This window comes from Rhipicephalus microplus, chromosome X, assembly GCF_043290135.1.
Source record: "Rhipicephalus microplus isolate Deutch F79 chromosome X, USDA_Rmic, whole genome shotgun sequence".
Lineage (NCBI taxonomy): Eukaryota > Metazoa > Arthropoda > Arachnida > Ixodida > Ixodidae > Rhipicephalus > Rhipicephalus microplus.
In genome coordinates, this window is record NC_134710.1 from 1,758,101 (window position 1) to 1,888,185 (window position 130,085).

The 130,085-nt window shown below is 45.8% G+C and overlaps 1 protein-coding gene across 1 annotated transcript; it reads left to right on the plus strand.

Annotated features, from left to right (window-relative positions):
• Positions 1–2,094: 2,094 nt before the first annotated feature.
• Positions 2,095–112,146, plus strand: LOC142777129 (synaptic vesicular amine transporter-like). The gene is made up of 8 exons (XM_075881463.1): positions 2,095–2,188; positions 34,332–34,458; positions 57,794–57,852; positions 57,903–57,986; positions 58,030–58,119; positions 58,178–58,270; positions 108,067–108,113; positions 112,012–112,146. Exons 2-8 carry the CDS (start codon positions 34,391–34,393, stop codon positions 112,144–112,146), a joined length of 576 nt encoding a protein of 191 aa, XP_075737578.1. The 5' UTR covers positions 2,095–2,188; positions 34,332–34,390.
• The last annotated feature ends 17,939 nt before the right edge of the window (positions 112,147–130,085 follow it).

Here is a 130,085-nt window from a genome sequence, read left to right on the forward strand (position 1 = left end):
GAATGCGTTTCGGCTCCTCTGAAAACAGCTTTGTTCACAATTTAGTCAACAAGGCTCCCGTCATTGTGAGCAAGGCTGCGTCAAGGTCCCCGAAATGTCCTTATTCTGCATTTTCCTTTATGAACGGTGTCCTCTTCTTAATTTCCATGACGCACTTTTAAGGACCATTTCCGATGGAGGTGGAAATGTTGTAGGCCCGTGTGCTCAGATTTGAATGCACGTTAAAGAACCCCAGGTGGTCGAAATTTCCGGAGCCCTCCATTATGGCGTCTCTCATAATCAAATGGTGGTTTTGGAACGTTAAACCCCACATATCAATCAATAAACTTTTAATGACACATGAAGAGGAACATTTGCTACTGTAATTAAATAAAACGTGCCTGCTAAAAATACATGACGTCAATGTTCGTTTTTAAGGGACCTGATGGCCTGCTGACGTGGTGGTTTTGGCTAAACAACTGTGCTGTTGTTTTTTTGCAGGCGGCGGACGTTTTATTTCCAGCTTTAAAAGCTTCGATCTTATGGGGCACGGGGGAGGGGGGGAGTGTTCAATGAATGGCTACTCCAATGTGCGCAACGTTACCTTGTTCAGGCAAACCAGTGCACTTTGTTAGGGTTGACTAATCACGCAAATGACACAGATGAAAGAAACATACAGGAGAATTGGCCCTTACTTTATTCGACAAGCGGTGCTCCTATTGTATCTTCCGTCTTATAAAATAGTTTGCGTGCTTTATTGATGATAACTGCGTTTCGGTCACATTACTTCCTGCTTCGATTCATTACTAGACCCGCAAGCAGCTAGTAGTAGGAGCCTTGCTGGTATCAAGATGGTTAATGTATACTAACAGTATAAGCAAAACTGCCCAAATATGTCGTGCATTTGTAGCCTTGTAGGCACGTGTGCTCAGATTTGGGGGCACGTTAAAGAACCACAGGTGGTCGAAATTTCTGGAGCCCTCCACTACAGTGTCTCTCATCATCATATGGTGGTTTTGGGACATTAAACCCCACATATCAATCAATCATTTGTATCCTTGTTCTTAACACCCCAAATATAAGAGCGTAAATGGGGTGTTTTGATGGTGTTTTATTTACGAACACCTCAAATTTTAAAAATGGAGTGTAAAAAGGGTGTTAAAATGAGTGCTTTCAATGCGTACACCTATTTTACAGCGTGTAGGGTGTAAATGTTTTTAGAGTGCAGTCATTTTCACTATGCATGCATCGCATAGCATTGATTCCTACGCAAGGAACGTCGGATCTGCTATATTTTTTTCTGCATCAATGCCGTCTTGAATAACGGTACTTGTGACCATGCCGCTTACGGTAACAGCCCTATAATTGATGATGAGTCTGCTACCTTTTTTTTTTAAGTTCGAGTCAACGCTCTTTCCATGATAAAGTACAGCACACCCTTTTCCACGCATCTGCTGTGTTGTAGGCTCCTGAATCTCTCTTCAAATTATGAAGCGTGAGAACTTGGGCAAGTGTGTAGGACAAAACTGAATGTACGAAGAGCGCAACCTAGAAGTAGTTACAGCGTAACTACGCAAGCGACAAAACAAGGATAGAAAAGAGTGCTCACTTTCAACAATGTTTTCATAGTGGAGTGGCTTACGTATATGAGCGAAAAAAAGAGCATAGGCATGCGTAGAAGGCTGCAGTTAACAACCACTGTGATACAATGTCAGCAAAACTGTTGTCTCTTGTTAATTGAGCTGGAAACAAATACACAGCTTAAAAGTGATCGAAATACGCAATCACTTTTTCACGCTGGCTGAAAAACTAATTTTCAGTGCTCTAAGTTACTACCAACTCCAGCATCTCTTAGTCTGCACGGTATCGTTATTTCAAGGTGCTATTTTAAAGCGTTGGGTAATAAAAAATAATATAACCCTACGCTTTAATATTTTAAAGCGTAAGGTAATAAAAATGATGCGTCGGGTAGAATAGGGTTATATTGCTTTTATCGTGGGGCCAAAACTTGGCTGGTAGCAGTAGTGAGTGACTTCTCACCCACGCCCTGGTTCTTGAACACCTACAAGCTTGAAAGAGGCGCTATTATTTGAAAGAAATGTTTGCGCAGCGTCACTACTGGAGGTGGTTCGGTCAAAGCCTGCGACGTGGCTGTTCTCCGCTGTCTGCATCTCACTGTTTCTGGACAGCACCCTGCTGACTGCTGTAGGTGAGTTCGTACTTTGCTCAGCTCGCTGGTCAAGGTTCACTACTTTTCGAAATTCTGGGGTTTTCGCGTTGAATATTATTTTAGTGAACATATTGTAGCACGAGAGCTTGTCAAACGCCCGTTTCATGGCATTGCATAGTCGTGACAGGACACCTACTGTGGCCTGTCAAGGACGCATCGGCATACAGCGCGTTCTCTTCTTAGACGATGCGGATATTTTGCGAGAACACTGCGGCCCCTGTCGTCTTCCTAAAAGAACCCTCCTGCATCTGAAGCTAGAGAGAAAGGAGCTTTATAAAATACTCTCTAAAAAAACGAAGGAAGAGGAACTTTTTGATTAATTTAATTGCAGCTCTCGTTCTCCTCTTTCGCAAATTGATAGCGAGCCCGTGATCTTTCTCACGTGAACGTGAGTGGTTCAGAGGCCGCATAGTGGAAAGATTCCCTCTGCGAAAAAAAAAAAAAGGCGCTGGTAAGAACACGCACACGTGCAAGCGCTTTCCCTCGAGAGTGAGACTTCAATTTCATCTGAAGGAGGTACCTCCCTTAAGGGAATCAATGACATGTTTGCCGCAGTAGAAATTGGCACGTACCAATTCACAGAAACGAATATACGTAAGCAGTTTCTCATTGCCACGGGACGCAAAAATAATATGCAGACAAATTGTGAAAAACATGAATAGTGTCCCCTAATGGCATCTTAAGATGTGCACGCATACAAAACAAAATATAGATAGTGCCGCCTAAACAATGGCTTCTAGAAGTGGGTTCCGCAGAACCTAACGCTTCCGTGGGCTCCTTCTCCTTGGGGTGACGCGAGCCACTGATAAATAATCCACACTTACCAACTTAACGCACGACTTAGCGATCCCGAGTTGCGTATTGATATAGGGAACGCCAAAGTGGCAATAAGAAGCTCTCAAGGCGTAAGAGAAATGCACGAGTTGCGCAATAAATTCCGCCAGCAGTTTGTAGCCAAACTCCGAAAATGGGAAGCGTGTTGCCTTAAATCGCGGGGGCCTTAAATTACCAGCATGCGCATTTCGGCCATTTGAACACATGCATGAGTCGATAGCGTAAGCGGAAAGTCCGAAGGTTAAAAAAAACTCGTGCCTAGAAGTTGACTAAAAATCAAAATGAAAAAAAAAATAAACGGAAGCGGGGAAGGGTGTTGTCACTTATTGTAGCTTATCAGGGTTCCCTACAACTAACAAGCTTGGAAAACCCTGGCCTAAACTTTATTTTACTGGTTATAACGATAAAAGCACTTCCTTAATTTCACGTTAGTTCACGAAACTGGTTACCCAAAATTTGTTCTACAGAGAGAAATTTTCAGGTGATGTTGGTAACAAGTATACGGAATAGCATAAGTTTCGGGGGCAAAAACATCTAACAAGGCATACTGGTTACGAAATCATGATTGCTTGTATTCCGACGTGCGTTTGCAATGTTTTCGGTGCTCGGTTTACACTCACTAAGACTGTCAACAATGCTCGGCGCAGATCACGCATTCGAGAAGCTTCCATCTTGTAGATCATTTTGTTCCTAATGGGCGCAAGGCAGATAAGCTTGTCCCCAAGCCTCGCCACGGTGGTCTAATGGCTAAGGTACTCGGCTGCTGACCCGCAGGTCGTGGGATCGAATCCCGGCTGTGGCGGCTGTATTTTCGATGGAGGCGGAAATGTTGTAGGCCCATTTGCTCAGATTTGGGTGCACGTTAAAGAACCCCAGGTGGTCAAAATTTCCGGAGTCCTCCACTACGGCGTCTCTCATAATCATATGGTTGTTTTGAGACGTTAAACCCCACATATGAATGAATCAAGCTTAAGCTTATCCCAGAGCTTACGCGGCCGCCAGCGATAACGCTAGAATATTTGATAGCGCATGCATATAGGTCAGCGCGTTTGTCAGTTTTAAAGACAGCCGACGCTCTGTTCACGACAAGTGCGGCCTGCTAGAGTGGCATCTTGAACAAGCCGGCTGCTGCCTTCGCTTACTTCACGATCTCGCGACAGTATCTTATCGCTAGAGAATATGAAATTTCTTATTGGGTAAATTATTTGCGCTTTAACAGTTCATCCGCGGCCGTGGTGAAGGTGCTCGGCTGCTGAGCCGCAGAGCTCGGCCGCGGCGGTCGCATTTCATTGCGAAACTATGCGATGTCAGTGCACGTTAAAGAATACCAGATGCTCAAAATTTTTGAACCCTCTCGAAATAATTTCGTTGTTTTGGAATATAAAACCCGGGATATTATTAGCGAGGGCATAATCGATATTTTCTAGATGCCAAATCTTGTACTGTTCAACCTGTATATTTTATTTTTTTTTTGGCTGCTTTTGCATTTGTCAAAAGGCAGTGCACTGTAAAATAATACTAGTTGTTGTAGTTCAACGTCCCGAAACCGTCATATGATTAGAGGCGCCGTAGTTGAGGGCCCCGAAATTTCGACCACCTTGAGTTAATTAACGTGCACCGAAATCTGGGCACATGGCCCTACCGCATCCTACCGCATTTTCTCTTCACTCGAAAATGCTGCCACCACAGCCGGGATTCAATCCCGCGACTTGTGGGTCAACAGCCGAGAGCCTTCGCGGCGGGGCAAGTCTTGTTTGTGATGTCCCTTATAAGTTTCACGCAATTATTTTTTTGCATAAATTGAAACAACTGCCCCTAAACACGTCGTGATCTAAAGGCAATAATTTATGTCTGACAATAGTAACGCGTCAGCCTCACCGAAACTTCAAGAAATTAACGCTTTTGTAAAAGTATGCCCACATATTTTGAAAGATTACAACTTTATTATGAAAAGAGAGATGTTCCATGATGTGGTGCAATTAAAAATACTAAAGCTTCAATATATGTGTTTTCACGTAGTTCTGTAATCATAGCGTCTTTGCGCATGAGAAGGCATTGGCGTACATTATAGATTTATTTATTTATTTATTTATTCATTTAAATACCCTAAAGGCCCGAATGGGCATTACATAGGGGGGATAGAGTGGGGTTATGATCACAAGTACAGTACAGAACATAAATGAAGGCAGAGATGGTATACATGTCTACTGCATCGAGAAACTGAAAGTACAATCCGGAAACAACGCCAAACAACAATAGATCACATTGAATGAAAAAAGGGGTTCACGCGAAATGCACTTTAAAAACAGTAAACAAGAACAAAAAAGCGCGATCAGTACACTCAACAACAGTGTGCAAAAAAAAAATACAGAGAGAAACATAGAAGAAGAAGAAAAACAAAATAAAGATTTATGCGTCATCAAATAACTTCAAGAAAGGTTTTGAGTGCATGTTGAAAAGATGATGAATCGGACAGTTCTGCGATGTGAGCAGGTAACGCGTTCCATTCTGCGATTGCAAGGACTAAAGGAGAGTTTTTATATCTTTCTGTTTTAGCGAAAATTGGTTTAACTTTGAAAGTGTGGTCCATCCGGGTGGAGATATGAGGTGGTGGAATGATATGAAGCTGGGAAAACGGCGTGCTACTGTGGTACAGCGAATGAAAAAAAGATAGTCGAGCCAACTTTCGGCGCATGGCAAGCGAGGGAAGATGAAGTGAATTCTTTAAAGAAGGTACGCTTTGGTAACGTGAGTACGAGGACGCGATGAACCGGGTTGCCTTGTTCTGGACAGATTCCAAAAGGTTAATTAGGTTAGCGCCCTGAGGATGTCATATGATTGAACCGTATTCTAGTGAGGGCCAGGTAAGACAATTATATGCATGAAACCTGGTTTTCTTGGTGGCTAAATGTAGGCGCCTTTTGAGAAGGCCGAGTTTTTTAAGGGCTTTAGTAGATAATGATTGATTTATGGGGTTTAACGTCCCAAAACCACCATATGATTATGAGAGACGCCGTACTGGAGGGCTCCGGAAATTTCGACCACCTGGGGTTCCTTAACGTGCGCCCAAATCTAAGCACACGGGCCTACAACATTTCCGCCTCCATCGGAAATGCAGCCGCCGCAGCCGGGAATCGAACCCGCGACCTGCGGGTCAGCAGCCGAGTACCTTAGCCACTAGACCACCGCGGCGGGGCACCCTTTAGTAGATATGTATTCTATGTGGCACATATACTTTAAATTCGCCGTAAAGAACACACCTAAATATTTAAACGATTGAACTGAATCTATTGGAGTATCATTTATTTTGTAGTTAGCGGGAACTGTCTCGGGGGTAGGACTAAACATTATGTGTTTGGTTTTTTCTACATTTATTTCCATTTGCCAGCGGCTACACCATTCCTTCTAGCCTAATAAGATCAGATTGTAAGATAATTGTATCGTCTGGATTAGATATTTCTCTATACACAGATTTGTGTATTGTGCAATACCTTGCAGAATTACTGTGCTTGCTGTCTGTAGATAAGTTAATGAATCGTTGTGCACAAAGTAAAATTCCTCAAGGAAAACTTGAATGCCATGAATTGGATACGTTGGACACTTTTCAAGTGAAACATAAAAAACAAAACGCACCAAGGCCATAGGAAAATCTCAGTAGACATCAATGCATCGTAGGTCATTCTCAAATGATTTAGGGATTACTTGAGTCAGTAAAGCAGTCACCGTCCACCTGCCTTTCATGAAAACGACATTGTGATTGAGATATTTCGTTAAGGATAATGCCAACATTCATGAGTCATAGAACTAATTTTCTTCGAGCCTTTTGAAAATACGGGTGATATTGAAATAGGCCGATAGCTTGTAAGATCACTCACCTTCCTTATACAACAACAGACGTTTGCAGTAGTTTGGGGAAAAGAGCTTGTTGATAGAGACAAGTAGTAAATGTGAGAAAGCACGGGAGCTGTGTAGTGGATCAGGGGAATCTGAATAGTCTTCTATGTCACAAGCGCTGCTGTGCTTCAGCGCGAAAAAAAAAAAAAAAAAACCACCAGGCCTGCGTGGAACGCGCAGCATGAACACAGCGAAAAGTGGAAGTGCGGCCTTTTAGAGCCTTTATTAAACTCTCATTGGGTAACTGCTACTGGTACACTTGTAGTTTACCCATTGCGCCATGAATAATCATAATTTTTGTGTAGTAAGCAGACATTCACTATGCCATACTTCATTTTCCACAGAAGCGTGCTACCCACTCAGGCACTCGTAAAAAAATTATGTGATTTTTTTTCTTGCTGACGACCATAAAGAGTTATGAATGAGGCTTTCGCAATGGTTTGGAGCATTCGATGAATTACTCGTTACTTCGCATTGTGTGACGCCTGGTTGTTTTTTCGCTGTTTTAAATCGCTTTGTTACTCATATTAACGCTCTTCCTTTCACGACATCAAGTCTGCCTAAAGCCAGTTTACGACGGAGTTTCAAAGAACCGGCGTGGCTGTGTGGTAAAATACTGGGCTGGTACGCAGGAACCTGGGTGCTTCGGGTTTACTTAGTTTTTTTTTCCTATTTCGTGTGATAGTGATTATGGACATCGGCGAAGGCGGTGGTAGACAACTACGGCCCACGCGACTTTTCCTTTGATGTAATGGAATGGAAAAAAGTCACAGCTTGGCCGCGAAGGCGATGCAATCAACGCGAAAGCAACAACTTGGAAGGTGACGGGCAGAATATATTGCAAGGAGGTCGACACGCACCCCGCGTTTATCACGCACAATTGACGCACGAAACGTACTCACAGGTACAGATGTACTCAAATAAGCATCTCAGCTGTTAATTCGCTGTGAATAAAAGCGTGCCCTTTTCGCAAACGGAGACCATTCTACAAGTGCAGTGACCATTGTGCAACCGTTAACTATGACAGCATCGTTCCGGTGAAAACTCTGTGCGTACGATTGTCCCCACCGCGAGATAAGAGAGCGCACGCGAGAGCATCTCCTCTCCGCAGAGCAAAGTACGCATCGGAGATGAGAGCGCGCGCCGCCACGTCAGGACAATCTGACGACGCGCGCTCATTACGCCATCTCGCTGGTAATGCCGACAACATTACAGCAGTTCCCCAAGATGCCGATTGCCAGCGGGTAGTGGTAGATATAAATTTAGCTTGCCGTTTAAATGGTGAAATGGGTGCTCCTTCGTGGATAAGTAGCTAACGCCTCACGCTCACAATTTAGAGTCTCTAGGTTCGATTCTTCGCGCCGGATTCCCTTTCTGGATTATTTTTATTTCTTGCTTTCTCATATATATATATATATATATATATATATATATATATATATATATATATATATATATATATATATATATATATATATATATACGATGGCCCCACGTTAGTTGCTGTCCAGAGGGGAAACGTCATTCGCCCTTCCGCGTTTTGTACTGTGCGTATGTTCATCGACGGCATCTGCCATCATGTCCAGTTTGCTGTCCTGTCCCGCTGCTCTCACCAACTAATTTTAGGGTGGCATTTTCTATCATCTGCTTCCGCGGCGATTTGTTGTGGACAACGCATCATTCACCTCGCTGACACCGACTACATGCTTGACGACGACAATCACAAGCCACCTCGTCTGGTCGCTGCGAAAGACATCGAACTGCCTCCACTACAAGAGCAAATTGTCAGCATTACGTCCAATGACATCTATCACGGTGATGTAGTGGTCTCACCGTCACCACTTTGCGTTCGTAAAGGTATAGTTCTTCCGTCCAGTGTCGCTCGTTTTTGCAATGGCTCTGCACTTGTCACCGCTGTCAACTCTACGCCGGAGAAGATCTTACTGCCACAGGGCACTACTGTGGCCCGTGTTGCCGACTTCGAGCCTGTATTTGTCACGCCACTTCAGGCCATCGCATCCAAAGAACCTTCCCTCGGTGAGCATGTTTCTTCCTCCGCCTTTACCACCACTATCAGCAGCGAATTGACACATTCACAGAGGCAGCAGCTGCTCGCATTGTTACAGAAACATGCAAATTATTTCAATTTTTGCTCGTCAAAGCTGGGCGCACTAATACTACAGCACATAGAATTCAAACTGTTGGGACATCTATCGTACACCGCCGACCCTACCGCGTGTCTCTAGCTGAAAGAGAAATTATAGAAGAAAACGTTGCGGACATGTTTAAACGGGAAATCATCCGTCCCTCATCTAGTCCTTGGTCGTCTCCTATTGTTTTGGTCCGCAAAAAGGATGGCTCTGTGCGTTTTTGCGTGGACTACCGGGCGCTCAATAAGATCACACGCAAGGACGTGTACCCTATGTCACGCATTGACGACGCCCTTGATTCCCTACAAGGCGCGGAATTTTTTTTCAAGCATCGACTTGCGTTCTGGGTACTGGCAGATCCCCATGCATGAAGACGATAAGGAGAAAACGGCGTTTGCAACCCCCGACGGGCTATATGAATTCAACGTGATGCCTTCCGGGCTCTGCAAGGCACCCGCGAGTTTTGAGCGCATGATAGATACCACGCTGTGCCGCCTGAAATGGAAAAGTTGCCTTTGCTACCTGGACGACATTATTATTTTTTCGTCAACGTTTCCTGAGCACCTAGAACGACTGGATCAAGTTCTGACATGCCTTGCCGGCGCCGGGCTTCAAATAAACACTAAGAAATGATATTTCGCTAGCAAATCTATCAAGGTCTTAGGACATGTCATTAGCAAAGATGGCATCCGGCCCGACCCTGACAAGATTTCTGCAGTCCTTCACTTTCCGCTTCCCGAAAAACCAAAGGAGCTTGGCAGTTTCCTTGGCCTTGCCTCCTATTTTCGCCGGTTTATCTAGAACTTCGCTTCTATTGCTGCTCCATTACACAAACTACTCGCTCCGAACGTCCCCGTTCTGTGGTCTCAAGAATGTCAAACGGCATTCGAGCTGTTGAAGCGGGCACTCACGTCTGAACCTCTGCTCTGCCACTTTGACGAAGCCGCACCGACTACCCTTCATACCGACGCTAGCGGCATTGGTATAGGGGCCATTCTTCTACAACGCGACAAGTCTTCCCTAGAGAAAGTTGTTGCATATGCCAGTCGCGTACTCACCCCTGCTGAAAAGAACTACACTATAACTGAGCAAGAGTGTTTGGCTGTGGTTTGGTCGGTCCAGAAGTTTCGTCCTTATCTCCACGGCCGTCACTTCACAATCGTTACGGACCACCATGCTTTATGCAGGCTTTCTACACTGAAGAACTTGTCCGGACGCTTGGGTCGGTGGATACTACGCTTGCAGGAGTACGACTTTGACATAACTTACAAGTCAGGCAGAAAACATCAAGACGCCAATGCTTTATCTCGTTGCCCGCTTCCAACTACCCATATGAGCGTTGGTGAGAACTCAACCGCCCGAGCCAACATTTATCTCCCACCAGCGGTCCGATTCATACTGCAGACGCATGATGGACCACCTTTCGGGAGTTTCTCATCCACCAAACCCGCGACTCCGTCATCAACTCCTGCACTTGAAGCTGGACAATGGGGTTTTCTACCGCCACGTCTACCACCCTGGCGATCAGCGCTGGGTTTCTGTACTGCCACGCTCTCTTCGACTTCAGGTGCTCGAAGCCTTCCATGACGACTTGACTGCTGGTCATCTTGGTTTTAAAAAAAGTCTTGACCGCATTCAATGTCGTTATTACTGGCCTGGCCTTTCTTCTAGTGTAGCTCGGTACGTCGGTTCCTGCTACCCATGCCAGCGTCGTAAACTCCCCACGTCAGCACCTGCTGGACCTCTACAGCCACTTCCGTGCTCTTCAATGCCTTTCGAGGTTGTAGGTGTTGACCTTTACGGGCCTCTCCCCGTCACATCTGCTGGCAAACGATGGATAGTGACCGCCATTGACCACCTGACACGCTACGCTGAGACTTCCTCTGTTATTACAGGCTCAGCTGTGGAAGTTGCAGACTTTATTCTTCACGTCATAATCCTGCGTCATGGGGCTCCTCGTGTACTGCTTAGTGATCGCGGCAAAGTGTTCTTGTCACAAATGGTAAATGAAGTACTGCGTGCTTCTGGAACTACTCACAAGACACCTTCAAGCTACCACCCTCAGACAAATGGTCTCACAGAAAGATTTCACCGAACCTTTGCAGACATGATAGCCGTTTACGTCCAACCCGACCACAAAAACTGGGATACTCTTTTACCATTCCTGACATTCGCTTACAACACTGCCGTTCAGCGAACAACTTGCTACTCACCGTTTTACCTCGTGTACGGACGCACCCCGACTACCTTTCTCGACGTCTCCTTCTTCAGCAGCCATGGGAATTCATGTCAGTCTTCTAGCGAAGAATACATTTCCCGCCTGGCCCAGTCTCGCCATCAGGCTCGCACCAATACTGAAGCGAGACAGCACGAGCGGAAGATCATCTATGACGAATCCCACCGCGTTGTGTCTTTCCAACCTGGTGATGAGGTGCTGCTTTTGACACCTATTCGCACTCCTGCTCTCTGCGACAAATTCCAACCACGCTTCATCGGGCCATACATTGTTTTAGAACAGACTTCGCCGGTTAATTATCGTGTGACACCACTCGTCGCCCCAACGGACCGCCGCTACCCCAGCACAGAGATTGTCCACGTTTGTCGCATGAAAACTTTCACGCGACGTTCCCCGTCACTTTGACTTACGGCGGAGAGGGTGTCCGCTTCCAAGTGGGGGAAATTAGTGAGGGCATTTGTTACTTACATCGTCCTCATTCCTGCATGATCACAATCACCATCATCCGCTTGTCTCTTTGTCCTCATTGCCACTCTGGGTCATCGTCATCGTCATCGTCTGTGTACTGGCTCTGCCGGTTCGTTTGCGAGGTCTTTCCTCAATTAAACGCTGTCGCAACCAAGAGTACCAAGACACTTCATAATATATATATATATATATATATATATATATATATATATATATATATATATATATATATATATATATATATATATATGTTTCGGCCTAGAGTCTGGCCTTCATCAGGATTAAAGGTACAGTTTGTTGGTGCTCAACTTTATACAATCTCAAATCAGAGGGAAAGGAAAGAGGGAAAAGACAGAAAAAAAGAAAAAAATAGAAAATAGAAAGAAAGAAGAAAAGAAAAAAAGAGAAAAAGAATATAAGGTGGACTCCTTTCGGGCGCCCTCCATCCACTCTTCCTTCCACTTTCCCCTTCATCTCTCTCCTCTTTCTCCCCTTCACCTTTTTGATGTCAGTTGTCTGTGTATGCTTCCTTTCACTAACGCATTCTTCCCGACAAGACGGCGCCTCCTGGCACTGGCGGTTATGTGTGGGGCGAAAAAGAGTTTTTTTAGGAAGTTCTAAGCCTTTAACTACTCGGAGCCCTGTCAACATTTTGTCGTAGAAAGAGGAGTGCCGCGTATTGCGGAAGAGGCTGGTAAGCGGGCATTTTAGGAAGTTTTAAGCCTTTAACTACTCGGCGCCCCGTCAACATTTCATCGTAGAAAGAGGGGTGCCGCGTATTGCGGCAGAAGCTGGTAAGCCGGCGCAATGCGAATTCCTTGCCGGCTTCTGGATTACGCGTTCAGTGGGCGCCTCCCGGCTGTGCACAGGGTTGCTGTTGGGCATGTCATGCATGGCACAATTGATTGGGTAGTAAAATAAAACAGAAAACAGACGACAGCTGCACTTAGGAAGAGTAGTTACACTTGGAATCGTTTTGAGTTGTCCAGCGCCTTTCGCAGCTGCAGTGCCATGAACACAGTTACTATTTTCATTATTGTCGTTATTGTTTTCTAATGCTTTAATTGCTGCAAGTGTACCGGGATTTTCATTTATTCCTCTATCGAGGGTGTTAAATCGCTGGATAAGGTATGACTCTCATTGTTCACGTTCTCGATTTGATTTAAATCCCGTCTCTAAGAGCGTTACTGATAGTTTGTCGAATGCATGGTCGGGAAGATTGAGATGTTTTGATAGAGGTAGACTTGGGGCTGATTTCACATGGGCTCTGTGATTAATGAAGCGAATCCTAAATGGTGTTTTTGTTTGTCCGATGTACTGCATACCACACACTTGCATTCGAGTAGGTATACCACATTAAAGGAATCGCGTGTCAGGTTTCCTCGTATGTTAATCGAAAAATTGGATTGTGTGCTGGTTGCTTTGTGTGTTTCTCGCATCGCCTTACATACAAGACATCGTGGGTTTAAACAAGGTCGGCATGAATTATTGGGGGGTGATGTGTTAATTTGAGAGTCAACAAGTGTGTCTTTGAGGTTACGTGGTCGTCGGTAGACGACGCCTGGAGCGGATGGGAATGCGCTTTTCAGACGTTCAGTTTGTTCCAGAATGTTGTAATGTCGTTTAATGCCCTTAAACGACATTAAAATTACCACCGTTGGTGGCTTGAGCAAAGCAGATTGGTTTTTCTCAAAAACAACACAGTTACCAAACTTTGGTGGCTTGAGCAAAGATTACAAGGAAAGCATGCAGTAAAGCTGCAAAAATGTCGGAAATTTTGGATGCTCATTTTGGCCACCTGCTTGTCTTATAATACCAAAAAAGCATTTCAACGGATCCTGGTTCATTTTGGCTGACAGGAAATACTTGAACTCGCATTCTTTCAGAAGAAATGCTGACAGTTTCTGAACAGACTTAAGTGTAACACGCAGGCCTTCAGCAGTAGACTGCGTTAAAAAGATCTTTGTGAATCTCACCCCTCACTACTTTCTGCTCCCAGCTATCAAGCCACCTAGATGCTGACTCTAAAACATGGAAGTATTTGCATTCAAGGGTGGGGCCTTCTGCAGCAAAGCGACGATTGAGGGCATCAAAAAGATCATTCATTAGGAGCGTAAACTCCAGAGTTGATTCCACATTCTCAAGCCATGGTGTGCCTCCCCTTGCATAAAAAGAAATGCCCTTAGCAACTGAGTTGCTAAAAATTTGTCTGGCCAATTTCACTCGCATTTTGAGCATATGTGATGGATTAACATGCGAATAAGTCAACTTTGGACACACCCTAAGCTCCGCTGCGTTTTTCGTGTCAGCAACAAAAAGTGCATCATAGCATGACCACTTCACAATTTTCCCATTTACTTTCAATATTTTCTTATCATAAAGACGATTTCTAATACACTTGAACAAGTGAGGGGTATCTGCCACAACATGCACTTTTCTGGATGGATCTAGGGGATGCTCGAAAGCATTTACGACATGTCCTAGAGCACCGCTTACCCCAAGCTGCTTCCACATGGCCCTATTGGTAGATGCACCGTAACAGACCACACCATGAACGTAAAATCCTGCCTGCTCTAAATGCAAAATGCACTGAACCAACAGCTGTGCAAAGAGTGTACCCTTAGTTGCACCTTTTGATGCAAATACTGCCACTGGTTGTAAATTGCTGTCAGCAAAAGCGGCAAAAGCAAACACTAGACCATGGTCAGCCAGCTCATTGCATTGTCCACCTTGGTCTCCATAGTCAACAAGACCAGCATATGTCATGTTCTTCGATTTTACAGTCATCTCTTTCCTGACCAGTATCTCATCTAGAATAAGCATCCCTCTGCGTTGAAGGGGTGTCTTCTTTGCCAATTTAATCTTGAGAGCTTTAAAAAAGTTCTCATCAAAACCACATTTGAGCCCCACCATGTTTATATATCTTCTAATGGTGGTTGTGAATGGCATCGGCAATATGTTATTGCTTCGTAAAAATGCGTAAGTAGAGGGGCTCCTGATGTTAAGCAAAAGACATAGGAGTAGCCAGTCATTTGTATAGCGCCTGTTATTCTTCGTAGTGCACTTAGCTGCAGATATACATTCTTGCACAAGAAGAAGCTGCATCGGTGGAATATCAAAAGCTTGAAGTTTCTTTTCGATATCCTCTTCTTGCAGTTTCATTATTCCAGCTTTACTTTCTTCCGGTTTCTTTAGTAATTAGCTGGTTGCGCTTCAGTAGCCGTGCTTGTGCCTTCTTTCAAATGGACCTTGCTTGACGCAAGGTGTCAACTTTGTGTTTCTTGGTAGGCGACACAGACAGCCTGATGCGCTTCAGTGGTTGTCGTTGTTCCGCTCAAGCAGCCTGCCTCTTTGCATGAATCATGAGTTCTGAGAGTATCAAAGAGACTGCTGCATGTACGACATATGCTTCCCTTCGGTAACAACACTTGGCACCTTTTATGCCTCCATTTGCTTTGGCAGTCAATGAAAGCAGACTCGGGGCCAGAGAAGGAAAATCCTTGAAACTGGGTCCTCCACCACAGACATCTACACTATCAACAGTTTTCAAGATATGTTGAATTTGCGATGCCGTTGCAGCAAAATTATTTACACCCATTGCGCTACAATCAACTGGCTTGGCAAATATATGCACTTTTACAGCCATGTCACATTTCACATGCACAGTTTTTTGTGTTGAAAAACACACATGACCTATCACTTGCGGGCAGCACAGAGGCGTCGTGGAACACGAGGTCACGACACCCTTCCAAGTCAATGCGTTGAACACCCCACGATGGCGTCGGAAGGCACAAAGTCGACGCAGCGCAGAACATTTCATCGAAAGGTGATGTGGCAGGGTCACTTGCCGCGACGACATCGCTGTTTTCGTTGACTTTAGCATCTGAATTTGGGACTGTTGATGCTTACTGCTCGGCTTGAAACCTGCTGCTGGTCCCGCTTCGGGTCCGCCTGTGCTCGCAGAGCAAGCTGCACCGCAAGCATGCCACCTCGACTGTTTTCGAGGACTCCTTATCTTCTTAGACAAGTAACTAGGCGCTCCTTTGAAAATAGATTGCACGGCGTCCTTTGAAAGTCCTCCTCTTCTGCTGCCAGACATCAGAACGTGGCCATTAATTTCTGCAGACCACGCTTTCAAAATAAAATGCGGGGCGAAATGCTTTTCGCACACACGGTCTGTCTGTGGAAGGACGCGGTTCTTGCGAGGTATCGCCCACCTCCATGCTTCAAGCTTGGCTTGATATTGCGGTGGCGTAAAAAGCGAAAACTTTTCTTTGTACGGCCTGTGTTTCAGTGGGGTACAAAGCACTTCCATATCGCGAAGCACACTAGTACACTGAACAACGAAGGACGTTGAAGTGCGAACTTACGCGAGCACGTTCTGAAAAACAAGCAACGACATGTCCAGCGTGGAATGAAAAGACAGCAACAATGCAGCGGGAGAGCAAGCGGCGGTGGTGGGTGGCTAGTTTAGCGCGCCCTCTCTGGAGAGGTTTCCTAACCAGAACCGCATGCGCCTCTCCCTACGAAGTCTCCCCTATGCGCCGTTCTCTCACCTAAACTATTTTTACACCGTGCCGCAAACCAACATGGCACGGACCAAACCGGTGCTAGGGTGTCTAGAATGAGTAGGTGTGAAAAGGGCCCGCGGAAACCGGTCCCCGAAGTGGATCGATGCCGCAAGGGGCGCTGTACGCAGGGGCGCGTGGGGCTTAGGCAGGGGTGTCCTCTGTCACCCTTGTTATTCATGATGTACCTACAAGGATTAGAGGCCAACTTACAAGGAAGTGGACTTGGCTTCAACCTCTCTGTCATCAAACAAGGAAAACTCATTGAACAGGCACTACCAGCATTGATGTACGCAGATTATATAGTGCTAATGGCCGACAACAAGGGAGATTTGCAAAGATTGATGTACATCTGCGGTAATGAGGGAGATAGGTTAGATTTCACATTCAGTAAGGAAAAATGAGCAGTCATGATTTTAGTGATAATGAAGGTAGTGAGCTCAGGATACAGGAGGTCACGCTAGAGATAACAGATAAATACAAATATCTGAGCTTAAGGATAAGCAATGGGACGGAGTACCTAAGGGAAACAAAATATACGTAATGACTAAAGGTAACAGGAATGCAGCAGTGATGAAAAATAGGGCATTGTGGAATTACAATATGTATAATGTTGTGAGAGGAATATAGAAAGGGGTCATGGTTCCTGGTCTGACGTTCGGCAATGCGGTCTTGTGCATGAGATCAGAAGTTCAAGCAAGATTAGAAATTGAAGAACGTGAAATAGGTAGGCTTGCTCAAGGAGCTTACGCGAATACGCCAAATCAGGGTGTACTAGGTGATTTCATTTATTTCATTTATTTTACCCTCGATCATACATAACTTTACAGAGGGAAGTGGGGTAGAAAAAATAATAAACTATAAACAAGAGCCAACATAGTAACATCAAAATAATGAAGATTACAAGACATAAAAATTCGATGTTAGGCAGTACACTGATTGCATGGGTAAGTATCATCAGAAACATGAGGGAAACAAAGTAAAATAATATATATGTAGAATATACATTTCAAGCGTCATCACGTAAGTACTTCTGTATTGTAGAAGAAAACAAGTCATGATTTGACATGGAAATCATGTGCCAGAGAAGGTGGTTCCAGTCGTTGGGTGTGCGGGGGACGAAGGAATGATGGAAAGTGTTAGTGTGGCAGCTAATGCGTGTACCTTATGTTGATGATCTGAACAAGCTGAGTAATAGAATGGAGTGGTAATGAACTGAGCTTTTAAAAGTGGATGATCGAATATCTTGTAAAAAAGTATGCGACGAGCTGCTTTGCGACGTGATCCAAGTGGCTGTAGCGAAAGGCTGTGTTTCATTGACGTAACACTGCTAGTGCGATGGTAGTTAGATAGAATGAAGCGTGCTGTGTTATTCTGTACCATTTCAAGCGAATGAGTTAAGTTCAGTTGAAAAGGGGACTAAATGGAGCATGCATATTCGAGTTTTGGACTAACTAGTGATTTATACATTGTTCATTTCACAGCTTGAGGGGCACGGCTAAAGTTGGGTCGTAGGTACCCTAGCATATTGTTGCTATTGTTAATAACATAGTTAATATGATGTTTCCAGTTCAAGTCAGATCTTATATGAATCCCCAAGTATTTATACGAAGTTACAAACTGTAGATCAACGTCATTTAAAATGTAGTTAGCAGAGGGTCCGGTAGTTCGTGAGATACGTAAAACGTTACATTTGGTAGTGTTGAGGTCTATGTGCCAAGTTTTACACCAGCTGGCAATATTATTATTGTCACTTTTCAAAGAAATAGCGTCTGAATTAGATGAAATTTCTAGGTAAACAACGCAGTCGTCGGCAAAAAGGTGAATCTAAGAAGTTACAACATCGGGAAATGGTTAATATAAATAAGGAATAGTAAAGGGGCCTACAAAGAACCCTGGGGCACACCAGAAGTGACAGGAGAAGAGGGTGAGCTGTAGTTGTGAGAAACAACGAATTGTGAGTGAATAATTAAGAAAACCTCGATCCAAGCAAGAATGCAACCATCGATATTAAGGGTCCTAAGCTTATATAGTAGTAGGTGATGATTAATCTTGTCAAAAGCCTTCAAAAAATCTAAAAAAAATGCAGTCGACCAGTGAACTCCGATCTAGAATGGTATGTAACGAATGGGTAAAACAAAGCAACTGCGTTTCACATGAGAATGACTTCCTAAATCCATGCTGTGACGTGCTAAAGAACGAATTTGATTCTAGAAAGGTGACCAAGTTAGAGAAGATTATCTGCTTCAAAAGTTTGCATGGTATAGAAATAGGTGAAATAGGTCGGTAATTAGTTGCAGAATGCTTGTTTCCTGACTTGTGTAGCGGAACCACCTTTGCCTCTTTCCAAACGCGTGGCACCACGCCTTCATTCAAAGACTGTTGGAATATTTTACACAGGAACATAAATGAGGCATGTTTAGTTTTTTTAGGGATTCTTGCGTTTGTATTGTCAACACCACAAGTAGCGGACACTCTGAGTGATTCAATTAGTTTTACAATTCCATGGGCCTCAGTCACTGTAACAGACGTTTGTGGATAGGTGCGCTGGTAAAGAGACGGTAGCAGAAGTCGACGCTACTGAAAAGTTCCGGGCAAAATTTTCGTTAAGACGTGCTGCACACATCTCGGAAGACACGGGAAGGCCGTCTAAGTCAACAAGTAGAGTTTCACTGTCGTCGGTATTTCTAATAGTTTTCCAAAACTTTCTATGGTTGCTGACAAGCATTGATGACAGAGTGTTAGATAGAAAGTTAGCCTTAGCATCCGAAACTGCTGACGAGTAAACTCGCCAGCAGTTTCGTTGGTGCGCCAGTGTTCGTAGGTGCGCCAGCATTCCTCCGTACTCTGCAGTTCCGCAGCACGAAACAAGCGTTTCTTTTTGTTAGAAAGTCGCTTTATGTATGTATTGTACCAGGGTGAGCAAGAGCTCACAGGTATAGACTTTAAGAGAACAAAGGTATGAGTAAGTTCGCAGATTTTGTTAACAAACAGATCCCAGTTTTCCTGCATGGTTCTATTATCGAAGTCATGTAGATAAGCGTTGTAAAATAGAGTTCGTGGTTCATTGCCTCAACGTTTGCAGCATTGTAGCATTGTAGTTATAGATAACGTTGCGTTTCTCAGTAGCAGTTGGCATGCTGTTGCGTATGTAAAAATGTAGCAGACAGTGGTCGCTGAGACCAGAAAGTGAGTTTAGTGCATGAATGTTTTTGGGCATTGTTGTAAGAATCAAGTCAAGAATGTGCGATGAAGAACTGGTGACGCGTGTTGGGTTATTCACCATCTGCGTAAAATTAAACAGGTTGCAAGTATCAAGAAAGCATTGGCCATTTGAAGAAAATGGTACGACTTCTGGTAACGATGACCCCCAGATTATGTTAGGATAGTTGAAGTCACCGAGAATAGTTATCGAAGAAGATGGGTACCACCTTGTAATTTCATTAATGTTATCGTGAAACTCCTGAACAAAGCTGATGTCTGTATTTGGAGGGCGGTAACAGACGCCAAGAACAAGCGTTTTATTATTCACAACCACCCCGCACCATATCACTTTGAATGTAGACGTCACGTTTATAAGAAAGGACTTAAAACGCTTCGAAATGGCAAGCAAAGTACCACCACCTTGTCTTCCATCTCTATCGCGGCGGTAAATGTTCAACGATTTGGAAATAGTAAAAATTTTGTTATCGCAAACATGACCATTCAACCAAGTCTCGGTCACGGCAATCACGTCGGCTTCTCAAGAATTGATAATAGCGTCAAAAGCGTCACGCTTTCCCATTGTACTACAGATGTTCGTGTAGAGCACCGATATAGGACGTGATACGATACTCCCACTTCCCCTTGCTGATTGCTATGAGGAGGCATTAGATGTCCGCGCACGTGACAAAAGTGCGGTATCAGGCAATGAACGTGCGTGAAGGTCATGGCTGTGATCGGAAGTTGAGTGCGCCCCATTTTCGATGCGGAATCCGCTACCATTACTGCGAGAATGCGCAGTAGTCTTGTGAACAATGCCCGCGAAAGCATTATAAGAATAGTTTGTGTGGTTAACAACGAGCTTGTCGTAACGAAGCTGAAAAGCGGGTCAGCCAGGCAATTATTTTGCGAAATTGTGCAGCATCTTGCGTGCTGTTCTTGTAGCCTGACAGTAATCCTCCGCTACAGAGACGTTATGACTTCTCAACTTAGATCAAAGTGCCAGCACAAGTTCTTTTGCTTTAAGGCTTGCCAATTTTACTATCACTGGTCGAGTTTTCTCACGTATGTATGGACCACCTAAACGATGGGCCTTTTCTACTGCATTCGGGGCAAACTCGGCGCCTAGGCTACTAGAGAGAAAGTTGGTAAGTGCCTCTTCAGTAGCTTGCCAGGTCTCATTTTTATCGGGCATACCAAAAAACACTAAGTAGCACCTTCAGGCTCTATCCTCGTGGTCGTTTAGACAGGACACCAACGCGTCATTTGTTTGTGTGATGCTACCGATAGCTTCATTCGTGACCTGCAATTCCTTCGCAATGTCAGCAACCGAATTAGTCCGCAGTTCAAACGTTGAAAGCCACTTTTCAATCTCGCATAATTTCTCGCCACAAGTTGCTGGTTGGCTTTCACCTCGTCGATCGCCTTTGCCAAATTTGACTGCTCAACGGCAGATGAATCACCACGGGCACTTATCTTAGAAAGCATTGCCATGACTTCTTTACGACGCGCATCAGAAGAAGCTGCGTTGTTATCGACATCATCTAGTGGCCCAGGGGTCTTTTTTGAAGGCCCTGGGTTTGCTTCAACGTCACCGCAACACAAGAGTAGCGAGAAAAGGGCATTAGTACGCGCGACAAGACGTACAACACCTGTGGGCGTGGAAGCAGCAGTTAACAACGGTTACTTGTCTTTTTAGCATATAAAAACAGGTTTCACCAACCTGTATAGCGTGAAAGCGAAGCTCGTAAGCCATTGCCGCAGTGGTGCTGCTCCCACGCCCACTAAACCACTGACGTCCGCTCTTGCCGCTTTTGTTGCTTGATAAGAACGATGTCCCTGACGATGACGATGTCCCGAATGGTCTGGGAGGCTCAGGTGTGTCAGCGCAGGCACTCGGATCCGTAGAAAAGCCGCAGTCTTCTGGAAACTGCAGCTGTTTGGCAGGGGTGTCAAACATATGGGATGGAGATCATTTGAGGGTAGGGAAGCTAGCAGCAAGATAAAATTTGAGAAGCGATTGAGAGAAATGGGGGAGGAGCGTTGGGCTAGGAAGGTTTCCAGCTACTTGTACATGAAGATTGTCAATACAAAATGGAGGAAGTGAACCAGAAAATTGACGGGTAAATACTTAAAAAACAGTAAAGGGCCAAACCAAAAAGAACTATCGGTTAAGAAGAAGATGAAAGAAACGAAGACTGACATGTGGAGAATCGGCATGATTAAAAAGTTCGCCCTAGAGATCTATCGAACTTTTAAGCAGGAAATAGCCAAGAAAAGGATCTATGATAATACTCGGGGTAGTTCTCTACTGTTAGAGGCCAGGACAAGAGTATTGCGAACCAAGACATAATGGGCCAAATACTAAGGGGTAGACACGGTATGCTGTGCACGCAGAGAGGAGGAGGAAACTTCCGAACACTTGATAATGTTCTGTAAAGGGCTTTACCCTATAGTTCAGGATGATGTTGCAGAGTTTTTCAAAGCACTGGGGTTTAGAGACAGGGATGGCAAAATAGAATTTAAGCGGGTAGAATTAACTAGGGGGGGGGGGGGCTATCTGATTGGTGGCTAAAGTCAAGACATGAGTGAAAATTAAGCCATTCACTGCAGAGTACCAGTCCTATACTTCACTATTAAAAAAAAAGATAACTTTAGTTATTGGTTCACAAAGTATTACGGCTAGATGGCGTTAGCCACTGCCGGATCTAAAGGGTACAGCCACATCAATCAATCCATCAATTAGCGGTGTTGAGCAGACGACGTACAGCGCAGCCTTGCTTGTGCTCGAAGACCATGGCTTGCACTATTTTTTGCGTGGCGCACTTTCGAACGCTAATCGCTTCTTCTGAGCGTGTATAATATTACTTCGCGTCCATCTTTGAAAAATAGCGTTCGCATGCATTATCGTGCTGCAGGCTGCATACGGAGTAGTAGTGCGCGCTAGTAATATTGTTCGAGGCATGTCAGCAAATTTAAGCACCGTGTTTATTATTTTTTTGCTTCTGTCCTGACATTTTGCTAATTACAATAATGTATGAATAAAATTATTAAAGTCATATTCAACGCCTATTCATATTGTTGTAAAATTGTCTGCTCTTTTGAACCTGTTTCTATACCCTGGCTGCTGGTAAAAGCCTCGTGCGCACGTTTTATTGGCAGAAAAAGATGAAAACACATTCGTGCGCGAAGCAAGTTACTTTGATCTGTGCAATAGAAAGCAGTCTACAGAACCCAGGGCTTAGCCCGCGTATCTTTCTTTGTTGCTCTTTTTGGTTGATCTCGTTAATAAATGAATGCAGCAAGTTAAGCAATACAAGCGTGTAAGTGATCACGTTAACATAATGACATGTTCAGAGAAATCGACCAGTAACAATCTCCCAATCTTTAACTACATGTCTGCAACAGGCTGTGTGTATGAAGCAGTCAAAAAAAAAAAAAACGTTCGCATTTTTCATGGGGGGGGGGGGGGAACTCAAGTAAACGCGTTGCAGAATGATGGGGGAATAGCGTGATTTGGGTAATTGGTTATGGTTACGGGATGCTTAATACTTATTTTGTCTTTGTTATTCTCATTTATTCAACAAAGGAGAAGCGTTGCCTTCAGCGAGTGGGGGACGCTGGCGTTGGGTTGTGCCCCACTAGTGGTTGAAGGAACTGTTGCCACTGTTGTTTCCATCGCATCTACTCGAGTCAAGCAAAGGCCAAGTAAGGACGCCCTTGACTGAATTCCAAAGGCGCGATCCGCAGTGCTTACGTATAAGGGGTGGCCAGTGAATGGTTGGGGGGGGGGGGCGACAGTTTTGTGGTGTCCTCCTGGGCCGGCACGATACGCGAGCATGGACAGTGAAGTTGTGGATGGCGCCGCTGACGCTCGGTCCATTACATCGTGCGTCTAAGGAATGCTCCGCATTTAAAGATGGTCAGCTTGTTCTCAAGTGACTGAATTAAGTGGCACGTACTAAATTAATGGCACGCCTGACAGGTGAAGGAGACCACTTACTGTGCCCCCGCCGGCAGAATTGGGGTGTCACTTTTTTTATGCTGAGGCAAGATACTTTGCATACTTTCCAGCTATTACAAAGAAGATGCTCCGCTGTCACATATAGCGTGCAACGTAAGAGACAAAGTGGGCACCAGGTATTCAGCGTCAACTCTTAGCATCACATGAGCTCACGTCTCAAACAGCTCTTCGCACGGCAGTGCTCAGAACAGATGCTTTTTCTGTCGACGACCTGTATTTGTAGGGCTTTGCGAATAGGAAATTTTAGAATCAGATCGAATACGAATGAAATAGCATAATGACAACGAATCGAATATGAATTGAATATTATTCAAATAGTAAAAGAACAATTTTCAGAAGCTATGACTAAGGTCAGGGTCTTCATTTTCAATTGACATTTGTTTCTGTGTGACAGCGTCAAACGACATTAGATCCACTTGAGATCATGCGTTGTAAAGGACATTAGATTTGCCATGTGACAGGGGTCTAAATTACCAGAAGCTTCCCTTACGGTGACTTTCATAATCATAGCGTGGTTTTAGGCCATCGAACGCCATAAATTTTTACTAGAGTGCTCTTGGAAAAACTAACTTGCTCTATGCGAACTCATTCAACAATGTTTAATGTGGAATTAACAGTCACAAACATTAAGAAAAGGATCGGTACAACTTATTTTATTCATTAAAATGCCATTATTAGCTTAACTGGAGTAAACACGTAGAAGCAGTGACAGCCAATGAAAAACATTTAAATGTTCGCTGAAATACAGCGGGTAATTCAGAATTTATGAATGTATTATGTCACCGCCTTTTAAATAAAATTGAGGCATACAAATGAACAATATGTTTGCTGAATCAACATAACGTATTGCATGCATAGCAGATTGAAGATGACACTATCGCTTGACGACCATTAAACTTATAAGTATAAGCAGCTTCATTTGTGATCAGCGCAAAATCAATAGCTCCTCAAAAGGTTGCTCTGCGTGCATGCATCTTGATAATTCACAGTTTAAAAAACAGATAAGTGCTGTCTCGTTGTAATATGCATTCTTCCTGAGGGGTTTTTCCACCAATGCTCAATATTAGAAAATATAATTGGCATTTCGAATATGTGTTATTCAATTCATAAATAAGTGAATTGAACAGAACACCAATCGATTCCTTATTCGAGATTTTAGAACATTTACACACCCCGACAATCTCCCAATGTTGAAGTCAGGAGTGAAGCAAAAAGATTGAGCGATCTTCGACGTTTTACAGAGCATTCTCCTTCACTGCTAAAGAATGCATGATTCATATGCAATAAAAACCAAGCAAACGCCGAAAAAAGAAGCGGGGGGGGGGGGGGGAGAATCGATGTTGTGCTGTTGAGCGCTAGGCTTCGTTCCTGTAATCTGCGACAACGCAACGGCGGCTGTCCCACGCAGCGCCAGGAGCTTTAGCAGCGCCCCGTGTAGCAGCGCTCCTAGCGGCATCGGCGCGCAGAGGGACCCTCTCCGGCAAGGGAAATCCGCGGTGCTCCGCACACCTCCCCATTCTAGCCACCCTACCGGTGCAATGAGGATTTTACGAAGCGTTCGGCCGCGTTAGAGAAAAAGAAAGCATTCTGTGTACCTTCTGGATATAACAAGTGACTACAAGCAGCAACGAAGGTTATACTTGACAGAAGTGAGTTGTACGAACAGTAATCGGGTGATGGTTCCTGGCAGCATACGACACATTGTGATCTCTCTAGTGGAGCAACCCGGCGGTTGCTGTTGTGGCAAAAAAAAAAACGGTGAATAACACGTCTTGAATTATCTCTGCTATTCTTGTCAGATAGTTATAAGATTGAGAAATGTTGGTTTGAAACCAAACAGGTTATCACTAATAGGCAAATTTAACAGAATATAAGTGAATAATCATCGGAAATTGCGACAACGCGTTGTTTGGACAATGTCTTTTTTTCTTATGATAAGTTTGGTAATAATATTCACCCAACTGTATTATTTGGAGGGCTGCTTTGATATGCAATAATGAAAAGTATCATAGTTCTGGTTTGGTTGTATAAGAATTAATTAAATGTTATACGCAAACCTTACTGGTTAAAACATCTTTTTCGTCTTGTTAGTAAACATAAACGGTTATATTTGTCCACTTTTTATGGTATTAAAAACCAGGTCAAAGTTTAGCACTGCTAACTACACTACGACGAAGAAAGAATGTCTTGCAATGGTATGGGAAGTCCTGAAGTTTCGTACTTATTTGTACGGCCGCCCATTCACCGTTATCAGCGATCACCACTCTCTCTGTTGGTTAGTCAACTTGAAAGATCCGTGTGGCCGTCTTGCACGATGGCGTTTTCGGCTCCAAGAATTTGACTTCACTGTTGCCTACGAGCCGAGAAAACGACACATCGATGCCGACTGTCTACCTCGGTCTCCTGTTGAGACGGCATCCCCGGACAACGACGACGACGACATGGTCTTTCTGGGGATTGTGGACACTGCCACCTTTTTTAAAAAGCAGCGTGATGATGCTGAACTTCTACCACTCATAAATTACCTACGAGGGCGAACGAATAGCATGCCGAAGTTATTTTCGAGAGGGCTGCGGTCTTACTGCTTGCGAAATGACGTTCTTTAAAAGAAGAAGTTTTCAGCCACCGGCAGCAGCTACTTGCTTGTCGTTCCTTCTTCGTTTCGCTGTGATGTACCGCAAGCCTGCCACGACTAACCTACTGCTGGTCACTTGGGTTACGCAAGAACATTGACGAGGATAAGGCAGAAGTATTACTAGCCAAGACTTGCCAAAGTTGTCAAAACTTACGTGCAGGCATGTCTATATTGCCTGCGTTGAAAGCCACCAGCCATCAAACGAGCTGGCCTGCTGCAGCCTGTCCGAGTGCCAGCGACAGCGTTCACACAAATTGGCATGAATTTTTGGGCCCCTGCCAAAGTATTCCACTGGAAACAGATGGATAATCGTCGCCACGGATAACCTGACCCGATACGCGGAGACAGGTGCTCTGCCACGGGCAACGGTTGCTGAAGCAGCGCATTTTTTCATCGAAGCCATCGTTTTGTGTCTATGCTATTCTGTGCTGATTGTGTAACGCGTCGGTTATCTAACCGACGCGTGACACAATCAGCATAGAATAAACAAACAGAGGAGCAAACAGTCTTAAAACTTTGCGGATAAATATCACTGAAACTCCGGCTGGACGAAGTAAGAACATTCGTAATATACCCCAGAGGTGCACCGCAATATCCCCGGACAGCCGGAGTTAAAAAAAACTCGCGAAAAACGCTCCGGAGGTTCCACGTAACCACTCCGGACAGCCGGAGCGAAAAGCCGGTAAAATATGCTCCGGCGGCGCCATGCAATTACTCCGGCTGGGCGGAGTGAAATATCAGCTGGAAATGCCCCGGATTTTCCACGCAATTGCTCCGGTCAGCCGGAGTAAAGCTTTTCTCCGGAGGTCCGGAGCAAGAATTACTCCGAATAGAGGAGTCGCTAAAGGACAAGCGTTTTACTCCGACCTGGGAGTAATTTATTTTACAGTGATACCTGGCGGCCGCTTCGTGGGCCTGCTGGACGGCCCATTGCTCTCATGACAGCTTTCGCTGCAAAACTGTCCCTACCTTTACATCATGGGTTGGTCCGAGACAGGTGTCCTTCATCCCTTTATTCACGGCACCAGTTTTCTGCACTGTTTGCGTTGGTTGTTCAACGTTCATGAGAAAATAATGGAACATTTCTGCGAACTATGGATGTTTAGCCGTAGTTACTTCAATATTTTTTGGAGAAATTGGAGCGCAGCGTTCAGTACCCTCCGCAGTCTCTTCGTAACAGTCTGCGCGAAGTGCATTTATTTTACAGGGAAAGCTGTTATGAGGTCTCAACAAAAGTAGCGTGCACCGTAGTTGCCCGCCAAGTACGTAACCACTATTCCAAAATAATAAAAATAATAATAAAAACGTGGAGAACACAATGGTATCCGAACCCGGGTCCCCTGGTTGGCAGCCCAGTATTCATTCTACCACAAAGCCACGCTGGTTCTTGTAACCCCGTCGCAAAAGGGCCTTAGGTAGCCTTGATGCAGGGAAGGGAATCACGCTATTGCGAGTGAAAAATGGTTTAAAACAGCAAAGAAACAACCTGGCATCACACAATGCGAATTGCCTAACTAGTGGGTCATTAAATGCTCTAATTCATTACAAAAGCTTCAGGCATAATTCTTCGTCGCCGTCAGCCAAAGCACAAAAAGTGCATAAAATTCCTTGCAAGTCTTTGCCGAATACCACGGTTATCCGAAAAATGACGAGTTTTAGCATAGTGAATGCCTCTATACTACACAAAAGGTATCATGAATAATGTCGTAGAGGGTACTGTTTCGAGCAGGAGCAGTACGTGGCACACGTGAGCCGAGAACAACACAACAAAGAACACACCAGTTTATTCAGCACTGCTTTTTATGGATTTCTGACAGGAAAGAAGGTCCCGCGATAACGTGGTGCTAAAGTGGTTGCGCAGTGACGTCAAGGCATGGCACGTGTACGCTGAGAGCTCCTGTTTGGTCGCACTTGCATCTAAACTCGATTACACTGTGCTGCACGTACATACAAGATACATCTTCATTTCTTCAATAGACAATCAGAAAAACGAAACAATGAAAAATGCACAACAAATCTCAGCATTGCTATTTACGTAGCTTGCACAAAGTTATTCCCGTAACCCAGTCTCTGTGGTGGTCTTCGGTTTCGGGCACTCCGTACGAGTCAGAGACTTAAAGTCACAGAGCTTGCACTATCAGTTGTAGACCGCGAGTTGTTGACGGCGTCATCACTGGTGCTCTCTTCGTCTGAAGAGTCTCCCGTGTCGTAAAAGAATTCCGCGGTTGGCAAGAGGTGTTGGCGGTTACGTCGCAGAACGTTGTCCTTCCAGGTGATGACGGCTTCAGATCTCGGCTGCATGCGGCTAAGAACTTTAGCTTTTGTTTCCCAGGGGTTCTCCTGAACTCGCACCACTTGCTCTGTGGTCAAGAATAGAATAGACCGAGGCCTTCTTTGCGCTTGTCCATGCTTCTGAACGGCTATTCGGGGGCACTCGTTAAAATCTGGGGCGGGCGTCCTAAGTTGTCGACATTGAAGTAGCTCCGCCAGAGAGTCCCGTCTTCTAGCGGGCTGGACATGTAGCTGACAAGATCCATCCAAAAGTCATTTTTTCCTTCAATAATTTTTTCAAATTTCCTTTAATTATTCGTACGCCTTTTTCGGCCACGCCATGAAATTGGGGAAACCTCAGACTTGATGTATGCTGAGTTGTACTCTTTTGCAAAACGGGCAAACTCTCGGCTAGCACATTGTGGGTTGTTGTCTGTGCATACCTCTTGGGTATGCCATACCTAGCAAAGATTGCGTGCAGTCTTTCGACAGTCGTCGCTGCTGATATATAATGGAGTTGTTCAACTTTCGCAAAGTTAGAATGTGCATCGTACGCGCAAAGTACGTCTTTCCGCCATCCTGGAAGATATGTACGCCAACGCTGTACCATGGTTGATTGGGTGTTGGGCGTATTATCAGTGGCTCGCCCGGCTGTTTGTAAGCGTACTTTTTGCAGACAGCGCACCCGGCAATGTCTCTTTTATTATCCGAATAAAAACCTGGCGAAAAACACTAGATGACATGCTCGGGCTTTACTTTTGTTTATACCCAAGTGACGAACGTGTATGCATCTTAGCAGGTCGCGTCGCATACTTGGTGGCATCACCACTTTGTTGCTTTTAAGCAAAACACCATTGATGACAGATGGTTCACCTAGGAAGGATCTTAGCTCTCCTTCCACTTGTTTGTTTTTCGTCAGCTGCTCCACCACGTTCTATATGTAGACGTCTTTCCTTGTTTCTCTCACCAGTTTATCTTGCACCGCTTAGCTCACCAATGAAGAGACAGCACTTACGGAATGTATTTCAATGTCTTCATATACTTCGTCTTACTCTCGACTTCCGACGAAAGCACCCGACAGCACATCCGCCAGAACCAGCTGTTTTCCTGGAATCACCCCCCCCCCCTGAAGTTTATTTTTATTTATTGACAAATATCTCACCGGATCCAAGTAGGAGAATTATGTGAGCGAGACTATACAATAGTGATTTGAAAAGAACACAAAAGAAACGAAAAGAATTCAAAAACCACGTTTTATACAATTGCTAAAATGTTTCATAACATACAGCGTAGTAATATGACAATAATATGCGTTATACATTTTTGAACGGTTCGAGATGTCACTGCAAAATGAGTGAACCCGAATATAAAATACATGTTTAGGAAACACAGTCATATATAGTTAGTATTTTATTCCTAAACGCCACGTGATAACGAATGCATACCACATCATCAGGAAGGTTATTCCATTGAACTATGGCACGTGCTAGCATAATGCGTTACATGCTTGGGTGCGGCCAGAATGACGAAAATCATATTTCAATAAACGAAGAAAAAGAACGCTGCAGTCGAGGCAGCATTTCTCTAACAGCTTTCTTCAATATCACTACCGGTGGTCGGTTTCTAGGGCAACGTGACGTCCGTGCGCAAAGTGACGAAACTTTTCACACCCTACTACAACTGCCATTGCCTCTTTTTCAATCTGCGAATACCTTTTCTGTGCCTCCGCCTCTGTGAATACGCGAGAGGTGTAACCGGTTTGCACGAGTCACCATACCGCTGCAAGAGAGCCACGCCTACGCCATTCTGTGAGGCATCAGAGACTGTCTTTGTGCCTCTTTTTGAATCGAAGATTCCCAACAACGGTTCCTCCACTAAGCCATTTGCAGAGCTGCTCCCACTCACTCGCGAAATTCTCTACCCACTCGGAAACCACGTCTTTCTTAATAAGCTGGCGTAACAACCAAGTCTTGTCCGCGAGTGTGGGCAAGAACTTTGCGAAGTAGTTTATCACGCCTAGCATTCTTTGCACTCCAACATTGTCAGTAGGCGGTGGCAAGCTAAAAACCGAAGTGATCGATGTGGGGCTCGGCCTTATTCCTGCCTCTAAAATGATATCGTCAAGAAAAGAAATGTCAGTGACGCCAACTTCAGACTTTGCGGGATTGAATGTAAGCCGCGCCTTTCGCGCCACCTCTAGAACTTTTTAGCCTCCCATCATGTTCATGTCTCATTGACCCTAATATCAACATATTGTCCACATACACTTGCACGCCTGCGATGCCATCGAAAATGTCGCTTAACGTCTTCTGAAAGACCTCCGGAACTGAAGCGATTCCTAACGGTAGGTGAAGGACTCGATAACGGCTGAAAGGTGTGGCAAATGTACACATTCTCGACGTTTCTTCGTGAAGCGAAATCTTATGTAAACTAGAGTTTGCGTCCAAACGTAAAAAAATTTGGCGCCTGTCAACCCTGCCTCAATATTTTCGCGTCGCAGCATTTCATGATGCTCGCGCTTTAGGCACTCATGCATTCTTCTGGTATCTATACGGATCTTTAGTTTGCCATTTGTTTTCTTGATTATAACGAAGGGGCTCACCCAGCCCGTCGGCTCTTCTACTTTAGTGATAATGCCTGCCTTAGGCATCCTTTCGAGTTCCTCTTTAAGGGGCTTTCGCAATGCCCGAGACACACGTCTCAGCGTTTGGACACTTGGAGTTGTATGTTCTTGTAACACCATCCGGTATTCACGCTGGACGCACTCAGTCCCTTGGAACACATCTCGGTAGGCTTGGGCCAGTTGCTCGCTGCTGTTGGTTGTCATCGAGCTCACCTATCTTGTGAAAAGTCCCAGCCGCTCACTAGAGTGCAGCCCCATGATGGTCTGACGCCCCTTTTTCACAACGAATAAATCTACGTCTGAGACTTGGTCACATATTGTGGTTTTGAGCGTCGCAATCCCAAGGTGGTTGATAACTGTTCTCTCATATGAACGACGAACTGATTTGCTGGCCTTGAGCACCGCTTTTATCCGCAGTACCTGCCATGTGCCATACGGCAGTAGATTTGGTTCTGCTCCGGTATCCACCTTGAGAAAAACTTGGATGTTGCAGACATGCGCTGGCTACATCAGGTCCCGTTTCTGCTTGCCATTTGACACGCCCAAAATTTCAAAACTATCGTCGTCTTGGTCCCCGCTTGGGACTACAGGGACTTGTTTGGAACTCTTGCAATGCACCGCGAAGTGGTTTTTGCCCCCACAGTTTCTGCAGATGCGTCCAAACGCAGGGCAACTTCGTGGGGCATGCATGCGTGCACTGCTACTGCACCTAAATTCTTTTTGCCACTCCCGCGTGAACCCACTTGCTACGACGTGGTCGACTGATCTCCCTTGACACGAAACTTCTTTCTGTGCTGCGGATGGTTCCACCGCCTTGCATGATTGTTCGGCTTTAGGCAACGTCAACCATTTGTTTCGAAGAAGTTTCTCATGGACCTTTTCGTTACTTGTGCCGTACACAATTTGGTCTCGAGTCATAAATTCTGACATTGTACCGAAGTTACACGACTCAGGTCCCTTATGAACAGCTCGGCTGATTCACCGTCTGCTTGTACTCGTTGCCGGAACACGAATCGCTCATGGACCTCATTTAGCCGTGCTTCGCAGTACTCGTCGAATTTCTTAACCACCATCTCCAGGTCGTTCTTCGATTCGCCCTCGGTGAAGCTGAAGTTGTTATAAACTTATGAAGTCTCATACCCGGCCCCGCTGAGCAGTAGTGACACTTTTGTCACTCGAGCCTGCGGTTTCCCGCTTGCCTCTGACGTGGTGAGGAACAGCTAAAATTTCTGTTTAAATAGCTTTCACTTTTTGCTGACATCTCCGTTCAGGCAAAAACGATCTGGTAGCGTCAAGAAATTCATGGTTCGACTGACGAATGCTCAGTTGTTTCTTACGGCGCGGGCATGGCTACAGCCTTCTGACACCGTGTTTTGTGCAAGAGCAGTAAGTGACACATGTGAGCCGAGTCCAACACAACAAAGAACACAGAAGTTTATGCAGCGCTGCCTTTTATGCATTCCCGACAGGAAAGAAGGTCCCGCGATAACGTGGGCTCATCAAAGTCTACTTACGCTTGACAGGAAAACAGCAAGCTGGACTTGACTTAACTAAAACTACTTACGCCTGACTTCTTTAGGTCATAAAGTGCTCGACTACATTTGATTGATTTCGGCAACATTAAGTTTGACTTAACTAAGCTCCTTTAAGTGCAACTTGGATTAGCCCGGAAAAGGCAAGCTGGCCTAAGAATTTTTAATTTTGTGCAAGTGGCTTCGTCAGGTTGTGCATTGCTCGCTATGCTTACTTGTCCTAATCAACCGATGTCAAGAACAACGCGAGCCGGCACTTCAACCGGCCTGTCGCAGCCGCTACGTAAAACAACGGCACATATTCTATGAAGCGAAGAAAGTGACACCCAGTTGTCGCTTTGGCTGCGAGCGCTGTATCCGCGTCCAACAGAGCGACATGAGAAAAGCCAAGTGATAAGATGGGACGAGCATGCGCCCTGCAGTAGGTGTCTCATCGTGTCTCGTCGCTAGCTGGTGCGTCGATGCATTCTGCCACGCCATCCCGTCGTTTGCACACTTTTGATCGCACCTGTACATACACGATACAGGTACTTTGGGAGTATGCTTGCAGAAGTTACCCAAACAGTGTCTAAAAAGCCTTTGAAAGACCGGTCCTTCAGTTTTCGTTTAGACTGTACCTGGCGGTTTTTTCTTTCCTGATAAGGGTGAGCGAAGTAATATCTATTTAGTACATTTTTGAAACTCTCCTTAATAATTCTAATTTCTGTTAAAACATTCTAAACACTGGCGATTGATCCATGGTTGGCGACATTTAGGGCATTTATTCACAACTTATTCTTTTAAGTGCACAAAAAATAGACTTGTTGGTATACGAGTATGAATGTTTCATAGGATCAATGCGCTGCTTTTGAACGGTATACCACACTCCAGTACGTTTGGACAAGGCTTGCACTGAATGCTGTCATTGAACGTAGACCATAAAACACCCATCTTAAATAAGGTAATCGTCACTACAGTATCGTTAGAGATGTCAACTACCTCAGTTGCAGAAAAAGGCGCGCCAAAGCAAAACGCTGTTGGAAAATATACAGTAGCAGCCGATATACTTGTCAATGTTATTCCAAAAAAGAAAGAGGTTAGACTAGCCACACAATAAATGGGACATTTAGGACAACAGAATGCAAACCAAGGGATGAAATACGTAACCAAAGACAGCAAATTTAGCAAGATATCAGTCCCTAGCTGCAATCAGCTCACTTACGACAGCTTGGACTGGAAATTGAACTGACAGAAGAAACGGGTGATGGTGAGGGGGCATTTGGTGCGGTTACTCAATGGGTGCGATGGGGCACTGGTAAGTAGAAGGCTATAGATGTGGTCTATTCCCTGTCGCGGTGGCAGCTGCAGTATCTACATCAACAACATAATCATTTTTGCGAGGCGAGAACATCCACACTATGACACAGGGATCTGGGTGTTTTTGGCGCGTCCCACAGAGAGGACGGGAGGATAACCGCCACGCTATTCGAAGGTCGCAGGTAACCTGCCATTAACTTCTCATGCACTCTGTTTCTTCACACTTACAATACTTTACTACTAATTATTGAAGTGCATTGTGCTTTGCTTGGCATTATGCTGTGCGTTAGTTTCCATTTTTATTGTGTCTATTAAAGAAGGATGAGACTTTAAAAATAACCTTCAATTTAAGTCAGTAAACGCTTCGCCAAGAAGACTGTTTTCGCACAGTGCCGATTCTTCCGGAAGAACTGCGTCAGCGTGGGTCCAACGGGACGCGGCCTTTGGGCATGCTGCTTGCGTCCAAGGCATTCATCGAGCTTGTCGCAAATCCAATGGCTGGTGTATGGACCGCGCGGTGAGTATAAATTGAAAAACACTTTTAGTGACAGCATCCTTGAAATCTGCTCAATACATTCAAGCCACTGAGTGTGACCCCAAGTGGGCACTAGCACAGCTTTTTAACGTGATAGCGTTAAAGAGCTCGTTTCGCAAATATTGCGGTGTCAGCATCGGCATTGGTGTCGGTGCCGGCGTTGTTGGTCGTGAGCGAAAAATCATCTTATGCATGACTGAAAAATTGAGAACGATGCAACTAAAAAATAAATGACAAAAAATCCTGAAGCAGAATGGGTACCTAGCCACGGTTGTTTGGCTCCGAGGGGGGATTGAACTCGGGTCATGTGTGAAAACAGTGAAAAAAACTTCATCTGCTTGAAAATGCAGTGAAAGTAGCTTTCATGCTTCACTAACACACCCGTCCTGTATACATGCTTCACAATGCAACATGAAATATTGCAGTAATAAAGCGAGCTACAAGCGTCCAATGCCAACCGGCGTCAGAGTATGTGATTATCACAATGGCTCGGTGGTTAAAAGTCGGTACCTCACAACGTAAGGCACACGTGCTACTGCACCTATTTCTTTCGAAAAGGTTTCAAAATAGCTCGAAAAGGTTTCGTGCACCAAGTGTACAAATAGGCACAAAAATAGGATGTCGCTATGGCGTTCAACTTCTAAAGGCGAAGCTATATGGTCCTCTTATTTTGTGTGTTAGCATGTTAACTGAAAAACGCTTTTGCACATGTTTCTACTTTTGTAAAGTGACCCTTCGAAGCAACACCTTTTCAAATTAGCACAGAATCACCTCTCAACTTTTCCACGGGAGCTGCTCGCTGCTTTACCGAATACAAACCGCAGAGAGAGTGCCGAAGCTGAGCTCCATGATATGTGGGGTTTAACGTCCCAAAACCACCATATAATTATGAGAGATGCCGTAGTGGAGGGCTCCGGAAATTTTGACCACCTGGGGTTCTTTAAGGTGCACCCGAATCTGAGCACACGGGCCTACGACATTTCCGCCTCCATCAAAAAAGCTGAGCTCCAGGCAAGAAACCAGCGCAATAACGAAAGTGTGGCCATTTATGGGCAAGACATACGTCGCCTATTCCCTCGAGCGGGTCCAAATATGAGCGAAGACAGGAAGCTGCGTTATATGATGTGAGACGTGAAGTAAGAAATCTTTGCCGGACTGATTCAGAGCACACCGCTCACCGTCCGAGTTTTGTTTCGGGGTGACTACTACGGAAAGAATGCTACAACAGTGAGCAAGAATATACAACTGGGATGCGAAAATCACTTTTCTGGATTTATTGCCACCTGTCTTCGAGGCTAACGAGCTGCGCACACCTGTTTAGCAAACTAATCGGCTGCTTCTGTGCTTGTTTCGTTGAGCGTATACGTCGTGGGTGGTTTGAGTGCATGGAATATGAAGAGGAAAAATTTGTAAGTGCTAAAGAGTAGACAAGCGCTGCATTCAGGGCTGTATCCTATTTATTTGGGGTTTCGGAGCTGTATATAAAACTCTGGTTACTATATCTAGAATTCGACAGTGGCCTTCAGTATGGTGTCAGATATACGTACTAGTAATTACATCTACGGTTGGCCTAATACCGTTGGATGAAAACGTAAGGAGCGAATTATTTCTAGTTCTAGAAGGTGGCGGAAGGCAAGGAACTTCGTACAAAAGTAATGACGTGTTTTCATCACTCACCACAAGACGTTAGCTTGTAGAGAGCGACCACTAGAAATCAGCAAAACTCCGACATTGCGGACACTCTCAAGTGCAAAATGTCAAAATTGAGTGAGTTAGAAAGAAGTTAGAAAATAATTAACACAAGAAAAGGAGGGTAATCTAGGTCACTAAGCCGGCGTAAGTTCGCAAGGTTCGAGTTTCAAAACCACGCCCCGCCGCGGTGGTCTAGTGGCTAAGGTACTCGGCTGCTGACCCACAGGGCGCGGGTTCGAATCCCAGCTGCGGCGGCTGCATTTCCGATGGAGGCGGAAATGTTGTAGGCCCGTGTGCTCAGATTTGGGTGCACGTTAAAGAACCCCAGGTGGTCTAAATTTCCGGAGACCTCCACTACGGCGTCTCTCATAATCATATAGCGGTTTTGGGACGTTAAACCCCACATATCAATCAATCAATCATCGAGTTTCAAAACCACGCCAGTTTTTGTTTTACGCCGACTTTCAAGCGGTGCAGAAAAGAAGGCCAGGCGAGCTAGTCACGTCAAGTTGAGAGCTGATAGCCGGTTAGGTAGTATTGTATAGTGCTAAGAAAGTGCAACAGCACCCCGTACTTAAAGATATCCCAGCAACCTAGCATAGAATGAGAAAATTCGGTTGGAGTGCTTATAGCGCACCTTTCCCAAACGTATATTTACTTACAACGCGTGATGAAGAAGTCGTTAAAAAAGGAAAAAAACGAGAGGCTTGGATTGCGGCTTTGTAACAGACCGGACTATCTGCTATCAGCATTCCCCTAGGCGATATTGTCTCCTCCTTCTCTCCACCGTTTCGTGCGCTTTACTTTCCTTCCTTTGCTTTCTTTCTCCTTCCCCGCTGTGAGCGCGGCTACTTAAGCCCAGCAAATAAACGGCCAGGGGTCTTTTCGTCATGGCGAGGCCAAGCCAAGTGTTCATCGTCGTCTTGTCTCTGAGTTAAACGTTACATGGTGTCAGAAGTGGTTCTGAGGTTCGAAATGGACCTCGTCAAGCCCCCGGAACCGCTGCAACTGTCCCGCAACATCAGGAAAAACTGGCTGGTATTCAAGCAGAAGCTGCAGCTGCTCATCACCGCTACGGAACCGGAGAAGCCCCGCCCATCGGCCGTAAAAGCAGCGATTCTTCTGAGCACCGCGGGGGACGAGGCGCTCGATGTCTACAACAACTTCTCGTTTGCCGCAGGTGAGAGCAGAGAAGATTATGACACGTTAGTGCGGAAATTTGAAGAACATTGTGTCGACCAGGGTAATGAAGTCTACAAAAGGCACATTTTTCAGCTGCGAACACAGGAAGAGGCCGAGCCTTTTGAGCGGTTCCTACGGGACTTAAAAAAGCAAGCAAAGCTGTGCAACTTCGGTACGCTTGAAGAGTCCATGATCAGAGATCAAGTGGTGTTTGGGACAAATAATGCGAAACTTCGAGAAAAGTTGCTGAGTGACAAAGACTTAAACTTGCAGAAGGCAGAAGAAATTTGCAAAGCCGCTGAGCTTCCTGCCATTCAGAGCGCAGCATGGTCAAATGAAAGCCTGCACGTTGACTTTACACGCCGCACACACCGCACGAAGTTTGCGAATGGAACTCGGTGTCGAAATTGTAACAATGTACATGCCCCCAAGCGGTGCCCGGCGTATGGAAAAACTTGTTATACATGCAAGAAACGAAATCACTTCGCCGCATGCTGCAACAATGCGCGCAAGAGAAGCGAGGTTCACAAAGCCGAAGAAAGCGATGAAAATTTTGACATCTTGGACATCAGCATTTGCGGCGTCACCGGAGACATAGGAGCGGATTGGATGGTTCGCGAAAAAATAGCTGGTCAGGAGATACAATTCAAGGTAGATACCGGGCCTCAGGTGAATTTGCTGCCCCTAACTTTGTTCAACTGAATCGCCCACGCAAACACTCCGCGAAAGAGCGCCGCAGTCCTCACCGCATACAACGGCAGTGCAATCAAACACGTTGGCGTGGCGACCGAAGATCTCGAGATAAGCGAAGCACGGCATTCAGTCTCGTTCTTTATCGTGAAAAAGTGGCGCCAAGCCATCCTTGGCTTAAAGACATGCAAGCAGTTTGGTCTGGTACCGGTGACGACGGACGCCGTGAATGTAGGCGATGAGCAAACGAAATTCCAGCTTGCATTTTCTGACCTCTTCAGCGGCACCGGCTGCATCAAGTGACCCTACAAAATGGTGCTACGAGAGGATGCCGTTCCAGTCGTGCAGCCTGCCCGCAGAGTACCCATAGCGTTGAAAGGACGCCTGCGACAAGAACTGCAACGAATGGAAAAGGCCTCAATCATCGTCAAGGTGGATGAACCAACTGACTGGGTGAGCCCCCTGGTAGTTGTGCACAAGAAGGATGGTACCCTTCGCATTTGCATGGACCCTAGAGCAGTGAACAGGCGCATTAAGCGGGAGCACTATCCTATGCCTTCACGAGAGGACATCGAGAGCGAGCTGGCAGGAGCACAATACTTCTCCCGGCTCGACGCTAATGCCGGCTTTCATCAGATTTCTTTAGATGAGGCCACTTCACGAATATGCATTTTTGCGACAGCATTTGGGCGGTACCGTTTTTTGCGTCTGCCTTTCGGAATTTCCTCAGCCAGCGAGGTGTTCCAGAAGACTCTAACAGAGATGTTCGAAGGGCTGCCGGGAGTGCACGTCTACGTAGACGACGTTTTAATATGGGGCGACTCAAAGGAAGAACATGACGAACGTATCATACGTGTCATTGCAGTGCTAAGGTGGGTGCAAGAGGAAGGGCTGACATTTAATCCAGCTAAATGCGTGTTCTGCACCACGCAGGTTGAATTCCTTGGCGATGTTATCAGAAAAGACGGAATTCGTCCTAGTCCCGATTTAATCGAAAGCGTCCGTGCCATGCCAGCTCCAAAAGATAAACAGGGTGTGCGCAGATTACTCGGGGTTGTGAACTACTTCCGGAAGTACCTGCCAGCTTTGAGCGACAAAATGGCGTTGCTGCGTAGCCTGGTGAAAGAAGCATCGGTGTTTGAGTGGACAACAGCACATGAGCGCGAATGGAACCAGATCTGCGCAGCGCTCGCAAAGCCTCCATTGCTGGCTCTTTTTGATGAAAAAAGAAACACCAAGATAACTGCGGACGCCTCAGGAACAGGTATCGGTGCTGCCTTATTGAAAAGACACGGGCATGACTGGCGCCCAGTGACCTACGCCTCAAGAGCGCTGACGCCGAGTGAAGAGCGATGCGCCTAGATAGAAAAGGAAACACTGGCGATTGTTTTCGCTTGTGAAAAATTTCATCAGTTTGTGTATGGACGAAGCATTACGATAGAAACCGATCACAGGCCATTACTTGCGATTGCCGAAAAGAACATTGCAGATATGCCACCCAGGATACAGCGGTTTTTCGTCCGTCTTATGAAATATGATTTTTTGTGGCAGTTTGTACCTGGTAGGGACCTGTTACTCGCAGACCTGCTGTCTCGGGCTGCACTACCAACTGGCGGAGGCGACCAAGTCGAGGACGTGGACGTCCACACAACGCAAGTAGTCACCAGCATCATAAGCAAAGCGACTATGTTGCGGCTGCAGAAGGAAACCCTCGAAGATCCGCTTCTCAGCCGCACCATGAAACAAATGGAAGATGGCATGGCAATAGACGGTGTACTGAAACCGTATGCGAAAGAGGTATCCGTGGTCAATGGAGTGGTGCTAAAGGGTTGCAAAGTTGTGGTGCCTAAATCAATGCGTGCGGGAATTCTTGAGCGAATTCACGAAGGCCACATGGGTATGAACAAGTGCAAAGCTAGAGCCCGTGGACTGGTTTTCTGGCCGGGAATGAGCAGTGACATTGAGCAACGAGCGCGAACGTGCAGCGTATGTCGAAAGTACGCATACAGTCAACCGAGTGAACCCCTCCTGCTACAGCCAACGCCCGACCGACCGTGGCATCGCGTAGGCATAGACCTATTTACATTCGCTGGAGAACACCACGTAGTTGTGTTTGATGCCCCTTCTAACTTTCCTGACGTCGAGAAACTCAGAGGTACCATGGCGGCGAAGGTAATCGACAAGATATCTGCTATCTTCTCGCGATATGGCATTCCCAACCAAGTTTGCACCGACAACGGGCCTCAATTTGCATCGCGAGGGTTCGCGTCTTTCGTGCGCCGATATGACTTCGAGTATATCACCTCAAGTCCACAGTTCCCACGGTCAAATGGCTTAGCTGAAAAGGGGGTACAGATCGTGAAGCGTATTCTGAAGAAAACCCACGAGTCCTGGGGTGATGTATGGCTTGGTCTGTTGGCTTATCGATCTTCTCCCCTTGAAAGCGGTCACTCACCCGGAGAACTACTGCAAGGTCGCCGCCTGCACGCCACTCTTACAGAATACAACGTCGACGGAGGCATACCCGTATGGAAACAGCGACAGTCTTCCCGAGGCAGGCCACTACCACCCTTGGAAGCCGGAAATGTGGTCCGGATCAAACATGGAAGCTGGTCACGCCGAGCGAAAGTGGTACAAGAGACTGCACCACGATCATACGTGGTAAGAACGGAAGACCATGGGCTCCTGAGACGGAACCGGCAGCACTTGCTGCGAACGGATGAAAACTTCGACGACGAGGTCAGCCCCGAGGGTAATCCGAACCCCGACGCGAGGCCCCCGACGAAGTTCAGTGATGGACACCGAGGCAACATCACGCCGGACAACCCACTGGGAAGTCACCAGGCGCAACCAGCTCAGCCAGAGGAAGATTATAACGCCACCATTTCTCCAGACACTCCAGGAAGCCCACCGGCTGGCCTGCGCAGGTCAGCACGCCAGCGCAGCGAACCGAAGAGCCTTCACTACGGGCCATCCTTCCATCAAGTAAATGAGTGCAAAAGAAATCAGTGTTTTGAAAATGTGTGAAGAGAAGATGTAACAGACCGGACTATCTGCTATCAGCATTCGCCGTAGGCAATATTGTCTCCTCCTCCTCTCCACCGTTTCGTGCGCTTTACTTTCCTTCCTTTGCTTTCTTTCCCCCTTCCCCGCTGTGAGCGCGGCTACTTAAGCCCCGCAAATAAACGGCCAGGGGTCTTTTCGTCATGTCGAGGCCCAGCCAAGTGGTCGTCGTCGTCTTGTCTCTGAGTTAAACGTTACAGGCTTCACTGGCGACCAGATGCCGATAATGCACTCTCTGACCAGAGCAGTACTGGCCACCCTGGTGAAGTACCTAGCCACAACCTTCCATAAATACAGCAAGTAACCCTTGGCCCTCCGTTCCCAGCGGCTCCGAAGCAACTCTCCAAGGCAGCCATCAGACCTGGAAGTAGCGGAGGTTGCTAAGAATCTCTGGGTTTGGACAGGCCACCTTTGGAATCTTAACTTGGCAACCTTCAACGCTAGAACTCTATCTAGTGAGGCTAGTTTAGTGGTGCTATCTGAAAAATGAGACGGTGTTAAATGGGATGTAATAGGGCCCAGCGAAGTAGGAAAGACTCGTGAGGCTTATACAATACAGTACTAAAGAATGGACACGTCTTAAGCTATCATGGGTTAGTGGACAAGAAAGTAGGGGTGGGGTTTGTTATACAAAAATTATCGCTGACGATATATAAAAGTATTATAAAACCAGTGAGAGGGTGGCAAGTATCATATTTAAATTTAACAAAAGGTACGAAGTGAAGGTGGTGCAGGCCTACGAACCTACATCAAGCCATGATGATCATTTGGTTGAACGCTTCTATGAAGACGTAGAGTCAGCCACTAATGAGTCACAGTATACTTAAAGTCTTAAAGTCTTTAGCCTTAAATTCGTCCAATGGGCGACTTTAAGGCTAAAGTAGGCAAGAAACAGGCTAAAGACCAGGCATTGGGGCAATATGGCATCGGCTCTAGAAATTCCAGAGGGAAGTATTAGTCGAGTTAGCAGAGCGTAACAACTTACGCATATTAACTACCTTCTTCAGAAAAGGGGCTGATCGTAAGGGGACGTGGAGAACTCCGAGTGGCGAAACTATAAATGAAACAGACTTCGTTCTGTCTGCATACACAACCACTGTACAGAATGTAGAAGTAGTTAGCAAGATCTGAAGCAGTTACCATAAAACAGTAATAGCTCAAATTTTAAAAATCGAAGACACAAAATTATACGCAAACAGCCAATTAATGAAATAGTGGTGAGAAAGAATGTACAGAAATTCAGAGTTTTGCTGCAGAATAGATTGAAGTCACTTAAACGAGGTAACCGACGTTAGCGTTGACACAATAAACGATAATATTACTGATATCATCGAAGAGTGTGCAATGATAGTCAGAGCTACAGTAACTAGAGATAATACTGGCAAACTAGCTCAGCAGACAAAAAACTTTATTGTAGGACGACAAAATATGAAAGCCTCACATGAAACCGACAAATGAGAGCAAGTGCAGCTTTTGAAGTTAACCAATAGGGGTACGGTAGCCAACATCTGAAGGTATAGCATGGAGAGAATTGAGCAGGCTGTAAAAAGCGGCAGCAGCCTAAAAGCTGTGAATGCAAACTTGTGCATAGGCAAAAATTAGATGTATGCATTGAGGAACAAGGAAGGCAATGTCGTAACCGATCTGGATAGGATAGTCGAGGTGGCGGAGGAGTTTTACAGGGAGCTGTACTGAAGCCAAACAACCAGGTTGATATCGTGAGATTCAATAAGAGTGGAGAACAATTGGACAGCTCACCAGTAACTACGGCGGAAGTAAGGAAAGCCCTAGAAGAAATGCAAAGAGGCAAAATCGCTTGTGAGGATAAAGTAACAACAAACCTCGTGAAAGATTTTGGAAGAATGGCGTTAGAAAGACTGGCCACCTTTCATACAATGTGTCTCTTGAGAAGAGGGTACCAAAATCTAGGAAGAATGCCAACATCATTTTAATCCATAAGAAAGGAGACGTCAACGACTTGAAAAACTAGAGGTAGATCAGCTTGCTGCTCATTCTCCACCAACTCGTTGCAACAATAATAGCTAATAGAACTAAGGCGATAGTAGAGTTCAATCAACCAAAGGACCAAGCCAGCTTTTGTAAAGGCTACTCCACACCAGACCATATTCTTACTCTAAATTAGGCAACAGAGGAATGTGCGAAATACAACCATACCTAATATGTTCCCTTCATGGATTACGATAAGGCGTTTGACTCAGTCGAGACATCAGGAGTAATACAGGCACTATGTTATCAGGGCATTGAAGAACCTTACATAAACATATTGGAAGAAATCTACAGTGAATCCACAGCCACTATAGTTCTCCATGTAGAAAGTGACAGAATGCCAATAAAGAAGAGTGTAAATAAGCGAGACACGGTCTTTCCAATGCTATTCGCCACGTGTTTAGAGGAGGTTTTCAGGACCCTAGATTGGGAAGACTTAGGGATCAGAGTGAATAGAGAATATTTTAGTAACCTGTGCGTCGCTAATGACATTGCTTCGGTGAGTGATTCAGGGGAGGGATTACAGCTCATGGTTGCTGAACTGGACACGGAAAACAGAAAAGTAGCTCTGAAAATTATTACGCAAGAAACCAATGCACGACAGTCCCGAAAGAAAACAGCACTTTACCATAGGGGGAGAGACGCTGGAAGTTGTAAAGAAATATGCCTACTTAGAACAGGTAGTAACTGTGGAGCCGAATCATGAGAGTTAGATAATTAGACAATTAAGGACGGGGTGAATCACATTCAGCAATCATTCTCAAATCATGATTGGTAATTTGTTACTAACCCTCAAAAGGAAGGTATATAGCAGCTGCATCTTGCCAGGGCTTACCAACGGAGCAGAAAGCTGAAGACTTGCAAAGAGGGTTCCGCTTAATTGAAGGAAAACACAGCGAGCGATGGAAAGGAAGATGATAGGTGTAACCTTAAGAGACACGAAGAGAGCAGAGAGGGCCAAGGAACAAATTGGGGTTTCCGGGAGCTCCTTTTCTCGTCCATGTCATCTGTGCAGGAGTTCGCCCAGACCACAGAAAAACTGAGGCCGTAGCAAAATTTTCACAGCCAACGGACAAAAAGGCTCGTATATAGGCGGTTTTTAGGTCTCTGGGGCTATTACCGACGGTTCGTTAAACAAGTTTTCCGGAATCGCTGAACAGCTAACGTGGCTGATTTAAGAGGACTTGCCTTTCGTGTGGCTTGATGAACAAGAGGGTTTCTTCAATGAACTATACGAAAGCACCTTCAGAGCCATAGAGTTCTGGCGCATTTTGACGAAAAAGCGGAAATGGATATTTACACAGACGCAAGCAATTCAGTTCTTGGGGCTGTAGTCATTCAATGGCAATACGGACAAGAACAAGCTATTGCTTATGCCAGCCGCACTCTTTCGAAAGCGGGGGCGAGCTACTCAGCGACTGAGAAAACGTGCCTTGCCGTGATATGGGCTATCAGCATGTCTCGACATAGTTGTCACGGGGACGTGACGTGGCCGAAGGCAGGATACTCTGTGTTGGGATTTAACAGTTTATTTGGGCGAACCTGTGCCCGGCAAACGGAAAGTCCGATTACAGTAGTAGTCGTGCAGAGATAGCAGTGAACGGAGCGTCGGCCGTCGATCAACTACTGACAAGCGGCAAAGTGCGTCGGCATTTATACTTTTGCCATTGAATGTTCTAGCGCTATCGCTGGCGGTGGCGTAGGTTCCAGAATAATCTGTACAGTTCGCAGAGTGGGCGTGATCTTATCAAAATGATCTACTAAACTCCGGAAGCTTCTCGAAAATTGCACGCGCGTTTTGTGCTGAGAATTGTGTAGTATTTTGGGGCGATAACAAAACTTGAGAAATAGAACGTGGCATTGCCCCCCTCTGAAAAAGGCATCGTCCCGATGCTTTAACTAAAGATGAAGGTACAACAATAATGCAAGAAAGTACAATGAATAAATTACGATACAATAATAATACAAAAAACACTGTTTCAGTTTGTTAACGCGCATGAAACGGCTTGAGGCGCGCGACATGGACGACTTCAGGTCGCGATCGGCGTCGTTGAGAGTTCGTGATGCCGTCGGGGACAACCTCATAATCAAGTGAGCCGAGACATCGAACCACCTTGTACGGTCCGAAGTGCCGTCGCAGAAGCTTTTCACTGAGTCCACGTTGGTGTATCGGCGTCCACACCCAAACACGTTCACCGGGCTGGTATTCCACGAAGCGTCGTCGAAGATTGTAACGGCAGCTGTCGGTCGTCTGTTGATTCTTGATACGTAGACACGTTGAAGGTACAGTGGTGAGCACTGTCACAGGTCTTCGGCGCGTTGAAGGTACAGTGGTGAGCACTGTTAGGGTGAACACGTGAGCGCGAGGGCCGACGGCAATATCGGCGCCACGTAACAGCCATCGTTGAAAACATTGCACATGCTGCGCATGTGCTTTGCGAAACACTCTTTTCACCGCGCGCATCACGTCATCGATACGCTTGTTCGTCGTCTGCTAGCCGCATTTTTTGTACGCTGAGCTGATACCTTCTGCATTTCAAGGTCCATCTGGATTGAAGATTGGCGCGTGAAGAAAAAAGTGGGCGTAAGAGGGATAATTACTAAACTTTTTATTCAAGAAAATTGCAGTTTTGTCATTCAAGTTAAACAAGACCATGAGAACAAATACAAAAACATGAGCAAATCTAATAGCGAGTCATGTGACCACTTACAGCAACGACTGCAGCTATTCTAGACGGTAACGATCGTAAAGTGATCGAACATATTCCCGACCGGCTTTCAGCCTTTCCCACTCGTTGCTGACTTGCGCCCACAACTGGCCTGAAGTCGCGGAATAAAGGGGCTTCCTTGCCAAAGAAGTTTTCAGACGGCCCCACACGTTTTCTATCACATTCAGGTTCGCTCCTTTCGGAGGTCATTCCAGTAGCTTCATGTGCTGCTCCGCCTGGAAGTCCTTGACAGCCCGCGCCGTGTGTAACAGTGACAGGTCCTGTTGGAACAGGTAATCACCGTCTGGGAATAAACTGCTCGCATATGGCAACAGCGCGTTGTTCAAATTGTTGCAGTATTGTTCCGACAATAAGTGTCCACGTATACGTTGTAGGGCCCCCACAGGGGCGCCTGCGCAAGTACGCGTTTGGTGTGTAGCGACACCACGGACCTGAGCTAACGGGGGAGTTTTGACTCCCTCCCATGCGTAGCCGTGCGTGGCTTTGCCGTGTCCGGGGAAAAGGGGATCCTGGGGTGACGCTGGGCTGATGCTGGGTGATTGGACCTTTGAGGTTCCCCGGCAGAGGCAACACACCCCTTTGGCCCCGGCTTCACGTAGACTGCACCCCTGGGCTCACCCACACAGGGGAAATCGGCAGTCGCTTTTTTTTATCTCTCTCTTCCTACATCTTCGTCTTTATCTTTCACTTTTTATCTGTCCTGTCATCTTCTCTTTTCCGTTTACTTCCGAATTTCCTGGCGGCGAGGGTTAACCCTGTGTAGTTACCCAACCTTTGGTAGTTATATTCGGTTATAGCGGCGATGCATGGCTGGCGTCTCCAAGTGTTCACTATAAAACCTTGTAGCGTCCCCTTGTTGGGCTCGGTGGTGGGTGGCCACCACCGCCGCCGAACTTAATAGTATTTTATGGCAAAAGCTCCCCCCTCCCCCTTCCTGATCGCTCCCTAAAAAGGTGGCGCACCGAAGACACTTTCCTGCCTAACACACTAAAGCCGACATTGCCAAAGTACCATGTAATCCACAGTCAAAACGAAAAGAAGACAGTCCGAGCCATTTCACCTTTCCTCGTTTCCAAAACTCTCACAGAAGCAATAGGCCCGGATTATAAAGTGACAAAGATGGGAAGTGGCGATCTTCTTCTGGAGGTTAGTGACAAAGCTCAGTATGAAAAGCTGTCTAAGTTTGTAGCCTTTGGGGAAACCCCTGTTTCGGTGGGCCCACACAGGTCGATGAAGACTGTTCGTGGTGTAATTTCCGATGATGATCTTACTGAGCTTTCTGAAAGTGAGCTGCTCGAAGGTTAACAGGACCAGCACGTGGTCAAAGTCTAGCGAATAACAATAAGGCGCAACAACAAACGGACCCCTACAAAACACGTAATAATTACCTTCGGAACAAGTGACCTACCAGAATCAATCGAAACCGGCTATTGTAAGCTCCGTGTAAGACCATACATTCCCAACCCTCGTCGATGTTTCAAGTGCCAACGTTTTGGTAAAGGATCGCAGAGTTGCAGAGAACGTGCCACTTGCGCTAAGTGCGCATCCATTCAACACATATTGGGCAACTGCACCTCAGAAACAACTCATTGCTCGAACTGTGAAGGAGATCACGCGGCCTACTAACGATCATGCCCCGCATGGAAAAAAGAGAAACAAATAGTAGAACTTAAGGTTAAATTCAATCTCTAATTCCAAGAAGCATGCCAACATTTCACAATACACAACCCATCTTATCCCTACTTTGCAGATGTGACGCGCCGGGGCGCCGCGCCACATGTATCGGCACCCGCGAATGTCACACAGTGTGTGGCCGTGGTCGTGCCGCCAGCGCCCCCGGCTGGAGCAGCCTGCACTGCTCCGCCACCTGACAAACAGGGCCGGCAGATCACTGTAAGCGCAGTTAGGTCCGAAAGTTCAGTGAATGTGCCTGCCCAGCAGGCACCATCCACCACCTCACAAAAAGTGATGGATACAAGTCCCACTCCTCCGGCGCCTCAGACGCCGAAGGATAGGCGCAACTCCTTGGAGCGCGCCAAAAAAGAAAAACCTCGAATCACAGGGCCCCCAAAGGCCCTGTAACCTAACGCAATACCTTTGTACGCACAGCGCCACACTACATTAAAATGACACAAATATTACAGTGGAACATCAGAGGACTGTTGAGAAACCTCGACGATATCCAGGAACTTTAAACACAAACATACACCTAAGGTGCTGTGTGTAACAGACCGGACTATCTGCTATCAGCATTCGCCCTAGGCGATATCATCTTCTCCTCCTCTCCACGGTTTCGTGCGCTTTACGTTCCTTCCTTTTCTTTCTTTCCCCCTTCCCCGCTGTGAGCGCGGCTACTTAAGCCCAGCAAATAAACGGCCAGGAGTCTTTCGTTATTGCGAGGTCCAGCCACGTGTTCATCGTCGTCTTGTCTCTGAGCTAAACGATACATGGTGTCAGAAGTGGGATACTGACGTTCGAAATGAACCTCGTCAAGCCCCCGGAACCGCTGCAACTGTCCAGCAACATCAGGAAAAACCGGCTGGTATTCAAGAAGAAGCTGCAGCTGTTCATCACCGCTACGGAACCGGAGAAGCCCCGCCAATCGGCCGTAAAAGCAGCGATTCTTCTGAGCACCGCGGGGGACGAGTCGCTCGAGGTCTACAAACTTCTCGTTTGCGGCAGGTGAGAGCAAAGAAGATTATGACACGTTAGTGCGGAAATTTGAAGAATATTGTGTCGACCAGGGTAATGAAGTCTACGAAAGGCACATTTTTCGACTGCGAAAGCAGGAAGAGGCCGAGCCCTTTGAGCGGTTCCTACGGGACTTAAAAAAGCAAGCAAAGCTGTGCAGCTTCGGTATGCTTCAAGAGTCCATGATCAGGAATCAAGTGGTGTTTGGGACAAATAATGCGAAACTTCGAGAAAAGTTGCTGAGTGACAAAGACTTGAACTTGTAGAAAGCAGAAGAAATTTGCAAAGCTGCTGAGATTGCTGCCATTCAGAGCGCAGTATGGTCAAATGAAAGCCTGCACGTTGACGTTACACGCCGCACACACCGCACGAAGTTTGCGAATGGAACTCGGTGTAGAAATTGTAACAAGGTACATGCCCCCGAGCGGTGCCCGGCGTATGGAAAAACTTGTTATGCATGCAAGAAACGAAATCACTTCGCCGCATGCTGCAACAGTGCGCGCAGAATAAGCGAGGTTCACAAAGCCGAAGAAAGCGATGAAAATTTTGACATCTTGGGCATCAGCATTTGCGGCGTCATCGGAGATATAGGAGCGGATTAGATGGTTCGCAGAAAAATAGCCGGTCAGGAGATACAATTCAAGGTAGATACCGGGTCTCAGGCAAATTTGCTGCCCCTAACCCTGTTCAACCGAATCGCCCACGCAAGCACTCCGCGAAAGAGCGCCACTGTCCTCTCCGCCTACAACGGCAGTACAATCAAACACGTTGGTGTGGCGACCGAAGATCTCGAGATAAACGAAGCACAGCATTCAGTCTCGTTCTTTATGGTGAAAAAGGGGCGCCAAGCCATCCTTGGCTTAAAGACATGCCAGCAGTTTGGTCTGGTACCGGTGACGGTGGACGCCGTGAGGGTAGGCGATGGGCAAACGAAATTCCAGCTTGCATTTCCTGACCTCTTCAGCGGCACCGGCTGCGTCAGGCGACCCTACAAAATGGTGCTACGAGAGGATGCCGTTCCAGTCGTGCAGCCTGCCCGCAGAGTACCCATAGCGTTGAAAGGACGCCTGCGACAAGAACTGCAACGAATGGAAAAGGCCTCAATTATCGTCAAGGTGGATGAACCAACTGAATGGGTGAGCCCCCTGGTAGTTATGCACAAGAAGGATGGTACCCTTCGCATTTGCATGGACCCTAGAGCAGTGAACAGGAGCATTAAGCGGGAGCACTATCCTATCCCTTCAATAGAGGACATAGAGAGCGAGCTGGCAGGAGCACAATATTTCTCCCGGCTCGACGCTAATGCCGGCTTTCATCAGATTCCTTTAGATGAGGCCCCTTCACGAATATGCACTTTCGCGACACCATTTGGGCGGTACCGTTTTTTGCGTCTGCCTTTCGGAATTTCCACAGCCAGCGAGGTGTTCCAGAAGACTCTAACAGAGATGTTCGAAGGGCTGCCGGGATTGCGCGTCTACGTAGACGACGTTTTAATATGGTGTGACTCAAAGGAAGAACACGACGAACGCGTCATCGCAGTACTAAGGCGGGCGCAAGAGGAAGGGCTGACATTTAATCCAGCTAAATTCGTGTTCGGCACCACGCAGGTTGCATTCCTCGGCGACGTTATCGGAAGAGACGGAATTCGTCTGGACCCCGATCTAATCGAAAGCGTCCGTGCCATGCCAGCCCCAAAAGATAAACAGGGTGTGCGCAGATTACTCGTGGTTGTGAACTACTTTCGGAAATACCTGCCAGCTTTGAGTGATAAAACGGCGTTGCTGTGTAGCCTGGTGAAAGAAGCATCGGTGTTTGAGTCGACAACAGCCAATGAGCGCGAATGGGACCAGATCTGCGCAGCGCTTGCTAATCCTCCATTGCTGGCTCTTTTTGATGAAAAAAGAAACACTAATATAACTGCGGACGCCTCAGGAACAGGTATTGGCGCGGCCTTATTGCAAAGACACGGGGATGACTGGCGCCCAGTGACCTACGCCTCAAGAGCGCTGACGCCGAGTGAAGAGCGATACGCCCAGATAGAAAAGGAAACACTGGCAATTGTTTTCGCTTGTGAAAAATTTCATCAGTTCGTGTATGGACGAAGCATTACGATAGAAACTGATCACAGGCCATTACTTGCGATTTCCGAAAAGAACATTGCAGATATGCCACCCAGGATACAGCGGTTTTTCGTCCGTCTTATGACATATGATTTTTTTGGCAGTTTGTACCTGGTAGGGACCTGTTACTCGCAGACCTGCTGTCTCGGGCTGCACTACCAACTGGCGGAGGCGACCAAGTCGAGGACGTGGACGTCCACACAACGCAAGTAGTCACCAGCATCATAAGCAAAGCGACTATGTTGCGGCTGCAGAAGGAAACCCTCGAAGATCCGCTTCTCAGCCGCACCATGAAACAAATGGAAGATGGCATGGCAATAGACGGTGTACTGAAACCGTATGCGGAAGAGCTATCCGTGGTCAATGGAGTGGTGCTAAAGGGTTGCAAAGTTGTGGTGCGTAAATCAATGCGTGCGGAAATTCTTGAGCGAATTCACGAAGGCCACTTAGGTATGAACAAGTGCAAATCTAGAGCCCGTAGACTGGTTTTCTGGCCGGGAATGAGCAGTGACATTGAGCGACGAGCGCGAACGTGCAGCGTATGTCGAAAGTACGCATACAGTCAACCGAGTGAACCCCTCCTGCTACAGCCAACGCCCGATCGACCGTGGCATCGCGTAGGCATAGACCTATTTACATTCGCTGGGGAACACTACGTAGTTGTGTTTGATGCCCATTCTAACTTTCCTGACGTCGAGAAACTCGGAGGTACCACGGCGGCGGAAGTAATCGACAAGATATCTGCTATCTTCTCGCGATACGGCATTCCCAACCAAGTGTTCACCGACAACGGGCCTCAATTTGCATCGCGAGAGTTCGCGTCCTTCGTGCGCCGATATGACTTCGAGCATATCACCTCAAGTCCAGAGTTCCCACGATCAAATTGCTTAGCTGAAAAGGGGGTACAGATCGTGAAGCGTATTCTAAAGAAAACCCACGAGTCCCGGGGTGATGTATGGCTTGGTCTGTTGGCTTATCGATCTTCTCCCCTTGACAGCGGTCACTCACGCGGAGAACTACCGCAAGTTCGTCGCCTGCACGCCACTCTTCCAGAATACAACGTCGACGGAGGCATACCCGTATGGAAACAGCGACAGTCTTCCCGAGGCAGGCCACTACCACCCTTGGAAGCCGGAAATGTGGTCCGGATCAAACATGGAAGCTGGTCACGCCGAGCGAAAGTGGTACGAGAGACTGCACCACGATCATACGTGGTAAGAACGGAAGACCATGGGCTCCTGAGACGGAACCGACAACACTTGCTGCGAACGGACGAAAACTTCAACGACAAGGTCAGCCCCGAGGGTAACCGAACCCCGACGCGAGGCCCCCGACGAAGTTCAGTGATGGACACCGCGGCAACATCACGCCGGACAACCCACTGGGGTGTCACCAGGTGCAACCAGCTCAGCCAGAAGAAGATTATAGCGCCACCATTTCTCCAGACACTCCAGGAAGCCCACTGGCTGGCCTGCGCAGGTCAGCACGCCAGCGCAGCGAACCGAAGCGCCTTCACTACGGGCCATCCTTCCATCAAGTAAATGAGTGCAAAAGAAATCAGTGTTTTGAAAATGTGTGAAGAGAAGATGTAACAGACCGGACTATCTGCTATCAGCATTCGCCCTTGGCGATATCGTCTTCTCCTCCTCTCCACCGTTTCGTGCGCTTTACGTTCCTTCCTTTTCTTTCTTTCCCCCTTCCCCGCTGTGAGCGCGGCTACTTAAGCCCAGCAAATAAACGGCCAGGGGTCTTTCGTTATGGCGAGGCCCAGCCACGTGTTCATCGTCGTCTTGTCTCTGAGCTAAACGATACACTGTGCATACAAGAGACTCACCTGAAACCTAAATACACCAACTTTTAAGTCACTACGTTATCTTTCGGAAGGACCGGAATGATGCCATTGTGCCATCTGGTGGTGTTACCATTATAGTAAATAAAGGATTGCATGCACACACCTACCACTACAAACATCCCTTGATGCGGTGGCTGTTCGAGCAGTTTTTTTGAATAAGCTCGTCACCATCTGCTCTCTCTACATACCTCCAACACACCGTCTTGAAAAGCATGAATTCGAGTCCCTCATAGACGCACTTCCAGAACCTTATATTCTCCTTGGAGATTTCAATGCACATAGCAATCTATGGGGTGACTCTCGCTGCGATGCTCGAGGTCGCCTGATTGAACAGCTCCTTTTTTTCTTCCGGTGCGTGCCTGCTGAATCGGAAAGAGTCAACATATTACAACATCGCTAACAATACGTACTCGGCAATGGACCTCAGCATAATATCCCCATCACTCCTGCCTCTACTCAAATGGGAAGTCATTAATGATTCATATGTTAGTGACCATTTTCCTATCGTTATCAGCACATCGATAACAAATACATGTCCTGCACAAGTTCCCAAATGGCTAACCGACAAAGCCGATTGGGAAAAGTTTCAAAAAATGACTGTATTATCTTTGACTGACATGGCGGTGTTGAGCATAGAGGATGGACGCGTGAATGATGTCTTTTACGATGGTACATTGTACACAAAATGCTAACTCCGACAGTCCGATTTTCTTTCTGAAGTAAGTCATGCATGGAATGTTTATTCGGATGTGGTGTGAAAATATTTCACCTTGTCTGATGAGGTTTCGCCGCATGCTGAAGTGACAAGATAGACCAGTTTCGTACAGAGGCCCATACTGTTGGCTACGCTCTCTTCAGAGGGATTGCTAGACGCGCCAAGCTTGTGCCGACACTAGCGTTGCAGCGCCTTGCTTCGAGAAAAGTATCTCGACGATTTCTGCCGAAGCGTAATGCGCAGCTTTGAAAGCGTCATGAGCCCGGACGCTGCCTTGTATTTATTCCACAGTGAGCAAGTATTCACTGTTGAACAATGTTGGAATGAAGGTTGCAAGATTTCTTGCATAGGCATCTGATGTCCATGACGAGTTGGTCTTGTGTGTGAGGAGGCTTCAGTGACTGCAGCACTGCTTTGAGTCAGTGAGGGTGACCGAGGACTTAGCTGTCTTGTCCAAGATGTAATAAAGATAGCCCGCAGTGCAGCCAGTTTAGTGGCTATAGATCAGGTGCAGTGACTGAGAGTGGCAGAGATGGTGATATTGGCAGATGGAATCCACACGCAAATGGCGGATGATGTAGACGTAACAGAGTCGTCAGCGTAAGTACGACGATGAGCTCTGTAGCTGTTTTCTAAATGCTCCAGAGTGAAATATGTGATGGCTGCTCTGGGTGTGCGTCTCTTGCTCTTGAACTCAGGCACGAAGGTGACTTTGGTTCACGAACGAGTTTTCCACGATGGTTCAGTATGCATTGATGCGCTTTAATAGTGTAGCGGGAGAAGGTTGCACACTACAGATGGATTCATCTGTAGAAACAGAAAAAAACTTATCTCCATCATAGATTCTGTAACCTTCTCTGGGCAACAAGATGATTAAAAGAGACGCTGTAGTGGAGCGCTCCGAAACTTTCACCACTTTGGGTTCTTAATCTGCACCTAAATCGAAGTGGACAGACCTCGAGCATTTTTGCCTACATCGAAAAAGCGACATGAATTCGATTCCGTGAACTGTGGGTCAGTAATAGAGCACCATAACCACTAGAACACCGCGGCGGGTAGTAGAAAAAACGGTTTGGGTAAAATCACTATGATCTACTTTCGTCCAGCTGTAAAGGCTCAACTGATTGAGATAAATTGCTGAAAATCACTTTCACACCGAGTGATTTCATTCTATCGCGTTGCCTACTTCTCACTTTTCAGTGGCACCTTTAACTTGCAGACATGTTTCACGGCCACGAAAGGTGCGAACGGCAATGCAACAACCCAAGTTTGCATGTAGCAATTCTCGCAATTTTCGCGCAACATTAGTGGCATATAATATGTCATGTATTGCACAGAATGATCTTCGTGTCAATTAAAAACCATAATAACAGTACTCCGCCATGTCATGTGTTTGCTGCGTGAGACGTTGTTCACACACATCTGGTTTCATTTCTTATAAAAATAATGATTATTATGTATATTCTTCGTAACTTTTATGGTAACATGTCAACTCGTTTCTTCATTCTGTGCATTTATTGTTGTCGTTATGTCACTATAGCTAGAGTTTCAGAAGGCGCTCGGGGTGCCGTTCTTGCAATGTCAATTTAAAGGGACGAACAGGTGAAGAGAATCGATGTACATAGTTATAATTTGTTGGATATTTTTTCAGCTTTATGTTTCTTATTCATGCGTTTTTTACGACTCTGGTGATCAAAAAACCATGTGCTCACTACAGCTGCCCACACTGTATACGTTTCTCATTACGCTGCTTTAGGTTTATGGCCACCATCTCTTCATCTATTAGCTTAAATTACATGATGAGTATTTTAGTAGGCCTTACAAGAATTTTGATTGGCCTGAACGTTTGCCTGTGTTGCGCTTTTGTCACTTCACAACTTATCGGATTGCCTTTAGCCGTTAGGCCATAGTAAATATATTGCACACCACTATACAAGCGACATTCAGTGGATGAGCCGAATATTCTGTCCAGCGTCCAAGTGTGCGTGCGCGTGTTTATGCTTACATGTTAGCAGAACGTACGAAGCTTCAGTAAAAATGTTAGTCTCTGGCTTGAGTGTATCTGAGCAGACGTTCGAAGAGCCACACTGTAATATACTGGAACGTGGCCTATCAGACCTTCAAACTGTGTCTGCCTTTCACCGGTAAAGGGGCACTCAGGCGCTTTTTGAGCATGGTTAGAAAGCGCTGCCGATCTGTAGTAGAGGCTGCCGAAAACACGCGAGTCAAATATTATAGCGCAGCACGCGGCCTGGAATTCACTCTAAATTATTAAAGTCAGCAAAATATAGCTTTTCCTTCAGTCGATAAAGCACGGAACAAGCCCAAATGTCACTCGTAGCAAGCTCATGTATCAGCCATTGAATGATTTGAACATGGCGCGCTTGGTCGTTACAGAGATCGCCATGGGAGGCCGCTACTTGTCCACGCATGCGCGCGCGATCACACTGAGAACTCCGCGCATTCGAAGAAAAAAAAGAAAAAGTGCTCAAGCTCGGGAGGCACGCGTGACGTTTTTTGTTTGCCCCTCCCATCCCTTCCTGCTTAGCTTCTAGCAGTTTCGTCCTGACGAGAGCACAGAAAATGCAATTGCAGCGTGTGATAAATCTTTGTAACTCTACTGGTACTAGACATTTTCTTAAAATTTTTGCAGCGTTGATTTTTTGAGGCAATACGATTTTCCGGTGAATTATTTTCATGGTTACTTAAAAAGTGTTTTAGGGCCCCTTTCAAATGAACCTCTACCATTGAGTATTCTCGAAGTAATCAACTCCGGTGAAATATATTCCGGTGGGTACAAGTATGACTACAGCTGAAGCATTAGTCTCGTCGCCAAGCCAACTCAAAACGCTCACGGCCGAGATTCCTGCCGACAATCTCACAGTACCAAAGTCTTGACAAACACCGCGACACGTCTTTCCGCATTCAGAGGTTATTCACTGTAACGGTATACCCATTATTATATTGTGATAGTAGCACCACTCAGTTTCTAAATCACGCCAGCGCAAAGCCACGAAAAAGGGGGGGGGGAAATGGCAGGAAGGGGGGAGGTTCGAACCCTCGAATCCCTCTTGGCTACGCCACTGGATCCTGTCCACCTGAAGCAGTGACGAGAGGTCTGCGGAGGGCCGGATGTCCACTGCCACTAAGATGCGCTGGATGTTGACGCAAACGCGCCGTGTGGCCGGGAATCCGCAAAGGAAAGACGTGATGGCATCGCGGGGCGAGGAAGCTTGCTAGCTTCAACACTGGGTGAAAGAGGATGGTGCCACCACTCTTGCATGAGAGGCCAGGGACACCAAAGGTTGAGGGTGCTCAAGCTTCCTCGATCATCGTCTCCGAAATGGCGGGAGAGGATGGCGTGTTGCGTTTAGGAACCCGAGGCGGACGATGCTTTCGTTTCTGGTGTTTTCGCCCGAGAAAGGGGACTGCAGCTCTCCTTTCCTTGCGCGCTGCTGCGGGCGAACTTTGTTTTTCAGCAGCAGCTTCGGGTCCTTGCTGTTTGTTTCGGTGCGTCGGAGATGCGTCCTGCAGTCTCTTCTGCTTCGGAATAAGGACCGATATTAGCCTCTTCTTGATTTTTGGACGGAGCCGTAGCACAGGCAGGTCCATGTCTTTGGAAGCCTTTAAAAGGACTGCACGCACGGAGGCGAGAAGTTGGTGTGAAAAAAAAAACACAACAGAGAGCGAGAAAAAAAAACAATCCCTCACGATTAAAAGGCCAACTAAAAAACTCGCGACTCCTTTACCACTGGTAGGTTCTGAAAAGACAGGGTCAACGCTGCGAAAACCCTTAGGATAAGGCTCAGCGAACAGCTGCAGCTCGACAAGTGGGACAAGATTAGCGGCATTAGCATGTGCCTGTCCAAGTAACGGTGCAGTGAGGAGCTGCAGAACGTAAGACGCAAAAACACAAGCTCGGTATTGTTAAAGCGCAAAGCGCAGCGGCTCATCGGCACATCCTAAACTGACAACGAAACAAGCGCTAGTGGAACGTCTATATCGCCTTACTAATCAAGCCGCGGCAAGTGAGAAGGCAGCTGCCACGCAACGCTACTAACGCTTAACGCACGTTAAAAAACCCCAGGTGGTCAAAATTTCCGGAGCCCTCCTCTGCGGCATCTCTCATAATCATGTGGTTGTTTTGGGACGTTAAACGCCGCATATCAATCATTCAATCAATTATAATGCTAAAACCACGCCATACCATAACATTCACATTTCATTACCAATAGTCATATAACAAATAACAATGGCAACGAAAAAATAGCGATGTAAATCACTGGGTGCCTGCGTACGCACTCTTTTTAGGTTTCACAGTAGGGCAAAACTTTCAGCTTCGCCACTTCGGTAAAATGTGGTCGTCAAAAACTTCATAGCGAAGTGCATTGTGGGTCTACAAAGGCTCTCGCCTGAGAAAATACGCCACCCAGAAACGGCGTTCTTCCCAGCTAGGGAAGGACGAAAACATAGTTGTATCCTGCAAGAGATCTGTTCGCATTATTTGAAAACTGCCAAGCGCACTTCCTTATGGAGCTTCGGAAAACTTTTCGCAAACGTTGAATCGCGTGTGCAGGTTTGGTTGCCGGTACCTGCTAGCCCTGGGCGACGCCATCTTGTTTCTCTCCTCATCACGTGAGCACTCTAGCATACCTTAAGAATGTGCAAAATGTGCTCCTTCACAGTATTTGCAGTGGGCCGAAGCTTTGGCGTGCTACTAGCGGCAAGGGCGCTACATGGAGTCGGCTCCACCTGTCTTAAGATATCCGGTGAGTATCGCTTAAAAGAATAGCCAAAGTTATGATGTCACAGGTCTGGCTGCACTGGCGGCTACGTTTCGAGGTGCCGAGCGCAACCAGAAGCTGGCGTTGGCGTTGGCGGCTGGCGCGCTTGGAGTGGTTGGTGAGTGACCCGACTGTTGCAAGTAGTACTCGATCATCACTGGCATCCTCTATTTCAGTGGGATACCCGCTGGGTGGTGTACTTTCCGACTTGTGCGGAACAGCTACCGCACCCCTGGCATTGCTCGCAGGATTCTGTGCGCTAGCCACCGGTACGTTTTTCAGCACTCGCTTCTTCTCGTATTCACGCAGACTGGGTTTTTTCACCATGGGTTAGCAGTGTGGCCGATCGACGAGCATCCAAAGTCTGTTTCAGTTTGGCTGAAGCAGTGCACACAGGACGAAGAGCAGAAAGCAGGTTTTGTGCTTCTCTTTTGTTCTTCGTCCTCGCCCCGTGACGCCTCTCAACTTTCTACTGATGCGCATTGCTTGAATTGCGCTCTTTTTCCAAGTATCTCCTACTAATTTTTTAAAATGCGATGCCTTTCTTTGCGTACTGCAGGGGCTTTTAGCATCTATCTATCTATCTATCTATCTATCTATCTATCTATCTATCTATCTATCTATCTATCTATCTATCTATCTATCTATCTATCTATCTATCTATCTATCTATCTATCTATCTATCTATCTATCTATCTATCTATCTATCTATCTATCTATCTATCTATCTATCTATCTATCTATCTATCTATCTATCTATCTATCTATCTATCTATCTATCTATCTATCTATCTATCTATCTATCTATCTATCTATCTATCTATCTATCTGTGCCTGTCGTGTAAATGGCACCACTACAGGCGTCGACGCCGTAGACTTAAACGAGGCAGTGACTATGCAGACATCCTCTCTCGGGGGATGGCATGATAGCGTGGTGTGTGGTATGTGGCTTGCCTTTGTGTGTGCTGTACATTTCTTTTCGCTGGTATGCTGGGCATCGTGTGCTTTGACTTTCTGCGTTTTCTGTGCAATTCCTTACGTGTTATCTTGTGCATTTCCTTACTTTCCTGTTAATACCGTACATTTTTATTCTGTTGTGTATTTGTCTGGACTGATATACTGTTGTATTTTTGGTATGCATGCTGTATACATTTCTATTATCATTAGGCAGTGTCTTAGCTGGTAGGGCCCCCAGTGATCTTCATTTAAAGGGGGATGATGTGGTGGCGTGGTTTCGGTTCCGGTTTTGGAACTGCTTGGCTGGCCCCTAGGGGGCGTTGTACAGAAGTCTATTTGCGACCGTTTCGGACTGTCACGGTGGATGGACGTGTTTTTTGAGTGCTGCTGATCGACCGCGCAGATAAGTAGTTTTGCATGTTGTGAGCTTGTCTATAATTATAAGGCAGCAGTTAAAATCTTTGTAGCACTTATTTCATTGTACGGCTTGTTTGGCGGTCAGTCACCAGGTATTTATTTTTTTGTGCGTGTGTGTGTGTTTGATATTTTGTTTTTTTGTTTTTTGCCACTCCATGGGGGAGATGCACGTACATTGAACACACGAATTTTTGTAGTAGAGCTTAGACTTTCTCTGTTTTGTAGGGCAGGGCTCGAGCTTTGCAATTATCGAGTCAGACAAGTCATAGGGACAATTGGTGTCAGAAAGACATGGATAAAAGACTGTAAATTGTTCAGCATGCGGGGTGGGTTTGAAAGTAGACCCAAGTGTAAAAGCGGATGGAGAAGAGACTGGCGCGAAGTGTAGGCAATGTGAGGTCGAGAAAAAAATGGAGAACTTGATGGTTGCCCAGAGTGAACTGCTGATGAGAATCACCGAGCTCGAGACTGCGTTGGCGACATAGCAAGAGAAAACGAGGGCAATGGGAAAAAGACTGAAGCCCGCCAAGGAAGCACTAGCCAAGGTGAACAGAGGAGCGGCCTACGGAGAGAACAGTAGGGAACCGACAACCAGAACGGCGGAGAAGAAAGAGCAAGCAAGTTTGGAAAAAACAGGTTCAGCCGGTTCAACTGTCGCAAGGCTCAGCTTCAGCGAAGTAGTGGTGCGGCTGGGAGGGGACAAAGCAGCCGGCGTCACAGTTGCAAGTAACACCCGAGGGCAGTAAGCTCCAGCTGAAAAGTCACAGCATGTAATAATCACCGGGGACTTGAATTTAAATCGATGCACTGAAGCCATCAAAGAGAGGGTAAGAGGTGAGAAGAGGGTTGCAGTAGGGGCGTTCCCAGGACGCAAGCTGGAAGCAGTCATGAGGCAAGTGAGTGCAAAATTCAAACTACAGCTGATAGACGAAACCTCGTGATAATTTCAGGTAGTTTAAACGATGTCTTAAATGAAGATACTGCAGGACTAGCAACCACACTGGCGAAAGGTGTCCATGACATGCACGTCACTTCTCTTCAGGTACAGGTAGTGATATGCACGATACCGGAGATACCGGTGCGTGATAGCAACATGCAAAGAGCGGTTGTCAACGCAAACCGAGAGATATGACGGATGAGCCGAGAGAAATTCTTTGAGGTGGCGGAAATAAACAGAGAGGTGCATAGGTGGGGTGGTTCTCAACGAGACAGAGTACACTTCGATGGGCGGCTAGGTTGTGAGGTGGGTTGGCGACTTACAGGACGCGCAGTAACTTTTTTGGGGGGACACGCGGGCCCTTCGGGGTGCAGGATAGCTAGTAACGAGGAAAACAACCAGGGAGACTTTTTGAGAGGTGGTATGGACAGATACGATTCCAAAGTGGCATCAGTATCTAAGATAGGTAGAGTCCGGGGCAGAAATAGACGTAGCCACGAGCGCCGAGCCAATTGAGACATAGGGTATATTAACATGCAGGGTGGTAGGAACAGGCTGAAGTGAGAAGAGATAGAAGAACAGCTAAGGGAGGAGAGGCCGATGGTATACGATTTTGTAGAAACACATCACAGGGACATGGAACAATCTCCTAACAATCCAGACTACGCGTGGTAATATTGTAATAGAACAGAAGGCAGCAGAAAGGGGGGCGGTATTGGGGCATTCATTCATAAAAGTACAGACTGACAAAGGGTCAAGCAGGAGCACAAGGAACATTTATGGCTAAAAGGGAAAGTGGCAGGGCAAATGACACTCCTTAGTTTCGTGTACTTGTGGATGAGATCAAGGGCCAGAGAGGAAAACCAGTCAATGGTGGAGTGTATATCAAAGGACATTCAGGAGTTAGGAGGAGAGTTCGAGATGATTATACTAGGAGATATGAATGCGAAAATACAAGATATAGATGGGTATACCGACCCTACAGGCAAAATGATCAGGGATGTGTGTGAAAGGCTTGATTTAATCATTTCCAACAGTACCGAGAAGTGTGTAGGGCAGATAACATGGGAGGTAGGAAGGCTGCAGTCGACGATAGATTACACACTGATGTTACATAGGATGTATGATAAGCTCAGGGGACTGAGCATAGATGAAGGTGGCTCCAGAAGTCTGGGTAGTGATCACAAACGTATCAAGCTAAGTTTTGGAAGAGCAACGAAAGTGGAAAGGAGACTAGATGAGCAACAACAGGAAATTCTTATTCATAAAGGCAATTTGAAATAGCCACTAAGCAAATTGAAAAAGTAATCACTGATGATAATAAAACAGAGTGGACATACACGAATCTAATTAGACTGTTTGAGCTAGACCTTGCTAAGGCACGTACGTGACAAGTCACCCCGGAAAAGAAGACACAAACCCAAAAGTTGGTGGGATGAGGAAGTTAAGAGAGCCATAGCAAAACGTCAGGAAGCCTCTAGAGAACACAGACATGCTAAGCAGTGGGGTGAACCGACAGATGATGTTGAAAGACAATGGGAAACCTTTCTAAGCTGCAGAAGGGATGCATTCCTTCTGATCAATCAAAAGATTAGAAGAAAGGGAGCTCAGTGGCTGGCAGAAGTACATAAAAACATATAAAGGCAGCTGCGAAATTTTGGAACCATCTAAACTCCCTCAGAAATAAGACAAGCCTAGATTAGAGGTTTATGACTGCAGCTCAAGGTGCTAGGCTAGAAGGGGACGAAGCTGGTGAACTTATAAGAACAAGGGTGACAGAAAAAATTCAACAAAGAAATGCTTTATGCACCACAATAGACAAGGATGAATCAAGTGACGCAATGGCTCCATTTTCACAACGAGAGTGGGAAAGGGCTGAGAAAAGGGTCCCTAGTAGTACATCAACAGGCCCAGATGGCGTTCGATTTATGCTGATAAAGACATTAGGTCCGAAGTCTAAGCAGGCTTTGAGAGAGGCAGTGAGCAAAATAATAATCAATGGCGAAGTTTCCGATGGATGGAAACTTAGCAGAATGAGCATGATCTATAAAGGAAAGGGGGACGAAGCTGACATAAACAACTACCGTCCTATATCAGTGACATCGGTGGTCTACATGTTGGCGATGCAGAGTATAAAGGAAAGACTGCTGGCATGGATAGTGGATGAGGGGTTGCTGGGAGAACTGCAGTATGGGTTTCGGGAACACAGGAGGTTGGAAGACAATCAGTTCTCACTGATGCAGTGCATCGAAATAGCACAAAAGGAACACAGGCCCCTGTGGCTAGCATTTTTGGATATCAAGGGAGCGTACGATAGCGTTGTTCAAAAGAAATTATGGGGAATACTGGACACACTAGGCGTGGAAGATGTAGTAACTAATCCTATGAAGGATATCTGTAAAGGTAACAAGGTAGTTATAAAGTGGGGAAAACAGGTATCCCAGCCTGCAAAGGTAAAACGGGGGCTTAGGCAGGGGTGTCCCCTGTCACCCTTATTATTCATGATGTAACTACAAGGATGAGAGGCCAAATAAGAGGGAAGTGGACTGGTCTTCAACCTCTCTTTCGTCAAACAAAGAAAACTCATTGAACAGGCACTACCAGCATTGATGTACGCAGATGATATAGTGCTAATGAGCGACAACAAGGAAGATTTGCAGAGATTGGTGGACATCTGCGGTAATGAGGGAGATAGGTTAGATTTCAGATTCAGCAAGGAAAAATCAGCAGACATGATTTTTAATGACAATGAAGGTAGTGAGCTTAAAATACAGTAGGTCACGCTAGAGATAACAGATAAATACAAATATCTGGACGCATAGATAACCAATGGGGCCGAGTACCTAAGGGAACACGAAATATACGTGACGACTAAAGGTAATAGGAATGCAGTGGTAATGAAAAACAGGGCACTGTGAAATTACAGCAGGTATGATGTTGTGAGAGGAATATGGAAAGGGGTCATTATTCATAGCTTGACGTTCGGCAATGCGGTTTTGTGCATGAGATCAGAAGTTCAAGCAAGATTAGAAATTAATAAACGTGGAAAAGGTAGGCCTTCCTTAGGAAAATTAGACCCTGCACTGCAAAGTATACGAGTCCTCAACCTCATTATTTAAAGAAAAAAATAAATCTAGTTGTTGGTTCACTAAGTAGTACGGCTTGGTGGCGTTAGGCACCGCCCGATCTGAAGGGTACAGCCATATCAATCCATCCATCTTATACGCATGCTTGTGTACATAAATAGAGTTCCTGCTTGGCTACCAGCGGCTCCGTACTTCTGATCGGCCGGCGCTACAGCGGTGGTGAGCCGTTCTTGTATACGACGGTCACAACAATCGGAAAGCATTACGTGGGCCACGGTTATCGCCGCAGCTTGCCGAGTCCATTAGACGTGCCTGACACAGTAACGTGTATTATTGTTTGACTTATCGCTTCCTGTTTCCGGTTTTAGCGCGGCAACCTCATCCTTGATCAAGTTTTTTTTTTTTTGATATGGTTGCAGTCGGCCGACCAGCGCTGCTGCAAACGATACTCGTGCTCGCGTATTGTGACACACATGACTAATAACGATTCGTAGGTTCTTCTTCTGGCTGAATAGCAAGAAGAATTAAATAACATTTCACTATACATTATGTTCTTTAGCCCAAACTTACCATATCTGCAAATGAAAAAAGCCTGCCTTGGAGATTATCCGGCCGATTCGCACTGTAGCTCCCTTGAACTCAGCAGAACAAACACAAAGTGCAAAGATGCAAGTGTTTTGTAGATTCTCAATAAGAGCCGTAATGAGGCTGCTAATGGCCTACAGGCGCTGTACAAGCGGTATCGCAGCGCGTTTGCTTATAATCAGCACAGAAGTCTCGCTTTTCCAACTCATCTGTCAGATGCGGCGTTTGTGCCTAGCGGTGCCGCCCGACGCCTCGGAGATTGAATCGCGCGGCTCGCCTTCTTCTCGCTTGCGCCCCTTTTGAATTCGCGAACTGCCGTAGCGTGACCTACATTGCGAGGAGGAGCCTTCTACTCTTTTCGAATTCCGGCTTCGCAAATTGTGATGTAAAATTAGCAGTGTTTAGCCAAACGATACGTATAGCATCAGCGAACGGTCTTGGAGCGATATACCTGCCGCCACATTCCTAAGTATGCATCAGGATCGAAGAGACCCGACTGCACCAGTAAGCGACTTTTTGCTTTTATACGACACATGAATCCTGAAATTTTCTATTACGCGCTCAAGGAAACTGCGATTTTCAAACTTTCGCCCTCCGCGCGTGTACATCCAGAAAGGTACTTTAGTTGTCGCTTAGGACTGTTAGTTTTAGGAAACTGTGTAGACCGTCGCATTGCCGTTGCCAATAACAGCTCGTGGAACATGTATACTCATGACACTTGTGGCGCCTTCTTCCTGACACCACTTCGATCACAGTTGCCAAAGCATTACCTCCGAGATGAGTCAGTGGCGCGGGGTTCCTCCGGCTGTCCTATTCGCACGCAGAGCGCGTAATCGGAGAAAGAGGGACAAATACTCCCGTCAAGGACACGCGCGGAGGGCGAAAGTTTCGAAATCGCAGCCTCATTGTGCGCGTAATAGCACATTTCAGGACACGTAAGTCGTATAAAAGCAAAAAGTCACTTACTGTTGCTATCGGGTCTCTTCGCTTGTGATGCATACTTAGGACTGCGGGTACAGGCGTATCACCCCGAGACCGTTCGCTGATGCTATACGTAACGTTTTGCTAAACACTGCTAATTTTCTCTCAGGGATGGTTTGTAGGGAACGTTACGCGCGGAATAGACGCGAACGCTGATAAAATCACCTCGCGTGTTGTACCATGGCTGCTTCTTCCTTTCTTTTTTCGCTTTTTTTGCTACGAACCATCCGAAGGTCGTATCTATTTATTTTGTCAGCGTTTTTTCGATCTACAAACTGTCCGTGGTGCCCGATCCACCACAATCTTTGTTTCTTATATGCTTATTCATACATTCTTAAAAAGAAACTTTTTGGTTAGCAGGTACGCCCAGTGAGCCATTTTCATTATGCTCTTTTATATGAGAAATTAGTTTTTGATATATATGAAGATAAAATAATTGATTGATATGTGGGGTGTAACGTCCCAAAACCACTATATGATTATGAGAGACGCCGTAGTGGAGGGCTCCGGAAATTTAGACCACCTGGGGTTCTTTAACGTGCACCCAAATCTGAGCACACGGGCCTACAACATTTCCGCCTCCATCGGAAATGCAGCCGCCGCAGCCGGGATTTGAACCCGCGCCCTGCGGGTCAGCAGCCGAGTACCTTAGCCACTAGACCTCCGCGGCGGGGCTATGAAGATAAAATAGTTCTCCCAGTGTTCTTGTGTATCATTGGTGTTCGACAATTACTTTTACACTTCGACATAGGACGAATGTAGATATGAGGCGACCGTAATAAGGTGTTCTAGGTACAGCTGTGCTAAGCAGCCTGTAATGTAGAGGTTTTCGACGTTATGCATGGAATTCGGGTGAACGTAGTAACCTGAGTGTAGCTGAGATAGACTTCTGAGAGGCTTCCAACGTCTGGTTGAGATATTCTTCTAGGGGGTAAGAGAGTTCGCAGTCGACATGTAGATGTAGATCCTAAATTTTTGGCTCACACCGAACTGCGAGATCAGCCAAGAATCAGGTAGCCTAACAAAAACAGGAATGTATATATTTAAATGCTGGTGAAAATAAATTTAACAGAAATATTGATGTTTTGTAAATCATTCTTTAAAAATATTCAGATGAATTAGTTGCTACTGAATGAGCAATAAATGATTGATATCAAAGACAATTTTTCTACAGCTACGTTGACTTTGGTTAACTGAGAACTTTTTGGTATTGAGGTTATCAAAGTAAATCTCTTGGACTGTACAATGAAATCTTGCACGGCCTCGCATACTTTCCCGTTGTTCTGCCCTAGCCAAAGCAACGTAGAATGTTATCCCAACGTTGACTGAAAGCACCCAGATGTCCGTCAGCAACGTTGCCTAAAAGCGCTTAACGTCATCTTTTTTGATGACATGATAACGTTGCTTCTAACATTCAGGATGATATGGCAACGCCCAGGATCACATTTTTAAACATCAAGGCAATGTTTTCGCAAAATACCAGCAACATGGTGTCGAAATTGCTGTGTGACGTGTTGACTTTCATGCGACGTGCGCAGACAATATATAATACATTGTTGCATTATCAATAAAAGACATCTTGACTTCCATTGTAATACGGGTTGCAGTGCAAGCACGAAAGTGCTGGAAGAAAGGCAAATAGAAGGCGAAGAATGGAAGGCAAAGAGGACAACATGGGTTGTCCTCTTTGCCTTGAGTTGTGTTCTTTGCCTTTCATTCCTCGCCATCTGTTCGCCTTTCTTCCAGCACTTTCAAGCTTGCGCTACAAGCCTTATTACAATAGAATTTAACCAACTAGCCCAAATAGTCACTCTTGTGCATCTTGACTTGTTATGGAAACCACCCTGAAGCTTTTGGCCAGAAAAAGCTCTGGAATGATGGCGAAATTCAAGAATTATTGTACATGCAGAAAAACTGTTTTCTAACAGCTCTTTACCAACGCATTCGTACATGCATAAACAAGTAGTGTTAGAACAGCCACGTTATAAAGATGTCAAAACACACTTGCGTGTGCCCGTAAGACCCAGAACAGACTTTGCAAGTCCCAAAGCTTCCAACACATGCGATATACATTCGGCATTTTCGTTAAAGCATTAAAAATGTAGTTTTACTCTGTGTAAGCAATGACTACAATAGGTGAACATGTGTTGAGGGTGTAGTATTTTTATGGGCAGAATTGCAGCAACCATGAGGACGTGCAGTTCCACAGCTTAGGCAGGAGAGAACATTCCGAAGTGCCTGAATGCTATACAAAAGAAAAAAGAAGACATTCATTTACGAAGATTACTTACTTTTTATTTATTTGTCGTTGTCACAAAGCAAGACATGAATGGGAGTGTTACAAAACACATTTTACGCATTCGATAATAAATATGAGCAAGACACGTTGCTAGCTTCTTTCCTACTATGTCAACTCCTGGGTCGTAAAAAACAGGTACAGGTGCAAAATGAAAACACATCTTGTTTATACAATCGTAGAAAACTTTTGACGAAAAATGCTTTCATCTATAGTACTTACGATATCCATGGGAAGGTGCATAGACAAGGAAGGTTAGGCTAGCGAAACTTTGCGTCAAATACGTGGGAGGACATCAATACCATAGAAAGCCATTGCCTTGTCGATACTTTTCTAACAGTGAGGCATGAGTTCTTTACGATGACGGTTGCCACTGCTGTTGGCTGTCTATGTCAGCATTTCATTAACGCAGACAATATAGCAGCGTTGAAAAACTGGCACATCCTACTTGAGTAGCCTTGTTTTGACAGAGCTTAAAAGGTTCAAAACAAGAACCTGTTTTTACCAAAACAGAAAAACCTGCGGATATTTGTGTAGCGAAGCGTGTTGAACATCAAAAGAAGCTTCTTATCAGTTTTAAAGCCACTGAGCTTTATGATTACTGGCTAGCATGCATTCAGTAAAATGTGGCTAATTAAATGAGGCCCCTTGAGTACATAAAAATACGTGTTTGAAATTCAAGGTAGCGGACACCCGGACAAAAAAAAAAGCGAAACAGGTTCAGTGAAGCAACTGCTCAGTGAAATTCGCATAGGATAGTGACCTCCCCTCCACAACCTAACGATAAATATATCACGAAGCGAATGCACAAGACATGCAACTATTTTCTGTTCAGTGCAATACAAGGCTATTTTCCTTTCGTTCATTGGACCATAAATGATCAAACTGCCTTAAAACAATTATTCCTGTTCATTCAGTTCATATTTTAATAATTTTTATCTAGAGGTGAGCTGAAGTTATCTGTCGATTGTTATGAACGGCTCTGCATAGCTGTCCAGTATTCTTCATTTATGCATTTCTTGTGTTGTGTGTATCACTAATTTTAGCATTTAAACTTTTTCGAATCTGCAGTGAACGCAGCTTCCAACTTGATACTTTGTAGCAAGTGGTTATGCGCATCTTTGGAAAAGTGGAAAAGTACTCTCACTGGTTTGTAGAAGTCGTTAGGGAGGAAGTTGATTTTTCAAAGGTATTCAGCACGTATTGACCTGGTAGCCTCTTTCTCATAATTATATAACACTGTATATGTCAACTAAGGATATATATATACAATCATATTTGTGGGCCCAGGAACAGCAGCAGGCACAGAAAATGCAATCTTTTAGAGTAGAATGACAAATGGACACCAACCTGCATCACCATTTGAGAAACAACTAACGGCCATACTACCACAACAGTTCACATGCCTAGTGGAGTTCACATATGCAAGCTGAGCAGCATATTGAAGTTGCCAGTCTTTACTCGAGACTTTAGCAATGTGGTTCAACTTGAGTGAACAAACTCGTTAGGACAGGGTACGTCCAAGGCGGTACACTATCGACGGTGTCGGCAAACAGCACTTGCAGGGTGGTGGCTGTGACAACCATGGAACAAGCCATGATGCGAGGCAATTGGTTGACAATGAGGGCCTGCGTTTTGAAGGAGTGATTAGACCCATACTAGTAGCTGATCAAGCAAACAAAATAATTCAGTGAAAACACTTCTCTAAAAAACGCAGAGAACCGGCTGACAAGATATGTCTGCTGCAAGAGGCATTGAAATGAAAAAGTTATGAAGGGTAACAACATGACCATTAACACAGATGTTTACGCTGCTATGGGAGAACGTAGCAAGTCACCTAAGATAAAGGATGGGATTAGAGTCTCTGTCATTAATCGGATCATGTGGGGGTGCTCACATGCGCAAGAAATAGCAGAGATTCTTATAAAGAACGCCATCCAATTGATGCGGCAGTGCGCAAGCGGACATGATGGTGTTCCTATCACAAAGAATGTCTGAAGATCAAGGAGTAGCGTTGCATTGTCAGATTTCTGGCAGCATCCGGTGTCAAATCAGCCACGATTCCGCACCTACGATTTCCATTTCCATGAAAATACATCAGATAGAGAAACGCCTCTACCCCGTACGACAAACTCGGGAACGCTGTGGAACACTGAGCCTTGTCACAACCACAGGACGTATAGGAAGAGGGAGTCCTCAGTTCGTTTATCACTGGGATCGTCATCATCAGGCACATAGTGTATACTTAGACGGAACTTCTCACTCAGACTCCCCGTCCCTGCTTCTCTCGTCGCTGACTTCTTAGTCGCTGTCTTCAAACAGTGCGTAATCCTCAGTGCGATCAAGCGCATGCATGGATATGCCGCACTTCTTAAAAGAGCTCATAGTCCGAGTTCGTTCAATGTCGTCCGACGCTGCAGCAGCAGACCCTCCAGCGACGCACATTTTTTTCATCCACTCCTAAGTCTCGCCTGGATTGAACGTTGCATGACGGCTACGCAGCTAGTACAACTTTCCTTTTATAAGCGGCACCATAACGACACCGCCTGTTTGGCGCCACCGTGAGCTAAGCGACACACAGACCACCTAAAGCGTGACTCGAAATGACAAACAGTTCGCCTCAAAGCTCGCCAGAAAGATTTAAAGGGAGGCCTTATGTGTGTACTTAAGCCAGGTGTTGGCTAAGCTACTAACTGCTACAATAAGGTCTAGGTGGCGCTAGTTGTGCACCACTTTCTCAATGAAAATGGCGCGTTTTCCAATATCCTCGAGTCTAAACTAACCTTGAAGTTTGATACAAAGAATTTTGAAAAAAAAAAGACCATTGGGCTAGATTTGAAATAATATGGTGTAAATACTTTTTATTGTGTTTTTAAACGATTTATCCTATGAAAGTTGTGCCAAGACTGACAGAAAGCTATGCAACAATCTAGCAGTGAAAAAACACAACAGTGAGGAAGCTTGAAGAGTGCAGACATAAAATTTGTGAAGCTCTATTTTGAGCTGAATCATTGACTCCTTACTTATTATTGAAGGCAAAGAATCAACATTTAAAGCTAATTTACGGTCATATTTCAGTTCTTCAGCTCAAACATATTACGTGTACTTAGTTATTCTATGGTGGCAATGCTCGTCGAGTTAATATAAATGATGCACACAAATTGCTAGTAGCCGAAAATTTCCATATAATATGGTGCTTACTAAACAGATGGCGCTTACAGAGTAGTATTCCTTTCTGTCACTCCTCATCAGCTGCATTTGTGGCAAAGATTAAATTATGCTTCTCATTTTCTTCTTCCGGCACGTGCATATGTGTCTAAAACAAAAAAAATTAGTCCATAACATCAATATAAAATTATCAACATGTTCTTTGGTACACCACAGTAGGAAGCAGAATTATAACTAACGAGCAGATGCAAAAATGTGCCAAAAGACGGGTTACTTCATGATTAAAAATATGGACTCACACTTAACACAGCAAAATATAACAAAAACTACATACACATTTCACCAAATTTGCGGCTGACAACTTCAGTATGCCCTGGCAACAAATTTCTTTCATTTTCATTTCATTTATTGATACTGTCAGCCGTTTGCGGGCTATTACAGGAGTGGAGTTGACTCATATAAAACAGAAATGTTCATAAGAGAAACATAAGAAAAAGAGCCTTCTCTACTGGAACAAATCATTTCAGAGCACATACAACAAATATATCATAATGGCTAAGCATATGGTTTACAGAGAAGTTAGTGAAAAATAAGAAAAGAGAGCATCACTGCCGAAATACACATCACATTTCGCGCATAATAAAACACATAATAAATATCATAGCCTAGTTACAAAGCACGAAATTCACACATATTCACAATCTTAGCGCATGGTATCAGAGTGCACTATATGTTTTATTGCTTCTAAAAGTCAGTAAGTGATTTCATTTTCACAACCGAATCTGGTAGCGAATTCCACTGCTGAATCGCCCTGGGGAAGAAGCAGTACCTGAAACAGTCATTATGAACTTTGGGGGGTGGTATGTACATACTGTGTATGTGTCTTGACGATTCTTGTGTTTTGATTTCAAAGTACTTGTCATAGCTTATTTTAACGTGATTATGAACTGTCATGAAAAGGAATTTCAGCCTTTCATATTCGGTGCGTTTTTGTAGAGGTAGTAGCTCTGCAAGTTTGCATAATTCGGTAGGTGAATGGAAACGACGGTATTTATTAAATATAAACCTAGAACTAAGTCGCTGTATTTTGTCAAGTTTCAAACAGTTAGTTTGGGTATAAGGATCCCACACTATTTTACCACATTCGATTATGGGTCTCAGCAAAGTTTTATAAGCTAAAGTTTTAACTTCGGGAGAGGCACTGTGGAGGTCACGTCTCAGCCCCATAACACCTTGTTAGCTTTAGAACAAAGTTCCTCAACATGAAGATTGCAACGCAAGTCGGGTGTAAATATGAGACCCAGATATTTATATTGCTTAGCCTGAGCAAGTTCGTAACCGGTAATACTGTACGGATAACTAAGAATGTTTTTTTCCCTAGAAATGGACATAAAAACAGTTTTGGTTGGGTTAAGCTGCATTTGCCACTGATCACATCAGTTTTTAATTCTCTCTAAGTTAAGATTAAGTTCGGCCTGGTCGCTCGGTGACTGTACATTTTTGTATAATATGCAATCGTCAGCAAACATTCTTATTTGGGTTTTTTGGCAGATCGTTTATAAACACCAAGCACAAGAGGGGCCCCAAGACACTACCCTGGGGCACCCCAGATACCACAGTCGATAAACCAGATTGGTGGTGCCCTGGTTGAACATATTGTACTCGGCGTGCAAGATAGGAACTGAACGACCGGGTGAGGGTAGAATTTTCAAAGGTACTATCAATTTTAAGTAAGAGCTTATTGTGCGACACCTTATCAAAAGCCTTTGCGAAGTCTAAAAATATTATGTCAGTTTGACCACGGGTATTAACTGTGCTAGATAAGTCGTGTACAAGCTCAATAAGCTGAGTAACGGTGGATAACTTTTTCGTAAAACCATGCTGACAGGAAAAAATTAAATTATGTTCATCGAGATAGGTTAGCAATTGCTTTGATACAATGTGCTCTAATATTTTTGAACAGGTGCTTGTAAGCGATATAGGTCGGTAGTTGCTAGCGTGAGATGCGGAACCCCCTTTGTGTATGGGCACAATTTTTGCACGTTTCCAAGCACTTAGAAAAAATCCACTATTAACGGATGATTGAAACATTAACGTTAAAAATTTCGATGACCATTCGGCATATCTATAAAGAAATTCATTGGGAATATTGGCAGGACCAGGGCTTTTTTTGGTGTTTATATGAAGCAGGAGGTTCAGAACGTCCTCTTCAGTGATGCCTATATCCTGGATAGGAATCCTATCTAAGGAATCGCTGATGTTAAGTACGGTACAATCATCGATTGTAAAAACTGACGAAAAGAAGGAATTGAACGCCTCTGCCTGATCCTTGCTACTTCTATGATCAGGCATACTACTCGGCCACGTCAAAGGATTCACGTACCTTCAAAATTTGTCTGAGAATTCTTTCAGATATTGTTTCAACGTTGAGTTATAAAACTTATTTTTAGAAGTCTTCACACTTTGCCGGAGGCTTTTACTTAAAACTTGGATGTTGTTCTTTTTTTTCAATGCCTGGATTGACAAAGCCCGCCTTTAGCTTGGGTTTAAGCTTTCTTTTAGCGTGTATTATATCGCGCGTAATCCAAGGATTGCGTTTTCTCACATTTTTATGACCTTTGGGAATTATTTGTTGGATGCAAAACATTATCGTAGAATGAAAAAAACCGTCACAGTTCTTCTGTTGAACGAGATGTTCGGAACATTTCCAGAAATGAATAATATGACTGCTCCAGATGTTCTAGTATGGCTAAGTCGTTTGCGGCACTAAAATTTAGTATCATAAGTTTTTCATCAATGTGCATGACATTGACATACAGATCTAAAGACAATAAAACAATTTTATGATCAGAAATACCGTCCTCAATTTCACACATACCAAAAAACGGGAGCAGTGATCGAGATAAGAACACCAAATCAAGCACTGAAGAAGCGGTTGGACCCGCACGCCTACAAGATGAGACGACCTGAGTCAGATCGTAGCAGAAAGCGAGCTCTAGCAGCTGATCACCTTTAATGACTTCGCTTGCCTCTGAAGTGAGCGTCGACCAATTAATTGCAGGGAGATTAAAGTCTCCTATAAGGATAATGTTATTATCATGCTCCAGGTGGGAATCCATAAAGCTTTTTTAAGTTATCAAGTGCATTCACCGGAGAGTTCGGAGGTCTATACATAGCACCAATGTATACAGAGCGATTACTGAGCGTGGTTTTAATCCAAAGAGCTTCGACATCAATAGCATGCGGAAGAACACTAATATATTATCGTTAATTAAAATGTCTACACCTCCTTTTGTTTCACGGTCTCTTCGCACGATTTTGTATCTGGGAGGAGTAACCTCGGCATCCAGTACATCTTTCTTCAACCATGTTTCGGTCATTACTAAAAAGTCGGGATCGTGTTCTAGTACCACAGCCTTGATTTTATTCATAATACTTCTGACATTAGTATTTATTAACTTTAACCGGTCAAATCTACTCTGACTCCGTCAGTTGCCATCACGACGCCTTTTAGGTGTTTCGGGAGGTGTCTTACATATGTAACTCATATTAGTATCCCTGTTACAACCGTACACCACATCATTTATTTTCGATTTGTGAAAAATAAGCTTAACCTTGGCCCCCGTTTTTCTCTACTCAGCATTAGGCTCTCACAGCGTTCTGCGTATCTTAACAACTCGTTGAGAAAAATCTTCGTTTATGCTGACCTCCTTACCACGCAGTTTAAAGCAGTTTCTTAGAATACTAATCTTATCTCTGAAATCTGAAACTCTCAAGATAACGGGCCTATCTATGCCCCCCTGTTTAGCTCCTAAGCGATGAATTCGTTCAACTGAGTTAACTTAAAGGTTTAGCAACTTATCAAAAACGTCGACGTTAACATTCTCACGTAAAACATCTTCAGTTTCATTCATTTCTTCTTTTGTCCCTCTGATAATAACATTATTCTGCCGAGAGTGGTTTTCGAGATCGTCAAGACGTTTGAGGAGGGCATTCCTGTCGGTGCACGGCTTAGTAACGAACTCATCAACTTTTTGACTAAGAGCTGGTATTGAGGTTTCGGCTGCACTGGCAAACTTCTCAAGGCTAGCAAGCTTAAGTGGGGCTTCGCCCAGAATTTCTAGCCTTTCCTCTATTTTCGAAAGCCTGCCCTCTACTCGAGCCTCAAAAGATGCTTGTTTTTTCTATTTGGTTACTTTCTCCAGGACCGCCTTTTGTGTCTTAATTATTTCGTTAAGCTTTTCTTTAGCGATAGGCCCGGGATTTTCTTCAACATCACTTAAAACTACCCTAGCAAGCCGGCAACGGCAAAACATTCAGATAAACAACAAAGAAGAGTATGTGCGCATGGCAACACCACTAAGCACAGGTAATAACTACGAAAACAGTATTTTCGATCACTAACCTGCCCAAGGAATGGGAAAGTCGGTGACATTGTCACGGCGGTGCCGCCGTGTCCACTGATGCTTGCAGAAGCGAGCATCCCTGTTAAAGCATGAAAGCCAGTGGGTCCGGAATGTGCTGGTGACGTCACGGTGCGTGCAGAAGATGCGCTGTAGCCATACTCCACGTGCGGCAGCCCCCACAAAAGATTGTCATCCAAGATTGCGCCTAGGACGTCGTTTGGCAGAAGCGAAGGCGATGCAGGCTGGCAGTGTCCATTTGCCGTGAAAGTTTCAGCAGCGCTGATCCAAAAGCACCCAGCTAGAGCCTGCACAAGGAACGGGAAAGTCGGTGACACTGTCACGACGGTGCCGCCGTGTCCACTGATGCTTGCAGAAGCGAGCGTCCCTGTTAAGCATGAAAGCCAGCGGGTCAGGAATGTGCTGGTGACGTCACGGTGCGTGCAGAAGATGCGCTGTAGCCATACTCCACGTGCGGCAGCCCCCACAAAAGATTGTCATCCAAGATTGCGCCTAGGACGTCGTTTGACAGAAGCGAAGGCGATGCAGACTGGCAGCGTCCATGTGCCGGGAGAGTTTGAGCAGCGCTGATCCAAAAGCACCCAGATAGAGCCTGCACAAGGAACGGGAAAGTCGGTGACATTGTCACGGTGGTGCCGCCGTGTCCACTGATGCTTGTAGAAGCGAGCGTCCCTGTTAAGCATGAAAGCCAGTGGGTCCGGAATGTGCTGGTGATGTCATGGTGCGTGAAGAAGATGCGCTGTAGCCATACTCCACGTGCGCCAGCCCCCACAAAAGATTGTCATCCAAGATTGCGCCTAGGGACGTCGTTTGGCAGAAGCGAAGGCGATGCAGGCTGGCAGTGTCCATTTGCCGTGAAAGTTTCAGCAGCGCTGATCCAAAAGCACCCAGCTAGAGCCTGCACAAGGAACGGGAAAGTCGGTGACACTGTCACGACGGTGCCGCCGTGTCCACTGATGCTTGCAGAAGCGAGCGTCCCTGTTAAGCATGAAAGCCAGCGGGTCAGGAATGTGCTGGTGACGTCACGGCGCGTGAAGAAGATGCGCTGTAGCCATACTCCACGTGCGGCAGCCCCCACAAAAGATTGTCATCCAAGATTGCGCCTAGGACGTCGTTTGACAGAAGCGAAGGCGATGCAGACTGGCAGCGTCCATGTGCCGGGAGAGTTTGAGCAGCGCTGATCCAAAAGCACCCAGATAGAGCCTGCACAAGGAACGGGAAAGTCGGTGACATTGTCACGGTGGTGCCGCCGTGTCCACTGATGCTTGTAGAAGCGAGCGTCCCTGTTAAGCATGAAAGCCAGTGGGTCCGGAATGTGCTGGTGATGTCATGGTGCGTGAAGAAGATGCGCTGTAGCCATACTCCACGTGCGGCAGCCCCCACAAAAGATTGTCATCCAAGATTGCGCCTAGGACGTCGTAGGGCAGAAGCGAAGGCGATGCAGGCTGGCAGTGTCCATTTGCCGTGAAAGTTTCAGCAGCGCTGATCCAAAAGCACCCAGCTAGAGCCTGCACAAGGAACGGGAAAGTCGGTGACACTTTCACGACGGTGCCGCCGTGTCCACTGATGCTTGCAGAAGCGAGCGTCCCTGTTAAGCATGAAAGCCAGCGGGTCAGGAATGTGCTGGTGACGTCACGGTGCGTGCAGAAGATGCGCTGTAGCCATACTCCAGGTGCGGCAGCCCCCACAAAAGATTGTCATCCAAGATTGCACCTAGGACGTCGTTTGACAGAAGCGAAGGCGATGCAGACTGGCAGCGTCCATGTGCCGGGAAAGCTTGAGCAGCGCTGATCCAAAAGCACCCAGCTAGAGCCTGCACAAGGAACGGGAAAGTCGGTGACATTGTCACTGCGGTGCCGCCGTGTCCATGAGCGGAGATCACGCAGTTTACTGCTTGTCTCGTATGTCTCTACACGTCAAGTACGTGGCCGCAGTTGTTGCACGCCAACTTGACACAATGGATGAATCATGCCTCGAGAAGCTTTTTCTTCCCCCACTTTTGTTCCCGAGGCAGCGTCGTCTGATTACTGAAGTCAAAGGGATACCCCGTTGTCCAGCAATGTTTGATGAGTTTTGTCTAGGAATGCGTGGCATGCATGGTTTTTGCAATGTCACCTTTGTGTCCTTAAGCCTTGTTGGTCGCTTACTGCCTCTTCCACTGATGGATGTGGTGTTGCATAAATCACTGTTTGTTCTTATCAGAATTTGTAGTAATATGAGAGGAAAAACGTGGTTGGTGCATTGTGACAAAGCTACTATCCGAGAATGTTTATCAACGACACCTAGAATCACACGCGCAAAGGAACAAGGAGTGTGCCATGAGAAGTAACAACATTCGTCGCTTTGATACCATATGTTCAGTGTTTGTCAGACTCTGTTTGAAAAGCGCTTCGTCCGCTGGGCATTAAAACCATTTACAAGCCTCATTGTACCTTGGGAAACGTGTTCACCAAGCCTAAAGACCGCACCCATGCGAATGATCAAAGCAGGGTTGTTTACAAGATACCGTGTGGCGATTGCGACACCACTTAGATCTGAAATACAGGTAGGAAGCGTTCAACGATGCATAAGAAGCACAAAAAAGAGATCACAAAAGCCATGCATTTTAAGACATAACTCGTCAAACACTGCTTCACAATGAGGCAAGCCTTCGACTTTCATATTGCGACGACGCTGACTCGGTAACAAAGGTGACGGGAGAAAAAGCTTCTCGAGTCATGGTTCAACCGTTCTGACCAGTCAGCATGCAACAACAAACACGGCTCCTTACTGAATGTGTAAAAATATACGAGACAAGCACTAAATTCAGTGACCTTTGCTCATTTGGTGCCAGTGCATATTGGCGACGTGACTCACATACAAGGTGAAATGTCTGTGTAGTTTTTGTTATATTTTGTTATGTAAAGACATAGTACATATTATAATTACTAAGGAGCAGAGTTCTATTTTCGTGTTAATTTGGCACAGTTCAATTATTTCAAGAGAAAAAAGTTTATGTTATTCAAACAAAAAACAAATACTTATAGACTTGCTTTTTATCTTTGCTTACATAATTCACTCCCGAGGCAAAATAAACATTGCCACTCAGCACTCATGCCATGAGTTGACTGCTGATAATCCATCATCCCATAACTATGATATTGTCAGTGAACTGTTTTCTCGGCTAAGTAGTATTATGCGTCTCTTCTATTTGGCTACACCACCTGTGTTAAATTAAAAATTGCAACAGTCGACCACCCAATTCTTGGTTGGTGGTTAGCTCAACGAGTGCTCATGACTCTTTCAGATGCGACATTCTAAATATAAAGCATCAAAACAAACTTAACCCAATTTCTTGCATTCGCCTAAGTGAAATTTCTCATTTTTTAGAATAGGACAAGCTTAGGTTTTTTGCGCTTGTTTGCCATTAAGGTTCAAAATTTGTGTACTTCCTCTTCATGAAGATGTTGTATCAGCGCTTTCGTAGAGGCATTCCCTTGAATAATATGTTAAGCTGCAAATTCACAACAAAACATGGCTAATTCCGGTACCATGCCTGGCCTTCATTATACTGGTATAACTTCTGTTAGCAACATTTTGCCTTGCGCAAAGCAAGAGAATACATGCATTTTACAACATTTCGTTTACAACATCAAGTCTCTCTGACACTCAAATTACTCTAATATGCACCACTCTATAATGCCTCCGTCGGAGCCTAAAGCATACTGAACAGAAACAGAAAAGAAGATGAAAGCATCAAAATTCCACTTGAGACCAGCTTCAGTTTCAATAAACCATTTACTTTTTGTGTTTCTGAAGATCTGCCTGTATATTTGAAAGATTGCTAGCATGCCGCGACCGCACACCAGTCTTTGTGAGGCAGTACATTGATGGGCATGATGTCAGACATCCCTGCAGCATATGTAAGCTGCATGCTTTCCTGTCTTGCTACTTCCCTTATTCCGCCTCTGCTTTACATTGACCACTCCCCCTTCCAGAAAGGTGCCAAGATGTCCCCCACCCCCTTTCGTGGCTTTACTCTCCACCAGGTAGCATTGTTCACTATCGGTGCTATTCATACTCGTTCTAGGAACCCTACAGTGGAAATCTAGTGGTTGAGAGACACGAGCGATGGCTGTCGAGGTTCCCAAGCCCGTTTCCGGGATGTTAAACGTCACCTCCTCTACTTTATCACGTGGTCACTAGCTGAGGCATTTTAAAACACCAGAGCAGACTACACCCACTCCAGCGTTCTCTTTAACCCCTCTGCACATATACTGCAGGTGTTGCGCATGGTCCCCTTTATACATATGTCCCTACATGCAGAAGCTACCCGGAAAGCTATATTTTATAACTTCCTGGCTATCATTACGCAAAAGCCTTTTTTTATGCCTTGCAGTGCGCCAAAAAATGATGATTTCATGGGAATGAACGGCGGGAAGGATTTTCCACTGAAAACATTAGAAGCCACATGCATCTCTAAACAGATGTATGGGTTGCCACTTTCTTTTTCCTTGTTACATAGCTACTTGAAACCTTCAAGATTATGAATGGGCATCGGGGTGACATCGGTCATGTGGTATTGTGGTGCAAGCGTGGTGAGCAAACAGAGGGAAAGACGAGGTCAAGCAGCGCAACATTCATACCTAGGGGGCGGTCTCACACTTACATACACGTGTAGTATGCAGTGCTCAGCTTTAGTGAAACACATGAGAGTCAATTTCTTCAACTATAAAACGAGCTCCTCTCTCACTGCAACTAATTTGTTAGACAGATGCAAATTGCACTCGTTAAACTTTGAACAACGAATCTAATGATATTGTTACGTTTGAAAGAGACTGGTAGACGTTGAAAGAGGCCGTTTATTAGGTCGTGAGGGGCAGCTCAGAAGCGGTCGACTGGTTAAAGATCTTCGCGATCCTCTTCTTCCTCTCTCACTCTGGGCGACAAGCGCGTTCACCTTCTTTGTCTTCGTGCATGTACGCAACATTCCTCTGCGCGCAGACGAAGGCCGCCGGACGAGTCAGTCGAGTTGTCGGGGCGTGTACAGTTTCAGGTGGGCAACATGAACCACTTGAGTTTTGGCAGCTCGTCGACCAGTCGCCGTGGCCCCGCCGCAGTGGTCTAGTGGCTAAGGTACTCGGCTGCTAACCCGCAGGTCGCGGGTTCAAATCCCGACTGTGGCGGCTGCATTTCCGATGGAGGCGGAAATGTTGTAGGCCCGTGTGCTCAGATTTGGGTGCACGTTAAAGAACCCCAGGTGGTCAAAATTTCCGGAGCCCTCCACTACGACGTCTCTCATAATCATATGGTAGTTTTGGGACGTTAAACCCCACATATAAATCAATCAGTCGCCGTGAGACGAGCTATTAATAGTTGACCTCTGTAAGTCTGTCGACAATGACAAAAGGTCCACCGTAAGTGGCCAAAAACTTTTGGCATAACCCGCGCTTGTGCATCGGAGTCCAAAACCACACGAGATCATCATGGTGATAAATAACTGGTCGATGGTGAATGTCATAGCGTGCCTTCGCTTTGTCTTGCGATGCCAATGTGCGTAGTCGGGCTATGCGACGCGCCTCTTCGGCGAGGCAGAGAGTCTCGGCGACAGTGACGTTGTCGTGGTCACCGAAAGGCAATATTGTGTCGATTGTGTGCCGGGGCGAATGTGCATAAAGCAAAAAGAAAGGGCTATAGCCTGTAATCTCATGCTTCGCGGTCTTTAACGCGTAAGTAATGAACGGGAGTACGTCATCCCAGTTCTTGTGGTCGCATGAGACATACATAGACAACATGTTTATAATGGTGTGGTTGGTACTCTCCGTCAGCCCATTAGTTTGGGGGTGGTATGGTGTCGAGTGACGCAGGCGGGATACACATACACGGAGTAGCTCCTCCACGACATCCGCTGTGAATTGTCGTCCACGATCACCGATAATCAGGCGAGGTGGGCCATGTCGGAGGATGACGTACTGCAACAAAAACGACGAGACTTCACTGGCAGTTGCGGAGGGGACGGCCGTCGTCTTGCAGTAGCGTGTGTGGTAGTCGACGCAAACAATTATCCATCGGTTGCCCTTAGCCGATTTTGAGGAGGCCCAGAAAGTCAATGCCTACTTGTTCGAAAGGTGCGCTTGGAGCAGGCATCGGCTGTAGAAGACCAGCTGAACCAGTTGATGGACGTTTGTGACGCTGACATTGCATGTAGCTTGCCACATAACACTCAACAGACTTCTGCATACCAGGCCAATAAAAGCGCTCTTTAGTCCGGTGAAGCGTCCACGCCAAACCAACCTAAATGTCCAGATGTAGGGTCGTCGTGCATGACACTCAGAATAACTGTTTGCAGGCTCTCTGGGAACACTAGAAGGAAACGCGTGCCACTGCTGGAGAGGTTCCTTTTGAACGACAGTCCATCACGCATACTGAAACGGCGTACACTAGTGGAAGCGGATGAAGCGGCGAATAGTGGTGCTAGTTTAGCGTCCTTCCGCTGTTCTGCTCTGAAACTGGGATAGTCTGGAAACGTAGACGACACAGACGCTACAAGCTGGTCAAGGTCATCGGATTCACAGTCTGTTGTGCTAAGTGGCATACGTGAAAGACAGTCCGCGTCAGCATGTCGACGACCACTCTTGTAAGCGATGGTAAAACTGTATTCTTGTAGCCGGAGTGCCCAGCGTGCAAGGCGGCCACAAGGGTCACGAAGGTTGACAAGCCAACACAACGAGTGGTGGTCGGTTACGACTGTGAATGGGCGTCCGTACAGGTAAGACCTAAAGCGCTGAATTGCAAATAATACCGCCAGGCATTCTTGTTCCGTAACAGTGTAGTTTTGTTCCGGCCTGCTTAGGGAGCGACTTGCGTATGCGATGACGTGTTCGCGGTCGCCGTAACGTTGTACTAGGACGGCTCCAATACCTATGCCGCTAGCATCCGTATGAAGCTCTGTCGGAGCAGAACGACTGAAGTGCTGAAGTACGGGTCCTGATGTCAGCAAAAACTTCAATTGACGGAATGAAGAATCGCACTCCAGAGTCCAGTCAAAGGAATTGTCCTTTCGTAAGAGGCATGTGAGAGAATACGCAACGTCGGCAAACTTCAGAATAAAGCGGCGGAAGTACGAACAAAGCCCCAGGAAACTACGAAGCTCCTTGACGGAACGCGGCGCATTGAACGCCTCAACTGCTGCTGTCTTCTGGGGGTCAGGGCGGATGCCATCCTTGTCAACGAGATGCCCGAGCACAAGCGTCTGGCGGTCTCCGAAGCGGCATTTCTTCGAGTTTAAAATTAGGCCAGCGTTTTGGATGCAGTTCAAAACAGTATCCAGACGAGAGTTGTGTTCACTGAACGTGCGGCCAAAGATGACGACGTCGTCGAGGTAGCACTTGCAGATGTTCCACTTCAAGCCATGCAGAATGGTGTCCATAAACCTCTCGAACGTTGCCGGTGCATCGCACAATCGAAATGGCATCACGTTGAATTCAAAGAGCCCATCAGGGGTTACAAAGGCAGTCTTTTCCTTGTTCTCTGGGTGCATCGGAATTTGCCAATAACCGGATCGTAAGTCTACGGAGGAAAAATAAGAGGCCTAATGTAAGCAGTATATTGCGTCCTCTATACGGGGCAGCGGGTATACGTCCTTTTTAGTCACGGCATTCAGTCGGCGATAGTCGACGCAAAATCTCCAAGATCCATCTTTCTTCTTAACAAGGATTACCAGTGCTGCCCACGGACTAGCTGACTCTTGTACCACTCCCTTTTGCATCATTTCCTGCACTTGGTAGTTGATAATTTGTCTTTCTGACGGGGAAACACGATATGGTTTTTGGCGAATCAGACTTGCCGCGCCAGTGTTGATGGTATGGCGCGTTCGAAACAGGGGGATAGGGATTACTTTGCCCTTCTGCGCAAAGTCGAATACCGAAACGTGCTTCAACAGCACATTCATTAAAGTTCGGCGCACGCTTGAGCTAAGCGACTTATTTATCGTTGCCATAAGCGCCCCGTCCAAATTATGACAACCAGTTCCGTCACGTTCTTCCGGCACGTCTGTGAGCTCGATCACTGATAAGGTCACATGTTCTTTGCTGACCGAAGCTAATTTCAAACCATTGGGTAGTGTCACGGGTTCAGAGGAACAGTTTACAGTCCATAGGCCAGTTCGTGTGCCGTCAATCGACACCACACAATGGGGAACCAACACATTCTTCTTCGCGCAGTTTATATGCATTGGTTCTACGCTCGCATCGAAACTGTCAGAATCCGCGCCGCTACAAACAACAGGAACACGTACGGTAGACAACGCAGGTATGAACGTATTGCCACAGACAAACAGCGTAGTTTGGTCATTCGCTGGAGTTTCCAGAAGTTCTGAAGGCATCTGGCCACTCACAAAGACTTTCCGCGTGCGACAGTCTACAGTAGCACCACATTCTCGCAAGAAGTCCATGCCCAGAATGACATCATGTGTCGACCGAGGAATAATCGCAAACTCTGTCGTTGTCATAAGGCCTCCCAAAAATACCTCAGCACTACAGACACCAATAGGGCGCAATGGCTCTCCACTCACTCTACAGAACGTCGAAGTTTCATCCCAGGTAAAAACAACTTTCTGCCCTAACACGTCTTTAAAGGAAGCACTCATCACGGAAATCGTTGCACCCGTGTCTACCAAGGTCATCACAGGCACATGATTCACCAAAACACGCACTTTGTTTTTAAACATACACACAGGAGGTATTTCTCTCAGTAGCACGTTTCCAGCGACCTCCCCCCCCCCCCCCCCATTGGCCACGCTGGCTAGTTTTCCGGTGGCGAAGAGGGCGCTTTGCGACGCAGCGGTGAAGGAGAACGATGAGCACTAAAGAAGTTTATGTAGCGCGAGGCGAAAAAACGAACACAAGAAAGAATAGACTGAGAAGACAGAGTGCTTTAGCGCTCTTTTTTCTCAGTATATTCTTTCCTGTGTTCGTTTTTTCGCCTCGCGCTACATAAATTTCTTTCAAATGTTTCACCAACAAGCCCACATCGCCACTCTTGATGAGCACGAGGTCGCGGTGAAGGCGTTAAACTCCTGTCAGATGCCGGTGAGTGGTTGCGGATGTTGCTGGGCCAATAGTTGTCATCAGGTGGTATGTGGGCCGGCCGCCGGACACCATGAGGCTGTTCGAAGGGTCGTGAAAAGTCAGACGGTTGGTGATACCGAGTAGTCACCCGACGGTTGCAAAATCGTGATATGTGGCCTGGCACACCACAGGAATAGCACACCGGCCGAGGTCGTAACGTTGGTCGCTCGTCGATGAATAGAGCGTCATCATTTGCTCTTGTGTGACGGATGTACTGGTCGGGTGCGTCGTACCGAGACGTCGGGTGTCGAGGAGGCATGCGCTAAGAGCGTCGGTCATACCGCGACGCGGGAAATCTGGTTGTCATCCTTGACTGTGGAGCTGGGCTGTACTACACAGTTGCCGCGCTGATCGTCGGTTGCCATGGGGTCAAAGGAGGCACATCCATAGCCTCACGTGGCAGACACAACTCGCGATGGTCAGCTGTCGAACATGACATTTCTCGGTGGGACAGTTCCTCACGAACAATCTGTCGAATGGTGGAAAAAAGGTCGAGACCAGGATTTGTGTCCACACTGGCAACAGTTGTAACGTTAGCCAGCCGACCAAACTTGGGCGCAGTTCGACGCATCTTGAGCGTTTCAAACGTTCTGCAATGCTGAATGACGTCGGACACAAAACTGAGGCTTTCTTTTCCAATTAGAAAATTATACACGTCCTCAGCAATCCCTTTGAGCAGATGCCCAACTTTGTCCTCTTCCGACTTGGTAGCACAGAGCCTCTTGCACAGCATTAACACTTCTTCTATGTAAGTGGTGCATGTCTCACCTGGTAGCTGTGCCCGTTGCGACAGTGTTTGCTCAGCCCGCTTTTTTCTAGCAACCGAGTCGCTGAAACACGCCCTGAGCCCTTCAACAAAAAGATCCCACGTCGTGAGTGCGTCTTCGTGGTTCTCGTACCATACCAGTGCCGTGTCGGTCAGGGAGAAAACTACGTTGGCTAGCATAGCGGCTCCATCCCAACCGTTGGACTTGCCCACACGCTTGTACTTGGTGAGCCAGGCGTAGAGATCTTCTTCGGCTTTTCCTCCGAAGGATGGTGGAACTCGGAAGTAAGGAAGCGGGCCAGATGGTGCCATCCTGGAAACGCCTGCTTCTTCGGGCATGTCGAAGTCACTCACGGCAGATGGTGGGAGACCGGCAAGTCGACGGCTTCGTCGAAGATGTGACAGTGATCGTTCCGTAGCTGAAGCGCTTACCCAGCACCTCCACCATTCTGTTACGTTTGAAAGAGACTAGTAGACGTTGAAAGGGGCCATTTATTAGGTCGTGAGGGGCAGCTCAGAAGCGGTCAACTGGTTAAAGATCCTCGTGATCCTCTTCTTCCTCTCTCGCTCTGGGCGACAAGCGCGTTCACCTTCTTTGTCTTCGTGCATGTAAGCAGCAATATCATATTCACTTAGATTTCTAATCCAAAAGGTAGGTATTCCATTTGATGTGCCTTTGGCAGTATTCGATTCAGTGTAAGAAGTTCATACTATTCCGGCGCTCCTACAAAATAAACAGCACAGTACACATGGTCGGGAAAGTTTAAAGGCCTTATTAAGTGCAAATAGTGCCGTCGCCGTCTCTACACGAGCGTTCAACAAATAATTGGTTGACCTAATAGATCACCAAATTTTTTGAAATTATGACGTCATCACGTGACATCGCCACTTGGTCTAAATCGGGCAGGTTCCCGAGAAACTGAGAAACCGCATAAGGTGCAGAAAGCTTTTAGCGAGGGAATACAGTCGACCGAGAAGCAGAAAAAGACGGCTGCTTCGGCGTTCAAATCCTCGAAGACAAATGCATTTGGGGTCTTGGAAGTCTTATTGGAACAGAAGTTTTGCACACCACCTGCGCAATTACCGGGTTCTCACGAATGTGAAGGCACATGTGTCATAAAGTGATCAGTTCATGCACATGGTACTGACGATCTGTTCATTCCAGTTTCAGAACCCCAGTACAGTGGTGGGGTATACGAAGCGATCACACCAAACGATCGCTTCATGAGTGCTCACCGATGTGGGTACTCATAGCACTAACATGTGAGATGGCTATCGCGAAAAACTCACGCACAGCCTTTTTGCAAGGTTCCAACTCTTTTGTTTCAAACTTAAAACCCCCCCTACCCCTTTTGTGATTTTACCATCTCCAGTGTCTGGACAGCACGATAGCTCATTGGGACCATTGCCTTAGTGATTGAAAGCTGCGAAGCCAGTCCGGGTAGCGCATTTATCCTTTGGGGGGCGCAGGGGGATAGGCAGCTCGCACATTTGTGGCTGCAACCAGCGAGCAGTCGAAGATATTCATCGAAGAAACGTGTTTGAGTGCGTTTACATTTTCTGCGAACGTTTCATCTTCTAGTTGTCTATGGCGTCCTATGCTAAGAGTAAATGAGTTATATCGCGCTTTCGTCAGTGAAAGCCGAGTGCCTAGAAAGTAAGACATAACATGAGCGACATGAGCAAACAGATTATTTGCCAAAGCATCGCTTTGCTAGAGGTAAATTGTGAACTTCTCGTCTATTTCTCGCAGTTTAAAGTTTATTCCTGCTGCCTCTCTGCCAGACCAGTCACTGCCCACTACAACAAGCAAGTAGCGTCACACAAATTATTTTCGAGGACACAATGATCATTCGCAATACGTGTGTTACCGTTATGTGTAAGTAAGTAATACCATACCAAACACATTTTTTATCGAGAAGTTGGTGTACTGAAAACAATGTTTCCAAACTTCAGAAGGCGTCGAGACACTTGACGTTTCTTTTGCTGCGCGTGGCTGGGGACGCTATAGATCTCACGCAGCAATCCGCACTTTTCGCGGTAGTCAGGGAAATACGGCTCATTAACTCACAGTTTACAATATAGTTACTGTGCTTATGCAAGTTTGTTTTCAACAAACTTGCATATGCAACAAAAGCGCCTCCACGGAAATCCCTGAAATCGAAACTGGGGGTCCGTGGCCTCTGAAGTTATCGCCACGCACCGGTAAAGAAATCTCGGGGGCTTGGTGTTTTTTTGAAATGATTTGCATTTGATTCGAAAGACCTCTCAGTTAGTAACTTTCAACACCCTGGGCAATATTTATGGAGGCTGCTTGCCCTTGTGACCTCCTTCCTCTCCAAATAAAAAATATGTGCGTCATGCCGCCACCACTTCGCATGCGCATGCTAGTCTCTCAAAAAAGGTCCAATGTTATACTGCCCTTCAACCAGTGTCATAATGTCCTACGAGTCTCAAATGTAGGAGAAGGCAAGGTCAAGTTCTGCGTGTACTTCAGAAACACTTCTGCAGCCCCATGGCTACAAAGGCGAGCAAGCAAGCAGGTCCTTGAATCCTCGGCACAATTTCCAAACCACCTGGTCAGGAATGTGGCACGCTTTCTTCTCTTTCTTTCTGCCAACATCTCTCTGTTTCTGTCTTTTTTTCAGCAGCCCCTTGGGGTAACATTGTGCATTGGAGACATAGGTACTAGATTTAGGCGCGAGACAGACGTGCGATTTTCCGTGCGATGCGGCGTGCGGTGGGACGATGCGGTCGCCGCAGTGGTGACGTTTCGTGACGTTTTGTGACGTATCATCGCATCGCACTGCCGCAAAGCTGGTGCGGTGAGCATCAATCGAGCCGACAGTCTTGTTTATGCTGTGCGTAACGAATTATTGTATACTGTATACTTTACAGCATCCTATATTGGCAACGAAGGTGGCAAGCAAATCCGGCCATTAAAATGAAATTAACCGTCGGCGAAAACACACAGCAGAACATATTTTACGATAAACAATTTTACCGGGCCAGTTAACGAAGCACTGATGCAAAATATGCGGGAAGACAGAATGTGGACTGTTACTTTACTCCAGATAACAGCTGCAGTAATCCGTACAGGAAAGGTGAACGCGCCAAGCGATGACCGCCGGCCTGCGAATCGAGCCACCGCGTGCATCTTTGCGGGGAATGGGGGTGGGGGGGGGGCGACAAGTTTCACGGCCGCTGGATAAAGTAAAAAAAAACATGGTCGTACAAGTTCCAACACGCGTGACATTGCACTGCGTCACCGCTTACCCGAAGCCACGGATTGCTGATGCGAGCTGCCGTGGGCGCCAATGAGTGCCTGCGTTTTGTTCACGTTTGCACATATATCGGTTGCAGATGCGCGAGCTTGTTGCTGCAAGCTTCGTTGTTATACGAGCGCCTTGGCGTGAAAAGAATATGCCACTCGCACCGATAGAGCCACGAATTTATTTTTTTTAAAACGAACACGCTAGCGTTACCCAACCAGTTCATGAAAGCCCTATTACTTGAGTATAGCGGCGAAATTATATAACGACAATACATGCATGCAAGCTATTAGGAGTCTTGCATGATAGTTAATGGCATAATTCAACTGCAGTTTGCGTAAGTCGTTTTAAATGCGAAGAATTTTTTTAGTGCGGCGATGGCGTAGTGGTTAGAGCATCCGCCTCGCATGCAAGAGGTCCGTGGTTCAAATCCCGGTACCGCGCAGTTTCCAACCGGATTAAAAAAAAAAATCCGCGTGTTGATGGAACTGCATTAATAGGCCTGGGGTGCGGCCTCACCGGCAAACACCGCCGAGAACGCACTCCCTCACCAGAGAAGGATTGGCCACCCTGGTGCAGTATCTGACCACTACCTTCCACATGCTTACGTCAAATAACTGACGGCTCTCAGTCCCCAGCAGCTGCGAAGCAACTGATCACGGCGGCGGTCAGATCTGCAACGCAGCAGAGGGTGCTAAGAATCTCTGGATCCGGACAGGCCGCCATTGGAACCTGAACTTGGCAACGTTTAATGCTAGAACCTTATCTAGTGAGGGAAGTCGAGGAGCTAGAGAGTGTTAAATGGAATATAATAGGGCTCAGTGAGGTTAGGAGGACAGATGAGGCCTATACGGTGCTACAGAATGGGCACGTCCTTTGCTACAGGGGCTTGGCAGACAGAAGAGGACTGGGAGTGGGGTTCCTAATTCACAGAAATATAGCTGGCAACATAGAGGAATGCTATAGCATTAATGAAAGGGTGGTAGGTATCGTAATTAAACTGAATAAAAGATACAAGATGAAGGTAGTACAGGCTTACGCGCCTACATCCAGCCATGATGACGCTTCAGTTGAAAGCTTCTATGAAGACGTGGAGTCGGCAATGAGTAAGGTAAAAACACAGTATACTATAGTGATGGGCGACTTTAATGCAAAGGTAGGGAAGAAGCAGGCTGGAGACCAGGCAAGTAGGAGATTATGGCATCGGTACTAGAAACGCCAGAGGAGAGCTACTAGTAGAATTCGCAGAACGCAATAATTTACGGATTTTGAATACCTTCTACCGAAAACGAGAAAACCGCAAGTGGACATGGAGGAGCCCTAATGGCGAAAATAAGAACGAAATAGACTTTATAATGAGTGCACACCCTGGAATTGTGCCGGATGTGGAAGTGATTGGCAAGGTACGATGCAGTGACCATAGAATGGTATGGTCTCGAATTCGCCTAGACTTGAAGAAGGAACGACAGAAACTGATAAGCAAGAAGCCAATTAATCAGCTAGCACTGAGAGGGAAAGTACAGGAATTCAGAGTGTCGCTGCAGAACAGGTACTCGGCTCTTAGTGAGGAAACCAACCTTAGCGTAGATGCAATGAATGATAATCTAACGAGTATTATTACGGAGTGTGCAGTGGAAGTTGGAGGCAGGGTCATTAGACAGGACACTGGCAAGCTTTCCCAGGAAACGAAGAACCTAATTAAGAAGCGTCAAATCATGAAAGTGTCAAGTTCAACAGACAAAATAGAACTGGCAGAGCTTTCGAAGTTGATTAATAGACGTAAGGTATGCGATGTAAGAAGGTATAACATGGAGAGAATTGAACACGCTCTGAAAAACGGAGGAAGTGTCAAAGCATTAAAGAGGAAACTTGGGATAGGCAAAAGTCGGATGTATGCACTAAGGGATAAAGAAGGCAAAATAACTACCAATATGAATAGGATAGTTAAAATAGCGGAGGAGTTTTACAGAGATCTGTACAGTAGCCGAGACAACCACGACCTTAATACTATAAGAACTAGCAGTAACCCAGATTACACCCCACCAGTAATGATAGAAGAAGTCAGAAAAGCTTTGGAGAGCATGCAAAGAGGCAAAGCTGCTGGTGAGGATCAGGTAACATCAGATCTGCTGAAAGATGGAGGGCAGATTGTGTTAGAAAAACTAGCCACCCTGTTTACGAGGTGTCTCCTGACGGAAAGAGTACCAGAGTCTTGGAAGAACGCTAACATCATCTTAATACATAGGAAAGGAGATGACAAGGACTTGAAGAATTACAGGCCGATCAGCTTGCTCTCTGTAGTATACAAGCTATTTACAAAGGTAATTGCTAACAGAGTAAAGAAAACATTAGAATTCAATCAACCAAAGGAACGAGCAGGATTTCGAACAGGCTACTCAACAATTGACCACATTCATACCATCAATCAGGTAATAGAGAAATGCTCAGAGTATAACCTACCACTATACATAGCCTTCATAGATTACGAGAAGGCGTTTGATTCAGTAGAAATATCAGCCGTCATGCAAACACTGCGGAATCAGGGCGTAGATGAAGTATATATAAACATTCTGGAAGAAATCTACAGGGGATCAACTGCTACCATAGTGCTTCATAAAGAAAGTAACAGAATACCAATCAAGAAGGGTGTAAGGCAGGGGGACACAATTTCCCCAATGCTATTTACCGCGTGCTTACAGGAGGTTTTCAGAAGCCTACAATGAGAACAGTTAGGAATAAGTGTTAATGGAGAATACCTTAGTAACCTGCGCTTCGCCGATGACATTGCATTGCTGTGTAACTCAGGGGACGAATTGCAACTCATGATTACAGAGTTAGACAAGGAGAGCAGAAAGGTGGGTCTTAAAATTAATCTGCAGAAAACGAAAGTAATGTACAACCTCGGCAAAGAGCAGCGCTTCGAGTTAGGTAATAGTGCACTTGAAGTTGTAAAAGACTATGTCTACTTAGGGCAGGTAATAACCGCAGAGCCGAACCACGAGATTGAAGTAACTAGAAGAATAAGAATGGGGTGGAGCACATTCGGCAAGCACTCTCAAATTATGACAGGTAGATTGCCACTATCCCTCAAGAGGAAGATATATAACAGCTGTATCTTGCCGGTACTTAGCTACGGGGCAGAAACCTGGAGACTTACAAAGAGGGTTCAGCTTAAATTGAGGACGACGCTGCGAGCAATGGAAAGAAAAATGGTAGGTGTAACCTTAAGAGACAAGAAGAGAGCAGAATGGATTATGGAACAAACGGGGGTTAAGGATATCATAGCTGAAATCAAGAAGAAGAAATGGACATGGGCAGGGCATGTAGCGCGTAGACAGGATAACCGCTGGTCGTTAAGGGTAACTGACTGGATTCCCAGAGAAGGGACGCGGGTTAGGGGGAGACGGAAGATTAGGTGGGCAGATGAGATTAAGAAGTTTGCGGGTATAAATTGGCAGCAGCAAGCACAGGACCGGGTTAACTGGCGGAACATGGGAGAGGCCTTTGTCCTGCAGTGGACGTAGTCAGGCTGATGATGATGATGATGATGTATACTTTACAATGGCTTGAATGCTCATTTGGGGGTCATCACCAACGGTGTAGCCATTAAAGGAGGTGAAAGTGCTTAACTAACTGCCTCCCTCCCCCCTCACGCACTCTGGCCAAATTCATTGTTGTGCACCTCTGTTGGCAATGGGATGCAGATGATAACCCTATTCCCATTTCAATCGCTAGGCATCATATCTGCTGTGTGTTCTTCAGGTCACTGATATTCTCCTGAAGATTGCCCTTGTGACTGCTCCATGCGGCTTCAGTCATGTAGTCGTAAAGCTGATAGAGTTACATAACTTGGAAAATCTTTCTCGAGTTAAAAAAATAACCTCTAATAGCTTCACCTGTATCTAGCTAGTACATAGAGCTTTAAAATGAAAGATTTTGTGTATTTTTAGCCTCGTACAGGCGTACACGATCAGTCGCATAACGTTCGTCGCCCCTTATATAAAATGGCTGGCGTCCAAACAGAACAAGCTCCACTGCATGATTCGCAAGGCGTCCAAGAGGGCGGTTAGCATACCTGCCAATACGAGCACCAACATGTTCTTCGAGCTGGGTCTTCACAAGACCCTGCACAAACTGATCGAGGCATTGCGCAATACGAGCGATTGTCCAAGTCCCAGACGGGCAGGTGCATCCTCCAATCTCTAGGTATAACATACCACACGCAATTTGTGGAGAAGACTGTGGTTGCTATCATGGTCCGCGACCTTGTCATCGTCCCATCGCTCCCCAGGAACATGCACCCGACATACCACGTCGGGCGCCGCAACCAACGAGCGGCTGACCTCCAAAAAATGTATGGCAACAGTGACGAAGCGGTGTACGTGAACGCCGCGCAATGCCCAGAGGGAAGGCGTGCTCACGTTATCGCCGTTGTGAATCACACACTCAAGTGCCTCGCGAGTACCACGGTGCGTACGGAACACACAGAGGCGGCCGAAGAGGCGGCCGAAGAGGCGGCGATTGCTTTTGCGCTGGTCGCAGCACCGGAGGCTGCGGTCGTTATCAGCGACTCGCAAGCTCCCGTCCGTGTCTTCGCTTGCGGTCGCATCTCGTGTTTGCGGTCGGCCCGGATACTACAATCAAATAATGGCAACAAGGACGGCGGCGAGCTTCGAGGAGCGATGGCCTCGGCGTCGTCGTCCTCGTATCTGAAAACGGAACATGCGAATGTCTTCCTTCTGTGGACCCCGGCTCACACCAGCTTCCCGCTTGCAGGTAACCAGGTGGCCCAAACCGCGGCTCGATATCTCACTCACCGAGCCGCGGCCGATTTGGTGGCCGCCTGCACCTCCGAGAGCGGGGTGATAGCACTATCCACACAACAACAGCTGGAATGGTCGTGGGGTGATTGCCTGACCACATTTAACGACATTACACAGCATTAAAGACTAAACAGACGCAAATACCCCCCACCATACAACAAAGTGGACAAAAACAGGCCGTAACTCTGAGGTTATTACAAACAAATACGTACCCCAGCCCGGTCATCCTACGCCTGTGTTATCCCCACCTATACGCGACGGACGCGTGTAGAGCGTGCGGGGAAAGGGCCACACTTCAGCACATGCTTTGGGAGTGTGCTGAAAAAGTCAACGTCACTGCCGCCGCTCCCTTTGCGACGCATATTGAGCAGGGACTAAATCTGAGGCCAATCGCTGCTGCCACCACCGCGCGAGGGCAGGGGCCGGCCTCCACCGCGACGGCGGTCACTGTTGCCGATCGGCGGCGTCAGCTGCGCTGCCACTGGGAGGTGGTACTCACAAGCGACGAGCTGGCCGAACAGCTTTGGGCCGTCCGGCAAGCTGAAGATGCCGCCCGGGTGCAAAGACTTCGAGCGGTCACCTGAGGCACCGCCGTCATAATCAGCGGAGAGTGGGAAAAGACAGGGGTTTATCCCCTCGTCCCCCACCTCACCCGGTAAAACTGCCGTACTTTAAATAAAGTCTATTCATTCATTCATATTTTTAGTCCAACTACCAAGGCAAGTTTTTGATGCTGAATACAGAGCTCTTACCAAAAATAAAATTCACAACTTTTTTTCAGACTATCTGCTATAACTTCAGTGCATAAGCAATTTTTTAAATTTGTAGCGTGTCAAACGAGCCTCTAGCAAATATTTTATTTGTATCTTTAAAATTTGACATGTTCCTGCAAAAAGATCCCAAACTTGCAATATTATTCAAAGTTTCTCGTTGAAAAAGCCCTCGAAAAAACTAAATAGATAATTATGTCATCATTTTACAGTTAGATTACTTCCCTTGCGGTAAACGCCATTTATCGAGCGCATTCCTAAACGTCTTTTAAGAAAATTGTTGATTTTGCCTTTTAGCTTATTCGGCACCAAGCTACACACTCTCATAGATATGGAGGAAAATTTTTGACAAGTATATAAATGAACAGCACGAGTTTCGCACTTCAAGAGACTTGAAGTGCGAAACTGACTTGAAGTGCGAAAATGTTTTGCACCATATTTGTGACGATCTAAAAAGCGGTGTATCATTTGTCATAGAAAGAACCTAATCGTTTGCTATGCCTTTGCTCTTTTTGCCTCTACTAATACTGTTAGTCAATATTCTGGTGTTTTATGAAGTTTTGTGTGCTTTCAGTCATTTCATTCTGCATAATATGTATTATTCATTATTTGTGACTATTTATTTTTGTGCAACAACCCAGTGCCTCTAACGAGGCCTGTTAGGACTTTTGAAATAAACAAATAAATGAAGAGCGCTCGCACTATTTTTCGCTCTTTACTCGCCTGGTGTGATTATGCTTACAAGAAGTTTTTTTCTCCTTTCTGAGAAAGAAACTCTGCACAATACTGTTACAATAGGAAAACAATACAGGAGCTATGGGTATTTTGAAGATTTATTTATTACCCCATTGAAATATGAATTCCATATATGTGGACGCCAAGATGAAATAAAATTTTTGACAACTTTTTTCACGCAACCTGTAGAACGTCTGAGTTGTATGGTTTTATGTTCATAAGAAAATAAGATTCGATTTCAGTGAAGAGGAAACTTGTCCTTGGTTTGTAAACATTTGAATTCATGGATATATTTAGCATGTGCAGGTGCGGTCAAAACTTTCCAGGCGATGCTGCCACAGGATTAGCTGGAATAGCGGCCAGAGAAATTTTCAATGACCCTGCCCTTGCAGACAATAAATCTGCCTAATGCTATTCTGAAAGAAACATGTTTGTTATTGTTGCACACGCAGCATTAGCATTATGAATAATGTGTGAGAAAGGGTCCTATGGTGCAGCTGTCGTGCTGTAGCAACTGCTACTTAATTTCTCCCCTACGAAATTGTTCGTGAAAGTTGAATCGTTCATACGTTCCATGTGTTATACGTGATCTCTGGTCTACTATTTCCTTTTAAGGAGGTGGTTGGCAGCATGTTACCTACGCATTTTCGCGTAACCAAGGAGAAATATTTTTTGCAGTGCAAGGTTTGCGTATAAAAGTTATTAAATTCTTATTAAATCAAAGCACAGTCACGATATTTTCCAACACTGCATATCAAAGCAGCTCTCCAAATATTACAGTGGTGTGAATATTATTACCGAAGGCATGTTAAGAAAAAAGAGATGGTCCAAACAACGTGCTATTGCTATTCCCGCTCACTCATTCACTTATATCCTGTAAAATTAGCCTATTATTGATAACCTGTTTGGTGTCTAACCAAGATTTCTCAAACTCAAAATTACCTGACAAGAACAGTACACATAATTCAAGAAGAGCTCACTCACCATTCTGTTCGCTGCACCAGCAACCGCCGGATCGCTCAACACTCACGAGATCCCAATGTGCCATTCGCTGCCGAGGACCATCACACGATTAACGTTCGACAACTCCCTTCAGTCGTTGATAACCTTCGTTTCTGCTTGTATACAGTCGCTTGCGATATCCAGAGGGTGCACAAAACTGTTTCCCTTACTCGAACGCTGCCAAACACTTTACATAATCCTCACTGCACCGGCTTGGTCTGCGGCATGTCGGTTTGTAGGGAACAGCCTTCAGATTTATTTACTTATTTATTGTACCCTCAGGGCATACAGCATTATAGAGGGGAGTGGGTTTTAGAAGACAAAAAATGCAATTGAAACGTGAAAAACAAATCACATTCAGTACATGCGTACAACACTCGAGAACAACGTGTAAATGACAACGCTTACACAATATCTAAAAAAAAAAGAATCAAACAAGGAAGCACCGCGACAAAAAAAATTACAACATGGCACAACGTATCTGTGATACACATGTGAACGGTAACCGAACAGCAGCAAACAAAACCAGGAAAAAAAATATTGCGTTGAGCACATGAATGCATAAAATTTTCGAGTGCCGCCCGAAATCGTTCATGATTAGTAATCGTGACTAGTGACGCAGGCAGGTTGTTCCAATCATGGCATGTTTTTGGTAAAAAAGAATGGGAGTATGTTACGGTGTTTTGGCGCGGAATATGAACCTTGTAATGATGGTCGAGGCGTTCAGATAGGGAAAAAGGAGGGTTTAGCCAACGTGATTTAAGTATGGGGTTATGGTGATACGCTTTATGCAGCACACAAAGGCGAGCTAGTTTCCGACGAGTAGCAAGAGTAGCAAGGTCAAGGCTGGATTTCATGTTAGTAACACTGGAAGTGCGGTGATAGTTAGAAAGTATGAACCTTGCGGAGCGGTTTTGCACAGCTTCAATTTTATTAGATAGTGTTACATAGCCAGGGTCCCAAACTGAAGAAGCATATTCAAGCCTAGGGCGTACGTAGGTTATATATAGCTGCTTTTTTAAGGAAGACGGGGACAGCGAGAAATTTCTTTTCAAGTAGCCTAGCATGCGGTTTGCATTAGATGTTACAAATTCAATTTGGCGCGCCCATGATAGGTTATTGGTTATGTGCACACCAAGATATTTGTAAGATTCAGCTGACTCTAGTAAGGTATCTTTAAGAAAGTAATAGCTTCGAAGTTGGCTCTATTGTAGTCCCTGATGCTTTTTATGCGCTTCTGTTTTGTTGTAGCAGGAAGGAAAAGAGCGAACTGCAATACGTCATGGTCGCTCAAGCCGGGGATGTGTGTTATTGACGAAATAATATCTGGGGCAGATGACAGGACGAGATCAAGCAAAGACGATGATTTTGGTGTTACACGGGTTGGCTGATCGACAAGCTGGGATAAATTAAAAAGGGAGCAAACGTCGAGAAACGATGATGAATCAGCAGATGCAGGTTAGACTAAAGGAGTGGAGTGCAGCCATTGAATATTGGGATAATTAAAGTCAGCAACCAAAACAATTTCTACTCCGGGATATCGTACCACAATTTGATTCAAACTATCATGAAGACCTTCACAAAAACCGGTAGCAAAGGATGGAGACCGATAAGCAGCGCCAAGAATAATCTTCTTATAATTGAACGTTAAGCAGCACCAGATAATTTCAAGGTCTGTAGTTACAGAGACAGCAAAAGATTTTAGCTGGTCACTGATTGCGATTAGTACACCACCACCTGTCCTGTCACTGCGATCACGTCGATATACCACAAAATTTTTGTCACACTGAAATAACTCATCCACTGATATTTTGCTCGTGAGCCAAGTCTCCGTCAATACGACGATATCGGCTTCAGAATCATTGATTAATGCGTTAAGTCTATCCTTCTTTTGATATAGGCTACGGATGTTAGTATACAGAACAGAAACATTGCGCGTACGGCCACTACCCCTCGCACTATCCTAGCTACCGTTGGGCTGACTATAAACACGTCCCGAACGCGTCGACCTCGGTGATGGCGAGGCTGCCATCGTCATTCCTCAAACAAGCAATAAATGCCGCTGAGCGATGAGCTGGAAGATTTGCGGAGCCTCCACTTTGTGTCTAATTTAAGAAGCAACGTCAGGACCCCCTCCTCACTAATGAATATGTCATCAAGCGGCAGTATTTCTTCGAGATGCGAAGTTTTTGGAGCACTGCCATTATTCTGAGTGAACACAGAACAGAAATATGTGTTAAGTACTTGAGCTATTTCAAGTTTGTCGTCGAGTACTGTGGCACCGGCGGACAGACTCGGCAGAGACTTTTTTTGCGGTGACAAGTGTCGCCAGAACTTATCAGGGAATGAGAGAAGAAAGTTTTTTAGTGTCACGTTTTGGAAGTGCACTTTTGCTTTTTTGATACCGTTTCCTAGCATAGTGCGTAGCTCAGTAATCTTTTCAGCGTTAGCATTTGTTGGATAACGTTTGTGCTTAGTTCTCGCTTTTTTAAGCGTACGCTCCATTCGAACGAGGTCCCTCGTCAACCAAGGATTACAGCTGCGCACGATCTTTTGCTTTTTGGCACAAACTGCGCAATGCATCGAAAAACCAGTTCCTTAAAGAGGCGCCACATTTGTTCGACGGAGCCATCAGTTGATTCGTACAGAGTGCTGGTGGGCCCGGTGACTGTGCCTTTGCGCACTGTGCTAAACCTTTTGCTTTTGCAATGCAGATTATCTGCTTTGTCGCCGCGCAGATACTACTGCCTGTGATAGGCAACGCAGCTGCAGTCGCCTCAGCAGGGTGTGTGGCCAAATTTCAAGCAGAAGAGCCGGAAAACTATCCAGTTCTCCTTAGCGGCGATGCGCCCTACTCGGACAGCTCGCCGCAGCGAGGGTGGCCAGGGTGGCCTCCGGTCTTCAGTCAAGGATGGCAAGCCCCATCGTCATCAACAGCAGCGCACCCAGTGTACATAAAGAGCGCACGACCTTCGCCGCAGCTTTGTAGGCCCGGTGACTGTGCCTTTGCGCACTGTGCTAAACCTTTTGCTCTTGCAATGCAGGTTGGTGAACCTTACGCTTTATATGCTAAGAAATCTAGTAACTATCTTTTGGTACAGTTGCCGAGCCCACATTGCTGTATTACCATTGCTGTTGAGTGTTTGCATGTAATATGTGACTTGCTGATTCTGGCCGGCGATGTGGAAACAAATCCTGGTCCTAACAATCCTGAAAACATACTAACCGAATTGAGAAAGCTAACCACGGGTCAGAACCAGCTAATTACCGAAATTCAGGGCCTAAAAACCCAGATAATCACTACCGACAAAAGTATAGCGGACTTGAGTGAACGAATAAGTACCCTAGGAAGTCACTACCAGGCGTTTTCGCCTATTCGAAGCGAAATGGTGGCGATGCGCACTGCTAATGAAGAAGCTGCGCATCGTATTTCTAAGCTGGAAGCACGTATCGAGGATGCTGATAATCGATTACGAGGAGACAATTTAATTTTCTATGGCATTCCCGAGTCTTCCAGCCCCGAAACCACCGTTGAAGCAGAAGGTCTGATTGTTGATCAGTGCCGTGAGAGGTTCCAGGTAAATATCGACCCAAAAGAAATCGAACGGGCACATCGCGTTGGTCGTCACTCGCCCAACCGCTGTCGCCCTATAATAGTTAAATTTGCGTGCCATAAAACTAAAACAAATATCCTTTCGAGAGGACGTATGCTTAAGAACACTAGTTATAGTATCGGGGAAGATTTCTCGCCGCAAGTTCGGAATTCACGCAGGCATCTTCTAGCATTTGCTAAAAACAAAGGAGTCCCGTATTCGCTTCGCTTCCAAACCTTATTCATCGGGTCTAAGAAGTATATTTTTGATGCTGCTTCTAACGGAGTCAAAGAAGTCACATAGCAGCTACCCCGTGGCAAACAGAAAATTACTGATTGCTCCGCTAACTGTGTGTCACTTTCGATAACCTATGCCAACGTGCGCAGTTTCCTTCCGAAGCGTGACTTGGTGTCAAGCCGAGTTTTATCAACCGGTAGCGATATACTATTACTGACTGAAACGTGGCTGAGTAGCGATGTCACTGATCGCTAAATTCAAACAGACTTGCCAAATTTCTGCCTTTTTCGAAAAGACCGCACAGGTACTCGTAGCGGTGGTGTACTAATAGCATTGCGCGAGCATCTACCATGCTCGCCAATGAGCATTTCATCAAGCCTGGAAACATTATGGGTACTAATCCATACCCTTCCAAAAAAAGTATTACTCGGTGTTTGCTACAGGCCCCCTAGTGTCACTACTGATTTCAGTTACCAGCTTAACGACATCGTAAGCAAGCTAGCGACAGAACACCCAACCGCACAGCTCGTCCTCTTCAGTGATTTTAATTTTCCGCTCATTGACTGGTGTAACCCACAATAATCTTCAGCGCCAGGAAACACTGAGACGCGGAATTTCGTCAATTTTTGCTTAAACTTCAACCTTTCTCAGCTAGTGTCAGAACCCACCCGGGTTACCCAACAAGTTGCTAACGTTCTGGATCTTGTACTAACCAATTTCCCCGACAGCCTTTCGTCCATTATGTGTTTATCTGAAATAGGCGACCACAAACCCATCCATGCTGTCTTCTCATTCCCTCCGTCAGCGTGAAATACCTTCGAGAAAACAATACGTCTTTACGACAAAGGTAACTATCAAGAGATTAACGATGCCATGACTCAATTCCTTCCCGTATTCCAGTCAACCTTTTGTGAACATTCTGTAGGCAGCAATTGGACACGCTTCAAAAATAAACTAGCGGAACTAACAGACAAATTTATTTTGAAAATCAGTTTTCGTTCTTCCCAGCAGAAACCATGGTTTACAACTGCCTTAAAACGCCTGGAACAAAGAAAAAAACGCCTTTATCGCTCCGCCAGGAAAACTGAGCGTACTTGTGCATGGGATAAATATTATGAAGCAGAAAATAACTACCTGCACGCATTACGTCAAGCTAAACACACATTTTACAATACCAACCTACCAAACCTATTAATTACAAATCCAAGGCAATTTTGGAAAGTTGTAAACCCTAGTGACACTCGGGCAATTCAAATGACGAACGAATCCAACGAGCCCCGCCGTGGTGGTCTAGTGGCTAAGGTACTCGGCTGCTGACCCGCAGGTCGTGGGTTCGAATCCCGGCTGCGGCGGCTGCATTTCTGATGGAGGCGGAAATGTTGTAGGCCCATGTGCTCAGATTTGGGTGCACGTTAAAGAACCCCAGGTGGTCAAAATTTCCGGAGCCCTCCACTACGGCGTCTCTCATAATCATATGGTGGTTTTGGGACGTTAAACCCCACAAATCAATCAATCATCAACGAATCCAACGAAATTCTTAAGGATGCCAATTGCGCCAACGTGTTCAACTCCGCTTTTGCAAGCGTCTTTACTCACGAGTCAAACGCACATCCCGCTTCACCATCGTTTTGTATAAATTCTGAAATGCCAGCCATCACTTTTAATGTAAGCGGAATTAGCGCTATCATTGACAAAATGAAGTGTACATCCTTTTCTGGTATAGATGAAATTAATGCGAAAATTTTGAAAAACACGAAGTGCCTTGCCCCAGCCTATTTATCCTTGCTGTTCACCCAGTCTCTTTTCTTAGGTCTTATTCCAGATGACTGGAGGGTTGGGAAGGTCGTTCCAGTCCATAAATCAGGTAACAAAGACTCTCCGATAAACTACCGTCCCATCTCATTACCGAGCATTCTTTGTAAAATCATGGAACAAGTCATCTATTCTGTTATCAAGAAGTTTCTTGACTCGAACGACTTTTTCATCCCGCTCAACATGGGTTTCGCAAGGGTTTATCTTGTGAAACGCAGCTTGCCATTTTTCTGCATGACATTCATACTAATCTCGATATCAATGTGCAAACTGACGTCATTTTCCTGGACTTCTGCAAGTCCTTTGATAAGGTTTCTCACCAGCGCCTATTATTCAGGTTAAAAAAAACTTAACTTACACCCAGATGTCTTCGAATGGATTACTGAATTTCTTAGTAACCGCTCCCAGTCCGTAGCTATCAATAATCACTTGTCTAACCCAATACTAGTAACATCTGGCGTTCCTCAAGGATCTGTCCTTGGCCCCCTCTTATTCTTAATATATAATAATGACTTAACTGCGCATGTCTCTTCTAACATTAGAAGGTTCGCGGACGACTGTGTCATTTACCGTACCATTTATGACAACCACAATCAAACTGCTCTCCAGAAAGACCTAGACAACATAACAAGTTGGTGTAACGATTGGCTCATGACCCTAAATACAAATAAGTGCAAAGCTATGTCATTTTCTCGCAGCAGTCATCCCATAGCACCTTCTTATAAAATCAAAAACACGCTTCTAGAGAATGTCCATTCTTATAAATATCTCGGAATCACTCTTTCTAACGACCTGTCCTGGCACGCTCATATTTCTAATATCATATCATCAGCAAACCGGACGCTAGGTTTCCTGAGGCGTAATCTTCGTCAGGCCCCAAAACATGTCAAATTGCTCGCTTACCAATCCCTCGTGAGATTAAAACTGGAGTATGCATCGGCCATCTGGAACCCACATCAATCATATCTTATCGACCTACTTGAAGCTGTTCAAAATCGCGCTACCCGAATCATTCGCTCAAAATACTCGTACAATATCAGCATTTCAGCACTTAAGGCAGATTCCGATTTAATTAAGCTTTGTGATCGTCGACGTATTTCCTGTCTCATGCTTTTTCACAAGTTCTTTCACGGCACCCTCAGTCAAGCGCCATACATCGTACCCGCTGCACGCATTTCTCACAGCACCAGTCATCCGCAGCAGGTCGCGCGCCCACGTGCCCGAACTGCTCACTTCTCCGCCTCGTTCATCCCCCGAACTGCCAAAGACTGGAACGGCCTTCCTGCTGACATTGCCGCCATCACCTGCCCATCATTGTTTCAGCAGCATATAACTAATCAATATGAAATGTCTATGTGAGAAGTTGTAACCCACCCCTTATGTATTGCTTCCTTCGGGAAGCCCTTAAGGTTAATAAACTGAACTGAACTGAAGTCGGAGAACGATCTACCAAGTAAAGCAAGTACGCTGACGTCACTAGCATGTGTAAACAACGGGATTATACTTTCTTTTATTTGAAGTTTCGAAGAAAACTGCATTTCTAAAGTTAAGCATACCATCTTGTGATCAGACATTCCTTGAAAACTATCTATTCTTAGATTCCTCCTAAAAAGCTAATTGGAAACAAGAAAAACGACCAAAATAGACTCCGCTGTTTGTTGAGTGCATGTGGGGGATTTAACTAATTGGGTTTAGTTATGCAAGATAACGAGGTCAACAAATGATTGAGACGCGTCAGTAAAAGCTTCTGGGAAATAGTCTGACCAATGAATTGTTGGTAAGTTGAAATCACCCGCGAGTAACAGGTTGCCGGAACGAACAGTGTTCAAACACAAGAACTCGTTTAGGTTTTCAGCGAAGGAACTATCACAGCTCGGTGGGCGGTATATACCCACAACAATCAGGTGGCATTCTTCAAGGAATAGTTTAAGCACAACACTTTCAATGCCCGGCACATTCGGTAATCTGGACGGCCGCAGCGATTCCTTGAGAAAAATAGCGACTCCGCCTCCCCTACCATCACGATCATTGCGGTAGATTCTAAAGCCCTTTGGTATTAACTCGTGGTCACTGACGTCTTGATGGAGACAGGTTTCGGTTACAACTATGATGTGCGAATTGTGTGCCACAATAATACTTTCCAAATCAGCGAACTTGTTAAGAATGTTACGAGCATTGATATTTAGGCAAGGGATACTTTCCCTGCAACCTCTACTAGTTCACCGATTGCGCCTAAGCCTACTCGTGCTCAGAACGTAAGAAGCAGAAGACGCCTTATCTGTAAGAATAGGAACCCTCTTGTTTAGGCTGCTATTCCATCAAAGCAGAGTGCCATCGATGTTTACCTTGTCATATGTGAGTTTCACTTTCTTTCCCTCGCTTCTCTCTTTCGCAGCACTATCCCACAACTGCTTGCGCAGTATCCTAGTGGCAGTAGAAAAATCTTCACTGACTGAAACGTTCTGGCCTTTAAGCTTGTGGCAATTCCTTAAAACATAATTTTTTCGCAGTAGTCAATGAAATTAGGACAACCGGTCGCGATTTGTTTGCTTGTCTGCGTCCTTTTCTATGAATTCACTCAACATATTTCACTTCGACATTTAGTGTCGTTGAAAATAAGTCATCAACCACATTCGCGAAAAGCGATTGTGGCGTTTCACTCGCCATCTTTGGAAGGCCAAATACAAGAAGATTATTGCGACGGCTTCTGTCGTCTAGGTCAACGAGTTTCATTTCCAAGTTACGAATGCTTTTTTCAAGTCCCGTGATTTCGGCACCAAATTCTTTTAGCGTTGACGTAGATGCCTCAACCTTTTGTATTTTAGACTCAATTACGTCCAGCCTATTTTGCATGAGCGTTTAGCCCTCCAGAAGTTGCTGAAGCAGATCATGTGTGTTGGGTCCCGGATTTAATTCCACATCCCCACAAAGCATAAGCAAAGAGAAAAAAATGTCCTTTTTATACAAACAAAACACACAGACACTGTTGGGGCACGTCAGCTGGAACAGACAGTGGTCACTAGACCTAATAGATGCGTGTTTGTTACTAACCTGCATAAAAAGCAGAAAAGGATTCACGGTGATGTTGACGGGCGGCCAGCTGACGTGCCCACTGAAAGAATTCCAGCAGAGTCGTCTTCTTATGAAGGGAGCTGACGATGTCGCAGGGGGTGCTGGTATCCAGTCAGATGACTGAAGCTTGTGCTCGAGTGCTTGTGCGCACCCTCCAAAGCGAAGCGCAGGAAAGACGGAACACACGGAATCACCGCCTGCACCGATCGTCACCACGGTTCCAAGAAAGTCTGCATAGAAAGCAGAAAAGGATACATGGTGATGTTGACTGGCGGCCAGCTGACGTGCCCACTATGAGTTCAGTATCGACTTAAATGTCGGTTTTCATACGTCCGAGTCACCGGACGAAAAGTAAAAAGAAAGCGGTTATGCAATCACGTGGAAAGAGCAAGTTTTCCGGTTCTCTCCACAGCAAGTCTTATGGGTTGCCTTTGAACTGTAATACCGCCGATGACTGAGCCCGCGACCAATTTCAAAGCAATGAGGAAAAGGTCGGTCGCATACGTCGCCGTAAAACAAGAAGCGAAGACGCGCGATAGAACGATGAGATGAAAGTAGCAAACTGCCAGGCGAAATAAAGAAGAGTAGATCATCGGCCAGTTCAACAAAAAGGCCTTTGTGTCGTGCAGTAGGTGGCCAGCGGCGAAGCGGAAATCTACAGCGTGCATCCTCGCGACTGAATTCTCGGCAGAGGTCTACGGCTTTACGGGGCGAGAGTGTCAAAGGGGTCCTAGAAGAAAGGCCACGGTAGCTAAGCACCCCACGGGAGCAAACCCAAAGAGGGCATGGTCACTCTTTCCCATGCACTGCTCGGGTTCTCTCCGCAAGATTGACAGAAGCAGTCCAAAATCGCGAATTATGCGCGACTGCGCCGTTAAGCTGGTAGCATACACGTGTCGTTGACTCCGTCGTTCGCGAAATACGCCAAGACCACGGCCGCCGCGTGTACAGTTCAAGTAAGGGACAGCTGTAAGCTGTAGAGTCGGACAAAGGAATTTCCTCAGAAATATATTTGTTGATTTTTTGTTTTAAAGTACTATTCCTATGTCACCTGCACGCATAGTTTGTTGAGCTACAGCCTTTTTCCTTCTAGATTTTCTTTGTAAGCGTTGTAAAAGTTTTCAGTTCAATTGTTAGGCGTTATACGGGAGCAGTGATCCGCGTCGGTCAACGGACTGATTGAAATGAGTTTTTATTTTATGTAAGAGCATGTTAGTCGCGAATAAAAATTTGTACGCCTGCTAATTTTAAAGCGTGGTAATGTTGTCGAGTGGAGGCGAAGTTTGTAATGTTCGTGCTATTTTAGTGTAGCGCAAAGGTTAGACCGTCTTATGTGAGTGAATGAGCATTTCAAGGAAAGTTTTAGAATAAAACCAAAAGTGATTTTTGATATGCCCAAGTTTGAAATCATTCGATACAAGGTTATTTAGCACAAAACCTACGCAGGTTTGTTAGGTGCTTCTGACGTGTACAGCATCAAGTGTTATTGTCTATGCGTGTTGTTATCTGTGAACATTTGCGTTCAGGCGCGTGTTTAATGGTGCCTAAGTTATGGGATATGGCGTATGGTTAGGTGTGTGCTAGTATGCTAGCGCTCTTTGAATGAGAGTAAGATGCCGTGCTGGGCGCATAGCACAATCTTGTGCGTTCTTTGAAAACATGGGCTGACATGAGGCTACATTCAGCAAATGAACGTGTTAGTACATGATGTTTACTCCCTTTTGTTATTTTAGGGTGTGCTTAGGGATCACGAGATCTCTTGAGCTGAGCGTTATGCTTTACCAGACTTTAAGATTAGGGATACGTTTCAGGTAGTTATAAGACGCAGTTTGATTTGTTGTGAAACAATTTTCATTGGCGTCAGGGTGTCCTACAAGTAGGTACTCTCGACTACGCCTTGCAAGAATGTAATTACAGAATGAAGAATGCACAGTTACCTTGTGTTGGATTCAGGCTGCATTTGCGTGGAAATGAAGTGGTTGTGTTTCGTTCAGTTAGTGAGAAGTTAGCAGATGTTAGTTGTAACCTAGTAGGATGTCAGTAGATGTTAGTAGATGCTAATTGTAATCTAGTAGTTAGCAGTTGTTAGTTGTAACCTAGTTGTAACCTAGTAACCTAGTAGGTAGAAGGTTAGATTTGAAAGGGGTTGTTTATTGTTGTCTGGGGCCATATTGTATTTGCCATTGTGTGCTTTTCTTGCACGGCAAACTGTTCCATTTTCAGTAAGCATCTCCACATCCATGACTCTTCTAAATTAGGCGACACACAATTGTGTCAAAACTTTAGCGTACGGTTTTTCCTTTTGTCTGTGTTTCTTGAGAAGCCTGGAGGGTTTTAAGCAAGTCCAATGCACACGACTGCAGCATGATATTGTGTTGTGTGGTTCGCCTTGCTGTAGTCGATCATTGTGAGGTGGTTTGTAAGTTGGTTAAGAGTTCGCAGCTGGAGGTTCCAAGCCAGGCCTTCGTCTTAGTCACCAGCCATTCTCTTCATGCCCAATGGCTGGGAGCGCTGGCCAGCTGAGATTTTCCGGGTGGCAGAGGAGCTGTTACGTTGGGCCCGGTAGTTCATCTGGACAGATGCCATTGTGCGTAAGCCGGCCTGCTATGGATGGTTTCAGCCCCATCGGCGCCTAGTCTTCAAGACGCTGTCCTGTAGATGTTCCAGGAAGCAGTTGGGTCTCAACAAAAGCTTTGCCAGACAAGCTTTTTGCTGAACGGGGTCGAACAGCATAGGGCGGGGCCTCTGTGGCTGCTCTGATTAAGTCAACCTCTCGACTCGGCTATTGTCGTTGCCGACGCGAAATCGTCACAAAAGCACCGTCAGACCTGAAGCTTGAGAAGACGCCGAAGAAGCCGTTCCAGGATCGAATGTTTGGACTGCCAGATTCGAGAGAGTTCTTGAAACCTGTAGCTGAAAGCATCTATGGACTGCTGCTGACATACAGGTCAGCGGCCATCTCCCCGGAGTGCTCAACCTTCCCTCTCTGGCCTCAACCTCCTTACCCTGCGGTGCCTTCAAGGCGGGGGTCGGGTGCGTCATTGTGTGGTGCGCTCGTGCTACCATTGAACCTTTTCACCCAACTGAGTGGTGAAATTTCTGCACTCTTTCTGGTGGGTGGACCACTGAGACTTCATCACCTGATTCGTTGCGAGAGTGCTCACCGCTTTCTTCGGACCCCTGTGTAAGGAGACGATGGGCTATAAAAGCCGAATTATTTTTGTAAATAGGTGCTGAATCATGAGCGGAATCATGAGCTGAATCTCTGTTGTACATAATGCGGGATCTTTTGGATCCCTCTACAGTTCCCATCTTTGAACTATGATGTAAATGAACCTTCGTTCTACCTCTTTACGCGTCAGATCACTGACGAAGTTCGGCTATGTGGACGACGGCGGGAAGCCAGTTACCTTAAAGAAACCCGCCATTCCTGCCATCGACCTTATAACCTTTACACCATTTAGTCGGCAAGTCCCCTCAAATCCGGAGTGTGCTGTACAACTCGCATCCACATTTTTCACTGGAAAGTGAAAGGCATTCACTACGAACACGAACGACTTAAGCACACGCGTGAGCATTACATCACAACTTACTGCGTGCTTTTCAGCAAGTGTTCCGATGCCGGCGAGAGGGGGAGAGGTTTCAAGCACTTTTTGTTTAGAGCATAAATAAATAGGCCCGTCAAGCCCGGGAAGCACGATTCAAAAGAAGGAAATGTAGAACTTGTGTTGGCAAAGCGAAAGCAGTGATTTTCCTAAACTGTTGCATCCTGTGTGTTGTAATGCTTGCGAATGTAACCATGCCTCATTTCCTTTTGAACTGTGTCACTCATTAGTTGGTGATATGTGTGTTGCTTGCCTACTTCATATCTTTAATGTCGCTCAGGAAATGTTTGTTTAAACCTGAAATGCCTATTCGTGTCGGGGCAAGATGATACTTCCTTCTGTGTTTCAATGCTACGTTTATGCAATAGATGAACGGGTAGCATGCAGTGAAAAATAACAACGATCTGTTTTATTGCACAGGCTTCTCTGGCACATTGGCAAAGGTGCTGAAGGAGGATGGTTGTGAGGCAAGTCACTTTGATTTCACTCCTGCTGTCCTCGAGTTCCTTTTAGTGTCTGCTTCCTATTTTGGTTTTACATACCACTTGGCCGGAAACTGTGCGTTGCCTTCGCAAACTTTCTCCATTGTTGGGGACACATAGAAAACAATATTTGAAGGAAAACTGAAACAGAAGCACCAAGAAAGGAGGTTTTAAAGTTTTCGACCATGTTTCGAGGTATCCCAGCAAGCCCTAAAATCAAGTGCTAAAACACGTAAAAGATCACTCTTTCATGAGTAGTTCAAGACAATGGCAAGCTTACATGTTCTAGCTCTCCAAAGGAGGAGCAGCACAAAAAATTTAACGCAGTACAAGGCGCAGAAGGTATGATTAGGGCGTTGACTTGCAAGTGGTTTTATTTTTTTCACATTGCGAGCACGCATTCATTCCATGACAGTCAAATGATAGTTATTGGTGCCCTTACCTCTCACAAATGTACGACACGACCTTGCACTACAAAAGAGAGCTGTATTACGCGAGGTTAAAAAAAAACCATCATGGTAACTTAGCGGCGTTGCAAGCGCACATCACGTCGGCTTCATCTTTGTTTTCTCCGCCAGAAGACCAAGCACCATCGCAATGTCCATATCAGTAGAATTAGGTCATCACCAGTAGACACGGTGGGCATTTCGATAGTAAGTCCAAGCAATTCGCATGGTGACCTTGCGACTCTGGACAGGCAGCACCGTCTTTGATCGAAAAGTAGAAATCAAAGATGTAGATGGCGCGTTTTTCCTTCACTCCAATGCGCTGCCGCTCGTTTACGTGCTCGTGCAGAGAGCGCGCGCTGCGTTTGAGTGATCTCACAATGTACTACCTGCAATGCGGCTTCACAAAGATCTATGAGCTGGACAAGCACTTCCGAGAAGCGAATCTAACAAAAGGAGTAAAGCTCGTTAGTCAAGTTTAGGATGTTGAGCAGACGACAGAAGAGGAGGACGCCCGAGTCACTGCGAAATGCATTTCTCGGGTACCCCCTGATAATACCGTGTACGACGTATGCCTCGATGTAAGTATCATTCTGCCAACATAAAGCCGTGTACTCTATCGGCGTGCTGTGTTGACATTTATGTAAATCATACAATTGTTGTTTTGATGTGGTATCTAGCAGTAGCAGCCATGTACTGTCATGCGCAAACGTTTGCGGTGTGCTGAAAAATACATAAAAACTAAAGCTATACGTCCATGGCATAAAATGTCGGAGAAGTTTTAGAGTCATGTCTTCCACGCCGTGCATGACGCGCTGACGTCGCCGCGAAGCAGCAAGTTAAGTTTAACGACAGTGAGTCGAGTTGGGTGCCCGCTTTTTTTTTTCCGGCTCTCGTGTCATGCTTGCTCTATCTTTCGTGAACGCGGCTGTGCTTGCCGGTTGTGACTAGATGAAAAACTGATACGGCTTTATACCCCTGTCACACGGGCACCCGCGAACTCCGCTTAACTCCCTCGTCTTTACGACAAGGGAGATGGGGTCCGTGTCACACGGCCACCCTTACGCAAACGAAGGTAAACGGAGCATTCCGCAAAGGGCATCTGACGATTTCCCTTTGCAGCGGAACGAGGTACTCTCGTTCCCAGTATCTGCTGGTAAGAAAACATTTCGAGTACCAAATTGCCACAGTGAGTACAATAATACGTTTTGGCAGTATTAAACGTTATATTGTTGCAGTACTCATTCATAACGTCCTTGTTTACATACATACACGCTCGCCGGAGTGCAGCTACTCTCCACACCAATGCTCTCCAGACCGTGCTTCGCAAGTCGGGCCGGGCACAACTATTAAATATTTCGTCCGTGCGTGCGGTTGTTGTCGCCGCCGTGTTTGCGTTTGCCTGTGAGAGGAAGGACTGGCAGCGCTGCGTCATCATCAGCTGCTTCGACGGCTGCAGGAATGGTTATGGGACCCTACCTAGTTCAAGGGATCTGGGAACGTGTCTCGACTTACGCTGTTACCCAGCCTCGTAGGTGTTGTGGGTAGAGTAATTAAGCTCAATCCTAGTTTGGATACGGCGTGTTCGAGACGCGTTCCCTTAGGGGAATCTCTCGAATAACCCCAGGTGGTGCTGGGTGCGTTAAAGTAACCCAATACCACAAGTCGATCTCTCGCTCCTGCAATGCCGACGACATCTTTAAGCAGTGCACCAAACTCATCGTGTTTATCTTTGGGAGGGCTGTATATATTTAATATTACCGTTTTCACTTTGCCTCTTTTCAGAGGAAGGAGGGTGATTATCTGATGATTTATCCGCAAACTTTCTATGTGCTCAACCTTTGCTGCAATACTTTTGCTGACCAGCGAGGCTACGCAGGGATAATTTGGATCTTGTAAACAATAATATCCCTGCAGTTTTACCATCGTGGGCCCAACCTCCTGCAGGCATATTACGTCTGGCTGAATTTGGTACCGAGTTCATGTAATTTTGGAGTGCTGCGGCGTGCTTGTGAAAAGTGCGACAGTTCCCCTGCCAAATCTCTGAATGCTCTGCGCTTTTTATATTATTTTTGCCCATGCTGCATGGTCGTATCCATGCTGTCGTGGCCCGCTTTGGATGGTTTGTTAATAACTGGGGCGGACAGACAGCGTTTGTTTAGTGCCCTCTGCAAGCCTCCCACAGCATTGTAACATACTGCCTCTGAATTTTCAGTTCTTCTACAACAAACGTTTTTATTTCCGCCATGAAATCAGCTAGAAGTTTATGTAAAGTAGCTATGCTTTCCCTGTTTGCTTGAGCCTGCGTCTGCACTTGCTTTACTAGTTCACTGCTTTCTAATTGAGTAGCGAACGAGTTTTCGTCTATCGTTTCCTCGCTCGTTTCTGCGCTATCCTTCGTGTCGGCTAGACGCTCTCGAGCCTCTTTATTGCCCTCGGTGGGGTTGCCTACCGACCCTGGGTTTTGTATTTTCTTAATTGCATTTTCTAATTTGCTTCCCATTGACGAGATGGCCAGTTTATACTCTTGCCACTCTGCAGCCATTTTAATTCATTTCATTTCATTTATTGATACTGTCAGCCCTTTGCGGGCTATTACAGGAGTGGAGTTGACTCATATAAAACAGAAATGTGCATAAGAGAAACACGAGAAAAAGAACCTTCACTACTGGAACACATCATTTCGGAGCACATACAACAAATATATCATAATGGCTAAGCATGTAGTTTAAACAGAGAAGTTAGTGGAAATAAGAAAAGAGAGCATCACTGCCGAAATTCACATCATATTTGCGCATAATAAAACACATAATAAATATCATAGCCTAGTTACAAAGCACGTAATTCACACATATTCACAATCTTAGCGCATGGTCTCAGAGTGCACTATATGTTTTATTGCTTCTAAAAAGTCAGTAAGCGATTTGATTTTCCCAACCAAATCTGGTAACGAATTCCACTGCTGAATCGCCCCGGGGAAGAAGCTGCACCTGAAACAGTCATTATGAACTTTGGGGGGCGGTATGTACATACTGTGGCTGTGTCTTGAAGTTTCTTGTGTTTTGATTTCAAAGTACCTGTCGTAGCTTATTTTCACGTGATTATAAAATAATATGAAAAGGAATTTCAGCCTTTCATATTCGGTGCGTTTGTGTAGAGGTAGCTCTGCAAGTTTGCATAATTAGGTAGGTGAATGGAAACGACGGTATTTATTAAATACAAATTAATTTCTGAGCTGTTTGATTTCTTGTGTTAATCTTTTGTTCTTCTCAAGAATTTTCCTATACTGGGGGCTTACAGTTACCGGAACATTGGGAGGCACTGGACTCGCCCAGCTCACCTTGTTTGGTTGGTTGTTTTGTACGTCCTCCGTACTAAGGCCAGTGGTTGCTGCTGCTGTTTCTTCTTTTCTGGCATGGGTGGAGCTTGTTTCCCAGCTGATGCTTGGTGTTTTCTTCAAGTTTGGCTTGCCAGGGGCCTCCGCAGGCTTGCTGATGTTTCGCTGTTGCGGGGTCTTCGATGTTGATCTCGATCTTGATCGTGATCTGGAGCTGGATCTAGATGTCTGCTGATTCTGGAGCATCGCTTCCTCTCGGTCTGAGCTGAACCAACGAGGAGGTTTCTGCTGGTGTTGCTCAAGTTGCGAGATATCCTTCTCGGCGTAGGTACACTCTATTTGTCTCCGATGCATCTCCACTCGTAATATTCGGGGAGCCACATTTTTCAGTTGCTTTCTGCACGATTTGTCTCCTGTAGCGTGCTCTTCACCACATATTGCGCAGTTCAGGGCACATTCGTGTCTTTGAGTAGGATCACATGTCCCACACTTGGAGCACACGTTGGCGTTCGGAGTCGGGCGCACATCGGTTCGGTGTCCAGTTGATCGACAAATCTTGCAAACCTCTACGGTAGGCTTGTATGGATAACAGATCGCTTCTGCGCCCATAAAATAGACACACCTGGGGAGCACATCACCCGTAAAAGTTATTATTGCTGACTTCGAAAAGCCCAGCATCCTGGCTCTCTCTATCTTTACCCCTTGTATCCGACACGCAACAGCGAAACGCTGCAGGAATTTAAATGTTTCAGAAACAAATTGAACAAAGCCATTTTGAAAGCAAAGGAAGACTATTTTAGAACAATTTTCGACAATGACTGTCTACGAAAGAGTGACGTAGTCTGGAAAAAAATAAATAATCTCTTGAACAGAAAGCCTGTATCAGACGCCGTTGACTCTATGGTGGTTGATTGATTTATACGTGGGGTTTAACGTCCCAAAACCACTATATGATTATGAGAGACGCCGTAGTGGAGGACTCCGGAAATTTAGACCACCTGGGGTTCTTTAACGTGCACCCAAATGTGAGCACACGGGCCTACAACATTTCCACCTCCATCGGAAATGCAGCCCCGCCGCGGTGGTCTAGTGGCTAAGATACTCGGCTGCTGACCCGCAGGTCGCGGGTTCAAATCCCGGCGGCGGCGGCTGCATTTCCGATGGAGGCGGAAATGTTGTAGGCCCGTGTACTCAGATTTGGGTGCACGTTAAAGAACCCCAGGTGGTCAAAATTTCCGGAGCCCTCCACTACGGCGTCTCTCATAATCATATGGTGGTTTTGGGACGTTAAACCCCACAAATCTAATCTAATCCATCGGAAATGCAACCGCCGCAGCCGGAATTTGAACCCGCGCCCTGCGGGTCAGCAGCCGAGTACCTTAGCCACTACACCACCGCGGCGGGGAGTATGGTGGTTGATAATGTGTTACTAAGCGGGGAAACACTCGCGAACAGTTTCAATTACTTTTTTGTCCAGATAGGAAACACGGATACTTCCCCGGTTACTTCTGTAGATGTTCCACGGTTATCATGGTCTTTCTTTTTTCAGCCTACTTCTGTTTCTGAGGTGATTACCCTTTTTTCCGGCCTTCGGAATAGCCGTAGCCCCGATGCAGACGGATTAGTAATTAAACCCGTTAAGTACATACTAGATTTGATCGCTCCTGTCATCGCACACATATTTAACAAAGCTATCTCATGTGGTGTTTTTCCAAGTAGCATGCGAGTTGCTAGAGTGACAGTAATTCATAAAGGAGGCGACAAAAATAGCTTCTCCAACTACTGTCCAGTCTCGATATTGCCAGTTTTTTCGAAAGGCCTTGAGAAAGTTATGAATAGCTTTAGTAGAAGATTTAATCTCTTAACTACCTATCAATTCGGATTTAGAAAAAATCGTTCCTCAGAAGACGCACTCTTGCTCCAAAAAGAGCTCATATTAGAAAAAATAGAAAACAAAACATTCACAGTAGGACTATACCTCGATTTTAGCAAAGCCTTCGATCGTGTCAATCATGATATTCTCTTACAGAAATTGGAATGCTATGAATTTCAAGGAGTTGCATCACAACGTCTTCGCTCCTGCCTAGACGAAAGACTTCAATTTACCGAAATAGGCACTCACAGATCACGTCTCAAGCGTATCTCTTGTGGAGTACCACAAGGCAGTATTTTAGGGCCAATGCTTTTCCTGTTTTACAATAATGATGTAATACAATTAAACACCACTTGCAGTTCATCATTTATGCCGATGATTGCACTGTCTTTTTTAAAGGCCAGGATTTATGTAGCATTCAAGCTGAAGCAAGTACGTTATGTTTGAAGCTGAATGACTGGTGCAAGGCGAACAGCCTTGTATTAAATGAAGCCAAAACTAAGTGTGTTATATATCGTGCTCGCGGCGCGCTAGCTGTAGTACCTCAGGAGCTTGTCTTAGGTCCGTTCACTGTTCGCATTGAAAAATGTGTTAAAATACTTGGCATCATCTTCAACGAGCACATGTCATGGAATGACCAGGTAAACGCGGTTACGCTGAAATTGGCTAAGACTGTAGGACTAATTAGCCGTCATCGACACATACTACCAGCTAAAATAAAAAGATTACTTTATGATGCGCTTTTTAATTCCCACCTATGTTACTGCTTCCTGGTATGGGGTAAAACTACAGCTTTAATATGTCAAAACTGAGCGTGTTACAAAAGGAAATGGTTCGACTTATTTCAAATGCTCCCTTTCTAGAACACACCGCCCCTCTTTTCAAACAGCATCAAATTGTGAAAATACCAGATCTATATACTTACAAATGGCTATGCTGCTACAAAAAGGCAGCACTCGGAAAATCGGACACACTTCTTAAACTCGCGAACCTTACACAAAACGCAATTTCTGATCATGTCCGATATCACCCGCCTTGGCACACTCCATTCTCACGCACACACTATGGCACACAACGCACCCTACACATCGTCCCAACAACATTAAACTATTTCGAAATGCAAGGAACATGTGTTTTATTCCACACAAAAAAAGAAATTAGAAGTATGTTCATATAACAAACTTGCCTTTTTCAATATAGGAGTATACACGTGTTTCGCAAGTTATTGTGTTTTCCTTTTTCCTTCATTATTCATACAATATATATATATATATATATATATATATATATATATATATATATATATATATATATGTGTGTGTGTGTGTGTGTGTGTGTGTGTGTGTGTGTGTGTATATATATATGAATCCTATGCGCATGCATATCAGTATATAACTGCGCATTGTACATTTTAATGTACTTGAAGTGCCTAATATATTTCTTTTCATTTTTTGTTGTTTCTTCTTCTCTGGCATTGTTTTACTTTTTGTTTTGTTTTTGTCCTTGTTTTTCTTTTCGACTTTTTTTTCTTTTTTCCTCGTTACTTATCTTTAGCAAGTGTATAATTAGGTACATTTGACCTTGTAGTGCACCTGCGCCCGTAGTGAATGCACTATGATATCAATTTGAAACTGTTTAGCGACTATTATTATGTATTTTCTCCCCACATTTATCAGGTGCTATACCCTGTCGTTTTGCCACCGATGGGTGGATGGGACTTTGTCAAGCTGTCATTGGACAGCTTTTTTTCCGGCCACCTTTTTTCACCGTAAATGTTTTTGTTTTTGGTGAAAATAAAGTTCTTTGATTGATTGATTGTATTCGTAGGTATGCCATCAGGTCGGCCTGAGTGGTTCCGGGCGGTAGTCCGTGAACGATGCCTCGCAGCACATCTTCTGGGTCGGCCACGTGCGCATTGAAGGGGTGAATCCTCTGATTTTCAATTGGTTGATCTCTCTCAGCCTGCCTGCCACTTGTTCGTGTGGCGTGGACAATATTATGATGTTTGATTCGGGGTGGACCCGCAGCAAAAAACTTTCTCCTCCAAAGCTGTTCCGGCAGGCCTCTATCACTGCCATAGAGAGCTCCGATCCAAATAGATTTTTCACTGTGAGGCCTTTGTGTGGTCTCAGGATAACTTTTATGTCTTCCTCTGAAAGGGGCGTCGGTCCTCGGCGTTTTCTGCGCTGGAAATCCCGCTTGACTTGGCTGTCCCGTGCTGCGTCGACAGGCGGATGGCCTGCTGGCTTTTCGTTTTTCTTCTCTAGTCCCTTCTCGGGTTCTTTCTGGCTTTGTTTATGGTTCTTTTTTTTTCTGGGTGAAAGGACGGTGTGCCAGCCGTCCCCCGTCCAAGTAAGAGCCAAACCCGCGTCGTCATCGTTCTTGTTATCGAGAGACGCGGCGCTGGGCGCTCGCGCGTCGTTACTTGGTTCCTCATTTGACGAAACGCTACTCGCGTCGTTCGGTTGATTCTCCAACACCAGAGATGCGCCGCGAGGGTCTTCGTCAACGTCCATGTAGACGAAGAATTTCTAGGCGTCCTTGTGCATGCATGCATGCTCAGTAGAAACAGGCGAATGGGCCGACCTGCGTTTTCTTCTGCGCAAGGCGTATAGTCCGAAAGGGAGGTTAAATGGCACTCACCATTGACTTTTAACTCAGTCAGAAAATGTCGGAGAAAGTCGGTCGAATGGTTGTGAGCCAGTCGACGCACACACACCCGACGCCGCAGTCCGCACGGTTTAGTGCCCCGGCGCCGCCGACCGAAGCCGGCGATACGGTGAGCTGCGTTCGTGCACGCCGTGTCTTCCAATGTTGATAGTTTTTCGTAAAGCTGGTCCAGGTCCCAGATTTTGGTGTCCTTCGAATGCTCACAACTTCACGAAAAAAATGACGCACTATTCAAGAAGACTTGAATGAAATTTCCGCCTGAAGGCGTTTCATAAAGCGGAGAGCGATGTGAGCACGTCCTCCCCGCCCGACGACGCCTAACGGATCTATCTCGGTCAAAGAACTTCTGTTTTTAGTGATGTGCCTCTCGAGCTAAATGCTAGCGCATAGCTGGGAACAAATGGGGAGCGGCAATGTGTACTCCTATGATACAGTCGTCACGTCGGTAATGCGAATTGCGGTAAAGCTCCATCCGCTAAAAATGCCGTCATCCGCTTGCCACGCCATGTGCCAAGCCACTACCAGCCACCGCCTTTGCGTGTCTCAAAACGTGCTCTCATCCAGCAGATTACCGGCAGTGAACAGCGTCACAGCTGCGCTGTCGGCCTTATAATTGACCCTTTGCGGAAAAGCTTCTGCGCATGCGCGGTAACGGCGCAGCTGGCGCCCTCTATGGGCGCTTTGGTTTTGGTTAGAAAACACGAGCCGGGCCGGCCGTCACTCGTGCATCTCTGTGCCGTCACTGAACTAAGTCGCCTCGCTTTAGCAGCGTACAGAAATGCCAGCGCACTGTGATGCCTACGGCTGCACGAATTATTTTACTCAGAAAGGAAGCACGCATTTCTACAGATTCCCGTCCGCGAGGCTACGTGCCGAAAAGAGAGATGCTTGGGTAGCTGCTGTGAGGAGACAGAATGCCGACGGTTCGCCGTGGGCGCCCAACAAACATTCTCGGATCTGCAGCGCGCATTTCATAACAGGTGCGGTAATTTTAAGTGCTGATAACTTGGTTTGTGCAATCAGAAATCACGTTTACTGCAGGACGGCCGTCAAAGTTCAAGAACCATCCTGACTTCGTCCCCAGTGTGTTCACCTACGTGATAAGTCGCGGCGATGCTGCTTTGCGTCGCCATAGCCGATGGTGGAAGCGATGAGCCGCGATGAGCCTGGCGAACGGTCGAAGTAGCGGAGTGTAGGTACCGCCACACGTCGTCGTTGCTCAGGCTGCAACGCGAAAAATCCTCGCTCCATCCCGTTTCCACAAACGCAAACGGGATGTTTTCTTCTTCTATCATGTTGTTTCCGTAAGCAGCGCACGTTTCCGGCAAAGAAACAACACTAAATCAATAAAACAGGCGCACGCGAGCCGCCGAACGCTGCCTAGCACATGCTAGTTCACGAATGCCTTTCCAACCAAAAGCGCGAGCGCTGCTTCCCTGTTTAGACGGCAGGTGGTGCTCGCTTTTCCGCAAATGGTCAATTCTTTTCGCAAGGAAGCTTCTGTGTGTGCTGTTTGTGTCATGTGCAACAACGTAATGTGCACGGGAGGTGAACAATACGCAGTATGCCTCAACACTTCTCTGCGCTAGGGTGTGCGAAAAGCAGTGTCTGGAGAGACAAGCCCTCACATGCCTTTCCGAGAGAGCCGAAGCTTTGAAGGATATGAACCTGCACTGTGTGCCCATTACAGCCAACATGGACACCTTAAAATTGTGAATTGTTGTGCTTCAAACACTTTGAAGATAGTGACTATGAGACAGGGTAGCAGATGTTCCTGAAGCTCCGCATGTCAGCAGAAGGGCTATACCTAAAAAGTGGTGCTGCCCCTTCATTTATTTGCCGCTCGCCAAACCACCGTAAACGCCGAGACAGACAGTATAATATTTCTACAAGATGCGACGTCGGTGTCGGATTGTCCGGCAAGAGGAGAGGGACAGAAGTAGAAACTTTATGCTATCTCTATACAGGGAGCAAGTGAGAAGTAGCCTGGTGCGATCCACCTCTCACAAACACTAGGTGGGCTTCTCATTGCAGAGGCCCATTCGGGTCCAACGGGACTCGCGCTCAGTTGACCAGGGCCTTCCGGCTCGCCAAGTCACAGCAGCCGAGCAGGACCTCTTCCCAGTTCTCCCGGGTGGCTTTGAGGTGAAGCGAGGGGTTAACTGATATGCCCACACCATGTGGAAGATGTCCGAAGACTTCTGCGCACAGTGCGGGAATTGTCCTGTACAGGCAGGATGGAGATATTTCAAAACAGCCGGGCACAGCAGTGTTTTGGTGTAAAGACAGGGGAGTAAATGCTCCTCCACCTTTGTAATGCCCTTACAGGGTTTAGGATAAATTTAATGACGAAATCGGCAGAATTCAGCAATTTCTCGAGTGTTAAGGCCGGATTAAGTTCGAGATCCATTTTGGAAGGGTCTGAAGGCGTTACCCAGAAAGTGAGCGCGCGGGCGGTGTCATCAGCCATTTTATTGCCTTTGAGGCGCCTCTGCGCTGGAGTCCACATGATTCTTCAGCAAGCGGGGTCCCCAACGTAATTGCTGTTTTGTAAGATGCGGTACGCCAGGTGTGGAACATACGCGCGTTGAATATTTCTGCAGGCCCCTCTCGAGTCTGTAATGATGACGCGCCTGTCTGGGTCTGTGGAAGCTGGCGTGATGGCGACTTCCTTCGCATATGTTATGTCCTGTGCTCTGAGTGTGAGGTCATTTACCATGACATTTAGGTGGACGACTGCAGCCGTGTACCATTATTTCCCATGGTGAGGGTCGGAGGCGTCCACGTAAATGATGCCGTGCACCACCATTCGGCACAATCTGGTTAACAATAATAACGAACCCACACATGGCGCCTCGGTATGCACACTCGGACGACCGCGTGTCCTCGTCATCGTCATCTGTTCGACTATGCCCACTGCGGAAGGAAGGCCTTTCCAAAGTTCCACCAGTAAACGTGGTCTTGCTATTGCTCCTGCCACTTCATACTTCCCAATTTCATATGCACATCTAACTTTTCATCGTCCTTACACCCACTTGCCTCCTCTTGGAATCTAGTCTGTGATCCTTAATGAGTAATGGTTAGCTTGCTTTCGCGCTGTTCCCGTAATCCTCGTAAAGAAGCACGAAAAAAACAACTTAGCACAGCCACTTTTCATTCTATCATAAATAAAAATTACGCCATCTCCCACCGAAGGAAACCATCAGTACCATGTGAAGCCGCGCATCGGACATTAAAGTCAAATAACAATTTACGTCAGAGTAAAAGCTGAATGTGTGAAAACATCTAAAATGACAACATTACCAACAACAGTGCCCCACTTACCGAGAAATTAAGGTAAATGCACAAGAACACATGCGCCCCAGTCGGAAATTTTCAAAATAATCCTGATCACATGAGATGGTCCGCCTACAACTAACCATTAGTAATCGATCTAGCTGCACTAAATAAAGAAGCTTTCGTGCATCATAAGACGAAATGAAATGCAGCTTCTTCGTTGCTGTTTGATTTATGAAAAAAAAAAGAACTGCCGGACATTACTGTGGGGAATGGTGCGATTGGTTAAAAAAATCAATTTTCGCATGATTACACAAAACAGGCGGTGCCACCTAGCGGGGCGCAGTTGAACAAAAAAAAATCTGCAATGTCGAAGCCAATGGAAGGAAATTGGTCAATGGTGGTTGTTGCTACTGTGACTCCCGCTGCTTTCGATTTGTTGCTACAAGCGCAGTAAAGCCAGGTTACCTTGTGCACGGCAACAGTGATGTGAGTCAGTCTGGTAGGTCTGCTTCTTGAGGCGGGTAATTGAAGTGCGGTAACCTAATACAGGCCACTAAAACGTGATTTTATTTTTAAATAGGCCCTTCCTTGGCACAAAAGTTACACTACGAGGTTTCTGGAGCGCTATCTCAACAGTCAACGTCGACTTAATAGTTGCTTTTAGAGTCGCTTTAAAGTTCCGTTCATCACGGGCACCTTGCGAGAGATAAGGAATGCTTGCAATTGAAGCACAACATAAATTCACTGTAGGTACATAGTAGCTAAACCTTAAGAAAAGACAGATCAAAGAAATGGGAAAGAGCAGAAAGGTTGGGAGCCTTTTTTTTTTGTCCTACTGCAGTAGTCAAAGGTAATTTTTTTTGAAGAAGGATACGACCATCCTCATTGGGTCTCTAGTGTTCCCAATCTGAACTTTGTTGACTGAGCGTGTCCCCTCCCTGAAAAAGGCAACGTTCTACGTCCTCAGCTGTGGCTTCCTCCGAAACGCGTCTGTCTAAGGCTGGGGGTTCGTGGAAGGACATGACAGGCTCATGACTGTACTTTGGCCTTTTGCTTGGCACGAGAGTGATGTTCTCCGGAGTAGCGACTTCTTGTTGAGGTACCTGAACACCAGCTTTTCACATTACTTTCTTATTAGTAGGAACTTGCCGGAGATTTCTGATGCACCTTGACCACCAAAAATTAGTGGCTGGGGATACTTATCGTTTTAGATTCTGGAACTGTTGCTTAACAATCCAGTGAGGGTGCGAAGAGTAGCAGTACAGTCGCGAAAAGTCCCAGCAGAGTCGGACCTGATCACACACTCAGAGTGAATAAACTTGCAAATACGCGTTATGTGCCCCATTGAAGCCTTGAAAGAATCGAAAAGAGCACTGACCTCGCCTGGCACAAGGCCCTTCGGCAGGCTGAAAACGATTGATCTTGACGGGCATACTGATTGCACGAATTGACGCAGGAGGTTGGTGTAGCTTGAAGTAGGCGTAGTGCACAAAGCGCAGAATGTACTGTAAATATGGTTGAGTATGGCTTGCTGTTGTGCAAGTTGGTTAACATCAATGGGGTAAATAATAGCGGTAACTTGTAAGAAGATAGATCAGAGAAAATAAGTATGAGGGAGTAGAAATGTCGGGCGCCTGGTACTTTTTTTCTTTGATCTATCTTTTTCAACTTCGCGCTACTAAGTATCCCAGTGACGTTAACCAACTCGCCCAACAACAAGTTCTACTCAGTTCACTGAAGTTTCTTTTGTTGGTACTCGCCCCGAACCTTTGCTGGAGCACGCCACACAGTTTTATTGCTACGCCACGTGAGAGAAGGTGGGTTCGTCGCGCGTCTGCAGAATCTCGTTCCTCGGTGCCATCACGTGATTGCTGAGAAAGTGTAAAGCGGTAGGCCACAAGCTCTTACGCAGCTTCTCAAGTGGCGTTCACACTTGACCTCGACGGGAGAGAAGGCAGCAAAACTCACCGATAATTAACACGCTTTGGCCCCTATAAGCAGCCGAAAAACCGTGCCACGAGGTCAGAGCCAAAAAATTGGTTCTAGACCAATTTTTTCCGCCCCGCGAAAGCGAATCGTGTTTCCGCTTCACGGCTTTGGCTTCACTAGCTAAAACCACGTGATCTAAACAGCCACTCGCAGAATCACCTTAGTGACAAAGGCGTCGGCGGTGGTTCACATTGACAGAAATTGCAAACAACCCGTGCAGATTGACGAAGTTTCATGGCCTCAACGAGGACTCTTTGTTCAACAGCCTGGTTTGAACTACGATCACCGAGAACACTGGAAGTAGACGGTGCAGCAGCAGCAGTGAGTCAGCATACCCCAACGCGGCTAACTTTTGCACAGCCGATTCAATCCACCGCCTCCGCTGCCGGTGTGTTCGCTCATGTCGTTTCTCCTGGCGTATCTCGCGCAACAACATTTGAAAAGATCCGAGCTGTTTGTTTTGAGAAATTTGCGTAAATAAATAGAATTTGCACAAAACTTAGAAAACAAGCATAATTGAATGAATTCTGAAAGTAGGAAAGGCGGTGGTGGAGGTGGCATGCACAAGGGGCAGAACTAATGTGAACATTTTCGACACGTGTGGACCTAGCTTTACGGCCGCTATGGCATTTTCGGTCTCATTTTGCTTCTCAAGTGTGAGTTCGCTACTACGTAGGCCCGAACGTGCTAGCGCGTGCCAGCGCATGCCAGCACGTGCCAGTGCGTGCTTACTAAGATACAACGCGTTGAATCATCACGCGTCGGCTGAATTTCGTTCCGCGACACCATCACATGATTGCTGAAAGAGAGTAAAAGGGGGAGGAGACAGCGTGTCACCAAGACTCCTAAAGGGACAGGGTAAGGAAAAACACAGAGAAACAGTTTTGCGCTATTTGAACTTTGCAGTAGTTTATGAGCCAGAAGTAGTCGCCTGTTTTCCCTAGTACGAAAAATAATATAATGCAAAACATGTCCGGCAGCCTGCCAAGCCCGCATTTTTACATAGCAAAAAATTCCTAGCAGTTCAAGCATCATAGTCATACGAAGAAGTGGCAGCTTGCAACTTGGAGTGGAAGGCACATTCAGAAAAGAATGGGCCCAGTACTGTGAAAACGAAAGAAGGCAAAGGCATCAAGCTTTCTGTTGGGAAAACTATGTCTGGTCGGGGAAGTCTAGTGATGTCATCATTGGCAAGCACCAAAATAATTTTACCGTTGGACCATTAAAAGAAATAGAGCCAGCTTGGAAGACATATGAAAAACTGTCCGGTCCACATATTTTCACTTTGCATCAAAGGATAGCAATCAGACTCATGTGCTTTGCTTGAAGGACGCCGTATACTTTCGTGTAAGTTCAACAAAGCCCATCTGAATGGTGAACCTATCGCTTGCAAACAACCGCTTCCAGCATCTGTTAGGGAGGCTGTTAAGCCGACCTATCTTAAACAAGATCATCCAAATTTACTTGCTGAATTCATCGATAGGAAAACTCAAAACCATTACAAGTCGCTGGATTGCCGAGTGGGAGCGTGCTCCAAGAAATCATTTTCCCCTTTCAATAAACACTGTAAATATGTACTACTGATGCTTTCTTCACTTTTAATGATGACAATATAGCTCGCGTGAGTGCGCTGAACTATTTTGGAATTTCACCAGGGCACTGCACTGTACAAGGCCTATGCACAATTGAACTGCATCGACAGTGCTTTAGTGGCACGGCGTCATAGCAGGCGACAAATGATCGACTCGCCAGGCAAAACGTTTGAACAAAATATAATTGACATTGATGATGATTATCTAGCTGGCGCCTACTACGGGCCTGTCAATATGCTGCCGTCTCATTCTGCTTTCAAAATAATGCAGATTACTAACTTTAAATGCGATTATCTTAAAGCAAGCTCTTTTGTACTTATTTTACCTTTCCTCAACAACCACCATATCTAGAGTCATAGATTCCAGCTAGAATTTGGATGACGTAATAGTAAATATGCTGAAGCTTGAATATTGTTGATTGATTGATATGTGGGGTTTAACGTCCCAAAACCACGTTATGATTATGAGAGATGCCGTAGTGAAGGACTCCGGAAATTTGGACTACCTGGGGTCCTTCAACGTGCACACAAATCTGAGCACACGAACCTAAAGCATTTCCGCCTACAAAGAAAATGCAGCCGCTGCAGCCACGATTCGATCCCGCGACCTGCGAGTCAACAGACGAGTACCTTATCCACTCGACCACCGCGGTGGGGCTGAAATATTGTGTGAGGAAGTGCTTTTCTGCAACACATCCAATAGATATTACTGTGTGATTATTATGTACCTGAAGTAAAAAACTTCAAAAAAAAGTTGAGCATTCCAACTTTTCGTGATAATTCTGCTTCAGTAAGTGGCTCATATTCACAATGATCGTGAAATATTTGATCGATATGTTGGGTTTAACATCCCAAAACCACCGTATGATAATGAGAGACGCCGTAGTTGAGGGCTCCGGAACTTTCGACCACCTGCGGTTCTTTAACGTGCACCCAAATTTGAGCACACGGGCCTATAACATTTCCGCCTCCATCAGAAATGCAGCCGCTGCAGTCGGGATTTGATCCCGCGACCTGCGGACCAGCAACCCTGTACCTTAGCCACTACACCACTGCGGCGGGGCAATCATGAACTATTTACAGTATATTGTAAAAAAGTTACTCCAAGGTCGGATTGAAATGCTTGTCCTCAAGCAACCCTTCTATTCGGAGTAATTTTTGCTCCGGACCTCCGGAGCAAAGCGTTTACTCTGGCTGACCAGAGCGATTGCGTGGAACATCCTGAGAATTTTTCGCTGATATTTCACTCCGGCCAGCCGGAAAGTGCGTGGCGCCGCCAGAGCATTTTTTACCGGCCTTTCACTCCGGCTGCTCGGAGTGATTACGTGGAGCCTCCGGAGCATTTTTTGCGGTTTTTTTTACTCCGACTATCTGAAAATTTATGTGGCACCCCCGGAGTATTTTACGAATGTCCTTACTTTGTCCGGACGGAATTTCAGTGAGATGTTTTAGTAATGTTTTTGGAGTATTTCTCCTCTGTTCATTTATTCTACCCTGATCATGTTACGCGTCAGTGAGATGAACGAATTCCCAATTCTGATACCAGCGCTGCAGAGCTATTGTGTAATTTGTTTTCCCACAAAGCTCTAGCAGATGCGACCCGCCGCGGTGGTCTAGTGGCTAAGGTACTCGGCTGCTGACCCGCAGGTCGCGGGATCAAATCCCGGCAGCGGCGGCTGCATTTCCGATGGAGGCGGAAATGTTGTAGGCCCGTGTGGTCACATTTGGGTGCACGTTAAAGAACCCCAGGTGGTCGAAATTTCTGGAGTCCTCAACTATGGCGTCTCTCGTAATCATATGGTGGTTTTGAGACGTTAAACACAACATATCAATCAATCAATCAATCAATCAATCAATCAATCAATCAATCAATCAATCAATCAATCAATCAATCAATCAATCAATCAATCAATCAATCAATCAATCAAGCTCTAGTAGATGAAGTTCAAGAAAACACTTCAGTTCTTATTCTGTGATTTATTCAAAATCAGCTGCCATTTCTGGTTGATTCCCCAGCATTTAGAAAAATAAAACAAGAAAAAACTAACATAGAAAATGTCACCAAGAATGAAACACAAGAAGACAGATCACATGAATTCAACGGCACTCAAGTTTGAAGCGTGGCACTTCGAAATGAAGATCAGAATGCTGCAAAAAGATTCACGAGGCCACCTCTCTTTTTCTCTTTCCCTCCGCCCTACAACGTTGAACCGTGCAGTCAAATGTTTTTTTTTCTTACCCCCTTTTGATAGAAACGTCGATGGCTCCGCAACCCGTCCTGCCAAGCGACAGGTTTCCTGTTCGCATACTTTTTCGCGTTTCTTGTCACTGCTCTATTCCACTCGTTTACCCCTCTTCGTCTTGTGCTCAACAAACGACGATCCCCGAAAATATATCAATGCACTTATACAAGCAAAATATTCTTTTTCACCAACATGAGTGCGTGTATGCGTTATAAAAGTCTGTATCGAACACATTGCCGTAGCTCATTTAACTACATTTACAAATAACACCAATTTAAGTTATTCGTGTTTTATTAGTTCAACACACACGATATATAGAAATAGTTTATACGCACTGGTAAACCATGAACTGGCTTTTATTAATATGAGAAGCGGACAAATAATACCGTTGATGTTTACTGAGAATAAGAAAAAGATTTTGAAGCAGTAAGGTTTGCTTATAGCAGATATTAACTTCTTATACAATCAAACTACAGCTATGATATTTTCCAATATTGCATATCAAAACAGCTCTCCAAATATTACAGTGGTGTGATTAGTATTGCGGGGATTATTTCAAGAAAAAAGGCATGATTCAAACAACGCTTTATCGCAATTCCCGATGACTTATTTACTTATATCCGCTTAAATTAGCCTATTATTGATAACACGTTTGGTCAAAAAGTAACCTTTCGCAATCTTAAAAATAACTGACAAGAATAGCCCCGATAATTCAAGAAGAGCTCATTCACCGTGTTTTGTATCACACTAGCGACCACCGGGTTGCTCCATTCCTGCGATTACAATGTGGCTTTTGTTGCCAGGAACCCTCGCATGATCACCGCACAACTCCCATTTGTAAATAATTTTTGTTGCTGCTTGTAGTCGCTTGTAATCTCCAGAAGGTGTACAGGATTATTTCTTTTTCTTGAGCATGGCCGTACGCTTCGTACAATCCTCACTGCACCAGCTTGGCCTGCGCCATGTTGGTTTGTTGGGAACGGCCTCCCGGTGGCGAGGCTGCCTACGTCACTCCTCGAACAGCCAATAAATGCCGCTAAGCGAGGAGCCGGAGCATTTTCGGGGCATCCACCCAGGCAAAAACGATGCGCGGGAGCATTTCTGAAGCAACCACGGGAGCATAACCAGTAATTGGCCCCGTTTTCCTGCCGTTTCCTTGAGCGCCCGCCGGAGGAAAACAGTCGGAAACGAATGTATTTCCTCTCGTACCATCCAATTTGAGGGAGGACACAGGAGCAAAGTGGGCGCAACATTCCTCGTTTCCTCGTAGCTGGGTATATTTTTTGTTTACAGAGTAGCTTTTATGGTTATAGAGGAGGTACATAAACTTCGCCTAAAATACATGTTGGGTACAGGGCTTACGCTATTCCCTTCAGGCACGTTCACATGGAGTGCGGATCTGGAAACCGGACGTGGATTATCCTTAAAAGCGGAGAATTCGCGGCCGCTTCTCGGGATCACTCCCAGAGTGATTTTCGAAATTTCGGGAGCCCTCTACTGCGCCGTCTCTCACATTCATGTGTTGGCTTTGGAACGTTAAAGCCAACGTATTAATAATATTATCTTGCTTTTGACAAAGCGATTGAGCTTTGCACTAGTATATAATGCATTTGCATGCGCTCTCAATGTTCTCGACGTCATTGACGTGAAGAGCAAAAGTGGGAGCCAAGCGAGCCGGCTCGCAGGGACGTCGGTGTCGCTGTGTTTACCTGCGAAATGGCCTTGCAGCGCTGCTCGCGATTTGCCCAATGATTTTCAAATAGGCGCTGTTTTGCAGAAATGTCACGATTCAAACAATACTTAACTCAATTGGAATTTTTTTTACACCACAAGCGAAATAGTGGGACGAAGAGGTACAGAAGGCCTGTGTCGCAAAGATGAACGATGAATCGTCTACACAGAGTGGCTATCAGAACCCGGAGTGGAGTGCATGAGTACCTGGAAGGAGTACCTCTGTTAAAAAAAAAAAGATGGTGGTCATTGTACAAAGTAGCTCAGCTCAACAAGCAATCGCGAGATAGTACAGAAGCAGGGCGTAATGGTGCTAACAGATTTTAGAAATACGCGTCTTCGTTGGATGGCCACACTCCAAAACCCGATATTCGACATCACTCGAGCAACCAACCGGTCACCGATCTTACGACCCACATGCAAGAGCTCTTGAATTCGACGCATATGAACTGACCACAGCAGTAAACGGCGACCTAGATGAGCTTCACAAAACCATTGAAGAAAAACCGTGGCGGCTTAAAGTTGACCGTGTGGGTTCTCTGAACGTTGGGGAAAGTGTCGCCAAGAAGCAGAGTATTTTACTCTGCTGATTTAACGAAGGCCAGTGCAACAAACTGGTAAAAAATGCTCAAGAGTAATGCGGACATCTAAGATGATTGATTGATTGATTGATTGTTATGTTGGCTTAAACGTCCTAAACCACTATATGATTATGAGAGACACCGCACTGGCGGGCTGTGGAAATTTGGACCTCCTGGGGTTCTTTAGCGTGCGCCCAAATCTGAGCACACAGGCCTACAACATTTCCGCCTCCATCGGAAATGCCGCCGCAGCCACCGGGATTTGATCCCGCGACCAGCGGGTCAGGAGCCGAGTACCTTAGCCACTAGACCACCGCAAAGGGGCACGGATTCATCTGGCCAAACCCCTGTACATAAAATATCCACTATTGTTGTAACATTCGCAAGTCTGCACGTTGCAACAACGCGATCTCAGTTTCGTGAAAGGGGAGTGGTGCTGGTGTATAGGAAACATGCTTGATATTTGTAAAACAGCTTTCCTGTAGAATCGGAGAAGTGGTTTCTGTGATTCTGTCTCATTCTGAAAAGACAAAAATGACAATGAGTATGTATTAAAAATGAACAAAGTATAAATTGTGAATGGCAAAATAAACGTTTATACATTTGAATCATGAATAGCTGTGTGGCAAACACAAGAGTGCAACTGCAAAGTTTGAAACAATCAAACATATGCAGCTGACACACTGTCGAAATAGCGTTCGAGATCGTAGGACATCATAAATAAGATACAGGTAGTAGACACCATGGCGTATCTTATGCAGTGCAGCTGCAAGCCTTCACTGCAGATTTTGCCCTTTTGTGTACAGTCGTGCAAACTCAGCAATGAATTGCGAGTACGGCGCGTCCCAGAAAACCTTTTCCTTGTGTTCTTTTGTCGGCAGCTCGCTCCTGCACAAAAGAGGCAAAAATAATTATTATAAAAAATTTAATAGCTAGAACACCAAAGCCGCATTTTTCTTTACTTATTGTGGTACATACATTAATTAATATTTCTTGCGTTAAAGAACTAACATGGTTGAATATTGAGCTTGCCTATTTTGACACATGTTTGGCTCAGGCACTTGGACAGCTTACCAGGCATATGGTTATGTAATTCGATTGTCTAATTGCACGAATCAATCGCGTAGCCAGCAATATCTCTTCGAGGGGAGGGGGGTTCAACCATAAAAAAAAAACAACCTTATAATGTATCTGCTCTATTTCTATTTCATATGTTTGTTTTTTTATACGACACTTTATGCATTTTTGCGTACATTCATATTTGACACAGCATGAACCTCTGCTTCAATCCCTAAAGCTGGGTGGGTTTGTTAATTCGTATTGTGAGCTGCATAAACAATGTATATCGAAGTTATGTTTCACGCGTAGTAGCAACAACAGCACACTCATTGGGCCCAATCTCTGCTTGATTCCCCAATGCTGGGTGTGGTTGGTCATTGGTATTGTGAACTGCATAGACACTGCATATCGAAGCTATGTATCATGCGTAGTGGCAACAACAGCACACTCATTGGACCTGATTGCACTGTACTTTGTTCTTCCGAAACTATCTCTAATAGTGATCTTACCTAAGCAGGGGAAAAAATGAACAAAAAAAAAGAAAACAGGAGAACTAACCTTCTCGTAGATACAGACGATCATCGAACGAAAGTATGGTTCGCCATATATTTCGGCTAGGGTAGCAAGGATTCCCCGGAGAGGAAGCCGCTCAAGAGTATGGTGAATGCAGCGCATCGAAGCTTTGCTATTACGTTTCCTCTCCACTTGTTTTTCAAGGTTTCGCGCCACGCTTGAACTGATGTGGTGTGCGAGCTTCATCTAAACACTTGAAAGCCCTGGCGTCTGCAGAAAGCCATGGAGCACTCGCACGACGAATATATGCACACCTAAAGGCAGGGAATCCCCTGGCTCATGCGTGGAACACCACACATCACGGCACTAGTGAGCGCTTCTCTTGACACCATGCCCGCCTGTCCCGGCGCCACAGCAGCCGTTGCCAAACCGTTCGAAAACAGCTTCGTAGTAAACGCGTACCGTCATTGTCGAAAGAACGCGGCGGTGGCAGCCTAATTGATCGAAAAACGCCGTCAAAGTGAGATGGGCACCGCCATGGATGCGATATTGGTGCAGAAACTTCACTAAAGGGACGATCCAAAGTAGCTCGATCGCTTTTTTGACAATTTCGACGAAACGCTCGGGATTTTCTCAAGTGAAGGA

Excerpts from the sequence above, each read along its gene's own strand:
- LOC142777129 (XM_075881463.1), top strand. The coding sequence starts at position 34,391 with ATGCTGCTTGCGTCCAAGGCATTCATCGAGCTTGTCGCAAATCCAATG. Across the intron at positions 57,853-57,902 it reads CTTGTTTCTCTCCTCATCAC|TATTTGCAGTGGGCCGAAGC; the intron begins GTGAGCACTCTA and ends GCTCCTTCACAG. Across the intron at positions 108,114-112,011 it reads TGAAGGAGGATGGTTGTGAG|CTGATGCTTGGTGTTTTCTT; the intron begins GCAAGTCACTTT and ends CTTGTTTCCCAG.